The sequence below is a fragment of the Stegodyphus dumicola genome, chromosome 2, assembly GCF_044657685.1.
Source record: "Stegodyphus dumicola isolate Sdum_Otavi_A_Nest chromosome 2, ASM4465768v1".
Lineage (NCBI taxonomy): Eukaryota > Metazoa > Arthropoda > Arachnida > Araneae > Eresidae > Stegodyphus > Stegodyphus dumicola.
In genome coordinates, this window is record NC_140769.1 from 145459453 (window position 1) to 145603631 (window position 144179).

General features: G+C 34.8%; 2 protein-coding genes across 7 annotated transcripts; one reads left to right on the top strand and one right to left on the bottom strand.

Annotated features, from left to right (window-relative positions):
- Positions 1-14286: 14286 nt before the first annotated feature.
- On the top strand, positions 14287-102908 carry LOC146998593 (uncharacterized). The gene is made up of 4 exons (XM_085811191.1): positions 14287-14708; positions 101483-101750; positions 101867-102025; positions 102115-102908. The coding sequence occupies exons 2-4, from the start codon at positions 101697-101699 to the stop codon at positions 102526-102528; spliced, it is 627 nt and encodes a 208-aa protein (XP_085667317.1). The 5' UTR covers positions 14287-14708; positions 101483-101696; the 3' UTR covers positions 102529-102908.
- On the bottom strand, positions 25764-100302 carry LOC118193629 (dermonecrotic toxin StSicTox-betaIB1i-like). Of its 6 annotated transcripts, none has more exons than XM_085811187.1 (7): positions 100165-100302; positions 80322-80470; positions 70132-70399; positions 68269-68400; positions 64997-65122; positions 40661-40889; positions 25764-26217 (listed from the first exon to the last, which is right to left on the bottom strand). In XM_085811187.1, the coding sequence occupies exons 2-7, from the start codon at positions 80403-80405 to the stop codon at positions 25998-26000; spliced, it is 1059 nt and encodes a 352-aa protein (XP_085667313.1). In that variant the 5' UTR covers positions 80406-80470; positions 100165-100302; the 3' UTR covers positions 25764-25997. The 6 variants fall into 6 exon arrangements, with proteins under 6 accessions (XP_085667313.1, XP_085667312.1, XP_085667311.1 ...); XM_085811186.1 differs by lacking the exon at positions 100165-100302 and adding an exon at positions 89626-89942; XM_085811185.1 differs by lacking the exon at positions 100165-100302 and adding an exon at positions 89604-89942.
- Positions 102909-144179: the final 41271 nt, after the last annotated feature.

The window sequence follows — 144179 nt, forward strand, 5'->3', positions numbered from 1 at the left end:
GTATCAATATATACATAATTCGTTTCCACTAATGTTCTATTTTTTCTGCCAAGATGTAGAAATCTATGCAAGCACTTTAGTTAGTTTCAATATTACTTGCACAATAAACAGCAATTGTATGTGAAAACTTCTGCAACAGTGTCTGAAACTGCAACCAATTTCACCGACCATTGGAAATAATTTCATTGATTAATACTTTTATGAACTTCTTTTACATCTGAAACTTCTGTAATAAACTGTTTTAGAGAGATGTATCGATAGGAATTAAAATGAAGCTGAAGAATAGACTTAAATTAATTTTTTTTTTCTTTTATATTCCAGGATTTGCTGTACTGAAATATAGTAACTGCCTTCAGACATCTGATGAAAATCTGTACTCAAATTTGTGAGTTTGAAATTTACACGTTAAAATTAATTTTGACCTAATTACTAAAAGTTCTTAATTCTATCGATGATAGCATATATAGTGTGAAAAAGAGCAAAAAATATTTCCTTGCGTAAACATTTGAAATGACTTTTTTTTTATTATCGTTGTTATTAATCTCACTGACAACACCTACGCTAATTCAAATAAAACGCGAAACGCTGGCGAGAAATTACAATAGGTTTACCATCATTTGTTGGCGATAAAAAGAAACGGCGCATGCGCAGTTCGTTCAAAAGATTTTCTCATAGGGAGCCGTTCACAGCCATCCTTGTTTTGAGCCGCTAGTGTATACTGGTAGAGAGCGTATTGCAACCTTCAACCGGTTCCAACTAAGGCTCCTATATACCAGGCTGAATCATCAGACGCGACGTTAAATACAGACTTATTCCGTGCTTTTCCTCATGATAACAGTTCAGTTGCGCATGCGCAGAAATATGGGGTTACTTTAAATGTGTCATATTTGGCGCTTTATCTCGAAGAAAATACGTTTCAATTATTTAGGAAAATGAGCAAAGCATTGCCGAGAGAATGAATAATCCGTTTTTTTTTTAATTTATGTTATTTATTTTCATTTTTAGAGCCTTTAATCCAAAAAATTGTTTGAAAATTTCAGGCTGTTTACGTCATAGGACATAAAATTTCGTTTCGGAAAGAAAAATAGTATAGAAAATTAACAAACTTTTGAAGATGCTTATTATTAATTTATAGTAACCATTAATTAATAATAAGCATCTTCAAAAGTTTGTTAATTTTCTAATTTTAATTAATAAACTCATATGAGAATAAAGTGAATTTTTTTAAAAAAGGAATCGTTCGCCTAAAGAAAAAAATTACTCATGTATTTAGTAGTAAACTTGAGAAACTTTATTTTCAATCAAAATTTTATGTCAGTATGTATGTAACAGTAAACCAAACAGAAAACGTAAAATACATTCAAGAAGTAAATATACATGATTTGTATGTATAAATCAAAATATATTATCTATATTTTGTATATATACATTTCTGAATGTAATCCCAATATCAGAAGAGCACAACTCTGATTTCTATAAACACTGGAAATGTAGAACTCAAATTCAATATTAATTTTCCTCAGTTGAGCTTTACATTACTCTAATTTTTTAAACACTCTGTTTAGTTTCAGTTCATGGAAAACTGTATTTTTCTGTACAATTAAGCTTTTGATTGTAGATAATTTTGTCGTTTACTCTGATTTTCTCCCCCCCCCCTACAGACAAATAAATATAAGTAGCCACATATATTTCCATAAGATTTCATTCTTTATATTTATATATTGCATAACATCTGAAAGTACCAAGAATAAGCTGTGTAAAGCAGAGTATTTTTTTAAAAATTTATAGTTTAAATTAAGGATTCCCAGGCTTTTTCTTCATTAACCCTTTTATATTTTTCTCTATAATATATAGCATACAACATATCAATACAAATAATTGTGCATACATAGCTTAAGTATTATTGAAGTAGATTAAGAATATGCATAACAGATTTGGGGGAAAAAATGATTTTTTAGATCTATGCTTTATTATTATTTTGAACTTTAGAGATATAAACAAGATGCAAAATAAACTTGCAAAAGATCCAAAATCATAGATTATAATTGCCCCAGAATTTGATTTTAATGAATGTAATGGCTGCACTTGATGTATTGAAATAATTTTTTTAATATTTGGCATAAAATTGCTTAATTCTTAAATCAGCTCGTTTAGAAATATTAAGCTTCTTTCTTGCTTTCCGTAGTAAGTTGTTGACTTAACTAAAGCTTCTTTCCAGTAAGTAAGAAAAAGAAATATTCTATAATATTGGTTTGGTAATGTCTTTAATTTGGGGATATTTCTCTCTGATGATTTACCAAACTTAATGCACTCGTATGTTTTGAATATAACTTGATTTATTTGTATAATAAGGTTTTATATCAGTGTACAATTACTTATCTTTTTTATGAATCCTTTTTTGACAGTCAGTGGAATCTTAATTGTGCTGATCAATCGTCATTGCATATTTGGGTATCGAGTTGTTAACCATCATAGAGACCCTTTAAAAATTTATCAAGCCATATGACTTGGTCTAAAGTCTAACTAATAGAAATTATTTTAAAACATTTTTAATATTAGAATTAATTTTAAATTGCTAAAGGTTTGCATAATATCTCTTCATAAATCATTTTTATAAAAACTTTTTAGTAATTATTTTATGTAAGATCAGATTGGATTGGATTATGGTAAAGCACTTAAAATTCCTATTGAGAATAAAAGTATTTGTGGAAGACTTTTTAAGTACAATGTAAAAAGGACAAAATTGAGCCAGTCTATTTATTTGCCAGAAATATAATTAATGCTGAACTACCAATTTTTCAAAACTTTAACCACTCCACCATTTAAATTTACATCAGCAAATATTGTTAAAGATAAAATTTAAAATAATTGCCCAAGCTACTATACTTATCTCAGTATAAAATATGAAGAATGTATAATGAATTAAATTATTTACAGATTTGGATATTGTATTCCTCAAAGAATGAAACCAGTCTATACTGTTTATATGACAATTAATGCTTATATATTTTTTAATTATATCCAAAGAATTCATTTTTTTCTGCAGGATATCCATCAATGTTCTGAGGCAATATCAATATTGCATGGCACACTTAGATAAGAACTGAATTCAGTTTGGGCAATCCCTAGAATTAGAATTTGTGCCATCTGGATTGATTTTTCATTCCTGAAATTATGTCTGATTCTTAATCCTATAATTACTGAATGACCTCTGGCATTAAATTCACAAGCTTGCAGTTTTTCAGTCATTGAATTTTCTTTGAATCTTCAATCTTACCTTCAGTTCTAGTATGGGCAAAGACCTGTTGCAGTTACAGAATTTCTTCAATTAACAAATGATGTCAGATATTACTTTACTTCATAGGCTGCTTTAGAAAGCTGAATGTTATTATATATTTCCTTTATTGAAATGTGTTAGATAGAGATTTGAATAAGTTAACAGATGTAGATTGAGGCAATGTACATTGCATCAGTTTTCTTATGTATTATTTTTACTTCTTTGTATGAAGTCAAGAAAGTACTGTAATCACAAAAAATGTCAGGTATTATATTTCAATAGAAATATCACTTTAGATAATTTTTTTACATATGGACAGAATAAAGGATTTTTCTCCCCCACAACAGAAGGGAATGTTTCATGACATCTGTATGCACATACATGTCTGGCATAACCAGAGTCTTAGCTAGAGTTTTCAGTGCCTAGGAACAACCGAAGATTTCGCGAGACCTACTGCTTGCCAAGGATGGAAAACATTTAATTCTAAAATGTCGTAACATCAGTTTGGCGCCCCTTGGATTCTGCGCCCGGGGACAGGTGCCCCCCCCCTCTAGCTACACCCCTGAGTATAACTAAAAAATTATTGGCCGTAGGACATTAAAATTCTGTATACAGGACTGCTATGACATCTACTTGTGCACATCTTTTTTACTGCAGTCGGTAAAACTGAAATTGCACCTCAGCTTGGGTATATACGCTGAATACACCATAACCGGTGGGTGTATATATTTGAAAGATTTTGCAGAGCAATAATGAAAATTATAAATACGAACAAAGATAGTATTGTAATTCGGCACTGAGACTCATATTTTGGACTTAATTTTTTTTTCTGGCCAGTCCCATTTTTTTATCATACGGCTGGCTTGTGCTGGCTAGGAGGATCCGGGCTGTGCCCTTATAATAATATATATTCTGAAAGCATATACTATACTGAAAGTATATATATCTACCTCTTTCCTGGCTTAAACGTACCTCCCCAGTCTATATTTTCACAGTCATTGGTCATAGTCATAAACTTCCAGTGACAGAAGTGTATATGACAAAAATATTGATGTTTTAGCAATGTTAAACTAAAAAATTAATTTTCAACAAATAACGAAATCTAACTAAATTCATAACAGTTTATGCATGTTGTTAGTTTAACAATAATTAGCATCAGTTTATTGTTCTAAATATCTAACAATATTTAATAGCAATTTATTATTGCAACAAAAAGTGTATATAATTAAATAGGACAAATTAAATAGTGTGTACAAGGGAGTGATGTGCTGTCCAAATCAGATATTTTTAAATAAGTGACATAAAATGCATCCCATTTCATTAGTGCATGCCATTCTAATAATTATTCACTAAGACATCATTGCATTCACTAATGAGATTCCTATATCGAGTTTCATAATTTTGGTGTTTCAGGAAGAATGAAAATAAAATGTGCAGAAGATACATACTTACTGTACACATACACAAATAAAAATGAGGAAATACCGTCTAGTCTGGATAGCATATGTTTTCACAAGAACTGAAGTCATGCTTCGTGTTCTTGTTTAAAATATTATTTAATTTCTAAACGATTTTAGCCAAATAAAATGTAAAAAATATATTGAATTTTTTTATACTGTAAGGCAAAGCTTCCTTGGAGATCCCAATTACTCGAGCAAATGTTTGCACACGTGAGTACAAAGCTATATATAAATTAGGAAAATTAATTAAAACATCTGGGGATGTTAAATCATTAAAAAAATTATTCCATAACACATGCAAATCTAATTTTAAAAGCAAAGTCAAATATTCATATTAATGAGTTAAAATTGATTGAAAATCAATTAAAGAGAAATAGAAACCAATAATATTGACGATTTTGTATAAATTCTTTCTGTTATGGAGAGCACAATGCATACTTATAGTCCAAAGAAAGGCGATCAGGTTGAACATTTCGATAATATATATTTAGATTTAAAATATTACTGAAATAGTCTCAAAATCATCCTAAGATTATGTTAATACCGTCTGTACTTGTATCTGACACTGAATTCAAGAACAATTTTTATGAGATTGTTAATAAATTATACCTGTAAAAAATAAAATAAAAATTATTTTGCATAAAACAGCCTTATTTTAAATTATTTATTTGTTTTCTAAATGGTATATTTCATAAAATGTTTTCCGTGAAATACACGTCTTTCAAATTTCAGTGATAATATTCTGAATGTTCTACATATATTCCTCTTATTGCACGATACATATCCAAGCAGTACTCCAACTCAGCTCATATGTATTGTAATATTTCCTAGCTGAAACTGTAACTACAGCAGTTGTAAGTAACAATACGCATACAGACTATCTCCCTATGTCAATAAAATGCCACCCAGATGGGAAAATGGTTAATGATGCTAACTGCTGTAACAAAGATTCCAGTTTCAAATCCTAGGAAAGACATGAATGTTTGTAATCATTTTGAATGCACCTGCACACAAAGGCACACTCAAAGTACATGGTAAGCTGAAGTTTTATCAAGAGGTTGGTGTTGGAGACCCTTGGATCGCAACCTAGGATGCTGTCCCTCCAAACTCTATCCGGGACAGAAACTTAGCAGTTAGCAACTGCCTAACTGTATGCACAGGTGCCAGCTTTGTTTCAGCCTGTACTTGTGTCAATAAGATGTTGCAGTAAGTAATTCTGAAGAAGGCATGGATTATTCTAAGCATATAGTGATTATGTAGTAAGGGTACACTCAACACACACAGCAAGGATAAATCTCCTTAAGAAGTTGGTGAACAAAAGACCCTCGGAATTCCATTCATGGTGAAGCTCAGCAATTAGCAAGACCCCACAATACTTAATATGCCTACTTGGATGCAAAGTGCCAGTCTTGCTTCAACCTGTGTTAATAAGGTACTGCATTTTCTTACTGGAATATGAATTTTCAATCATCTTTTTTATTTGAGGAAACAGCCAGTTATGATAAATAATAAAATAAACTTTTTCACCTCAAACTGCTGTGAGAAGCCATCAAAATAAATTACTAGTCTGGGCAGTTGATTTAATATGATTAAAAACTATAGTCTTATGTGATAAAGATACTGTATATATATTTTTATTATGATAAGAGTATATGTACTTATGCACATGTAAGTATTTATTTATAATAAGAGTTATGTATATACTTAGTTATGTATGTATTTATATGATAAGAGTTATGCATTTTGTGTACAAAATAAAATTTTTCATTTCAAGTTGCTGCGAGAAGCCATCAAAATACATTATTAGTGGCGGCAGTTGGTTTATTAAGATTAAAAACTATAGTTTATGTGATAAAAGTACAGTACATATATATATATATATATATATATTCATTAATACTACACATTCAGCTTTTGTGATAACAGTTATGTATACATTATTGCAGTAAATGGAGAAATCAATAAAAGTATCTCATTTACATTTCATACATTGTTTTTTTTTCTGAAAGTACTATGAACTCAGAAAAAATTTACATTTATATTTTATTAGTATATTTATTGAAGTGCATATATGAAACTAAGCAGTTAAAAGGTTCACTTTTGGAATAATTTATTAATATTTCTTAAATGATTAAAATGTCTTACAGATGATAATATATACAAAGCGTTCTGAAGAAAAACGGTGTAGACTTATTCTTTATCAACCACAGGGCAAACCAACATCAATAAAAAGAAATTGAATTGAAATCCATAAATTTATCAAAAAGTAGCAGTTAACACTTTTAAAATCTTAAATACAATGAGGAAGTTCATTTATGAAGACTTTATTTATAAATAATGAGGAAGTTTATTTATGGTTCACACGTGAACGCACTGTCATTTTGAATGAAACGTTTTCAGATAATCTTGAAATACAAAGGAAGATTTCCCAGACAGGCTAATTCCAAATTCCATATTCATTTCATTTAGATGAATCATAGCCGATTTATAATTTCTAGCTTTGCAAACGCAAAAATACAGTTTACTTGCACGTAATTTTTCATATCAATCACGCTTCACATCACACCGTAAAACGAAACTGGCGGGAAAATGAGACTCTTTTGGCGCAATCTATGGCGAAATTTCGTACAAGGGGAAAGCAAGGATCAAGTCTGTATTTAATGTGACTGAATCATCAGGCATTCGCTATCCCAAGTGGGAGATTAAATGGCGGCTGTGTAGTTACGGTGCAACAATTTTTTGTGTTTTTTTTGTGTAAAATGGGCGGATGTGCAGCTATTAATTGTTCAAATCATTCACGGAAAGGTCATACATTGGTAAAATTTCCTAAAAATGAAGAAAGAAGAAAAATATGGGTAAATAATTGCCGAAGAGACAATTGGAAACCTGGTCCAAGCGCTGAAATTTGCTTAGTAAGTATAATGTTAATTACGCCTTGATTTAGAGTTTATATCTTCTCTGATGTTTATAATGTGTAAGTAAAGTGAAATTCTTGTGTACAATAACCTAAGTATCTGCTAATTTCTGTAATAATAGCTATAATTAAATTAGTCTAGGGTTAATGTACCCGTCGCCAAACATCGCCAATGTGGATGTTTTGAATGTGGAAAAGAAATTTCTCTTCTAATATAAAGCGCAAATTTTGTTTTCCTGTGCTAATTGTGGAAATTATACTAATGTAACATGAAAATCATTAGCATATTGAAATTTATTAAAAAACAAATCATAATTTGGAAAGTCAAGATAAAATCTGAATGTTTGCTAAAGATATATGTAACATTATACTATAGTTGCAATATCGTTGGAATGATATATAATTTTTTTCTTTATTTTATAATCACTATTGTTAAAAAGTTAGATGAGTTTTTTATGCACGGTGCCCACTAATGTTTCTTGGTTAAAATAACTTCCAGAATTTTGACATTGACATCTGAAGTCAATAGAATAAATTGAATAGTATGAGACAAAATATATATAATCTGACTTCAATAATTGCAAGTACCATATATTTATAATCACAGTATTATACAATTTGGCAATGGAGTAAAGATTTAGAAATTAATGCAGAACATTCAAATAAGCACAGAAAACTTGTGAAACTGCATGTGTATTTTTCAAAAATAATTGTAATGTTTTTAATGCATGTGTAGTGTTTAATGCATGCATAACAATCAAATAAATCTGCCTATAATGATGAATTTCAAAGGCCAAGCCAAAATCCTTTCATGAATTTGATACTTCTAAAGAATGTGATCTCGTCAAATTAAATCCTCATGACATTGATAAACAGTTATTACTGATATGTGTTACAAAACAGATTTTTATACATGATAAATAATATTTTCTGAAGCGTTATTTTGTGTTGTCATCTCTAAATAAGAAATTGCCTACAAATTCAGAAAGCTACTGAACTACATTCTAGAGTTTTTAATAACTTTAATTGGATATGTCTGTGGGGATGTAATTTAAAAAATTGTCGTTTAAACTGGCCTTGATGCTTTTTAAAATGCATGTTGGCACTGTGCTTCGAAATTAGGCCTATGTTTTGAATGATTAGAGAATTAAAAATTAAATATTTCAATTAAAGCAATAAACATTACTACAATTATAACAAGAATCATAGTCTGCTCTAATTATAAATGTATTTATCGGCCTAGTATCTTAAAAGTTGGGTGAAGTGAACTCATATTTTCTTATCTATTGTAAGAGCACTATAGCAAGAAATATAAAGTTTTATTTTAGTTGTTTTTAATTTTATAGCAAAACACTACTTCATTTAATTTTTGGATAATGTTCTAAAGAACACTTTAAATTATAGGCAAAAAATAAATATTGGATAATTAAATTCTGCCCAAGCTTACAAGATGCTGCTGCTGATATGTTAGACATGGTTTGTTTATTGTTTCAGTTTTTTATAATACTGGGCCTAATTTAATTACCTGCATATTTATTTATTGCCTATACTTACTTACAGTTCATGCTTGCTGCCTTTGGCACAACCTCACTGTGTGAAACACTTTTCTCACATTTCTTTCGTGTGGTTTGTTTTTTGTACTTTTATTTATTTTGTATACTTTTTTTATTACTTTATGTATTTACAGGATCATTTTGAGGAATCTCAATTTGAGTCACTATGCAAAGATAGTTAAAAACTAAGAAAAACTGCAGTACCAACACTCTTTAGCATTCCAAATCCACCACCATCTGTAACTGACAAGAGGATAAGAGAAGTAAGATGTCCTAAGCCAAATACTGAAGTGGTAAATTATTTAATATTCTCCAAAAAAATTGTTGAAAAAATCATTGTTATTACAAATATATTAATTCAGTCAACCATTGTTTAAAAAAATAATCACAGCATAACATGTTTACTATTTCTTTTTGAATTTAGGAAACTCTACCTGCTTCAAATGAAGAGTTGTTAAAAAAAAATAGAATTCCTTGAGCAACAGCTTCAAGAAAAAGATGCAAAATTGACATCATTTTTGTCCGATGAGCAAGTAGGAACCCTTGCTGTGCAGTCAAAAAGGAACTGGTCAGAAAAGTCCATTATAAAAGGACTGAAGATGCGATTTGCTTTGAGCAAACATGGATATAATTACCTCAGAAGTACTGGATATCCAGCACCATCATACAGTACCTTGAACAGGAGGATTAGGGACATAAAAATTAATTTCGGCATTTTAGAAAATTTGTTTTTTTTTCCTCAAGACAAAAGTTCATTCATTGGATGCTCTTGATAGGAACTGCTGCCTTTTAGTTGACGAAATGGAAATAGCTTCATATCAAGATTTTGATACATCGTCTAAGTCATTCATTGGAAATGTTACGTTAGGAAGCTAAGCATTACACTATTGTAATGCTTAGAGGCCTTAAAACATCATGGAAACAGATTGTTGCCAATGAATTAACAGGGCCTTCAACATCAGGTTCTGACATGAAAGATCTAATTCATAGAACTGTAGTAGCAGCTACAGAAATAGGTTTAACTGTAAGAGCCTCTGTTTCAGATATGGGAAGCAATAACAGAGCAATGTGGTCGTCATTGGATGTGTCTGTCTCTAGGAGAGATAGGAAGACAAATTACAACATTGGAGGACCTGATGTTTTCATTCACAGTATTGCAGATGTACCACATCTCATTAAAAATATGAGAAATACATTTCTTTCAAGTATTATAATATTACCAGAGGAATTTCGCCACCAGCATGCCTTGCCATCGAGGATAGTATCTTCAGTGTATGTGAAACGACTCTGGTCAAATGAGATAGAAGCAGATGCTGCCCTGAGATCTCTACATCACTTGAACAGAGTTCATCTCTTCCCAACACACTTTTCCTCGATGAATGGGGCATCTGCTGTGCAATTGTTTTCTGTAAAAACAGCTGCTGCTATTGAAAAAGCAGGTATTTTACACCAAGTTGCAAAAGAAGCATTAACTTCTGCATGGTGGCTGAGACTTGTAGCAGAATGGTTTACAATTATGACTACAAGGCATCCAAAAAAAGGCATCACTATCAAAAATCAAGATGAGAAATTTAATATTTTATTGAAATTCATTCATGTGACTGAAACTGTTCAGTTTGGGAAAGCATGGAAGCCATTTCAAACTGGCATTATTATGAGCACATTGAGTGTTGTGAAACTCTCAAAAGAATTATTTTCCGAGGGGTTTACATTTTTCTTACCAGGCAGGTTGACACAAGATGCGCTGGAAAATGCCTTTTCACAGATTAGACGAAAGTTGGGTGCAAAGCCTACTGCTTTGCAAGCCAAGAGAGCACTGAAATTAGTGTGCCTATCACAGTTCATTTTAGATATCAATAATCCAAATTATTGTTCTGAAAGTGACCACAGCCTCTTTGATGCTTCTGAATTAGAGGTTGCTATCAGAAAGGAGGTCTTGCATCCTATCTCCAATTCTGTAGTGCCATCTACCTCTTCTGCAGTGGCAGTGAAACGTCGCTTGCCCCCAGCTGTGGAAGAAAATGATATACATTACATCGCAGGAGCCATATATAATAAGTTGTTGAAAAAAAAAAGCATATGTGAAAATTGTAAAACAGCTATGACCATTTCAGAGGACATGCTGGAACCTGACATACCCGAGCATCGCACAATTCTTACAAAACATAGCAATAAAGGTGGACTGAAGGTCATCTCTTCAGGAATGTATCAAATATGTAGGGAAGCTGAACGAGAATTTCAAAAATGTAAAGATGTACTCCTTCGTTTACAATCAGCCATCACAAAAGAATTAGTTGAAAGAATAATTGATAAATGTACGCATGTGGCCATGCCAGAATGCTGTAATCTTAAGAAAGTAATTATTGATAATTTTTTTATTACTAGATGCAAAGGCCTTACACAGCATCTTATCAACAAAAGAGCCCATAACGTTTCATATTCATCAGCATCGGCCAATAAGAAACAAAAAGTAAAATAATTTTAGAAGGTATGTATGTTTTATATTAAATAATTTATGTGTTTTATGTAATATGTATTACTTTTTCCTAGGCTACGAGTATATAAATTTCTGTGTTTGATGTTATATATGTTACTTTCTGCAAGGCTATGAGTATATTATTATGGAATTATTTTCTTGTTTCTAATATATAGAAATATAGCATATTTTCCAGTATAAAATTTCAGTTCAGTTTTACTTAAAAGTATGGGAAAGCAGATTTGTTTCATGCATGATCTTTATAATACTGGTATGAAATGAATGAATTTTAATCTGTAAACAATTTTTTGTTAATATTGAAATGTGTTTCCTTGGGTACATTTTTAGGCACTTGTGGATCATGTCAGACAACATGCAATAGAAAAAAGATGTCCGTGTGCATAAATTTTTCATTGTGTTACTTCATTTTATCTAAATTTCAAGGATAATTCTTTTCATTTTTATATGGCATGTTATTAGTATAAAGGCTAGTGAAAATAAATTGGTATGTGTATCTGTTTTTGAAGTGTAATGCTTAAATAAAAAGATGGTGTGTGTTTCTTCATTTAAATAAAATTTCAAAGATAGTATTTTTCAGCGTTGTACTGTTTGTTATTTCTCAATGTAAAGGGTAACAAGGGGAAAAAAACTGGTATGGTACATCTGTTTTTTAAGCATGATAATTTTATTTATTTCTTTAGTGATGCATATATATATAGAGAGAGAAGGTATTTGGTCCAACTGAAGTTATAATAAATCTAATTTTACTAGATCTCTCCCTCCCCATAGGTGTAGAAAATTTTCAAATGCAGAAAGTTTATTTGCAGAATTAATTCATTTCTGATAAACTTATTATCATTAATTTTTTATATACCATGTTATTAAGTTACATGTATGACTACTGTGTAATAAACTTGTATTTAGGGCAAAAAATTAACTGTTTTGCAGCTGGTGACTAATATCATATGCTTCTAAGAATATTACTTTAACTTTTTTCATAACTTTTGTATTTCAGGAACATGAAACTGTTATTTTGATATACTTAAATAATAAAAGTGTGTATCTGAATCAATTAATGGATACAAATATTTTACAGTTATTTTTAGAAGATATTTGCCATATCGCTTCTAATAATTCATAAAGTATATTAAAATATAGGTAAATAATTTGGTGCAGAATTCAAATTTAGGGTTTGAAATATAGTGAATCATGAGACTAAATGATTTTTATTGTCATGATTTGCCTGGGCTTAAGAATGTACTTTTCGCCCGGTGGAAATTGTCATCAAACTATCCTGAACAGGCTTTTTGTTGATAATAACTTCCAGGCTTATCAGTACCTCCTTTTGAGTGGAGGGTATACAAATATAGTACCCAATTTAAATTACATTGTGATTGTAATAATATTGTGGTATTAAATAAGTGATTATAATTACAATTTAGATAATTGCTTTGTAATTATATTACATTGTATCTGTGAACTCTTAATTTCATTACTTTATGCAATTATGTTGTAAGTGCATAATCTAATTGCAATAATATAATCTATTCACAATTACAAAATAATTATAAATGCAGTTACATCTTAAATAGAGGCCATTTTAATACTTTTAAATTTTTGCAAGATAACTTCCCATTAAGGTTCATTTGGAGGAAACTATGCAAATACTAAAAAAGAAGTTATGTTAAATTTACATATTTTGTACAGTAGTTTCTTGTTATAATGCTGTTCAATATATCTTCAATACTTTTGTAAATTTAACGACATTCTTTGCAATTACTGTGGGGCTTTAAAAAGAAGTTTCTTAGTTATGCTTTCTAATAAGAATGTGTTAAAAATTAAGTATTATGTATAATAACTAACAATTAAAAAAAACTTGACTGCATGAAAATGCTGTTGCTGTGTAAAATAAAAAATAAGCTTTCTTTTATGCTTTGAAATGAATTACATGTGGTTAAGTCGTCCTTTTACAATTTAAGAATGTGGTTAACACACATTCTTAAATTGGACAGGTTTTATCTAAATTATTAGTATAAAATATATAAACTATGAATTATTTTGTAACATAACTCAAATTACAAAATTCATTCTATATACGTTCAAATTTATTATCTTTTATGGAATAAATGTTTTTTAATTTAGGTAAAAATTGGATTTTTAGAAGTATTACAAATACAATGCAACACAAAGGTGATCTGATTGGAGAGGAAGGACTTTTTATTACGGTTTCTAGTTCGTATTTATATTACATTTGGTGAAAGTCATCCAAAACACAGAATGCTGTACTTTCTTCTTCCATATATGTTATGAAATATTTCACACATTTAAAAGAAAGTGTTTCTTCAGAGTCTTGCACAATTATTTCCATATACCTCAGACTAAAATGACAACATATTCTTAAGTTATTTTTTTAGTATGAATTTACAGTGTTTTTATGGAAATTTTTGTTAAAATGTCATTAAGATAAATTTATTTGCACACTCTACGCTTTAACTATTTCCCCATTTGACACTATTGAAAGTTTTTATTCATATCTTATTTATTTTAGTCTGCTAACGAAACTGAAACATCTAAAGAATAAGTTATTTTGAATATGTTTACAAAATATACGCGAAATTTTTATTTAAGTGAAAACGTCTATATACTATTCGAGAATTAATTAATTATCCGAAAAGTTTATGTGCGCTGAATGCCGCGCGTCTATAAAATAAATCTTTAAAAAAAAAACAGCAGACATTCAGCCAGCGTGTGCGATAAACGCGCCAAAATTGGTAGCGCGTTCCCTCCCTCGCCAAGAGAGAAAAGTTGGTGATTCAGCCTGGTTTAGAGGAGCCTTAGTTCCAACATTAGTGTCACGTGACTGCTGCGCGAATTCCGAAAGTCCGGAAATACTTTACATTGCTTTCTATGGGACGAAAGACTGCTGCTCTGCTTGGTCACATAAAATTTAAGTAAAAATGGTTATTCGCTGCAGCGCCTACGGATGTAAAGAAAGTTTCGTGAAAGGAGAACTTGTAACCTTTCATAGGTAAGTTAAAACTGCATGATTTATTATTTTATTTTCGGTATTTTTTCATTTTACTATCTCTGTTGAATTGATTGGAAAGTTTCAGCCATATTGTATAAGAAAATTGCCGCCGTATATGACATTTTCAGCATGTATTATTAGCATCAAAATGTATTAAATACTGTGACACTATTTACTGGAATCACCCTTTACAAATAATTGAATTTTATGTTTTTTCCGTGTATTCCGTTGAAATAGAAAGCTGCGCCAATTGGCGTTAACCTTTTTTCGCCAAGTCGTACGCGTTTTGATTTCATAAACAATTACTGCCTGCGATAAAAAAAGGAAAATGCTATTATTAGCATTAAATTATTGAGAAAAGATTGTGCGATATGTTTACTTTGTTAAAAAAAAAAGCTGAAGATCTTGATTCATGCAACATTGAACATAAACAGTTAAACAGCATTATTTTAAAAATCAGATTACTTTTATAAAGCTCAATGCTTTATCTATAAAATCGATTAAAATAAAAATAATCTGGATTATAATTCTGTCTCATCTACTATGCTGTTAGAAATTTATTATAATTGAAAAAAAAATTGATGTGAAAAACTTACCATATTTTAAATAGTATTTAAAAAAAAAAAAGGAGAGTGAGTGAATTTTTAACTGTAATATCGTTTTGATCCTAATAATAAATACTGAGTTGAAGTTTGTTACCGTTTGATACATATTCAATATAAAATATTTGTTATAGTTAATAAGATGTATTGATCCCCGCCATGACATACACATGAGTGTGGAAATCAGTAATTAAGATTGCATTATTTTGTCCCAGTAATATAATCTCAAGAAAAGAGAGTGCATTATTTTGTTCCAGTAATATAATCTCAAGAAAAGAGAGGCAATCAGTGGCATAAATACATATAATACAATGTGATTTTCTTTTTCTCTTTAGGATGCAATGCATTAAAATTAAACGAGGTTTTTTTTTACCTTCTCAAATATTATAACAGTAGTGCAATTAATTTTTTAACGTTATTCAAAATTAAAGTTTCCATCTCAATTTTTTATTATTTCTTTTAGATTTTCTTCCTAAAATTATTTAACCTAAACATCTTAAACAATGGTGCAAATAATTTAAAGCGATTATTAAAAATATAGATAAAATATTCAGGAAAAAAAGGGTTAAGTTAAATCTAAATATAATTGTAAAAAATCGAACAACCTAATTCGAGGCCGTTGTCTGCTGGCTGCTAGCAGACGGAAATAAAAAGCACTACCTGCCATATCAAAAGCGGGCCAAACTGGCGATGAACAGCCTAAGCTATCACTCCCCAAGAGCATTAGTCACGTGGTATATGTTGGAGACACCCTAGCAGACGAATTCTCTGTGGGTGAGCCGTCTACCTGTTATATGAAGTCGTTGGGAATAACAACCACTATTGAGACAAACTCCATTGCTCCAACACCACGAGATTCATAAATTTAATTTAAAAAAAAAAAAAAAAAGGTAATATCATCGGTGCTACTTTGGTAGACGGTTGCACGGATTTTGGCGATTTTTCTTTTGGCGAGTAATACAACTTATGGTAAACCCATTGCTGGATAAGTTATTTATGGTAACCGATACTTTGTTGTCATTTTATTTTAAAAATAATGTGTTTTATTGTGCATAAATTCCGTGTTTGTCTGTCTCTAAGATGAATGTTGTTATTGGTAAGTACCAAGAATTATTGGTATCGGAATAAAAAAATTGTCCTTTGAGACCTTATTTTGGCCAGCCTGGCTTTCCTAATCAAAGATTTGTTTACACATTGTTATAAGGGTAGGAGGAAATTTTTTTTTTTTAATTTTTGGAGGAAACCTCGCTAATTGCCTCTTCAATGAAGTGCGAGAAATGTTGATCACAGATGAAGATGGTTAAAAGAGCCGATTCAGAGGACGGCCGTATATGGTATTGTGGTAAGGGTGGAAGAAATAATCGCTGTAACGGTAAAAAAGTATTAGACATTCCTCCTTTTTTACCGGCAGTAAACTTCCAATTGCTGTCATTTTAGCTCTAGTGTACGAAATAATCATGGGTTCTTCGTACGATAGAATTCAATGTGAGCTCGGTATTTTTTCAGAAGCTGTAGCCAACTGACGCAGTTATGCAACTAGTATAAAGGTATTAAGTGCTTGTTTTCTTTTCCAATGATATTTTTAGACTTTAAACATCGATTTTTTCTCCCTGCGGGCGGAAAAGGACTTCGCGAGTGCAAAACAAAACATATTTTTTTTTTTTTAATGCAATCGGCGTATTTTGTTTTACGAATTAAGGGGAAATTTGCTTTCGGTATGCTAAAGTACTTCGGTAAAATCCTAGTATACGGTGCAGCCTTGGCGCGACTTTGAAAATTATCGCCAACACCAAAAATGATCCAAAGAACGTCTATATGTATATTATACACACATAGTATATATACTATATACTATGTTTAACTGTATATTTTCTTTGAATGACCCGTTAACTACTCATCGTATATGTCCCGTTTTTACTGCTCATCATAAAGTCGCCAAAAGTAGCCAAATCCCGTGTGCACCGGATACTAGGATTAAACCAAGTACTTCGTGTGTTAGGTATATCAAAGGATGACAGCAATTATTATAAATGCTAGTAAAAAAAAGTGGAGTCGATATTATATATTATTTCTCAGTACAAATCGTCTACATATCAGTTAAAGCATTCCTTGACATAGGACTTTCGCGTAGATGATGCATGGGAAGATATTTCAGGAGACTGCATTTAAATCTCTGCTCTTATGTACACAACATTTGCAATTTATTTATTCAAAATCCAGTTTAAATCAAGAATATGACTATTCTGTATGTATGATATGAAGTGACTAAGCAGAACAAGTTTATGTAAGCATGATTTAAATAAGTAACTTTTTCAGATTGTTAGTTTGGGAACATTAGAGGAATCAAAACGTAATACAGTGTAGCTTGTATAATATGATAGTGTAAATTCATAATTAAAGACTACCTGTAATCAAGTAAGAAATCATTTGTGTAAAGTAAGTTAATTTTTCATGAATTATTCCTGGAAATCAGAAGTTTTTTAAATCAAACAACGGATGAATTTCGTGCATAAAGTAACTTAATATTATTGCAAAGAGTTGAGGTAACTAATCCTATAATATCATCATGAAGTTTGTAGCAAATGTTATAACATTGAAACTGTCTCAAATAAGTATATAATACGTCTTTATACAGAGAGAAACTTTATTTGCATGACATATGTAAAGTAACATTTTGAAAAAAAAAAAAAAAAAAAAAAAAAAAAAAAAAAAAAAAGAGTATTTTAAAGGTACATAAATCTATCATTCCACAACCAAACTACAGGTGGTTTTGTAAATAACAAATTATTTAATCAAAAGGTTAATTTAAACAAGAATATGAATATTAATGCAGAAAAAATATCCTATGCCTGTGAGATTTGTAACAAGTCATTTAGATATAAGGGTGGTTTAAGCACACATATGCTTATTCACACTGGAGAGAAACCTCATGTGTGTGAGATATGTAACAATCTCACACACATGTATGTTTAATCTGTAGGCCCCGTATGTTTGTTCATTTGTTATAAGATATTCTATTGCTCTTTTTATTGCCTTTCCTTGAAAGACTCTGTTGTTTGTCTGTAGGTGTTCCTTCCATTGGTTAATTATGTTTGAATTTCTGATTACTACATATGCACAGCCTACATTAGTGTCCATTTTTGAGCCATCTGTAAAAATCATGGTATCAGTGCATGGGCATGAACGTATATCTGCATTGAGATTCACGCATATTCCTTTTCCTTGTAGAGAAGGGTGCGTATACAAGGCATATGTCACTTTTTCATAGTCTTCACTTATATACAACAACAAGATTTGGGCGTTCCCCGCTCCGTGAACTCAATCACACTACAGGTCCACTCTCCCTTTGAGGCACATCGTAGAGGCTGAAGCTCTACTATTACCCCTCTAGGGGAGCAGCGCACCACCTGTAATTCACCAGGCAGCACTAGCCGTCAAATTGCTACCTGCCAGTCGCATGGACGAGCCCGTCGCAGTGGGTCATTACCCAGCAAATCGGGGGATCACCCCCTGGCTACCACAGCCATACTTCTCAGGACATGCCAGACCCCGAGGCTGGCCAACAAGTGACCTTTCCCAGGGCCTTCAGAACCACCAAGTTCATAAATTTTATACCCCCGCGGCCGAGACTGCCTAGGTACAGATCCTAGCCAGTAGCTTCGCAGAGTTCTCTACGTCGACCACGAGGGGTCACTTATATACAAGAAGTACTATTTAGTTACCGTTTTATTTAGCGCTCCCGTGCGCTGCTGTTAGAATTACGATTTACTTCAGAAACTGAGGAGTCCGGCGCAATTTAAGCTCTGAGTTGAGAATCTATTTCGTTGTGGAATAGGTGGTGAATCTTGTTTTCAGAATCTTTTGGCAGTGCAAACGGGAATTTCAAGTTTATCCTTGGATACTTGATCTACTTGTGTGTTACCTACCTACTTGTGTGAATAATTTGGGTCCACCAAGAGCAATATTTTGGGAAGCTAAAGAGTGAACTTCGTTCATCTCCTGTTCTATTGTTTGTAATAGTTCTAAGTCAGCTACATTTCAGCCTGGTGTATGCTTAATCAGCTCGTTTTTCTGCGTTTTAAGAGCCTTAATTCATTCAAAGATTTCCGTCATTTCAGAACTTAATGTTTCAGCCATGATAAGCCCCTAACACGGCAGAAATAAAAAAACAAATGCCTAAGTACCTCTACGAACGTAGGGCTAAAAAAATCTTCTTTTCATCAGTCTAACAAAAGATAAACCAGTTGGAGGGAGAAACAAGCAATGTTTACGTAAAACGGCAGCATATTTCATCAGTACGGTTGCATATACGTATACGGTACTTGTCTCTTGTAGTGGCCTTGAGGTTGAAAATAGCATTGGCGCAATTCGCATTAAGAAAGTGTGATTTGTTGCCAAAATGTTATAAGCATGCACTAGAAAGAAATTGATTATGTTAAACAGTGGTTCCTTATATACACAACTTATATACATAACTTAAGTTCAGTATATACATTACTTAAGTTCTTATAAAGGGTGAAACTGAAAAAGTAGGCAAAACTTTACGGGGTGATAGAATGCTGGTAGATTTCCGCTGTCACATTTAAATAATTAACGCAATAATGAGTGGAGCTACTTCAGAAAACATTTTATGGACAGGAATGTAGTTGATGTGCATGCTCAAAAGACCTTCCGCAAACAGTAATGCAGGCTTCGTACGTGCGGGATATGGACTGATGTATATTTGCGATGACACCAGGCATTTCCCGAGTATCGCGGGCAACAAGGGTGATTTTGGCAACTAGATTTATATTGGTTTCAAAGATATATTCGCAGATTAGGCTTTTCATGTGGCCCTCCAGGAAAAAAAATCCAAACACGAGACATCCTATGATCTTAGTGGCCAATCTATGCGATCACCTCGACCAGCCCATCGCACTGGAAATTTCATAGTTCGTATAACCAGCCATCCTCTCGGTAATCCACAATAGAAAATGCTGTTGAGAGGACCAACCCTTATTATACCAGTTACAATGCCACCTAATGGCGTGCTGTTTGTGTTCCGCGCAAATTTTCTGTGACGAATATTGCTTGTATAGCTGCGTTCTGTCCCCCTGTAAAGTTTTGCCCTTTTTTTCAGATTCACCCCGTATTTCAGTTTTCAAGAACAACAAATTTTTCAATATTTCAGTGTAAACATTATTTGATGAGTCATCACTTGACTCAGTAATAGGATATATCCCTAATAGCTCTTAAGTGTGCTTCTTATTTTTATCATAAATTTGTTTGGAGGTGCTTAGTTTTCTTTTTGTTGTCGTTGGGTCTATAATTTCATGTGCTCTCATTCCTTCACTTACGAACTGGATCAAATATTGAAACTTATCTTCGTTTTTTAATTTATCCTCACGTCCTTATCTTCTGAAGACATTTCTCCCACAATCAACATTTATTGTTGCTGTAATTGTTTCGTGTTATTTTTATAGCCCTTCAGTAACTTCTCTACGTCTTCAATTTTAGCTTCGCAGTTCATGGATTTGAATAACCTTCCTGTGTGCTCATTTTTACAGGCACAGTAAAAGTAAATTAAGTTTTCATCGATTTTTAGCCTTTGGTCTCGAAAAACGATATTGCGTTATTTCACTTTAACGCGTCGTTTGACTATTCATTCATGTTTGATCCCATTTGGAAAATCGTAAGATATAATACATTCATATTTAATCTGTCTGTTATTAATTAATAAACTAAACTATTTAAAAGCAATAGATGCCATTCTTAATAATTTTTTATACTTCTTAATGGGATTAATTCAAATAAGAATCCATTTAATTCATAATACATCCAAATAAAAATACTCGGTATTTTTATAGAATTTCAACCTCTCCTCCTCTGTCATACATATTTTTTCACTATTTAAATATACAGAAGATATATCACGTTTCTACGATTGTCTAAATGCATATTCATCTAATGTCCTGGTAAAATGTTTCGTTCTAGTAGTAGACATTATCTTTCGACAATCTCTACTTGTGAACTAATATATTCTACTTTGAAAGAGGCCTTTTTGGTAATCATTAAAATCTGAGTCCTTTTCAGATACTTTTTTTTTTCGTTTTTATTTGTTTCATATTCTGTTTACTCTCCCCGCAATGTTTAACGATTTTTATCTATTTGGGATTATGAACTTGTGCACAAAGTACTGTTGGAAAGTTTGAATAAGCAATCATCTGTGTTGCAGAAAGGAAGTAAGCCATTTGTAGTGATTATGTGGTGGTATGCTCGCTTAGTGCTGCTCGATATGTAGTTGCTTGCTTGTGTCGCAATCTATTAGTACTGAGTGCGGTAGTGCACGAGTTTCGTGTACCTTTGAGAAGTAAGATTCGCCGAATCTCGGTCTTGAGTCCCCTTCATATGAATTACACTGTACCGGTGGTTGACGAGCGGCTGTCAGGAAAGAACTGAATTCGTGAAGCGAAGCTTTAGTATACAGTCAAAAGTCGTTAATCCGGACTCGTCGGGACTTCGGCGATTCCGGATTATCGATTTTTCCGGATTATAGATCATCAGTTTAAATCTGGTAAGATGGCATGCAGAAATTATAAAATTAAAAATATGAAACCGTAATTTATGAAATAAAGAACAATTATGATCTAAAGGGTATCAAAATTCACAAAAAAAGAGCTTAATATTTATTTGTTTACTTTATTAAACATTTCTTTCAATGTAAGTTGTTTAAGTTGCCTCGTTTGTTATGTGATAATACATTCTCTTTAATTCTATAAACAGACATAATTTCTTGTTCAGTTACAAAGTTCCGCTGTTCAAGTCCTATAATTGCTGTGTCTACCGACTAATTTGTCAATCGAAATTTTTTTGTTTTCAATAACCTCTGTCACTTTCTTCGCTATCGGAAGCGAATTATAATGACGAGGAATTTGATTTAAATCATATCAGAGACGGAGTACATCGAGATGAAATACTACATTTAGTAAGGAATTATAAGCCAAATAAAATAAAAACATCTGCCCTGAAGATAAGGATAGTGCTGACAGATCAACTTCCAATTCATCGCGCGCCGCGGCGTTAAAGATAAACAAAGGATATGCCTTTATCCATTTTTTGCAGCAATTCCACTTTTTGTTTAATGAACTTTGAAACATACTTTCGCTTTGTAGATCCTTTACATATTAATAAATATATATCAGAAATTCTATTTGACATAATCGAAAGTTCAAGCTTACTTTTATAAAATTGCTCTAACAGTCTGCAACAAATAATAAGCCGGATCCAATTCGAAGATTAAGGAACAACGCAATCTGCAACATTAACTGAAATAGATAATTTTAGCTTAGCTTATGCTGTCCGTTATACATTAAACGCGCACTCGTAAACGTATTTTGCGCACGTGCACAAGCATATTCGCAGCCGTAAAGGTCTTACACGCATGCGTCAGAGCGACGCATAGAAAACTCGAGTTAATTTTCGTCATACAATGCTCTTTTATTAAAAAAAAAAAAAAAAAAAATTGGGCAGGAGAAATGCTAATCAGATTGGTTGTAAAATTTGTGGTTTACGTGGAAGATGTACTGTTTCTGATCATACAATTTGAAGGTGGTTTCAAATGTTTAGCACGGAAATTTTATTCTCGAAGATGATGCCCGCTATAAACAAATATCCTCTGAAAACAAGGAACTCTCAAAAGAAGCTTTCGCTCAAAATCCAAGTGACATAGTTGAGAACTATCAGTCAGAGTAAATATTCCAAAAAGTACGATGCATAATTATTTGAAGAAGCCAGCATATGTAAGCATACTTTAAATATGAGTTACTCATACATAGTTTTAGTACTCTATTAAAACGGAGCAGAATATACTTTCTCAAGTTTTGAGAAGTGATTTTTAGGTGGAAAAAAAAATAAAGCTCTTTTTTTTTTTTTAAATGGCTCATTATTGGAGATGAGATGTGGATACTGTAAAATAATTTTACAAGAAAACGATCATGGAGGTAAGCCAAAAGAACCACTTTTAGTAACATCGAGAGGTGGGCGAAAAACGTAATTCCTGTGTTAGATGGGACTATAAAGGAATCGTATACTATAAATTGTTACCTCCAAATCAGGCAATAAATTCAGAAAAATAGTGTTCGTAAGTGACAGTTTTAAAAGCAGAAATTAAAGCAAAGCGCCCAAAACTTGAGGTGTGGCCTTCCATCATTACAATGCTCAGCAGTGACAGTTCCATATTTCGATTTTGAATGTGAGACTAAAATTTATTTACTATGGCTGAGATCATTTGTGTCACTCCCAATATTCCCTTCTCGGATTTGAATTTCTTCATATCCCTTCAAAGTTCTCTGAATGGCGTGGAGACTTCAAGCAGCACCTCGATAACTGGTTTAAGAATAAACCTGATGACTTTTTTAACCAAGAAACTCCCCAGCTTCTGAGAGATGGCGAAAAGGTCATAGAATAAAATGGTGCCTATGTATTTCAATGGAAGTTTCTTAACCTTTTGATGGTTATCAACAAGACGCATCGCAGTGGGTGCAAATGAATACAGCTGGCATTACAAATTTACGAATGACAGATACCGCGCGTGTTTTAGAAGAAAGAATTGCTTAATCTCAGAACAGCCAAAAGGTTGTGCTCCTTCTTTTATATTAATATCTACTATGAAATAATGAAAAATCTGTACGTATGTATACTGTGTCGAAGTCCTCATGGTTTCAAGGATTCTGAGCAAGCGACCAAGGTAGTATTGTGCATGTACTTCGTATTGCGGTGGCACCTAGAGTCACCAGATTTTGAACACATGTAGTTCTCTGCCTGAACACGTGCACCTCGAAACTGGAGTTTGGAAATTTAAATTTTTTTAAAAATTTATTCACATTTTGGGCGAATTTAAGAACATTTCATGAAAAATTCAACGGAAAAAGGAAAAAGCTTTTTGTCGCCCCTCAGCAAAATTTAAAATGTTTATGTTTGAAATTTAATTAGAAAACTCAGCGATATTTAAAAAAATCTGTTGCTACTCGACAAAATGCAACATATTTGTCTTTCGAATTCAATCAACAAACTTAGCCATTCAATAGAAATTTGTTGCCTCTCTCCAGATTAAAATCTTTTACTTCCTTGTACGAAGTAAAAAGGAAGTATTGTAATCGCGAAAAGTTTCAGGCAGCATATTTCAACGAAAATATCCATTTTGACCGCTTTCGAATGCAATTTAGCGATGCATTTGTGTGATATCTGTACGTAAGGACAGAATAAAAAACTCTTTTCCTAAAAAAAAAAAAAAAAAAAAAAAAAAAAAAAAAAAATTATAAAACTGCTTTAAAATGAATTCTGAAGAGAATTTTTCGTGGCATCTGTACGAACGTATGTACGTATCTCGCATAACTCAAAAACGAGTAGCCTTAGAACGCTGAAATTTTGTATAGAGGACTGCTATAACATGTAGATGTGCACCTCGTATTTTGGTTGCAATCGGCCGCACGAAACGTATAAAAATATATTTATATATATATATCCACTCTGTTACCCGGCTCATTGATCTCAGTTTCTTTACTCTTATATGTTTGTAAATTGTACATTTTTTGCTTTAAAAATAATTGAATTATGTTGTTCTTATCTTCCGGTTGAGGTTTTTATGCCTTTAGTAAATCTGTACGCAATATTTTTAGAATTATCAACAATTTTAAAGTTGGTTACTAAGCCTAATAATTTTTTTTTTGATGGAGACTATTGCTTGTTTATATTTGAAACAGCAGAGTAGTGGATTTGTTGGCAATCTAGAGAAACGTAGCTTCGCAACAACAAAGATAACGCCTTCATTTATTATTGCGAATTAAATCATGCTTAATCCTTTCTGGAATTTTTTCGAAGAAATAAGTGTTTAAGATTTACTTCGTAATTTTTAATACAGATATTTTGAGTTTTGATGTATTTTTGCCTTGTCGCGAAATGAGAACTGAATTAATTGAATGAGAAATACTCAATCGTCTGTGAAAAAACTGTTTCTTTTTTGTTTTGTTTGCTTAATTTCTTTTATACATCGTTCTAGCTTTATTATAGTATTCTAATAGAGCATGTGGCAACGATTAGATAAGTTTTTAAATGATATAAATTTTGCGCATTCTGAGTTGTAATATGAACAAAATATAATACTGTTAAGTGAACCTAGCGCCAGAGTGTTTCTATGGTAAACAAATAGAGTGAATTTTAAGGAGTGCATTTATTCTATTGTGGTTTACGCGCTGTCGGCGAAGTAGGTTTAATTCAATCCAATAAGTTTAAACGAAATGCAAGAAAAAATGCGTATAATTTAATATTCCGTACAAGGATGTCATGTGGTGTACACATCGGATTTTTTATCTTCCACGCTGCAGTATATGTTGTCGTTCCGTAAAGCATAAGGTATTTAATCTTTCAAATTTTTCCTGTTCTTAATTAACCCAGTAAATGATATGAAAGTAATAAATACAGACTAATTTCAGTTATTATTAATTACTAGCTGGACCAGTAAAATTACTTTAACAGGATTCATGAAAATCAGTATGTATTTTTTTCATGCTTTCAATAACTCTTTGAGGCAGCTAGTCATTAAAAATAAAACGCAGAACGTTTTGGGTGACTAGCAGATACTTCTGATGATATCAAGTTTTCTGGTCAGTATTTTTATGCTTCCATAAATGAAAATTTGTGCCCCATATAATTAGGAATTGTACAAAAGCTCTTCTCCTTCAACTTCCGTGGAATAGTTTCCATTGTTAGCTGGACGCACGTCACTAATGTCTGCTGAAGATCTTAGAGAATATTTCTGCCAAGGGCTGTCGTCAATTGTTGCCAATCTTAATTTGCTGGAAAATTCATCGTCTTCCAAAACTCTTATCAAACGATGAGGATGATTTGTTATGATGCCATCAACTCCCATTCTGTAAGATAAAATGCATGAAAAAAGAATATCAATACAGAAATTTTTATTTGTTATGTTTTATGAATAATATGAGGTTTTTGAACTACAGTGCAAAATTGAAAAGTTCTAAAAATTCTAACTATGAAAACATTGTAAATTTGCTGTATAGTTTTTAACTTTATGCTTTCAGAAGCATTCTTAATTAACAGAAATACGAGTATTTAAATTTATATTGTTATGCATTATGAGGATTATCTTAGTTGTCCAAGTTCAAATAAAGCTTAAGTACTTAACATGTGCATGGCTTGTGCTTTTAGCATTATCTCCGCTGCTTGAGAGATTTTTAACTACGTAAAGCATAAATTAAAATTGAAAATAATTTAACGCCAGCCTATCATGCGTTGACTCAAATTATTTTCATTGCGCGAGCAAATTTGGCTAGCTAACGCCTTTTTTAAAGTAATTCTCAAACCTAGGCTATTAAATGTTGCAACTGTCAGCGTCGCTTCCAAAGCCCTCTAACTTTCAAAAACTACTTTGCACCCTGAAAGAGCTAACGAAAGTAAATGTGATAGTGCAGATAAGACAAGTAATATATATATATATATATATATATATATATATAATTAAGTCAATTCCTACTTAGGTCAACAAAGAAAAATTTTATTTTAGTTACTTTTTATTAACATTATTAACATTTTTTCGTTTTTAATTTATGAAGCTGATGGTGGTCTATAATTTCTCATTCTATCCATCTCTTGTAATGCTTCATTATCGCAAAGAACCATTCCAGTGAGTTTCGAGCAGTGCTGTTTTTTAATTAATATTCCATCTAATGATTTCACACGACTCAGGGCGACATATACTTGACCTGCTGCGAAGAGTTTTCGTTGTAAGCTTTTCTTAGTGCTTATGTTTTTCTTTCTCTAATCGTCACTTGCGTTGTGTTGTAGCTTCTTTTCGCATTCTCTTTTTGTGAAGCAAGGGACATTTTAAAGGGTTATATTTTAAACATATATTATTATCACGTTAACATAGAAATATGGGGAGAATTTTCGCTACATAATGGGACATTACATCCGCTTCATCCAACTCTATAAAATTACAATTCCTTAATTCCATACATGTACTACTATTTGTAAATTGTTGTAAAATTAATTTTTACAGCACGTGAGAATTCTTAATAAACGGTCATTATTTGTAAGTCTTATAATATACGTAATAATTTAATAAAAACAGCTTATCTTTTTTTTTTTTTTTTCTTTCTCTTTGAGAATATACAGACTCCCCGTGCACCACATATGTACAACACGGGGCTTACAGAAGTAAGTTAACAAGAATATTAAAGGTTACATGTATAAATAAGCATTAAAAATTACATGCATAAATAAAGCGAACAAAAGCAGAGAACAGCAGTCTGGACTTCACGAAAACAGATAAGTTCACTGGCCAAGTCACTCCGAAAATTTTCAAATCGTTCTGTAAGCATAATCTAGGGCCATCAAATGTAGGGCACGAGAAAATCAAATGTTCCACATCCTGAGGAACTCTTTTTGAACATTCAGATAAATTGTTTGATCTTAGATTAAAACGAAACAGATAACTTGCAAATTTACCGTGACCAGATAAAAACTGAGACACTTTAAAATTTAACGAGAGGAAAGACTCGGAATTCAGTCTATGGTAAATAGAAGGAAGGAACTTTTTGGTGACTTCAGCATTACAAGATGAAATGTATTCCTCATTCCACATAGCTAAAAGCTTTTTATAATGAAAGGACTTCCAATAACTCTTTGGAATGCTAATGGAATGCTAATGTTGATATCAATGGGTAAATTTAAGGCATCGTTAGCTAAGAAATCAGCTCTTTCATTTCCGTAGAAACCATGATGAGCACGCACATAAGCAAAGCAGATATCAATACCTCTAATTCTAAGTGAACTAACAGTTACTAGGGTTTCGATAGTTCCGATAAACAGGAATCAATAAGTAGGAATTTTAATATGTGAAAAAATGGCTTAAATATGAAAAAAAAATGGCTTTAATCAGGGGCGTAGCTAGAGGGGGGCAAGGGGGGTGCGCAGAATCCAAGGGGCGCCAAACTGATGTTACGACATTTTAGAATTAAATGTTTTCCATCCTTGGCAAGCAGAAGGGGGCGCGAAATCCTCAGTTGCCCCTGGGCGCTGAAAACCCTAGCTACGACTCTGGCTTTAAATATGTGAAAAAACTGTATTAACATCAAGTGTCACCCTTCCTCACGGACTGGAGGAAACGGCGTTCGCCAAAGTCCTCATCTCCTTTCTTCTTGCTTAAAAGCAAGATTGCTACAGATTGCTACAGATCAAGTGTCATCCGCTACAAGTTTAAAAAAATGTATTTGAACTTGAGTGGATGAATAAAAAGTTATTTTATTAACGATTGAAAATTTGAACAAGATATAGGGAGAGTGTGAGCTAATGGTAGGAATTTAAATAATAAGGTAAGTCTTACAGCATAACGATTAAGTTTGTTGTCGAGCATTTTAAATGGAAATGTACTCAGATTCAGTTGCATAAAAGCAATTCTGCTAACGACATCTATTACGAAAAGATAGAATCATATTTATAAACTTAATATTTTACGTTTACCATACTGTGGCTGCTACTTTCTGCTGTAAGTTGTTATAGGTTGCGGGTAATTGCGAAATTCACTTGTTGGTTCGATCACATGTTTGATCATTCGTTTGTCGTCTGTAGCTTTCCTTGGCAGTACCATTTCCTGGTACAGGTTCGTAATGGATTGAATAGCTTGATAAAATTTACTTTCCCAAAAGAATAAGGACTTTACAATTCCAAAACACTTTACAAAAGTACTTGCACAGCTCTTCTCAGTATGACAAAGTACAATCAGTAGTTACCAACCACTTCAAACTACTGAGAACATTAAACACAACGCAATGCAACTGGTGCTTCGTGCAAGCTTGTACGAAGATCTCTCAATACTTCCAAACAGCGCCGGCGCAAGGTTATCCGGCGCCCGCCTGCAAAATAGAAGTCCTCGTCCCCGACTTTTTTTAAAATTTCTATATAGGAGAAGAATGTTTTGAAGAAAGCATTTGTTGAAATTTTTTTAACAATTTAACGAGAATAATTTATTTTTCTGAATATCATATTTACAAACTTTTCTATAATTTCTTTTGCATCTTATCTCTTAACAGATTTCATTTTCAATGGCAATCAAGCTAAATTTATGAGTCTTTCTTGCGATATATTTCACCATAAATATGTCTTGATCAATTTTAATTTGGAGAATGATCTTTTGCTACTAGGAACACTAACAGGAATGCTAAGTAATATTCTCAGTATGATCTTCAAGTTCGGGAAGCATAAATTCTTTGACACAATTAAGTTCAGAATATCGAATGTGTCATTCATACTGGTTGTAAAAATATTTTTCAAAGCTACTATTTCGTCATAAAGGTCTGTGTTAATATCTTTATTGTCACCACACTGGAACAAGTTTTCTAATTTACTGCATTTTATTTTCAAATTTGCATTATCAATTTCTGATAAATTACCCAGGAAACTAAAATTATCTCAGTGATTTTTTCATTGCATACAGTGGCGTAGCTAGGGTGGGGCATGAGGGGACATCTATCCCTGGGCGCAGCATGCAGACGGCGCCAAATTGATGATACGAATTTTTTTAATGAAAAATTTTCCATTCTTGGCACACAGAAAGGGGCGCAAATTCATCAGTTTTCCCGGGCGCTGGAATCCTAGCTACGCCACTGATTGCATAAAACCTTTCATTTAATGATGCCCAAGCAATATCCAAAATTCTAAAAAAGACATTATCCCTAAAGTTCTCTTCTATGGAGATTAAGGGTCTTCATCAGAATGTTCGTAATCAAAGTGACATTTATTTTTCTTTCGTAGGACTTCTTTAACAGTTTTAAACTATTGCTCGCCATCCGCTTTTTCACTAAGTTCTTTGGCTTTCTCGAGAATACTTTTGTAATTCTATATTCTTCAATGAATGCTTTTATCTTACTTGCTGTCTTTAAGGCTAGTGTAACATTCAACCCCTTTGCTTGCAATTGTTTGCTGCCAGGATTAATTCTGTTACGCAAATCGTGGCAAAGTATCAAGGAACAATCCTTGATTTTGGCACACAGACTTTGTGCTGCATGTTGCACTTCTTTTGAAAACCATTCACCTTCGGATATTTCAAAATGAGCGTCATAGATTTCTCCTAGTTGATATCTTAAAGATAGAATGACTTCAATTTTGCTTTCCCATCGAGTGTTTGATAGGGGCTTTAATGTTAAACAGAAAATGTTTTTTTAAAAGAACTGCCCATTGCCAGAAGAAAAAATAAATTGCATAATTCTTAAATTGTCGAAAAAAAAAAAAAAACTTGTAAGGATTGTGTTAACTTTATTAACAGTTAAATTTTCAGTTAAAGTTCGTTTCCTATCGATTCTTAACTTCAACTTACTACTTCCGGCCAGAACGTAGTTTTAGAATCACGTCTGAATACATAATGAGGAAGAGCGGTATTTAACCGCGAAGTTAAGACCTAAGGCCTTAGAGAGAGATACCAGGCATTCTGGCTGCACGCGTCCGTCTTTTTAAGCTACTCTCTCGTAAGCTATTATCACGCTCGGCCGTACTTTAGGCCCTTGATAGCTTCGCAGTCTATTAACGTTAAGGGGCCAACTCTGTTAGAATCTTGATAGCTTCGGCTATATCTCTTTAGTTAAGATTAGTTTAGTTTAATTCTTAGTTTCTTAAGTTCAAGCCCAAGTGTCGGCTTCACTGTACGCTCCCAAGACGGAGTTTTGTTAAACTTTAGTTAGAATAATAAAGGGTTAGTTTACCCTTCTATCTTGTTGTTTCTTGTCACACGAACTCAAGCGATTATTCGCTTATCAGTTTTTAATATTCTTCACTTCCAACTGTAACTTAGAATTACAAAGTGAGGAACTCTACAAACTAACTGTATCTGCAACCTTTGCTGCATCGTTAATAATTAAATTTAAGCTATGAGTGGCACCAGAAACATAAAAAGCATTAAGATTTATTTTTAAGCTATTATTTTTAAGACCTATTTTCTTCCCTTTCATTATTTGCTCAGTTGTCATATTCCTGGCCTCCCACAGCATCAAGGAAAATGTTCCACATTTTCAACATTTCCATTACTGTCTCACATAGGCCGTTACCTGCAGAACCATCAACTTTAAGAAAGCCTAAGAATAATCCTTGATTTCTGCCACTCCATCACTGCAGTAGACAAAATGTATGACAAGACTCATCTGTTCAGTTTTACTAATATTGAGAGTGCAATCTAAAATTATAGATTAATACTTCGCTTTTCGAAGAGATAGTAAGATTTTCTCTTAGACTATTGTCAATAATTTGCAGCATTCTATTTTGACTATCTTTCCTTAGATAATGAACTGTTGCTACCTTTAGGTCATAATACTCTATCTACGTGAAGTTCCATAACTAGATCGAACTTTGCAAACAAATCCACTAATTTTAAGAAGTTCCCGTTGTCTTTTTGGTACAGCACATCAGATGAGCTTAATACATTTAACCAAATTCCAACCCCTTTTTTTCTTTCATTTTCGTACATCTCTTGTATTTGGGAATCAATTGCTGCTTTAATTTTTAAATTTTTCTCAAGCTCTTTCCCTTTTAAGAAATTTTTCATTATGTGCTCAACTAGTGTCATTCCTTTTCTGGGCTTTAGATACATTTATTCAATCATTGTAGCCTTTTAGGAGGATACTACTGTCAATCGATGCAAATATCTTGCAACAGAAGCAAAAAACAGAATTTATATTTATGGAATATAGTAGCCATGTAAGGGGAACTAATTCTCCGTTTTCCATTTTTCTGTTGTAATATGTCATCACTAAATTTACGTCCATTACTACTTTTCGGATACATTAAACCTTTCCTTTGAATAGGCCCCCATTTCAGACAAATCATTCTCACTTTGTTTCTAAGAGTTGGCCACTTTACAGAATCATCAAAATCAATATAAAGCAAGGAATTATCACTTATGCCAGCCTCTTCCATCGAATTATCTGGATAATCCTTAAATATTCATTTAATTCTATGCTTGGATCATCATTCTCTTCCATTATAGTTTCATCAGTCCTTTCAATGACTTCATCCAATGTAGCTGATGTTCTTTGGCTGAATGATGTGTATTCTTTTGTAGACGATTCTCCTCCTGATTAAATATGAACATCATTTACATCCGCAGTAATCTTCGTCTCCTTTATGAAATGATGCATTGCGTCTGCCTGCTTCTGAAGAGCAGCATTATTTCCAGCCTTGTATTTAGGATTTTGCGCATCGGATGATTTCTTCTATGTTCCCATGTAATCAAAATTTCACACTGAAATTTAAATTTTAAAATTCAATTCTAATTATTAAATATCTAATCTTTCTTTTAAAATAAATCATAACATCTGTTAAATTGATTTTCAGCAGGAGTTTATAATTGCAAATGAATACATAAAGGATAATGAAGCAGCGTCGCCAATCCTGGACTTTAAAGTACTGGTTTAGAGAAAAAAGAAAAAAAAAAATGGAAAATTTAGTGAGACGTTTTTCAGTCTTATGTGATGAGACCCGAGGGAAAACTCATGCGGTGTGATTTAAGCCTCCGGTGCACAGCTAAACCTCAACTGCACGGTAAGAAAAAAAAAAAGAGGTAATGGAAAAGCACGGTGAGAAAACACTTAAAATTAATTCAATTCTAATTATTAAATATCTAAAAATCTTTCTTTTAAAATAAATCATAACATCTGTTAAACAAAGATAAGAAGTAAAAAAAATGGAGCTAATAAGAAACTAAAACAATAACCTTTATGATAACGTTTTCGAGCAGTTGGTGAAGAATTAGCATCTTTCTAACAAACGACAAGGAAAAGTTTGACCTGTGGGATGAGTGAAACTTAGATGCTTGCCAAGTGCTTCGTTTACAATGACCCGGAAACTTCTCTCTCCCCAAACACCAGCAGTCTTACCTCAAACCATTTGTGCAACGCCACAACAGCACCGAAAACAAAACAAACAGATACCAGCTCACGGCAAAAGTTAACCAAATAACAATGCCCCTGCAACTATTTCTGCAAAAAAGAAAGGTGGGGGACGCAAGCGCCCATAGTCCCTGTCCTGTGTAGCATTTAAGGTACATTTATTTTTCTTCCCTGGTAAGTGCAAATTCTTTTGCATTAAAAAAACAGCTCAGTGTCGGTCGGCTGGTCGGCGCCCGCCTGCAAAAAAGGCCTTGCAGGCCCGCTTCCGCCGGCCCTGCTTCCAAATCAACTCTGAACTAAAAACTAAACCTGATGCTTTTTCTGGTTTAGTTTTCCTTCGGGCGCCGAGAAATTTCCGGTGAAATTCCGGATGTAGAAAATTTGTAGCAGCATTGTAGACCCTTGTTGAACGTGGTGGATACGTCATTAATACATTGCGCGTATGTAAAATTCCCTTTCCGTAAAGTCAAAAGTTCCGTAAAGTGAAAAGAAAGTTGTTCGCATAACAATTCAAATTAACGACTTCCCTTTCAGCGTATCATATATGATACACTTCAAATTCCCTTCATGCATCTATCGTATCAAATGTGATACGCTTCAGTTTCCCTTCGTGGGTCCATCGTTCCAAATGTCACTGGTGGCCATGGTATCCTATTTGATACGTTAAAAGGGAATGTTTTATTTCAAATTTTAAAAACAGATAAATTATATCAGAATGCTATGAAGCATTACTGAATGGAAACTCGAGTGTTACCCTTGGAACTTCTTTCTTCTACTGCCTTACCAGTGCCATCATAATGGTGCCCTAGGGCCTTAAAAATCTGAGGTGGACACCACATGACTTCCTTGTAAAGGCATGTTAAATTTATACACTTTGGCTGCATTCATTTAGTAAATTCATTTCCTCGATATATATTTCAACTTAAAATCCTTCAAGACAAGTTGAAAATGACATCAAAAATCGCAAATTTTGAAATTAAATATCCCGCTTAATTTTTGTCGTACGGGAGTGAAACTTCATGTATTTTTATATTTTTGGTAACAAGTATAAAACTATCCCAAATATAAGTATAGAAACCGGCAGATTGCATTAAAAGTTAGGTTTTGTTATTTGTCCAAAATTATTATTATTATTTTTTTAAATCTGACCTTGCCATAACATTTCTGTCATTTAAAATTCTTCCATAATTGGAAGTATATGGCTACAGCCAACGATAGCTAAAATAAAGGCCAGGTAAAGGACTTTTAAGCCGGGCCGGTTATATATAAATGTGTAAGATAAAAAATATGTAAATATAAATTGTAATTCAAATTATTATTTTATGTGATATTTTAGAGGTTTGCAGTCGTGGTACGTTGATAGAATTTAGCAGAGAGCTGACTACTGAAGATGAAACCAATCACTTTTTAGACATGGTCGAGAAGAACTGCTGAGTAAATCCGACATGGTCGAGAAGAACTGCATGGTCGATAATGACATGACGCACTGCGGAAACGATGTAGCACCAGGGTGCCGAGGTCAGGGACCTTGCCCCTTATAGAACAGATAGGTCATTTCGAATACTGTCATGAGTAACTAGTACATATTTACAGAATTTTTCTTTTAATTTATATCATGTTTTTCAACCTTTTTAAAGAATAAACATAAGATAGAAAGATCTAAAAAATTAAAGTGGGTGCCAAGTTTCAATAGACCTGAAATGGCATCTGGGAAAGCTGAAAAAGGAGGAATGAGCTGGCTTTACCCTGATACAAGAAAATATACATAACATACATATAAGTAATAGGTTAAGTAGTGTGAGTCTCCTGGTGCACTAGTAATAATTAGCAGGCAACTTTAAGTTTTCAGCACAATATTAAGAGGTATTTAAGAGATTAAATAAATTATACAATATGGATACTAAGTATGGCCATAGGCCGTTTACTATTATTTGGGTCATTAATGTCGTAACTGTAAATCCTTATAACTGAGTTGTTGATATTAACAAGATCGGCATAAAAGTTCCGGGCGAGCTGGCAGTAAAAATACTTCAGTTGTTCTATACCTAATTCTTCGCATAACTTTTGATTTCGAACGTACCAGAGCGAATTGGTAATCTGTCTTAAGGCACAATTTTGTGCCTGTTGCAATTTGTTTTATAAGATTTGCATAAATATGCCCAAACCGTGCAGGCATAGCATAATATGTGACGCAATACGGTTTAAATAAGCAGCTTGCTCTCTATTGAAAGTAGATAAATTTCGATAAATTTAGAGGTGAACCTTTACTAACTTGAAACTTTGTAAGAATGGATGTTATGTGTGGGTACCACGAAAGAGTTTTAGAGAATGACACGGTGGAGAAGAACTGCTGCGTAAATCCAACTGGAGCACAAATCACAACTGGCTTGATCGCTGTCTTGCCTGAGGTTTTGCTAAGAAAACACAAATTTCCCAAAACTATCAGTAGAAAGGATTATATTCTTGATTTTTAATCAGAATGCCCCTGGTATACCAGGATATGTTGTACCTGGATTTATGTACTTTAACTATATTTCTTTGATTTCTTGGACATATTTTAAAATGCACGTATATATACTTTCTTACAGATATCACAAGAAATTTTCTTTGGCCGTGTATATACGCTTTCGCCGGTCAGAAGTTAAAACATTATTTATATTTTTGAACATAAAAAATTCTTCAGACATACATTTTTGCTTAAACTGGTGCAGCATTAGGGACACTTAACGCTGGGATATGTGAGATAAAAAATATGTAAGCATAAATTATAATTTAAATTAGCAATAGCCCCTCAATGGTTAATTTTAATTTGGGTATTTCACCTCTGTTCTAAAAATTGTAACAACCTTTTTCAGCACTGCAACATTTCGAGCTAATCCATGCCCTATGACTTTTACATAACGCTGGTGACTTACATGGAACTAAACTCAAACATCCAATAATAATTTTACGGCATTATTAATTATCCAGTCAAATGCACTAAAACCGAAACTAATTCATTCTGAAATAAGATTTCATCCTGAACACAACGCACGTTTGCTTCTACTCCTGTTGTCGCAAAGACTGCTGCTTGTTGATTTCCCTTCTTCCAAAAAGCAATGTAAAAAATGTAACTGTTCTTAAATATCCACGATTAATCTGCCAAGCATTTGTGGCCTCAAACCTCAATTGAAATAAAAAGGAATATTTAATCTGCCTTGACAACCAAGTTGGCTCTTCATTACGGATCAGCATCTCAGTTTCTACGCAATCAACGTTCTTACACTATTACATCTAAGTCTAAAACATTATATATATATACACACACATAAAAAAAACTTAATATGAGACAAAAATTAAAAGCAAAATTTTTTAAAACCCGTCCTGCGCTATAGCTACAAGATGAAGTAAAATAAACTTAAAGCACATAAAGTTAAAAGTAAATTGGAGTCAAAGCAAGGCAATTCCTCAACAAGATTAATAATTGCATCCTTGTAAAGGGGTTAAACATAAAATCTAAACAATTCAAAATAAAAATGACCATAGTAGTACAAACTCGAAATCTAAAAATGCAAAAAGGGAAAATACATACAAGATAATAAAAATATAAAAATTAATCTCCCTTTATTGAAACTCCAATTCAGAACTCATCAGGGGAAAATGAATTGAAGTTTCATAAAAGTTGATTAATATGCTTCGAAATCGTGTTTCGTTCTCCCGTTAAATTTGAGATCAAAAACCGAAAAAAGAAACAAATTAACATCACATAAAAACTTATAATACCGAAAAGAGTGAATCTCAAATATACCAGGATTTTCCCTACACGCCTTCGAAAAACTTGGAAAAAAGAATAAAACATAACATTGTTTAAAATTGAGTACAAAAGACCAAAACTTTATACATATTGTAAAATGACCATTCGAAGAAAACCAAATTGGTCTGAAAGCATTATGTGCAAATCCAAAATTCAAAATCAAATATAAAGATAGATCGCAATACAAATATACGTACTTTAAATCAAATGGTCAGTTAAACAGTAGTCTAAAAAGGGCGGTCCCCCATTAGGCTTAACTAAACTTTTAATTACAAGAAAAAGAATAACTTTTCATAGAGATTGCATTAAATAATAAAATCAAAACAGAGCCTACTTCGGCAAAAAACTGAAAGCCTATTAGAAACAAAATTGAAAAAACGCAAACTTACTGAGATCATATCATGTCCTTCAAACGAAAATTTACTTAATTCTTCAGATGACCAAACTGAGTTTCTTGTAGAATTCTTAGTGGCTCTAAAGAAGCCGAAGATGGTAGTTCTTGGAGAAAGTATGCGATAAGGTTCAAAGTGTCCAATAGCATAACAAAGCATTTAAACAATTGTTCAAAATATCCTATCCCGTTAAATGTTGTGTGTGAGGGTGTCAAACATGGATGCGGTTGTAAAAATTATTACCTCGTAGAAGGGTGATCGTCGAACTTACTGCCGATTGCAATAAAAAAGGAAGGTGCATAACTAGATGTTACAGCAGTTTCAGATACAAAATTTCAACGTTCTACAGCTAATCATTTTTGAGTTATGCGAGTTATATACACTCTTAGACCTGCTAGACAGTAACAATGCCTCGCATACAGGTGCGCGAACGATAAGCGCAGATGTCAGAATTTGAGAGAGGTCGTGTAGTTGGCCTCAAAGAAGCCGGTTGGTCTTATCGGCGAATTGCTCGACATTTGAGCCACTATTAGACGATATTGGCAGGAATGGATGAATCATGGCCGTACACAGCGTCAAGAAGGAAACGATAGAACGTGAAGACCGAGCAATCGTCAGAGCGGCACTCAGAACCCCAGATGCATCATTATCATCGATTGTACGTGCAACTAGTGCTTCAGTGACCGGAAGGACCATTCATAGATGGCTCACAGAAAGGGAGCTGAGGTCACGGCGCCCCTTGTGCCAACTACCATTGACCTTTGTACAACGTCAAGCCCGTTTGCAGTGGTGTCGGGCTCATTCGCACTGGAATGTCACTGACTAGAGTAGAAAAGTCTTCAGTGATGAACCCCGCTTTGAACTCAGCCCGATAACCAGCGAAGGTGAGTCTGGAGACGCCACGGACAGTGGTGTGATACCAACCTGACTGTCTTCCGGCAGACAGGCCGACAACCAGGAGTGATGGTCTGGGGTGCCATTTCATTTCATAGTAGAACCCCTTTGGCTGTCATCCGTCGCAATCTTACAGTACAGCGGTACGTCGACGAAGTTCTAAGGCCCGTTGTGTTGCCCTTCATGTCACGCCACCCTGGGCTTACATTTTAGCAAGATAATGCGCACCCCAAACTGCACATGTTTCTGTTGCTTGCCTTAATGCTTGCCGAACATTACCTTAGCCAGCAAGGTCGCCGGATCTCTCTCCTATTGAGCATGTTTGGAGCATTATGGGCAGGACCTTCCACCCAGCTCGGGATGTTGACGATCTAACGCGCCACTTGGACAGAATTTGGAACGATATCCCTCAGGAGGACATCCACAACCTCTATCAACCGATGCCAAGCCGAATAACTGCTTGCATAAGGGCCAGAGGTGGATAAACGCGTTACTGTCTTTTTCACTTTGCGAAGCTCTATCACTTTAATAAATCGTCCAATTTTTCTCAAACTGTAATCATTTGTTTTTCTGTACATGTACATCACTTCTACTGATTTTCGTCCCATTCGGATAACTCCTTCTTGGTGCGGGTTTTTTTTTTTTTTTTTTTTTTTTTTTTTTTTGTCTAAGAGTGTTTGTAGAGATGGCGTACATAATGTATCCGTGCATTTCAGGCGTCAGAAAAATATCCATTTTGAATTCATATTACAATCCATTTCAGAATAAAGAGTCCTTTATTCTGCCTGTACATACAGACGTCACGCAAAAATAACTGTTGAAATTGATTTGGGGATGGTCAAAATGGATATTTCTGTTGAAATCTAATAACCGAATTTTTTCGAATAATATGCAATCGCACAGCCGTCTGAATGGACGAAAGAGAATGGCTTGAGAGTGACAGGTCAAGGAATGTTATGTGCAGGATGAGATCTTGAGACTGCTAGTTGCAACACCCTATGGGCGTGAGAGTGAATCGTGGTGGTATTGCAGCTGAGGATATAATTTAATACAAAAAACAAAATTTAACAATCAAACCTAGATGTTGCCAAATTGATACGAAATGCCCAACCGCGGTGAGATAACGTCCTAGCAAAGCGGGGTTACGATTGCCAAATTTGACACGATATCGCCCATTTGATGATATTTCGCGACTAAACTGGCGATATGCCAAAAACGGAGCATTCTTAAGCGGTTTTCTCGGGAATATTCTCGAAGGTAGCTTAAAGTTGTATATACCTGCCTGTTCTGGTAGAAGATAGTGTAGTAGTATCTTGAAATAACTTGGAGTATCTTGGAATATAAAATAAAAGCAGGTTAATAAATGATTAAGGTTATCGGTATAATTCTAAAAAAATTCACGCTCACGGAATAACTTATAAAGCTTTTAAATTAGTTGAATTTGGAGAATATTCTGACATTTTAAAAGCACTTGATTTCTTAAAGTGTTTATCATTCTTTACACATTAACACATACACAATATATACATTTTATCAAAATCCATATTTGTATAGTACAGTAGTACCTTAAAATTCTGCAAAGCGTATTCAGAATTCAAATCACTGTTACAAGTTATCGGAAGACTGTCAAGAAGATGTAGTTTTATGCCCGGAACTGCCACTAAACTTTACTTTACTCTACAGAAAAGGCCTCCATCTTAAGGTTAAACCAATCGGAATGTGCCTGATCTGTAGAAACCATCTAACTGCGACTAAACGACTACTACTACTATAGACCAGGTTTCCGTCCTAAGATAAAACCAATCGGAATACTGCCTGATCTGTAGAACAGCGGCATTTATTAATTTCAAAATCAAAATTATAGTATGAATAATTTCATTACTAATCATTTGTGCTTTAACATGATTTTTCATGAATTAATGATGAAAAACTCATCATATTTTTTTCAGTACTTACTCCTTTTGCCATTAGAGTAAAATTAAGGAATAGTTTCCTTTGCAAATATTCTAAAGAAGAATATTTTTAAGGAACGAATCATACTTTTACTGCAGTTAATTGAAAAATCTGTACCAGCCCGCCGAGGCTAAGTAGATAAGACCACTGAACAGTGGTAGTTCGATGCGGATTTAAATCCTGGCGAACTAAATTACACGAACTACCATTACTAAACTACACGAACTGCCACTAAACTATATGAACTACTATTACGCATCCATCATTCGCAATGTTTCTTGTACTTTTCGATTTGTGCACAAGTGTCGTGTTCACAAGCGCCACAAAACCTGCGTACAGACGAAACAGCATTCCACAAATCCGCGCTGGACAAGATATAGCGACTTACCTCAAAGTTCGCTTCATCGTAGACATTCGATCGACGGTCCACCAGTATACCTTTTCTATGTATTTGTAACTAGGCAGATCTCTCCTTCTCAGAGCTTCCCAGAGTCTTCTGGTACCCCGTGGAAGACAATTAGTGATGCCATCGCCTTGCCAGATATGATGCGTAACTCCTACGCTCTCCAGAGCGCTGCGGATATAATCCAGATTTTCGTTCCCAGAAAAATCAAATCCTTTATTTGGACAAAATTCAAATTTATGTAAAATAATGCAGCTGCTCATTGCAATGAAATCACTTTCATATAAATAATAACGGACTTTCTTTTAATCGTAGGAAAACATGCTCGCAATGTCTTATCCAATTATTTTCATTAAATAAAATTTTGTAAATATTTTACAGTTAATAATTTTAACTTTCTACGCTGCTGGCCATTAAAACTGCAAACACCAGGAAGAAATGATGTGGCGAACGTCAAAATCACATGAAAGCAAAAAGAGGTTGGGATATGCATACGATTAGTATTTCAGCGCCTTCAGACGACGCAGGAGGGAGAAACGACATCTGAAGATCTGCATAAAAGAAAAGTTGTGTAATGGATTTCTCATTCGAAAAGCGCTTTGTAAGGTCGGAATTTTCTCAGAATATCGTGCTATGCTTCGAATAAGAAGAAATGCTTACCAGCAAGTATTGGAATTCGACAAAGGCAGGATGGTTGCCTATTAAGAATGTGGATTATTGTTCCGTGATATTGCCCGTCGCATTTGGTCGATATCCAACCACTGACATATGAGTATCGAATCACTGGATTGTTGAGGGTCATACTGAATGGCATGAACCCCCTTGTATGTCTAACGCCTGAGAGGACAGACATATTGTGAGGCCAGCCCTGCAAAACTGTACAAACACATCACCGAGGAGACCGCACGTCGCCTGCTTGCATTCGATATCGGCATAGGGAGCCTGCATTTGGTGTGCATAGTTTGGACAGCCATTGGGTACACGACACGCAAATCTCTAGTTCGGATCGAAGGTAATTTTAACGCAAATCGGTACATTTATGACATCTTACATCCAGTGGTTGTCTCTTATCTTCGAGGTATGCCAAACGCCATCTTCCAACAAGATAATGTAAGACCAAGGGCCCTAGTCTGGACACCGTCGAGATAGAAGAACGGGCCATTTTTTGTGATCTACTCGACAGAGAGCGAGTCTGGTGTCATCGTCTCGATCATCACAGAGATCGACGTGTCGGAAATTTTTCCGTCAGCTGGATAGCTGCCGTTTAAGTTTCTGACTGTCGTTTTAGAGCTAAACTGAGGACGGCGGTCACGGATTGTTTTTGAAAGTGTACGTAATAGATATTTTAATTTCTTACGATTTGTGAAAAATTTCGAGTATTTCGCTATAGAAATAACGCATTTAATGCTGACGATTCTACATTATTTATTTATTTTACATTACCAATGCCTTAATTAAATTTTAGTGAAAATAATATATTTGGTGTTTTCCTATTTCACATATAAAGAAGGGGTGCATACTTTTAATTTAAAATTGTAATTTTTAAACTAATGTATATATCAATGTCCTTAATTTCATGTTTTGATGAGTAATTTATAAATTTTGAAATTTTATGTTTTCAATTAAAATGTATTTCCCTCTACTTTTATTTGAATTTGTAGTATATAAAAATGTAATACATTAGACATGCATTAAAGACTATGCAGTATATAATTCAAACTATGCACATCCTAAATTCAACATTTACATTAAATTGCTTTGAGTTAAAAAATTTATATAAGTAGTTTTAACTGTACGATCTTAATGTCAATTTCCAATAGTTTTTAGAATCTCCTGTATAAAAACAAGTTAAAATCCTATGTAATTTTCGGATAAACTAAATTCTTGTAAATAATATAGTGCATGTTTTATAATTAGTTATCAGATTTTTTAATTTGGTCTACTTTTAGATATTACATCAGTTTTCTGCATTTTTATTCAGATCTAAAAAGTGCTTGTTTTGGGTTTTACGTAATTACGGCAAAGCCTCGAGGGCTAGCTGCCTTAAGTGAGGGTAGCCTTCGTTGAGGACATTCTAAGGGAACTAGCTCGTATACACGTAACACATGGAGAAAACCATGAAAACGTCCATGCAGCCAGCCCGTTCGCGGGATTCCAACCTTGGACAGAACTTCCAGTGTTCAGCGATTTTACCGCTCGGCCGCTGGTGAGATCGATTTAAAAAGGGTATAAATAGGAATATGTGCTGCAATTTCTTTCACTGCATCTGTTAATATATTTGTAATACAGTTTTATATATATACATACATATATATATTTATTTAAAACAGATTTTGTGTGCCTTGAACTTCTATGCTTCTGGAAGTTACCAATGATATGTTGGTAATGACGTCCATGCTTCTAGTCCATTTGCGGGATTCGAACCTCGGACCGCAATACCAGTAATCGTAGATTTTACCGCTCGGCCACTAGTGGGATCGCCTTAAAATGGGCATAAATAGGAATATGTACTGCAATTTCCTTTCACTGCATATGTTAGTTTGGTTTATTAGGTTACGGCAAAGCACTCGAGGGTTATCTGCCTTAAGGGAGGTATGACTTCGGGGAGGACTTTTTAAGGGAAACTGGCTCGTGTACACGTTACACATGGGGAAAACCACGAAAACGCCCATGCAGCCAGCCAATTCGCGGGATTCGAACCTCGGACCGAACTACCACTGTTCAGCGACTTTACCGCTCGTGGGCCGCTGCATATATTAATATATATATATGTATATGTCTATGTGTGTGCATAATGATATGTTTTATGATTTAACCTATAGTTATTTAATTCTTTTTATTTTCCTTCCTATTACTTTTGTTAAAAATTTGTTATATTTTTACTCACTAGTAAATCGTCTTTTAGTGCATCAAACCAAAGTTTTCTGCTTATTAGTACCTACGATACATAGTATATTTGTAGCTACGTGATAAGTATAATTCCTGAATAAATAAAATTATTGATATGGTGCATGCACTTTTAGCATTTTTAGCAACCCATGCTAAAACCATGGGTTGCTAAAAATTAAAATTTTTTGGAATTATTATTGAATAATTTTAAAATTATCATTTTCATTAGGAATATTAAACACGCGTATGCAATGCTATATTTCAATGATTTGACTTATGACGTTGTTGCATAACCTTTTCAGACAAAATAATGTATTTTAATCATAAAATTCCTGTTAACTTTGAAAAGGCCCTTTCTTTCTGCGTTTAAAATATCCATTAACGTTCCCCATTTCTTTTTTCCATACTCTTTACTAAATGCGCTATCCAGCAGCTTAACAGCAGCGGATTTTTTTTCGGAAAATTTCACCATTTACTAGAACTCTTTTTTTTTTCTACCGCCATCCTCAGTAATAAACACGCGCGAAACAGCCCCTTTGACAACAAACTACCCCCTTCCCCTGAGCCTCGAGCAATGTAGAGGTGAGGTAGACTGGTTGCTATGCAATAAACTTCACTTCCGTACGGAATTTCCCCTTCATTTTCCGCCGACGGAATTTGAAGGAGCTAGACTCGCTCGCATGTTCCTAAAACGTACTCGCTGTACCTCCTGCTGTGAGAGCTGCTTCGCTGCTATTGGTTAGAAGAATTTAGACGTAACATAGAGCTTTCGACGTCATTTGTTTTGTCACGTGGTAAAGCTTCTCGTACTCCAGCCATACTTGTTCGTATTGGAGCGGTTATGTTTTAATCCTTTAAAAAATCAGTTAAATCAGAGGTGATTTTCTGTACAACTGAATTAATTCATGTGTTAATATATATTTTCACTTTATGCAATACACACTTGAGAAATACCGGATCATTACAAAGGAAGGAAAATGGGTTATTTGCTTGAGAGGGTTATATCCATATAGCATTTTGCTAATGGAATGTTGGAAAAACAATATTTAACATAGTTTATTAATCTTTTATCGTGATACAACCACATTTTTAAGAACAAGATTACAAAGTTTACAATTATACACCTAAATTTATCTCAGTTTTCACTCTGAGATGGAATCCCAGGAAAAATATTGTTAATGATGGACTAGATCAAAGTAGTCATATAGAGAAAGCACACGTGGGATCTTTGCCTTTACTGAATAACATTTGCCAGTCAATTTACAGCAAAATATATATGCCTATATTGCCTACTGTCCATTAAATTAAATATAACCTTTGAATCGCTCTTAATATTCTTGTTTTAAAAGTAACTTGTCAGTTAATTTTATCAGTAACTTTTAGTATGCATTAGCTAGTAAGGAATATACTTTTTAGACACATAAACATTGCTTGGATTATCCTAAATTTTCATTTATATTTTAAAATAAACAGTGTCATTTCCATTATCTATTTCTACTTCATTACCTTTTTTTTTTTTTTTTTTTAATTAAGAAGGGGATGATTTAGTCTGACAAATTGCATTTTGAATGTATTTTAAATTTACCATTAATATTTTAAACTACATTTTGCACCAATATTTATGTTTGCTCTCCCATTAAGGAAAACAAATATAATAATACAAGTTATTAAATTAATTAAAATTCCTGTGTTTAATTCCATCTTTAACAACAGCCATAAAATATATGGAATTTACATTCTTACCACAGATGTGGTAAGTAATGAACTCATTGGCAATTTTGAAGAGCATTTGCAAACTTGTTGGTGAGTTAGGAGAGGGATGTTTGTTTGCATATCTTTAAATTTATTTCAACGATGCATCCACCACCACCTATTGTTTTACATTTTTCTTCTTCAATACAAGACACGCACAACTCTAGGCTTTTTTTCACCGTTGTTTTCCCTATAAATCTTTTTAATAAAAAAATAATTAAAAAAAAAAAAACAGAAAATTGCAAAATTTTGGCACCAGAATCCTAAAATGAGAAAGGAAAGAGAGGCATGTGATGCCTTTTATGTTGTATGCATGCAGAAAGCAACATCGCCAAAGATTTTACCAGAGACAACAGAAACTGTGGTATGTGGTCCACCTGAATGCTGAAGTACTGAAATTCCCATAGGAGGGATCATAATCTGCAACCACACTGGTGAAAATATCTGGAGAAGTGCAGTCTGGGAGAATGCTATGTGTATACTTGGGTTGCCATATAAATGATTTTTAGTGACATGTGTAGCCACATAAATTTTTCTTCGCATCATGGTTTAGACCATCAATACTTTTTCACAGCATTCTAGTGAGGTACAGAAAATTAGAAAGTACTAAAATTCATCATTTTAGAATTATTTTGACTAAGTTATACACTTTGTGAACTGTGATGAACAAAAATTAATAAGCTGTGGTTCCCTCAAACCAATTTCCTTTCTTCCACATAATGATTTATTTGCATATATCAGAACTTTACTATTGCAATGTTTTTGGAATGATTATTATTTCAATCTATGAGATTTTTATTTTACCACCAAAGAAAACACACAGACATCATTGCTGGGAAATAACTACCTCTAAAAATCTGACATGTATTAATAATAAATATATACCTTTGTCACAATTTGAATTATCATTTTTAAAGCACATATGCTTTATATTTAATTATGTTAAAAAAAAAGCACTATCCTACTTGATCTGGTTTTCCTACCTGAGCTGGTGAATGAACTCACTAGTTTGACTCATCGATTAAGATAACATAATCTTTATGTATGGCTGTTACAGTTATATTATTCTTCAGTTCAGAACTAAGTAAGTGCTACATAGCAAAAAATTAAAGTAGTTTTTTTTAAAGTGACCATTGTTTCAGCTAACTTTGGTAGAAAAAATAAGCAGCTCATAGATGATCTCAATAGATGCTTTGCCATGTTCAAGTAACCTAACCAAACCCTCGTTAGAACATTATAAGTGACTACAGCTATAGTTGTGCATAGAACTTTGCAAATAGAAGGATAAATAATATAAATGAATTTTTTCCAGATGAATCTTAATACATCAACACCATCAAGGATCACATCCATGGTCTGCATCAAAAAAATGCCACGTTATGTCATGCATTATGTATCCCCATACAGATCTGAAACCAAGTGTAATCGTATGGTCCATTACATTCCAGTTGCCTTCACGTTTAATGCTTACAGTTGCTTCACGTTTTAAATGCATTATGTCATGCATTATGCATCCCCATACAGGTCTGAAACCAAGTGTAATCGTATGGTCCATTACATTGCAGTTGCCTTCACGTTTAATGCTCATCGGTGGCCAGGGCAACCTGTATGAGTGCAATGGGCAACAAGACATAGGAGCGTCAAAATTTTTAGAATTTTAGCAGGAACTGGAAGGCATAATTTGCCAGCAGCAGTTATTCTATTTAGGTGATAAAATATCTAGCTCTGGCTTCGCTAGCAACCAAGCAGTAAAGTAGTTGAATACTGATAATTCGACCTGGGTTTACATTCTAGCGAACAGGTTGGCTGCACGTGTGTTTTCATAGTTTTCTGCATATATGAAATATATATAAGCAACTTCTCTTTGAAAGTACCTCTACCCTTAGCCAAGTTACTATACTGTAATCAAATAAATTAAACACCCCCCCAAAAAAACAGCCTCCATGTTTAATGTGCGATTGAACAGGCGCCATTGTTTAGGGCTACTGTAAATGATTTATCAGATTTAAAAATTCTAATATCGAAAATATTATGCATATTATAATGATTGAATCCAAGTAAAGAATGAGAAATTATCGAAATTTTTTTTACGTACAACAAATGTTTTGCTGTGTATGTTATGTGAGCACCAGCTACATTATGTACAAAAATACCATGTGAACACCAGGTGCATTTTGTACATAACATATTAACAGTACATTATGTACAAAAATGCACTCCTTAATGTTTGCCCAATCGAAGACTTCAAATGTGATAGATGATGCAGTATGGAAACTCGTACAAAAAATGTGAAATCAATAGCCATTTGGAAGTGTGCTATGTGATCAATGTTCATAAAATGTATGTAGCATGCGAGGTAATTTTTTAGTTTCTAGTTCATTTCCAAAAATTGATTATTGTATATATACCATTTATGAAAAGGCAGTGTTTTTAAAATCTGATGAATCATTTATTATTACTCTGAGGTTTTCGAAGCTCACTGCTGTCTATCTTTAGAGGTTGTCTAGAACTAGTGATCAACAAGGAATGTATGGCACATAACAGAGAACAAATCCTAAATTCCCACCATTTTTTTTATTGATCTATTAATCCCTTGATCTATGATTTCATCAGATCTGTTATCTACTGAATATATCAGGCCTATGATTATAAAAAAACTAACGTACCACAGCCTACCCATGGCTACATCAGCTGAAAACTGGTAATAACTGAAATCTACTTTTCTCACATATTCTAGATGCACATCTAGTATCTGTTTATCTTCATGCAATGGCTGTACGAGGTGGTATACTCCAAGTTTAACTGTTTTTTAAACCATGTACTTTAAGTCTAACTGATTTGCTTACACATGTACAGTTAAACCATGTATTAAAATTTATTTATATAATAAATATGGCTTTATCTCCCGTCTTCAATAATGTTATGCTTTTAAGGGCCATCAGTGTTTTAAGATTACAACAGTTATTTATATTAATGTTAACCCCCCAAAATATTAAATCATTGTGGAAATCTACAAATTAGACAAACTGCAATTATCATTTTCTTCTAATATTTAATCTAACGCAACGGTTCTCAACCTTTTGACTAACGCGTACCATCTAAACAAAAATTGAAAACCTTTAATATCACCACCACTCCTGAACAAAGGTCAAACCACATAAATTTATGAGTGTTAGAAAAAAAACTCAATCAGGATGTTGGGTTTTAATTTTTTAATTTAATAGTTAAAAATACTTTGCTTCTTTGTATACCATGGTTGAAAACCCCTGATCTAAAGAAATGTTCCTATGTTGTTTAGATTCATCCACACTCATTCTGCAAATAAATTGAGGAAATTTTTATATTTTTGTCTATTAACAGTCAAATGGTAACTGCGTTAAGTGATAATATCAGTAGAACATATTCACTGTACTGATGATTTTCATACTCTTTCTCAAATGTACACATAACTACTAATAATTTATTCATAGTAAATCATTAATAGAAGATTTTACGGTTCAATCCTAGTATCCGGTGCAGAAGGGATTTGGCGACTTTATGATGAGCAGTAAACGGGACATATACGATGAGTAGTTAAACGGGTCATTTTGGTGTTGGCGATAATTTCAAAATCGCGCCAAGACTGCACCGTATACTAGGATTTTACCGATTTTACTCTTTGATAACACATTTTACTTAACTTATCTTTTATGCACTTTTGTAACATACGTGTTAAACGTCAGTTTACATATTTTCTAATTAATATTTCTTTCACTTAAATCATGATTTCCTAGAAACCGGTATTGCTGTTTGTTATTAATTTTTCATTAAAATGCTTTCAGAAGTTTTTTTTTCCCTTCTCAGAATTTTACTTCATGTGATGAATAAGCATTATTTCCATTAAGTTGGAAAATTTGGATCTAGGAAAATATACAGTTTGTCCAGTTTTGTCTGACATCTTTCTAAATCTCAAAACAAATCTATAGCACATTACTTTAGAGACAATTTTGATTAAAAAATCTGTGCGAAATAACATTAACAAGAGAAGTTATCCTAGCTGTATCTAAGCAAATGTTCTGAGATACATATTTATGTAGGTATAATATATTTATGATATATTTTATTATAAAGATTAAGAGTTTTACTAAACATACATCACTTAACCTAGCTTCATATTTAAAGACACAAAACATTTGTACACTGATCTCAGGCAGGTCATGGCTGGCTTGGTCTTTCATGTATTTTCTAATCAGAAAAGCAGGTATGAGACAAATATCATTTAGTAGCTTCCATGAGAGCATCTCTCAAGCAAAATACTTGTCAAAATTAATTAATTAGCTTTTAAAGGTACATTAAAAGCATGATGTTATGAAGAAGAGAAAAGTTTCACAAAGCAGAAAAAAAATCTAAATTATAAGTTAGCAGGAAATCCAGCCTTAGTCCTACGAAGCTTTATTATAGCACTATTATATTTATTGTTTTAAACTCTAATCCATTTACTCAGAAATCCATTCTATTAAGAAATTTTATATAACCATCATTAAGAAAAATATATTGTTTTTATATGACTACTTCATTTTAGACAACATATTACTTTATGAAGCCAAATAATAGATATACAAGACTTAGTTGAATATCAATTGTGTAGATCTTTTGAAATTTTAATATATAATTAGGTGCTTTATTAGTGTTGGAAACATGATTTTGTAAATAATTATTTTCTTCTCAGAAGACATGCTGTATTTTTGTCTTAAATCTGGCTGGTATTTTCTAGGGAAGATAATCTTTTAGAAGACTTTTGCTTACATTTTTGTTTGATTTATCCCTTAGAAAATTTCATGAATATCATGATGTTGACTGAGCAATGCTACTAAGGCATTAGTTTTATATCATTATGCACAATGGCAAACGGTATGCGAGCGACTAAATGGCTAATCAATAAGACAGTGATTGTTTCTGGTGTTTTTTATTAAACACGATCTGTAGCTTTCATAAGTATAATAAAATCTGAGATAGAGTTAGTAATTCATCATGAATCAACTTGACTGCTTTATGTAATCTTAAACAATGCCTAAGACCTATCGAAAAGCCACTTTAATAAGGGAGTGTACCAAGTGTCTTTCTAAATTTACAGCTGATATCACTCAAAACAGTTTTATGTATCTTATCATGCACATAAATTATGTCATGATGCAAAATATTTTCCCAACATGATGATAATGTAAGTCGAGCCTCCAGCAATGCACACTTCACATTATCAGATATACCCCATTAAATAGAGAGTTCCTGATTTCGAAGCAGAGAACCACTGTACACATATATAGCAATCCTGTAACTGTCTAGTAGTGGGTGGTTTTACTATACTTTACCTTGTTGTAATGATGCTATTAATTATATCTTCAAAGATATCCCTAATTAATATATATTCAAATATTAATTTGATCCAAGACACTCTGATATTTATTAGTAACAAAGTGTCATGCACATATTATGTCAATATAATTATTTTGGCTCTGTATATATTGTTAATGTTTACTTCAGGACAGTTTGGCTATGTTGTAATTGTGAGTCACTTTGTTTTTTATTTGCAATCTACTGGTGGTTGGGAAAAGTATAAAAGAAAATCATCTAATATGAATGTGTTGTCAACTCCATTGATGGCTGCATGAAGTCTTTAGGCGCTATCTATCCTGCATCAATAATTTTTTATACAGAAATATGCAATAGTTTTATAAACTATGTAAAGTACTTACTCTTGAAGTCTCTTAGATAACTGTTAATCAATAATACACTAATAGCCATTAAAATTGCTATAGCATGAAGGAAAGCAAATAAAAAAAATATTTGTTGTGCATAAATAGTATGGCATGAAGACAAAATGATTAAATTTGTAAGCAGCTTGGGGGTTTACAAGGGTGCGAAATCAGTCGAAACAACTGCTCCACCTGGCAGCTAAAAACGGCCCTTATCCAGTTAGGCACTGAGTAGAATTTCACTTGAATGACAGAAATCGGCATCTCATTCCATTCTGATTCAAGTCCATGCCACACTTCATCAATCGTATGAGATGGAGAGGGTTGCTAGGCCAGTCCTCAGCAAACTACAAGCAGGTATTTTCAATGGGTGACAGATCTGGAGACCGTACAGGCCAGGGCAGCAATCAAATGCACTGCATACCGAGGAAGGTCAGAACACAATGTGCAACATGTGCTCTTGAATTATCCTGTTGGAAGATTGCATTTGGCAGGCCTCAAAGATAGGGTACAACCCCTGGATGTAAGATGTCACAAATGTACCGATCTGGCATTCAAATTACCATCGATCCGAACTAAAGATGTGTGTGCCATGTGCTCAGTGGCTGCCTATACCATCACATTAGGGTTCCTATGCTGATACTGAATGCAACCAGGCGATGTGCGGTCTCCTTGGAGCCTCTAGACACTTATACGACCACCAGAATAATGCACACAGAAACGGGACTCGTCTGAAAAGACGACATTGTACCCCTCCTATATCCAGCTTTGTTGTTGGACACACCACAGTAGCCATCTTTCTCTGTGCTGCATAGTTAAGGAAAGCTAAAGTAATGGACATTGTGCTGATAGTCCATGCTGATGCAAACGTTGACACACCGTACGAGCAGATACTGGGCATGCTGCAAATATGCCCGTTTTCTGACTAATGGTCTGTGATGTGGTTGTAAATTTGGAGGTCTGACCTCACAATATGCCTGTCCTTTCGGATATTAATCATGGGACGGCAATGAGATCCTGCATGCCGTTCAGTATAATCCTCAGCATTCCATACATGCCATATTCGCTTAACAGTGGTTGGATGTCGACTAGTGCAACGGGCGATATCACAGAACGATAATCCACACACTCTATAGGCAACAATCCTGGCTCTATTGAATTCTGACCCTTGCTGGTAAGCATTTCTTCTTATTAATTCAAGGCATACCATGATATTCTGAGCACATTCCAACCTTGCAAAGTGCTTTCCGAATGACAAATCCACTACACAACGTTTTGAAATTATTAATTCACCATGCCAAACTTTGCCTAGAAATACCATAATGACCGTTTCCAAGTTTTTGAATGCTTATTTTTTTCCTGCGATTCACATAAATTAGTATGCAACTGAATACCCACATCCAAAACTGAAACAATGTTTTTTGATACATTACTTGTGACAATGACAAAGTAGCGTTCTAGTTTGCCTTTTTGTACCTTTCTAAAAGACAGACATCATCAGAAGTTGCTCTATATTTTTAAATAATCGAAAACAATATTCTTTTTCAGAATATCGGTTATTACTGCAAATATTAACAGTCCTCCATTTTTTAATTTTAGTTCCAGAAAATATTAACATACCAATGAAATATTAAAAGATTAAACTGTTCTTCTGTCAAAAATTTTCAAAAATACAAAACCAATCTTGTTTTATTGAAAAATAAATAAAAAATCCCTTCATGCCAAGCTCCAACTCCCTCAAAATTGAATCTCTAATGTTAAATCAAAATTCTCTTACATTATATCACAACCTCTGATATTTGAAAATCTAAAGTACAATAATAAATACTTTTATGCTCCGGTAACGAAATTTCTTTTGCATAATTATATATTTTGTTTGCCGAAATTTGTCTTCCTAGTAAACATATCTTATGCCGTCCAAATAAAATACTTCAAGCGTTATGTCTGAAAAGGTTTGTGTTCTATATTCTTTACCAGCTGTACCTTTTAGCGGTTTATTATTAATTCAGAATTGTATATGCATACAAAATTTATTACGTCTTATACAGCAAACTACAAATTACACTTCCACAACAGTTAAGAATCCATGCAATCGGCTTGTCACGTGACCAAACAAGTGACGTTTTTTACGTAGCAAGTCGGTCAGCCAATAGTGATTCAGCATTGTCGCAGCAGGGGGTACGGCGAGTACGTTTTAGGAACATGCTCGCCGTACCCCCTGCTGTGACAATGCTGAATCACTATTAGCTGACCGACTTGCTACGTAAAAAACGTCACTTCTTTGGTCACGTGAAAAGCCGATTGCATGGATTCTTAACTGTTGTGGAAGTGTAATTTGTAGTTTGCTGTATAAGACGTAATAAATTTTGTATGCATATACAATTATTATTTTGTATGCATATACATTAAAATTCTGAATTAATAATAAACCGCTAAAAGGTACAGCTGGTAAAGAATATAGAACACAAACCTTTTCAGACATAACGCTTGAAGTATTTTATTTGGACGGCATAAGATATGTTTACTAGGAAGACAAATTTCGGCAAACAAAATATATAATTATGCAAAAGAAATTTCGTTACCGGAGCATAAAAGTATTTATTATTGTACTTTAGATTTTCAAATATCAGAGGTTGTGATATAATGTAAGAGAATTTTGATTTAACATTAGAGATTCAATTTTGAGGGAGTTGGAGCTTGGCATGAAGGGATTTTTTATTTATTTTTCAATAAAACAAGATTGGTTTTGTATTTTTGAAAATTTTTGACAGAAGAACAGTTTAATCTTTTAATATTTCATTGGTATGTTAATATTTTCTGGAACTAAAATTAAAAAATGGAGGACTGTTAATATTTGCAGTAATAACCGATATTCTGAAAAAGAATATTGTTTTCGATTATTTAAAAATATAGAGCAACTTCTGATGATGTCTGTCTTTTAAAAAGGTACAAAAAGGCAAACTAGAACGCTACTTTGTCATTGTCACAAGTAATGTATCAAAAAACATTGTTTCAGTTTTGGATGTGGGTATTCAGTTGCATACTAATTTATGTGAATCGCAGGAAAAAAATAAGCATTCAAAAACTTGGAAACGGTCATTATGGTATTTCTAGGCAAAGTTTGGCATGGTGAATTAATAATTTCAAAACGTTGTGTAGTGGATTTGTCATTCGGAAAGCACTTTGCAAGGTTGGAATGTGCTCAGAATATCATGGTATGCCTTGAATTAATAAGAAGAAATGCTTACCAGCAAGGGTCAGAATTCAATAGAGCCAGGATTGTTGCCTATAGAGTGTGTGGATTATCGTTCTGTGATATCGCCCGTTGCACTAGTCGACATCCAACCACTGTTAAGCGAATATGGCATGTATGGAATGCTGAGGATTATACTGAATGGCATGCAGGATCTCATTGCCGTCCCATGATTAATATCCGAAAGGACAGGCATATTGTGAGGTTAGCCCTCCAAATTTACAACCACGTCACAGACCATTAGTCAGAAAACGGGCATATTTGCAGCATGCCCAGTATCTGCTCGTACGGTATGTCAACGTTTGCATCAGCAAGGACTATCAGTACAGTGTCCATTACTTTAGCTTTCCTTAGCAATGAAGCACAGAGAAAGATGGCTACTGTGGTGTGTCCAACAACAAAGCTGGATATAGGAGGCGTACAATGTTGTCTTTTCAGACGAGTCTTTCTGTGTGCATTATTCTGATGATCGTATAAGTGTCTAGAGGCTCCAAGGAGACCACACATCGCCTGGTTGCATTCATTGACCGCACATTGCCTGGTATCAGCATAAGAACCCTAATGTGATGGTATAGGCAGCCACTGAGCACATGGCACACACATCTTTAGTTCGAATCGATGGTAATTTGAATGCCAGATCAGTACATTTGTGACATCTTACATCCAGGGGTTGTACCCTATCTTTGAGGCCTGCCAAATGCAATCTTCCAACAGGATAATTCAAGAGCACATGTTGCACATTGTGTTCTGACCTTCCTCGGTATGCAGTGCATTTGATTGCTGCCCTGGCCTGTACGGTCTCCAGATCTGTCACCCATTGAAAATACCTGCTTGTAGTTTGCTGAGGACTGGCCTAGCAACCCTCTCCATCTCATACGATTGATGAAGTGTGGCATGGACTTGAATCAGAATGGAATGAGATGCCGATTTCTGTCATTCAAGTGAAATTCTACTCAGTGCCTAACTGGATAAGGGCCGTTTTTAGCTGCCAGGTGGAGCAGTTGTTTCGACTGATTTCGCACCCTTGTAAACCCCCAAGCTGCTTACAAATTTAATCATTTTGTCTTCATGCCATACTATTTATGCACAACAAATATTTTTTTTATTTGCTTTCCTTCATGCTATAGCAATTTTAATGGCTATTAGTGTATTATTGATTAACAGTTATCTAAGAGACTTCAAGAGTAAGTACTTTACATAGTTTATAAAACTATTGCATATTTCTGTATAAAAAATTATTGATGCAGGATAGATAGCGCCTAAAGACTTCATGCAGCCATCAATGGAGTTGACAACACATTCATATTTAGATGATTTTCTTTTATACTTTTCCCAACCACCAGTAGATTGCAAATAAAAAACAAAGTGACTTACAATTACAACATAGCCAAACTGTCCTGAAGTAAACATTAACAATATATACAAAGCCAAAATAATTATATTCACATAATATGTGCATGACACTTTGTTACTAATAAATATCAGAGTGTCTTGGATCAAATTAATATTTGAATATATATTAATTAGTGATATCGGTACTATTCGGTTTTGAGGGCCGTAAAAAATCGCCAAACTATTGTTGATGCCAGTGTTGCCAAAAATAATTGCGGCAACCCTAACGCAAGAAAGGAAGTATAATAGTAAATAACTATTTAAGATTGATGTATTAATTTAGATGAAAGTTTAATTTCATATAATACTCTTTTATTATTGAAATTTATATAAAAATGCTAAATATGAGTGAATGGAAGCGTAAGAGTAAATAACTATTTCAGATCATTATTATAATTTATATAAAAATTGCTAAACATAGCTGAATGGATGCCTGCATCGCTATTTCGCTACCGAGTTATCGCTAAAGCATAATTTCATCTCGTTGGTTAGGGTGTGCGAAGTGCCATTTTTGTGCAATTCTGGGATTTTTTTTTAAGTGAAAATAGGTCGATGTGTACATGGATACCGAGTATGTGCAATTCTTAAAAACGAGTCAAGCAGTGGGTGATTCTGCACTTTACCCAAAATTCTATTGCAGACTTTTCTTCATTGGCATTTCCCAAATTGTTAAATCCATAGGATATCAAAAAAGGATTTAAAATCAAAAAAAGGAATTAAAAATTAAACTAGTATTTCAAAGGCGTCTTAAGAAATATGGAACAACATAAACTTACGCAATCTGAAATAAGCGCGTACACTAGATTTGGCGCGCTGTTAAATGATGCGTTTGCTAGATTTGGCGCTTTTGCGCATATATTTTCTCATAATTTTTTTTTACGGTCCTCAAAACGGAATAGTACCGGGATATCTTTGAAGATATAATTAATAGCATCATTACAACAAGGTAAAGTATAGTAAAACCACCCACTACTAGACAGTTACAGGATTGCTATATATGTGTACAGTGGTTCTCTGCTTCGAAATCAGGAAATCTCTATTTAATGGGGTATATCTGATAATGTGACGTGCGCTGCTGGAGGCTCGACTTACGTTATCATCATGTTGGGAAAATATTTTGCATCATGACATAATTTATGTGCATGATAAGATACATAAAACTGTTTTGAGTGATATCAGCTGTAAATTTAGAAAGACACTTGGTACACTCCCTTATTAAAGTGGCTTTTCGATAGGTCTTAGGCATTGTTTAAGATTACATAAAGCAGTCAAGTTGATTCATGATGAATTACTAACTCTATCTCAGATTTTATTATACTTATGAAAGCTACAGATCGTGTTTAATAAAAAACACCAGAAATAATCACTATCTTATTGACTAGCCATTTAGTCGCTCGCATATCGTTTGCCATTGTGCATAATGATATAAAACTAATGCCTTAGTAGCATTGCTCAGTCAACATCATGATATTCATGAAATTTTCTAAGGGATAAATCAAACAAAAATGTAAGCAAAAGTCTTCTAAAAGATTATCTTCCCTAGAAAATACCAGCCAGATTTAAGACAAAAATACAGCATGTCTTCTGAGAAGAAAATAATTATTTACAAAATCATGTTTCCAACACTAATAAAGCACCTAATTATATATTAAAATTTCAAAAGATCTACACAATTGATATTCAACTAAGTCTTGTATATCTATTATTTGGCTTCATAAAGTAATATGTTGTCTAAAATGAAGTAGTCATATAAAAACAATATATTTTTCTTAATGATGGTTATATAAAATTTCTTAATAGAATGGATTTCTGAGTAAATGGATTAGAGTTTAAAACAATAAATATAATAGTGCTATAATAAAGCTTCGTAGGACTAAGGCTGGATTTCCTGCTAACTTATAATTTAGATTTTTTTTCTGCTTTGTGAAACTTTTCTCTTCTTCATAACATCATGCTTTTAATGTACCTTTAAAAGCTAATTAATTAATTTTGACAAGTATTTTGCTTGAGAGATGCTCTCATGGAAGCTACTAAATGATATTTGTCTCATACCTGCTTTTCTGATTAGAAAATACATGAAAGACCAAGCCAGCCATGACCTGCCTGAGATCAGTGTACAAATGTTTTGTGTCTTTAAATATGAAGCTAGGTTAAGTGATGTATGTTTAGTAAAACTCTTAATCTTTATAATAAAATATATCATAAATATATTATACCTACATAAATATGTATCTCAGAACATTTGCTTAGATACAGTTAGGATAACTTCTCTTGTTAATGTTATTTTGCACAGATTTTTTAATCAAAATTGTCTCTAAAGTAATGTGCTATAGATTTGTTTTGAGATTTAGAATGATGTCAGACAAAACTGGACAAACTGTATATTTTCCTAGATCCAAATTTTCCAACTTAATGGAAATAATGCTTATTCATCACATGAAGTAAAATTCTGAGAAGGAAAAAAAAAACTTCTGAAAGCATTTTAATGAAAAATTAATAACAAACAGCAATACCGGTTTCTAGGAAATCATGATTTAAGTGAAAGAAATATTAATTAGAAAATATGTAAACTGACGTTTAACATGTATGTTACAAAAGTGCATAAAAGATAAGTTAAGTAAAATGTGTTTCATCAAAGAGTAAAATCGGTAAAATCCTAGTATACGGTGCAGTCTTGGTGCGATTTTGAAATTATCGCCAACACCAAAATGACCCGTTTAACTACTCATCGTATATGCCCCGTTTACTGCTCATCATAAAGTCGCCAAATCCTTTGTGCACCGGATACTAGGATTGAACCGTAAAATCTTCTATTAATGATTTACTATGAATAAATTATTAGTAGTTATGTGTACATTTGAGAAAGAGTATGCAAATCATCAGTACAGCGAATATGTTCTACTGATATTATCACTTAACGCAGTTACCATTTGACTGTTAATAGACAAAAATATAAAAATTTCCTCAATTTATTTGCAGAATGAGTGTGGATGAATCTAAACAACATAGGAACATTTCTTTAGATCAGGGGTTTTCAACCATGGTATACAAAGAAGCAAAGTATTTTTAACTATTAAATTAAAAAATTAAAACCCAACATCCTGATTGAGTTTTTTTTTCTAACACTCATAAATTTATGTGGTTTGACCTTTGTTCAGGAGTGGTGGTGATATTCAAGGTTTTCAATTTTTGTTTAGATGGTACGCGTTAGTCAAAAGGTTGAGAACCGTTGCTTTAGATTAAATATTAGAAGAAAATGATAATTGCAGTTTGTGTAATTTGTAGATTTCCACAATGATTTAATATTTTGGGGGGTTAACATTAATATAAATAACTGTTGTAATCTTAAAACAATGATGGCCCTTAAAAGCATAAGATTATTGAAAACGGGAGATAAAGCTATATTTATTATACAAATAAATTTTAATACATGGTTTAACTGTACATGTGTAAGCAAATCAGTTAGACTTAAAGTACATGGTTTAAAAAACAGTTAATCTTGGAGTATACCACCTCGTACAGCCATTGCATGAAGATAAACAGATACTGGATGTGCATCTAGAATATGTGAGAAAAGTAGATTTCAGTTATTGCCAGTTTTCAGCTGATGTAGCCATGGGTAGACTGTGGTACGTTAGTTTTTTTATAATCATAGGCCTGATATATTCAGTAGATAACAGATCTGATGAAATCATAGATCAAGGGATTAATAGATCAATAAAAAAATGGTGGGAATTTAGGATTTGTTCTCTGTTATGTGCCATACATTCCTTGTTGATCACTAGTTCTAGACAACCTCTAAAGATAGACAGCAGTGAGCTTCGAAAACCTCAGAGTAATAATAAATGATTCATCAGATTTTAAAAACACTGCCTTTTCATAAATGGTATACATACAATAATCAATTTTTCGAAATGAACTAGAAACTAAAAAATTACCTCGCATGCTACATACATTTTATGAACATTGATCACATAGCACACTTCCAAATGGCTATTGATTTCACATTTTTTGTACGAGTTTCCATACTGCATCACCTATCACATTTGAAGTCTTCGATTGGGCAAACATTAAGGAGAGCATTTTTGTACATAATGTACTGTTAATATGTTATGTACCAAATGCACCTGGTGTTCACATGGTATTTTTGTACATAATGTAGCTGGTGCTCACATAACATACACAGCAAAACATTTGTTGTACGTAAAGAAAATATGGATAATTTCTCATTCTTTACTTGGATTCAATCATTATAATATGCATAATATTTTCGATATTAGAATTTTTAAATCTGATAAATCATTTACAGTAGCCCTAAACAATGGCGCCTGTTCAACTGCACATTAAACATGAAGGCTGTTTTTTTGGGGGGGGGTGTTTAATTTATTTGATTACAGCTTAGTAACTTGGCTAAGGGTAGAGGTACTTTCAAAGAGAAGTTAGCTTATACGTATTTCATATATGCAGAAAACTATGAAAACACACGTGCAGCCAACCTGTTCGCTAGAATGTAAACCCAGGTCGAATTATCAGTATTCAACTACTTTACTGCTTGGTTGCTAGCGAAGCCAGAGCTAGATATTTTATCACCGAAATAGAATAACTGCTGCTTGCAAATTATGCCTTCCAGTTCCTGCCAAAATTCTAAAAATTTTGACGCTCCTATGTCTTGTTGCCCATTGCACTCATACAGGTTGCCCTGGCCACCGATGAGCATTAAACGTGAGGGCAACTGCAATGTAATGGACCATACGATTACACTTGATTTCAGACCTGTATGGGGATGCATAATGCATAACATAATGCATTTAAAACGTGAAGCAACTGCAAGCATTAAACGTGAAGGCAACTGGAATGTAATGGACCATACGATTACACTTGGTTTCAGATCTGTATGGGGATACATAATGCATGACATAACGTGGCATTTTTTTGATGCAGACCATGGATGTGATCCTTGATGGTGTTGATGTATTAAGATTCATCTGGAAAAAATTCATTTATATTATTTATCCTTCTATTTGCAAAGTTCTATGCACAACTATAGCTGTAGTCACTTATAATGTTCTAACGAGGGTTTGGTTAGGTTACTTGAACATGGCAAAGCATCTATTGAGATCATCTATGAGCTGCTTATTTTTTCTACTAAAGTTAGCTGAAACAATGGTCACTTTAAAAAAAAACTACTTTAATTTTTTGCTATGTAGCACTTACTTAATTCTGAACTGAAGAATAATATAACTGTAACAGCCATACATAAAGATTATGTTATCTTAATCGATGAGTCAAACTGGTGAGTTCATTCACCAGCTCAGGTAGGAAAACCAGATCAAGTAGGATAGTGCTTTTTTTTTAACATAATTAAATATAAAGCATATGTGCTTTAAAAATGATAATTCAAATTGTGACAAAGGTATATATTTATTATTAATACATGTCAGATTTTTAGAGGTAGTTATTTCCCAGCAATGATGTCTGTGTGTTTTCTTTGGTGGTAAAATAAAAATCTCATAGATTGAAATAATAATCATTCCAAAAACATTGCAATAGTAAAGTTCTGATATATGCAAATAAATCATTATGTGGAAGAAAGGAAATTGGTTTGAGGGAACCACAGCTTATTAATTTTTGTTCATCACAGTTCACAAAGTGTATAACTTAGTCAAAATAATTCTAAAATGATGAATTTTAGTACTTTCTAATTTTCTGTACCTCACTAGAATGCTGTGAAAAAGTATTGATGGTCTAAACCATGATGCGAAGAAAAATTTATGTGGCTACACATGTCACTAAAAATCATTTATATGGCAACCCAAGTATACACATAGCATTCTCCCAGACTGCACTTCTCCAGATATTTTCACCAGTGTGGTTGCAGATTATGATCCCTCCTATGGGAATTTCAGTACTTCAGCATTCAGGTGGACCACATACCACAGTTTCTGTTGTCTCTGGTAAAATCTTTGGCGATGTTGCTTTCTGCATGCATACAACATAAAAGGCATCACATGCCTCTCTTTCCTTTCTCATTTTAGGATTCTGGTGCCAAAATTTTGCAATTTTCTGTTTTTTTTTTTTTTTAATTATTTTTTTATTAAAAAGATTTATAGGGAAAACAACGGTGAAAAAAAGCCTAGAGTTGTGCGTGTCTTGTATTGAAGAAGAAAAATGTAAAACAATAGGTGGTGGTGGATGCATCGTTGAAATAAATTTAAAGATATGCAAACAAACATCCCTCTCCTAACTCACCAACAAGTTTGCAAATGCTCTTCAAAGTTGCCAATGAGTTCATGACTTACCACATCTGTGGTAAGAATGTAAATTCCATATATTTTATGGCTGTTGTTAAAGATGGAATTAAAGACAGGAATTTTAATTTAATAACATATTATTATATTTGTTTCCCTTAATGCGAGAGCAAACATAAATATTGGTGCAAAATGTAGTTTAAAATATTAATGGTAAATTTAAAATACATTCAAAATGCAATTTGTCACACTAGATCATCCCCATCTTAATAATAATAATAATAATAATAATAAAAATAAAAAAAAAAAAAAAGAGTAATGAAGTAGAAATAGATAATGGAAATGACGCTGTGTATTTTAAAATATAAATGAAAATTTAGGATAATCCAAGCAATGTTTATGTGTCTAAAAAGTATATTCCTTACTAGCTAATGCATACTAAAAGTTACTGATAAAATTAACTGACAAGTTACTTTTAAAACAAGAATATTAAGAGCGATTCAAAGGTTATATTTAATTTAATGGACAGTAGGCAATGTAGGCATATATATTTTGCTGTAAATTGACTGGCAAATGTTATTCAGTAAAGGCAAAGATCCCACGTGTGCTTTCTCTATATGACTACTTTGATCTAGTCCATCATTAACAATATTTTTCCTGGGATTCCATCTCAGAGTGAAAACTGAGATAAATTTAGGTGTATAATTGTAAACTTTGTAATCTTGTTCTTAAAAATGTGGTTGTATCACGATAAAAGATTAATAAACTATGTTAAATATTGTTTTTCCAACATTCCATTAGCAAAATGCTATATGGATATAACCCTCTCAAGCAAATAACCCATTTTCCTTCCTTTGTAATGATCCGGTATTTCTCAAGTGTGTATTGCATAAAGTGAAAATATATATTAACATATGAATTAATAATTCAGTTGTACATAAAATCAGCTCTGATTTAACTGATTTTGTTAAAGGATTAAAACATAACAGCTCTAATCCGAAGAAGTATGGCTGGAGTACGAGAAGCTTTACCACGTGACAAAACAAATGACGTCGAAAGCTCTATGTTACGTCTAAATTCTTCTAACCAATAGCAGCGAAGCAGCTCTCACAGCAGGAGGTACAGCGAGTACGTTTTAGGAACATGCGTACGGCGAGTACGTTTTAGGAACATGCGACTCGATCTCCCTTCTGCTGTCGAGTGGAAAGAGACTCCCGACTGGTTTTCCGATATCGATCTCGACCGGTGTCCAGACTAGACCCCCAAATATTGCACGTCGTGTTCTGACCTTCCTCGATACACAATGCATTCGATTTCTGCCCTGACCCGCACGTCTCCAGATTTGTCACCCATTGAAAACATCTGGTCATGGGTTGCTGAGAGAGTAGTCCGCCGCCCCCCTCCAGTTAATAGGGTGAATGAAATGTGGCATAGACTGGAAGGAGCATGGAATGAGTTGCCCGTTCCTGTCATTAAAGCCCAGTTCGACTCCATGCCTAATGGGGTAAGGGTCGTTTTAGCTGCCCGGAGTGGCAACTGTTTCCACTAATCTCGCACCTCTCTAAACCCCCAAAGTACTTACAAATTTAATCATTTTTTGTCATGCCATACACTTTAAGTACAATAAATATATTTTTTGTATTTGCTTTTCTTCATGTTAATTTAGAAGTCAAACAACAATTCTTCATGGTTTCTTCATGGTGTTGTAATTTTAATCTCCAGCATTTTATATTATTTTAAAGAAAATGTTATTTAAAATATTGAAATATGCAAATGATTGCGGTTTTCCTTTTTCACAGTTGTAGTTAAGTTGTAGTCAAGTAACTTTCAAAGTTACTTGAAATTACTTATCTAATAATTGTTTATTGCACTCAATTTTATAAATATTTTGTCTGTAAAGATTACTATATTTTATTTTAGTGACTTTAAACTTAAATTGCACGCAGCCCGAACGTACGATCTGAAGGCAGAAGCCAGGGATATAACCTTATAAGACATTTGTGTCGCCTTTTAGCATGCCTTCGTGGTGTAATGGGTGGCACAGTCGGTGCGTATTCGAAAAGTCCGGGGTTTGAGTCCCGGCGAGGGCATTGCACATTTTTCATGTCTCCTGCTTCAAAAATAATCTAATGACTCTACAGGGCGCCCGAACTAAAAGAGGTCGGGATGATGATTCTCCACCACCAGAATTTGGCGACTGAGCTCCGTAATCCTCAGTGGCCATTTAAGAGAGGGAGTATATAAGATATTTGTACCGCCTTTTAGCACGCCTTCGTGGTGTAATGGGTCGCACACTCGGTGCGTATTCGAGAAGTTCGGGGTTCAAGTCCCGGCAAGGACACTGCACATTTTTCATGTCTCCTGCTTCAAAAATAACCTAATGCCTCTACAACTTTATAAAGTAGAGCCGAGGAGAGCTTCGGGCTCGCCGTGCCGTCTTGCCATGGAGACACAATACTAGGAGTTTTCAACCAGCGGAAGGAGGGGTCAGAATACGGCCAGGGAATTTTATAGTTTCAGGAGATGCAGTCAGCCTTTTACTTATCTGTTAAGAATTTATGTTTAGTTGATGAGTAATTCTTTTTTTTTTTTTTTTTTTTTAATTCAAGATTTGGTATTTATCAATATTTTCTGTCCTTTCTCTTGTTTAATTTATAAAACACATTAAAAAATTTTTAAATAAATATATATGCATTTTTCGAGTTAGGGAAGGGGGATGGATTGATCATCTATCAACAGGATGCATGAGAGAAAGAAAAGTTAAGAGTGACTGCTGTAGAGAGATTAGAATTTTGTTTTAAAAATTCTAATACCTTACAAACATTTATGCTTTATCTGGGATTAAAACCCGAGCCCATCGATACGCACGTTGCTGTCATTAACCACTATACCGTTTAGGCAGCTTTTTTACGTAGTACTGGAAAATAAACTATAAAATTCACATTACTCAGATAATATACTAAAAGATACTCAGATGGGTAAGTAACGGAACAAAACGAAATGCATTAGAAGATGCAGCCTTACTCAAATTATTAAGGAATTAACATGTACCTACCTGTTTTTGATTCATAATAGGATGAGTATTTGTTGTCTGACAGTGTTTGTCTGAAGCTCTCCACAAATTCCAAATGGTTGATGGAAGGAAGTGATATTAGAATATAAGCTCTGGCTTTTGGCGTACCTAGAGGAAAAAGTACACAATTTATAACATTTATTATAATTATATTCATGCACCGTGTCAATAAAATTATTTATGTTGCCTTGCGTTTTGCAGGTGTTGGACCTTGAGATATACTTCCGAATATAAAAATGTTTGCAAATATATTTTAATCCCTTTTAATGTATTTTTGATTTTCTGCATTGTTAGCCCAAAGCGCGTTAGTCCAGAAGGGCTCTTAATTTCGTTTTGGCATTTTGCGTTGAAAACTTCAAATATCCGTTTCACATTTCAAATTGTTGCCACCAAATATTATCGCCCTGTGTTATATTTAAAGAAATTAAACAATGAAGAATCTGCATAAATGTATGTATGTTTCTCGCATTGTGATAAAGCAACAGTACCTAGCCATCAAATTTTGAAGAACGTGATCCTCCACCAAATATGGGCATCTGGAAGCCCTAATTTGGAATTTGTTTTATTATCTATTCCATATTTTGAAACACTTCAACGAATTCTTTAAACAAACTCAACGATTTCAAAGCGATCAATGGCAGCACTGTATGGGAGGCGGGAAATTTCTTTTGTTATTTCCAGCATGCGAGACTGTGTATCGGAAATTATAAAGATATGCTCTTTTTAAATTATTTTGTGATATTGCTCCCAATTACCAAATTCTGGGTGTGGAGCATCATTCACCATTCTTTTAGTTCAGGCGCCACTGTAGAGACATTAGGATTTTTTGGAAGCAAGATAGATGAAAAATGAGCAACGGTTTCGCCGGGAATCGAACCACGGAGTTCTGGAATACGCGCCCAGCGTGCAGACCACCACATCACAAAGGTATGCTAAGAAGGCGGAGAAATAATTTATAAGCATTTGAATCAATTTCTGCACAAAGACGCGCGTTAAACCAGTCGAGAATTAGCCGAACAAATGGATTGTAGCCAAACGACTGTAGTTTGACATCTTGGGTCTATGAGGAAAGCCCAAAAACTCAGATATTATTGACTAATTTATTGTTTTTCGTTTTGTTAAAATAAAAATTGTTAAATTGAAAAAACGGCCATTACCTAATACATGTTTCAACCTAATACAAGTCAAAATCAAATTAATCAATTAAAATTTAAAATCTAACAACCTGCCTCTGCTACATAGCTACAACTAACAGCTACACAGCTACGCTATACAGCTGCCACTAATTCAATCAAAAATAATGTCACCAGCTGGTATCAGTAGCCTGAAAGGATCAGCAAGCCGATGTTGTGAAATTTTCTTTCTCCTATACTAAATTGTAGCTGTGCAGGCGATTACTTAAGTTTCAACCCAATATTTGTCCAAGGAACTTTACAAATTGCTAATGACGGAAAGCATCTAATAATGTTTCTTAGGAAAAACGTTTCATCTACCAAATAGAAATACAAAACGATTGAAAGAGAGTGTGCTCCTATTATCTTTGCAATACTGAAGTTAAAATTCTATCTAGGTGGACTTCATAAATTCATCATTCAGACCTATCATTATCCATTAGTGTGGTTAGATAAAAACACTGGGATTAATTTTAGATTATTACGATGGGCTTTGGTCTTCCAATCTTAACTATGAAAATGTGCATAGAAAAAGGAAGCACCATCAAAAGACAGTTTAAGTCGTTGTGCTCAGATATTTCCTAGCTAAAAATATATATATACTAAGAAGTTTAAAAAGTCACTCTTAATTTGCTTTTGCCATCAGAATATTAAATTTTGTTTGAAAGGCATTTGCATGTACTTGCTCTGCTAGCTAAGTGTATTTGTTAGAGGTAAGATTCAGCACATTTTTTAGAGGTAAGTTTCAGCACTTTATTTGTGTTGTGCCGAATTTTAATATATTTGATGAATTTGATATTTGTTTGACATTAATGATTTTAACAAGAAAAGTCCGCACAACTGGGGAGGGGGAGACTATGGGGGAAGAGTATAACCCTCTGGCCCTGATCATCCCGCGATTTCCACTGCAACTCAAATGTAGCAAAATTTTACAGAAATGGCTGCTAGAAAACGTTCAGTGATTATCTTGATTATTTAATTAAATTATTGAATTATTAATTAGATTTATTGATTAGATTAATAATTAGATTGATCATTAATTAGATTTATTGAATCTGGTGCAAAGACTGTGAAGTTGGACTTTGCCTTGAACCCTGTTTTGAACTCTATCATGCTAAACTGCATTTCTAAAGTATTTTTCCCTCAGCGCTTTATATTTTATTAAATTTTATACATTTTACTTTTTATATTATGCAATAAATAGAAATTAACTGTAATTCGACTGAAATTTATTTAAAAGAAGAGTTTTTTTTTTTTTTTTTTTTTTTTTTTTTTTGTGATAACATCTGAAATTGATTTTTCTGGAAACTTAGTTTCTCATGATAAAAATCTATATAAAAAATATTTTTTAAAAAGAAGGAGTGCATTTTTCAGTTCTCCAATATATATAGATTTAAAATATATATATAATTTATTTACTAAATAATACTGATTATATTATCTCCTAAGATTAATTATAGTGGAATGATCTGAAAAGAATGAATCCATACTTAGTAAGTTCTATTTCGAAACATGTTTTTAAATAACTTGAATGTAAATTGTTAAAAATGTTTAACGGGAACTGGAATTAAATTAATCTCGCACTAAATGAATTTAAGATCATACAACATTATATCTATAATATATATATCTATATAACACTCAATTTTGGAAGTGATTTCGGTCCACAAATTAAGCAGTCAGAGGGTTAAGACTAGCGTCTTGTTCGTTGCTACAACTACCAAATAAATATCGAGTGAGTCCTCGCGCTTAAAAGTTGCTTACTTGAAGATGCGTCTAATCCTCGCTTCGAAAATGTTTCAGTTTTATGTAAGTGTGAAAAATAAAAAGTTTGGTGTTTTACCAAAATGGTGAAATTTCTTTAAAACACTTCAATACATTGTTATGCCAGTGGAGGACTTGTTAAACCAAGGGAAAACAAGGCAATACAAATAAGGGACTTGCTGAGTCAAGTGTATTTACTTGTTAAGATAAATGTTAAAGCTCAGCGGTAATCCAATCCTTATTCCAGAAAATGCAATGCAAAATGAAATGACATGCTTGGTAAAATTAACTAGAAGTATTAGAAGACATAAACAGTACCTTTTTTCCAGTAATACTTAATTAACTTCTTAGCAATGTCTTCACCAGCTCGGAACTTAGCTTTGCGACTCAGATCCCGAAGTTTGACATCCATGAAGAGTAGCACTAAAGTTTCTCGAAAGTTTTCGTCTCCTAAAAATGCATAAAAACAAATTGATATTATAGTCGGATTCTTAATTACAAAACTATTCGTTATTGTGAATGGGATTTCCTAATAAAATCTTAATATAGAGGTATTCAATATATTTCAAGTTCCGCTCATTTCGAGTCAAGGAGCTATTGCAATTATTGTAGTGATACACATAATGGATAATGAAACTGACACGCGGTGAATAAAGTACTCTAAAGTTTAAATCAACATATGCACACTGCGAAAAAAAAATTCTGAAAGATTTCAGATTTTAAATTAAGTCCAAAGGGGCGTTTTTTTAACATTTTGTGTGTTGCATTTATTTATTAAATATCACGTTCTTCGCACTTAAACCACAAAATTCAGTTCAACAGCAATATCGCAAAATAGTTTTAAAATGAGCCTATCTTTAGAATTTCCGATACAGAGACTCGCGCGCTGGAGATATTTTTTTTTTTTCTGTACAACGTTGCCATTCATCGCTTTGAAATCCTTGAGTTCGTTAATCATAAATTCGTTAAAGTTTTACAAAATATGAAATCGATCATAGAACAAATTCCAAATTTCAAATTTGGACTTCCAGTTGCCCGTATTCGCAGTACGATTACGTCATTCAAAATTGGATGGCTCTAGGTACCGTTGTTTTATCACAATGCGAGAAACATACATACATTTATGTAGATTCTTCGTTACTTAATTTCTTCAAATATAATACAGGGCAATAATGATGCTAGGCATTTTGTGATTGATTGTAGTTTAACAGCCCCTATTAGACAGATTTTTAACATTACTGATTTTAATATAAACTAGAATAATGCGCAAAATAATACTCATTTACTTTTGAGATAGGGCCAAATTTGTTATTTCTAAAGCATAATAACAACTATTTTTAATCTAATAATATAAATGTCATTAATTTTAAAGTTTTTAAATCATATTGTATTGCTCTAATGAAGTTTATCAATGCAAATAGGGCGCTGGTAGGAATCTTTTGTTAAAATTGAATTTTGTATTTGTATGGGTTTTGGGTATCTGGGGTGTTCTATGTTGTAAATTTGTCTTTATGAATTTTTTGTTTTGTTTGTTGGTCTGTAATTTTGTGTTAGATGTGCTTACTTATTTTTGATTTAGCATTTTTGTTTGCTGTTTGGGGGTGGCTGGGTTACTGGCTGCCCTCGTTTGTGGAGATACGTGGCTCCTTCTTTTGAGCTATGGGGACACTCGTGTCCAGGTGGGCTGAAGGGAGCCTCCAATTCTTACAGGGCAATAATATTTGGTGGCAACAGTTTGAAAAGTGAAACTGACATTCAGAGTGATTCGACGCCAAACGAAACAGTAGTCCCTCAGGTGGAAAACCCCTTTGCACTAATAACTGATATTAAAAGTAATGTTTATGAACAAAATAAACCAAAATGAAATGAAACAGAAGCACATGCAATAAGCACACACAAATTTCCGTAGTATCGCAATTGTAAACAGTAAAACCAACATGACTCACAGGCTTGTGTAGGGTTGCTTATGCTTAGTTGCCAGTGTTTCCTCCCACGCCAATGGTACACCATTTAGCATGCGCAGTAAGCGAATTCGTTAACATTGATCAAATCAATGTGCGGTTTGCTATTACGCGAACGGGTCTAAAAAGCTCGTTTATTATATCCTGGATTTCTTTATAAACCAGGTTCGTTATAGCGATATCTAGCTATCTGTTTGCTTTGCAATTAATGCGTAATTACCTGGTGTTGTTACTTTGCTCAGGTAGTCAATGTAATCGATGAAGTTTTCAGTTCGGTAGCAATTCCTGAAGCAGTCGCAGGGCAGTCCATGAAATGTACGCATGGCTTTCCCTTCAGAGTTGAACTCTACGTCGAATTCTACGCTGTTGGCTCCCTTTCGAAGGTAATAATCGACCTGGTAGATAGCGTTAACCATGTGAGCAATATTCCAAATGGGCCGCCGACCATCTTCTTCTCTCTCCGGCGGTACATCAGATTCACATGCAATCTAAATGAAAATATTGTTGAAATTTTTAAATCAATATTTGGTGGTATTATTTCAGTTTTTGTGTGATGTTTTAACGTCATTTAGTTATTATTATTATTATTATTATTTATTTACTAGTGGAAGTTCCCAATGCCAGTTAAGTTAGATTAAGAGTAATGTAATATCTAACAAAACAGAGAACGGTACCGCTGTAATCCTTCTCTAATAACGATGCAAAAAATACGATTCATAATCATACATTTTTCAGTCTGTTGCGACAGGGAACCCACATAAAAAATACCATAGAAAAATAAACCAATTCTTTCTCATTATAACAGTGTGGAAGGAGCATATTTTCCAAGTGCATGGAGGAGAGCTGTTGTAATTCCTATTGCTAAGCCAGAGAAAGATCCAAGGAATCCCTCCAACTATCGTCCAATTGCCCTTACGAGTTGCCTATGCAAGCTGTTTGAAAAAATGGTAAACAGCCGCCTAGTCTACTTCTTGGAAAAGAATAATATTATATTGCCTTATCAAAGCGGTTTTCGAAAGGGGAGAACGACCGTAGATAATATGCTTCTCTTAGAGACATCCATTCGAAAAGCTTTTGTAAGAAGTCACCTTGTGTCACTATTCTTTGACACTGAGAAAGCTTATGATAAAGCATGGGGATACGGTATACTTCGGGATCTTCACGAGAGTGGCATGCGCGGCAACCTACCAATTTTCATTCTTAATTTTTTGAACACTAGAACTTTTCAAGTAAGGGTTGGCTCTGTTTCGTCGGATATTTTTGAACAGGAAGAGGGTGTGCCTCAAGGCTGTGTGCTTAGTGTAACCCTGTTCAATTTAAAAATAAACTCTGTATTAAAAGAACTTCCTCCCACCATCTTGGGATCTCTATATGTTGATGATTTACAGATTAATTGTCGAGGCGCAGACATGAGATACGTAGAGAGGCAATTGCAGATGGCTTTGAATAAGATCCAAGAATGGTCAAACAAACAGGGATTTTCTTTTTCCAAGCAAAAAACTTTGTGCGTGCTCTTATGTAGGAAGCGAGGTCTCCATCCTGAGCCTGAGTTATATCTGAATGGTACAATTATTCCATTTGCGCCTGAAGTAACGTTTTTAGGAGTGACGTTCGACCAAAAATTGACTTTCCTCTCTCATGTTTTAAACCTGAGAAAAAAGTGTTTAAAAAGGCTAAATATCTTAAAAGTGTTGGCGAACATCTCCTGGGGTGCAGAGCGTTGCTCCATGCTTCGCATTTACAGAGCGCTTGTCCGCTCTAGATTGGACTGAGATTGGCTCAGTTGTTTACGGATCCGTTCGGTCATCAGTATTGTTAAAACTAGATCCCGTTCACCATCAAGCTCTGCGGATTTGTTCAGGAGCTTTCAGGACTTCTCCTGTCCACAGCCTGTATGTTGACTGTAACGAACCATCACTTTATCTGAGGCGTGAGTATTCGTCCCTATTGCAATATTTTAATATTCTATCGCAACCTGAACATCCTAATAAGCTGTGCTTACTTGATAATGTGTGTAAAACTTTATTTGAAACACGTCCATCTTGTGTTCCTACCTTTCCTCTAAAACTTCGTCCTGTCATTGAGGAACTTTCCCTCTCTGATATGCACCCCCCAAGCAGTACAGAATTTTAAAATCCCACCTTGGGAAAATGCACGGATTCAGCTTCTTGATGTTTTCAAGCATCACATGAAGGCAAGCACTAACGAGATCATTTACACGCAACTCTTTGCTAATCATAGGCACAAATATAGCAGTTATCTTCCAGTATACACAGATGGGTCCAAGTCAAAAGATCATGTCGGGATGGCATTTGTAATTAAAGATCACATGGAGGGCAGACGCTTGCACCATGCTTTCTCTGTCTTAACATCTGAACTAACTGCAATATATTATAGTCTTCTGTACATCTCAAGGCTCAGCCATAAAAAGTTTATAGTTTATACAGACTCTTATAGTGCGCTTATCATTAGAAGCTTTTTCCAACACTCAAAATCCTGTAATAGTGGATGTTCTAAAGATACATATAAACTTAACAAGTCGTGGATATGAAATCCTGTACTGCTGGGTTCCCGGTCACGTGGGGATAAAAGGGAATGAGATGGAAGATATCACAGCGAAATGTGCTGTTTAACTGTCCACTCGCCTCATCCCTTTTGGAGACATCTGTTGTGTAATCAAAGACAAGATCCGAAAAAAATGGCAGCAACTTTGGGATGTTCAGCTTCAAAACAAGTTAAGACATGTAAAGCCTAGAATTGAGCATTGGGAATTAACTAGAAACCGTAAGGAGGAAGTTTTTTTGACTCGCCTCAGAATTGGTCACACTAGAGTGACACACAACTACCTTTTAAAAGGTGAGAATGAGCCTGTTTGTTCAAATTGTAATGTTTATCTATCTGTACGTCATATTTTAATTGAGTGTCCAAGTTTTAATAGTCTTCGTAAGAAATATTTTAATAGCTGTGACTTACCTCTCGACCGTGTTTTCAGAATGGCAACAAAAAGATTATTCAATTTTTGTTGTTCTTGGAATGGCAACAAAAGATTACTAATGATATTGTTCTAAAGAGTTGTTTACATTTTGATAAAAACGAAAATGAAGATTATTTTGATTTAAAACTTGGATTGACGTTATTTGATGAAACAGAGTTGTAAAAATAAAGATTAATTTGGAGTCAGAGCCAATAATTGGTGACTTGGACTTTCGATTTTAAAGTAAATATGTCTGAAGACGATAAAACTGTTACGGGCCCTGCCCAGGAACTGTGCAAGGTAAGTGTGTCAAAATTCCTCCATTTTGGTTAGATCGCCCAGAAATATGGCTTTTTTCAAGTTGAGGCTCAGTTTAAGATAAATGGAATTATTTCGGGAGAAACGAAATTTAACTATTTAGTATCACAGTTAGAACCGAAATATGTTGAGAACATCTGGGATATCATAACAAGTAATTCCGCTACTAAATATACAGAATCCAAAACAAGGCTTCTGGATTTATTTAAGGAAAGCGAAAGTACTAGAATTAAAAAACTTCTTACAGGAATCGATTTAGGTAACATGAAACCCAGTCAATTATTACAAAAATTAAAATCTGTTGCAACATCGGATGTCTTCGAAAATTTAATTAAAACGTTATGGTTAGAGAAATTACCGGATTCTATGCGTAATATAATACTTGTTAGTGACGAAGAATTACCCAAGTTGGCTATCATGGCTGATAAAATTTCTGATATGACGCCTTCTAAAGAGATTTGTGGTGTATCAACAGCTAATAATTGCTCGAATACAGAACTGTTAATGAAAATTCAATCCCTTGAACAGCGAATTGCCGAAATGACTGTTCATATATCGAGACCACGATTTAGAAACAACTCTCCGTCCCGCAGACGATCTCGCAGTACTTCTAGGAAAAGAATTAATCCTGAAGGAAAATATTGTTTTTATCATTTCCGTTTCGGTAACAAATGTCATCAGGATAAATGTAGTCAGCCGTGCAGTTGGTCAACTAATAGATCATCTAATCAGGGAAACGACAATGCGCAGTAGAAGAGGCGGCAAGCTCTACTGCCGATAATGTTAAAGAATGTCGCCAATTTCGCATATTTATCAGAGATAAAAAATCGAAAGTGCGTTTCTTAGTAGATAGTGGTGCAGATGTTTGCATTTTACCTGCGTCAGCACAAGACAAACAATCCACGGATTTCAAGTTGTATGCAGCGAATGATACCGAAATCGAAACATATGGTATAAAAATGTTAACACTTGATTTATGACTTTGGCGTGAATTCCAATTTCCATTTATAGTAGCTAAAATTAATAATGGAATTTTGGGAGCTGATTTCCTTAACAAATTTAAATTAGTAATTGATTTACATGGCAAGAAACTGATTGATGGAGTAACTCAACTAAAGGTAACTGGTGAAGTTGCTTCCATCAGTAAAAATAGTGATATTTTTACAGTAACCCATTCAACAAAATTTAATACTCTTCTAAAACAATACCCAGACTTATGCAAACCAAATTTATTCTTATCGGGTTTAACACATAATGTTCAACATCATATCATAACACATGGTCAAACTGTGCATTCTAAAGCAAGACAGTCGTATCCTCGAAAGCTTGCAGTAGTTAAGCAAGAGTTCCAATTCATGTTGGACAATAACATAATAAGACCCTCGAGTTCTCAATGTGCAAGTCCTCTGCATGTGGTGCTAAAAAAAGATGGTACTCTTCGCACATGTGGAGATTATAGACAGCTAAACGATAGAACAGTTCCTGATAGATATCCTATTCCTAGGATAGAGGACTTCCATCATATTTTAAAAGGTACGAATATTTATTCCAAAATAGATTTATTTAAAGCCTACTACCAAGTGCCGTTGCCGAAGAAGACAGATGTAAAACTGCTATTACTACTCCTTTTGGATTATGTGAATTTAATGTTATGAGTTTTGGTTTGAAAAATGCACCAGCAACGTTCCAAAGATTTATAAATACAGTTCTTTCTGGTCTAAATTTCGCTTTTCCATACTTAGATGACATTCTGATAGCATCTGCTAGTGAAGAACAACACAAAATCCATTTGAAGCTTGTATTTGAGAGATTAAATGCCTATGGACTCCGCATTAATGTTTCCAAATCCATCTTTGGCACACAAGAAATAGAATTCTTGGGTTATTTAATTACTCATTATTAAGGATCACGACCTTTATCTGAGAAAGTCCAAACTATTGTTAAATACAAGCTCCAACAACCATTCACGAACTCAGAGCATTCTTAGGCCTTATTAATTTTATCGGCGATATTTAAAAAATGCATCAAAAAACCAATCTCTCCTATACGACTACCTTAAAGGAGCCCGAAAAAAGGATAAACGGAAAATTCAATGGACCGATGAAGCTAAGGAACAATTTCAGTGATGCAAAGATGATTTAGTCAATACAACACTCTTATCATTCCCGAATCATGAACTACCTCTGTCATTATATACTGACGCTTCAGACTCGGCGATTGGAGCGGTACATCAACAATTTGAAGATAACGGATGGAAACCTGTTGCATTTTATTCCAAAAAACTAAACGAAGCACAAAAGCATTACAGTACTTACGATAGGAGAGTTACTTGGAATTTATCTCTCCATCAAACACTTTAAATTTTTACTGGAAGGAAGAACATTTACAATATTCACAAACCATAAACCCATAATCTTTGCAATTAAACAAAAGCTAGAAAAAGCATCACCTCGTCAACTTAGACATTTACAATACATCTCTCAATTTTCAACTGATATACAGCACGTAGAAGGCCAGGACAACATCGTTGCAGATACTTTATCGAGAATTGAAGAAATTTCTTTGATTGACTATGACAAAATTGCAGATGAACAAATTGTGGATAAAGAATTGCAAAATTTGAAGACATCAGCGAATTCCCTGAACTTCAAGCAGTATCCGCTACCTTCTGGGAAGTCTTTGTGGTGTGAAACTTCAACGAATAATATCAGACCATATATTCCAAACAGTTATCGCAATAAAATATTTTATCAAATGCATAACGTAGCCCATCCTGGTATTAAGTCATCTGTAAAATTCTTATCGTCTAAATTTATTTGGCCAAGTATCCGTAAAGATGTACAGCTTTGGACTCGATCTTGCATGGTTTGCCAAAGAAGTAAAATTAATCGACACACAAAATCAAGTTTCGGTGATTTTCAACTGCCTTCAGAAAGATTTTGTGACGTGCATATTGATCTAATTGGACCCCTACCACCATCAAATAGGAATATTTACTACCTCACTTGCATTGACCGGTACTCTAACTGGATGGAAGTGATTCCACTTAACAACATTTCCGCAGACACAGTTGCTAAAGCATTTTATTCTATTTGGATTTTATTCTAATTTGGGACGCCCTGTCGCCTAGTCACAGATCGTGGACCACAGTTTAGTTCAGAGTTGTTCAGCAACCTATCAAAAATGTGTGGAATAAAATTACAACATACAACGGCTTACCACCCCCAAGCAAATGGGAAGGTAGAGCGCCTCTATAGATCTCTCAAGACCGCGCTTATGGCACACAATAGCCTGGCCTGGACTGAAACACTTCCAACTGTTCTTCTTGGCTTACGCACAGCTATGCAAGAAGATTCTGCATATACCATTGCTCAAATGGGTTATGGACAAAATATACGATTACCTCGAGAATTTTTCCACGGTAGCACAACTCCTACACCACCTGACATTTTTATCAAACAGCTGAAAGAAACTATGGAAATAATTGGACCAAGAAAAATATCCGATAAATATGTCCAAAAAATATTCGTCCCTAAAGACTTAAAAACAACATCGCATGTGTTTATTCGCAAAGACAGAGTTAAAAAGCAATTAGAACCCCCTTATGATGATAATTTTCAAGTGGTTGACAGAAAAGAAAAATATTTTACAGTAAAAATTAATCACAAAGATGTTACAGTGTCTATTGATAGATTAAAGCCTGCATATTTCTTGCAAACACCAGACATTACTACGAAGCAACCAACAACGTCAATTAGACAACCTGTCAAACCTCCAACAGACTTACTTCCTAAAATTAACAAGTTTCCTGCAAAACAGTCGCGTGTAGGGCGGACAATAAAACCCCCTGTGCGATTTCGGGATATATATATTGATACATATAAATGCTAATATATATATATTTGTAAATAGTGTGTTTTAAAGGTAATATTATGCTCTACCGTAACTTAGTTACTGGGAAGGGATTACTGTTGTGGCTTGAACTTACATAGAAACTTTAAATACTGATTAATATCGTTTTATTTGTTTTTTTTGTTGTTTTCAGAATGGCAACAAAAAGATTATTCAATTTTTGTTGTTCTTGGAATGGCAACAAAAGATTACTAATGATATTGTTCTAAAGAGCTGTTTACATTTTGAAAAAATAAATAAATAAATAAATAAAGATTATTTTGATTTAAAACTTGGATTGACGTTATTTGATGAAACAGAGTTGTAAAAATAAAGATTAATTTGGAGTCAGAGCCAATAGTTTCATCGGAAGAGAGTTCAATTGCAATTTTATTTATTACTTAAAAGAGACTGGCTTTTATTACTTAATGTAATCTGTTCTGCAGATTGTGTATTGTATTTTAATACGTGCTTTTACCTGGTTTTTTATATGAGTTCATGCTCTGGATTTGGTACATGTATCCTTTTTTAATATTTTATTAATAAGTATTTGATTTCATTAAATTAGGTCATCCCAACTTTTGTTTGGCGCATCATAATCATCTTTGGTTTTAGCGCCAAAAAAACTCACTCATTCACTCTTTCTCATTATATCAGCAACAATGGTAGGCAGTTTTTAACGGTTTTCGTCTTTCTTACCAAATTGGCGTAAAAGCTCAAGTTCCATCCAATATTTCACCTATATTCCATTTTAGTCGATTAAATGTGGCAAAAAATGAATCGTAAGAAATCAATAACGCAAACAAACAAACACACATTCTTCCTTACACATATATTAAGTGCAGGACGAACGAAAGACACACATACTCTTTCTTTTATCATATGTAAAAATAACAAGATTAACCGAAACAAACAGACAAATTAAATGCAGTCGAATTCCGCTATATTGAACTTCAAAGGACCGGAAGTTTCGTTCGCTATATCTGATTCAATAAGAAAAATAGATCGCACATAAAAACAGTGTTATTATGTATATATGAAACCGGGCTTAATTTCTAAAATTAGAAGTGCCGAAGGAACACCGTTAGAAAAGAGGAACAAGAATAAATAAATAAATAAGATAACTAATAAAATCATTAATAATTAAAAAATTAAAAAAAAGAAAATCTGAAAGGTTTCAGATTTTAAATTACGTCCAAAGGGGAGTTTTTTTAACATTTTGTCTGTTACCTTTATTTATTAAATATCACGTTCTTCGCACTTAAACCATAAAATTCAGTTCAAGAGCGATATCGCAAAATAGTTTTAAATTGATCATATCTTTAGAATTTCCGATACAGGTTTGGTTTGGTTTATTTAATCATGGCAAAGCACACTAGGGCTATCTGCCTAAGGGAAGGGATGCCTTCGTGGAGGACTTTCTAAGGGAAACTGATTCGTACACACGTTACACATGTGGGAAAACCACGAAAACGCCCATGCAGCCAGCCAGTTCGCTGGATTCGAACCTCGGACCGAACAACCAGGGTTCAGCAACTTTACAGCTCGGCCGCTGGTGGGCCAATTTTCGATACAGTGTCTCACGGGCTGGAGATAAAAATGTTTTTTTCTGTACAACGTTGCCATGGCTCGCTTTTGAAATCCTTGAGTTTGTTAATCAAAAATTCGTTAAAGTTTTACGAAATATGAAATCGATAATAAAACAAATTTCAAATTTGGGCTTCCACATTCCCATATTCGCAGTAGGATTACGTCATTGAAAATTCGATGGCTGTATGTATCGTTGTTTTTATCACAATACGAGAAATATACATACATTTATGCAGATTTTTCATTATTTAATTTCTTCAAATATAATTCAGGACTCTAAGATTCGGTGGCAACAGTTTGAAAAGTCAAACGACATTTATAGTGATAGTGCGCAAAATCGCAAAACGAAAACAATAGTCTTTCAGGGACAAAGCCCCTTTGAACTAATTATTAAAATAATTAAGTAATGAATGATTAAAGTAATTAAATAATTTAAGTCAAAATTTAATAAAATGGGAAAAGCTTAAAACTTAATAAGCGTTTCTTAACATAATTAGGCCATATGGGCCTTAGCCCAAAAGGGCTATTAGTCTCAAAACCCTGAATCACTTTTGGAATTGTTACCACCAAATAGTATATTTAAAGAAACTAAATAATGAATAATCAACATGAATGTATGTAGGTTTCTCGCCTTGTGAAAAAAACAACGGTACAACGGAGGATCAAATTTTGAGCAACATGGTTCTCCACTGGAACATGGGTATTTGGAAACCCGAATTTGGGATTTGTTTTATTGTCATTTTCATATTTTATAAAACTTATTTTTATAAAATATGAAAGCAAATTTTTGATTAAAAAACTCAACTATCTCAAATCGAGCAGTGGCAACACTATAGGGAATAAAACATATTTTATCTCCAGTGCGCGAAACTGACTATCGCAAATTCTAAAGGTATGCTGTTTTTAAACATTTTTAGCACAATGTGGGGTTAGCCCAAATGCTCTCGAAATGTGTGTGTGTCTAAATAAAACAAGTAATATATACAAAGAAATTAAATTCCTACTTAGGCCAACAAAAATAAATAAAATAAAATAAAATAAAATAAATAATAAATAAAATGTGTCATCCACTACATGTTTAAAAAAATATATTTGAACATGAGTGGATGAATAAAAAGTAGTTTATTAACAATTGAAAATTTGAAGATATAGGGAGAGTGTGAGCTAATAGTAGAAATTTAAATAAAAAGCCCGTTTTGGCGTAATATAACATCTGAAAGCTTTTAGATTTTTTTATTACTAAATATAAAATTTTCTAGATTAAATTCCTACTGAAATTTTTGTTCATTTACATAAAAGAAAGTCCCGGGGCCTTCTTATTTAGGGCTCCGATGTGCTCCGATTAAAATTATGATTTATACTCAAAACTAAGAAGTACCGGAACCGGGCTTCAGTGAGCGCCGTAATTTGAGCTCTGGAATGAAAAAAAATAACAAAAAATGCTGACGAATTTACCTTTAACTCTTACCTAAAATACTAATAATTGCAAAGAAAAGATTCGATAATTTTAGTTAAGAATATCCTATCTTTGCAAACAATAACAATCATGATAATACACAAGTCGAATTTATCTTATCAGAAAATGCTATTTTGTCCAGAAGAAATAAAATTAAAAAAAAAACTTGGTTATTTTTTACCTGAGAAAGAATTAGCCCAATACAACACAATAAACGCCATAATGCCGTTGGTTTCATATCCGATGTCAGGAAGATTCTTTCCATATTCAGCACGCACTTTTTGGCAAATTATTTGCTGTATTATATCATAACTCTTTATCTTTCGTTTCCTGTAAAATGTATCAAAAGCAACAAGTAAATTAAACAAAGAGAGAAAATGTTATAAATTTAACAGTTTGAGAATTGAGGAAAACATAAATTTTGGGAGAGTTTTACCATTTACAACTTACAACAAAGCTCGAGTAATACCATTGAATTCAAACTTGCCTAAAGATTAAGATGAAATAACACGCCGAACAAGTATTAATTTAGATGTCAAACAACAACAGAAAACAAAACAAAACGAAAAAAACTGTTGTGGTAAGACCCGCCTAACGCTAGAGGGTGCGGAGAGCGCCTTTATTGTGTTCAGTTACTCGATGGAAGGTGTGATGCAGTGATGATGTGAGATTCTGAGATTGTGATATTATTATATTTAATTAAATCAGTTTATATTTTATTGAGTGGTGATTATTGATTTTTGATTTATTCATATTTGATGTGATATTATGTTTTGCTGAACCACTACACTTTCGACAAAGTTGGATTACCACTGAATCTTCAAACCACTGATGCGCATGTTGTTTTACGTGCACTTCAAGTTTGCTCCTCCAAATTGTCTCTTGATCAAAAACTAAACTATTTAAAAGCAGTAGCTATTGACAGGGGCTTTTCACCCAACATTATTAACCAAACAGTTAAAAAATTTTCATCTCAGCACACCAAAAGGCACTCTCTTGTTTTAGGAGATTATAAGAATTCTGTTGTCATTTCTTTCTTTCCATCAATTAGCCACAAAATTGGACGTATTTTACAGAAATTTAACTTTCAAGTCGTTTGTTATCCTATCAATAAAACTCCGAGTTCCATACTCAAGGACCCCATTCCGGATATGAATTCCTTGGGTATTTACATTCCTTGCTAGTGTGGTTTAATTTACATTGGTCAAACAAATACAGCCTTAAAATTTCGCGTTAAAGAACAAGAGACATATGTTAAGAAAAGAAAACACAAAAGTCCTCTGTTGCCCATCATTGTTGGCCCTAAAATCACACTTTCAATTTTTCTGCAGCCAAAATTATTCAAAAAACGTCTTCCATTTGTGAATTAGTTTTTCTAGAGGCATTTCACATTCAAAAAAATCTTTCTATTCTAGTTCACGACCCTAATTCCAATTCATTTTTGCCTTCAAACTTTAACGAAATTAAGTTTTAGTTCTCGTTTCATCAATAGATGGCGCCAGTAGCTTAACTCCTGTTCAGCCATTCTTATCTTATTTTATCACTCTATCTTATCTAGTTCATTTGCACTTTGGCAGCTGAGGATGATGGTTCGGTAAAATCATGGAAACTAGTCCTATGAAAATTTGCAAATATAACGCTGTTTTTTGTTGTTTGACTTTTAAATTGTCTAAAGATGTTGAATATTTATATATGTAGGATTATCATACAATTAAATTACGTATTCTTGGGATTAAAAACGACTGCCAAATGTTCTAACATCATCTGTTATTATTCCCATCATGCCACGCACTTTTTTTTCCATTTTGTATTTTCTGGAAACAGTTTTCTTTTACGCTGTTGACGGTAATTTTTTCATTGCATCAAAAGAAACAAATACTTCTTTTAGACAGGGTCCGGTTAATCCGTAACCGGCTTAATGCTATGCTCTTTAATCAATGTTGCGGCGTACGGGTTTGTAATAGATTGAATGCACAAGTCTGATAAAAGGTAAATAAAATTTATTTTTATCAAAAGAAATATAACAGAACGTTGGAATTTCCCCAGAGATATTCGTACAAATGTTCATAATATCACGCAATGTAATCAGTAGTTATACTTCAAACTACTATAGGCCCACCAGCGGCCGAGCGGTAAAGACGCTGAACACTGGTAGTTCGGTCCGAGGTTCGAATCCCGCGAACGGGCTGGCTGCATGGGCGTTTTTGTGGTTTTCCCCATGTGTAACTTGTATACGAGCCAGTTTCCCTTAGAAAGTCCTCCACGAAGGCATCCCTGCCTTTAGGCAGATAGCCCTCGTGTGCTTTGCCATAATTAAATAATCCAAATCCAAATCAAACTACTATAAACGTTAAAATATAAAGCAATGCAAAGAGAAAGCTAATCCGATCTCAGGCTGAACTCGCAATAACTACAACAGCTATCTAAACAACTCGCAATAACAGTAACTAAGCAACTCAGCTGAGATGTCTCTCTTCGGCTGAACTCGCAATAACAACAGCAGTTTTCTAAACAACTTGCAATAACAATAACTAAGCAACCGAGCTGAAATGTCTCTCTCCCGCTTTTTATAGATTTCAATCGGTCGCAAGGAATAGCCAACAGGACGATGGATTTACGGTTACAGCTAAATTAGTGATCAATTACATTTATTCGATTTCAATACAAATAAAAGAGATATCCATTTATACAATGTTAAATGCATATACTCCTGTATTTTCACTTTTGCGGCGTAGCTTTCTCTTAAAATTTGTCAGGCGCTGCGTTGCACGGGGAAATGGAACAATTTTAATTATAATTCTGCTAAAAATATCTAACTAAATAGAAAATTCGTATTTAAAAAAAACTCAAATTGTGTAATTTTGTCCGCTCCGCAACAAACAATTTCTTTTAGACAAGGCCTGGTTAACCCGCAGTGTAATTAATACAACGCCCATTAATCGAAAATAGTTACAACGACCATAAACGAAAATAGTTAAATTTTACTTGAATAACTGTCTTAATATTAAAAAAAAATCTCAAATTTGTAGCATTTTTTTCCATCGCTCCGTAAAAAAATAGAACTTATTTTAGGTAGGGCCCGGTTAATCCGGCTTTCCAAAATTGTTAATGATTAAGTTTTAATACTATGTGAATTACTGTGTTTATTTTCAAAAGCTTATGTTTCTTGTAGTTTCACTTTTGCGGTGTAGCTTTCTCTTAAAATTTATTTATCTTTATTCGAATAAAGATAAATAAATTTATTTAATCTTTATTCGTACCCTTTTTAACTATACAGAGCAGCGCGATAGAGTAATTCAATTTTAGCAAAATTTATGCACTATATGAATGTTTTTTAATACACTTTATTTGTGCTTGAAATAGTATTTGTTAATTAGTTATCTTATCATTCTATGTTTTCTTATCTAAAAGGGATGTTTCTTTCCTAATTTCTGATTATTTTCAGCCTAGATTTTAACAAGGAACAGGGCAGTTTCCTGTCATTTGATAACATCGATAAACTCGCTTGTTATCAGACTAGAAGGTTTCGTTTCCTTTGTTCGATTCGTGTTCAGTTGCATCCACTTCTTTGCTTTAATTGCTATAATTTTTATGTAGGAATAAGACATTAGAATTTTCATATAACATTCCAAGAATCGTTAAGAAAAATAGAAAACTCGAATCTTTCCGATACTTTCTTGGTTCGAATCTAAACCTAACGAAAAACTCTTAAATGTTTTCTTATATCTTTCGTTTAGATATAAACATTTAGAGTAGTTGGTAAAATGCAAGTAGTTGGTTTTGTTGCGGCTTACCTCCTCTGTCTTATACTAAGATTAGAACAAATCCACAAATTTTATCTTGGCTAGGAGCGCAGGACTCCATATGCCGTTCGCTTGGGCTTCGGCGCATTATAGGTGACGAAACGACTTCCGTCCCAGTTTTGAGGAAGAATCCCAGGGGACAGGTCCAAGTGTCTCACATTCTTTATAAAGACCTTATTATTATTATTTTTTAAAATCTAACCAATTATTTTTAGCTTGACTGTCCTGTCCCTCCTGATTTCAGTTTCCTGTAGGAATGTAATTTGTTAATGGCATAGTATGCAAAACCTAAGCGCGTTTCAGAAGCAGTATTTAAGCTGCGTTTCAAGAGCTCGTGAAAGTAGTAGCGGCGTAAGTTTCGAGTTTATGCTGCGTGTTTGAAATTAGCTTTCTGGCTAGTGTTAGACACCTTTCAGATTATACCGATATTCTAGGCTGTAAGCGGTCTAAGGAGTCAGTCGTTAGCCATTCAAATTTAGTGTGATTCGTTACATTTTTTATTTTCTATTAAATTTAGTTCAGCCACAAGTGGTGGTAAATTGTCAGCATCGAGTGCGTGCATCTTGTTAAATTTAGTTCAAATAAAAAGATTCTTTAAAACCTTCTTTTGCAGTATTTATTCTTCAAAGACATAGCAAGTATTCGCTACTTCGTCTTCTACATAGAGTCTACAATTTATGCCTCCAAAGAGAGCGAGATTCTATACCTTCTTCACCTACTACCAAACAGCTTTACCAAGTATCCATATATATCAATTTCAATAGGAATTTAAGATCCATACATGCCATATGTACTCGCATATTTTTCTCCACTTTTTACCAATTTTATAAGCCGACTTAAATTCAAATATCATCCATATGCAGAAACCATAGACTTTGTGTATATAAATCCTCGACTTTTAGTGCAGAAGTCCTTAACTTGTTTAGATTTAGTGTAAACAGCTGAGAGTCGAATTTAAGTAGCAGAATATTTCTATAAATTCAGCTTTCATTTAATATGAAATAGATTTAGGAATATATAGAGAAGGTGTGGCCAGTGTGCGGCAGCGAGCCTGACACGGCTTTCGCTGGCAATTTGTGAGGTTCATGAATATAAAATATAAGTATGAAATATGGTAAACTAAAACTATTCAGTGTCCAAAAGGAAGCAATTAATTAGTTTAGACCCTTTTTACAAAATTATCAGGATTTCTTTAAATTTAAAACCTCCTCCACTACTTCTATAACGATGTAAATATGAACTTGTGGCCTTTAGAAAATCTAAATGCGGCTCCTCAAACATTCCTGAATTCAAAAGTGCGGCTCTTACTGACATGAAGTTTGGTCAACCCTGATATAGAGTGTTTATGCATGCTTAGAACAATTTCGATAAAGAACAAAAAAAAGCAAATGTTTTGGAATAAAAATTTTTGGTAACAGCTTATTTGAAACGAGAAATATCATTTGTTACTTTTAAATTTATTCTTCTTTCAAAATGTTTCATGTAAACGAGCTGTGGATTGAAGAATATGCTTTACGAAGAGAAATATTTCTCTTCCATAATTAAAAAATGTTCTGAAATACACGATATTAAAATTTCTGAGTGCAAAATAAGAAACATTATTCATTGGAAAGCGAAAAACTGTCAATCATTACTAGAAGACTCCAAACGATTACCCGAAAATGGTACGTACTGTTTCTAATGTTACTAAAGTTAAATAGCCAGTAAAAAGGAAAACACCACCGATGCAGAAATCAACTGCAAAGTCTTTAAGTACACCTGTACCAACGATAAATAAAATAATAAACCAAGACTTACAACTAAAAAGTATAATGTTCACCAACTTTTGCCGAGGGCAACGCAGAGCAGTCTGTAGAACCGTATATGAAAACTAGCGGAAGATAACTGGAAATATATGCTGACTCTCCATGAAGCATGGGTTTGTTTAAATTACCACAATGAATAAAGGTCTATTTGTCATCGAAAACGAAAAGAAAAAGTGTGCAAACCTGGTTCTAGCAATGCGCAATGAAAATTTCAGTGTGTCGTTTATGATTGTCGCAGGATTCCCTTACGAAGAGAAATTACAAATAAGAAGAATGGGGAAAAATTATAAAATCAACTTAACGTATTATCAAGTTATATACAAGATATTAAATGATATTAGCAGAAAAAATTTCATTTCTTTATCCCAAAGGCTTTCAAAGAGTGGAACTACATCAAGACTAAACAACAAGTCCTACTTCGAAAAGTACCACTCTTTCCTTGAAAAAATGAAGACTGATACAAGTATTGTGTATATATACCTTTTCAACATATTTCTGCGAAGTATCCTGACATCTCACCTATGAACTACGGTGCCTTTGATATCTGGAAAAGAGTTTCTTTCTAAGCGCAAACTCCTCACAATGGATGGACTCTGAAAATTAGTGGAAAAGGAATGGAAATCAATAATACTGGAAATTTTATGGAAAACCCTTCTATCATGGAAATCACGATGCAGACTCGTAGACCAGAAAAAGGCTATGTTATGGAACATTTAAAAAGTACCTTTTAGGTTTTAAAAAACTTTTAGACGGCTCCGAAATTGTTATAAAAATGGGTAAACACCCTCTATATTTACACTTAAGAATAATTTATTTGCATTAATACGCATGCTGTTATGAGTTATGAGTTCCTCTTTTAATTAGTAGTCAGACTGGTGGTCCTCAAAGCAATTTCATATGGACCGTTAATATATTTCCCATAATTATCTTATGAGTTATTTTCTCCCTACTTTCGGCATGCCTTCGTGGTATAATTGGAAGCATACTCGACGCGTACTCGAGAGGTCCAGGGTTCGAAACCTGACAACAGTATTGTACACTTTTGACGTTTCTTGCTAAAAAAAAAAAAAAAAAAAAAAAAAAAAAAAACCTTAACTGAACAAGCTTTATTATGATATTAATTATGCAAGAATCTGAAGAAAAAGCTCAAGATTGTAATCATTTGGAACAGCAATTTATCTATTTTCATTGCCATTAAAAACAAATGCTTCAAAAAATTTATGGAAGAGCTAATTAATTGACACTGTGATATTATGAATCTTATTCAAAGATACAGATTTTATCCTATAACTTTTTTCCGCACTTGTTAAAAGATAACGGTAAAATTCTACTATACGGTACGGCCTTGGCGTGGTTTTGAAAATCGTCGCCAACACTAAAATGACTCGTTTACTGCTCATCATATGTCCCCAAAAGTCGCCAGATCCCCTATGTACCGTATACTAGGATTAAGCCAAGATAAATACTCCCAGTTACGAATTTTTTAAATAACAATAATAATTTTATTTTAATAATAGCTTCATATGTATAATAACTATTTGCTTCAAAATATTCCCATGCACATAATCAAATTAATGTAATGTAATATGCATCTTTTAAATGTATTTGTCTTTGTATATGTAAGATCATGTACTGTGTACCTTATTTGTAATATGCCATCATACGTAATATGTACCTCAATTGTAACATGCTGTATGAACCAAAATATTATTGTATGGCAATGTATTATCTGCCAAGACCCTTGTATGGCACTGTATTTTAAATCGGCGGCTGGTGTTAGGGGTTCATGTCGCTACTCACCCTTCCCCATACCATCTTGGGGTGCTCTAGACAAGGGCTATGCGGCGCTATACCAATTAACCGCTATGGTAGAGGGGTGGTGCTTGCGTCCTCCGTCATTTGTCACTTGCTTCTTTACTTGAAAATTAATCTCTTTTATTAAAGAATGAAGAATCTATAAATACGTATGTTCCTCGCATTGTAGAAAAACCGCGGTACCTAGAGGCAGCCAATTTTGAACGCACGTGGTCATCCATCCGAACATGCGCAACTCGTATAAGGTATTTCTCCCACCTTCTCAGAGTGCCTTCGTGGTGTAGTGGTCTGCACGCTGGGCGCGTATCCAGAGGTGCGTGGTTCGATTCCCGGCGAAGGCGTTGCTCATTTTTCATCTTTCCTGCTTCCAATTAACCTAATGTCTCTACAGTGGCGCCCGAACTAAAAGGGTGGTGAATGATGATTCTCACACACAGGATTTGGCGATTGGGTTCCCTAGAAACCCCAGTCACCCTTTAAAAGGGGGAGTATATAAGGTATTTCTCCCGCCTTCTTAGCGTGCTTTCGTGGTGTAGTGGTCTCCACGCTGGACGCATATTCCAGAGGTCTGTGGTTCGATTCCCGGCGAAAGGGTTGCTCATTTTTTGTCTCTCCTGCTTCCAAAAAATACCTAACGTCTTTACACTCGAAGCCCGAATTTTTAAACTCGATTTTTTTTAAAATTTATTTATTTAGCATTCTGTACGAATTTTAGGAACTTTTGATCAACAAACTCGGTGATTTGAAAGTTGCAACACTGCGTAATAAAACAATTTGATCTCCAACGAGTACATTGATGTTATTCGACAAAATGTAAGATATTTATTTATCTTCCAATTTTAATAAAGAAACTTAACTATTTAAAAGCAATATGTTGCCAATGCCCAAAGTAAAATATTTTTATCTTGCACCCGCCAGCCTGTTGCCATTCAGTAAAACATAAGGTATTTAACTTTCGGATTTAATCGTCTATTACTGAATAACAAACTAAGGGATTGAAGAGCGACAAACGTAGTTCTTAAAAATATATTTTTAACCTTTTAATATGATTGATTTAAATAAAAATGAATTTGAACGTTTGTTTCATTAGTAATATTAAATATTTTTATGAAATTACGATATCAGAACTTATAAAATAATTACGTATTTCTTTCCTTTTCATGGTAACTATTTTAAGCGGCATCATTAGAAATAAATGAAATCTTAAATATCGATAATAAATGAGCACACATATCTATATATCGAAGTAAAGGAAATTTTACATCGATGAATTACGTTATTTTTACAGTCTATAACAGCGATTCTCAACTGGTGGTACGCAACAGAAAAATAGGTGGTACGCAAAGAAACAGAATATTTTTAACTATTAAATTCAAAAATCTCGTGAAGAAAAAGAGCGATTGATAGAAGCTTCCTGTGATCGAACCCTAACTGAAGATTTAAAAAATAACGTATTTGTAACTCACACACTTTTGGCTTAAATCTCCCCCCCCCCCCGAAAAAAAAAGAATTTAAAGGCGTTTGAAACAAAGCTATTGAATTTTTATTGCGTTTTTGCCCAGTTTTATTTGAAAAATAAATAGAGAACAAAATTAAAAGTGGATCCCAATTTAAAGTTAAGTGAAATACGAACACACATAAAGAAATTGATCTCTCTTAAACAGCCCCAAATTTCACACTGAATTTTAGAATTAATGTATTATAACTTAAATTTTGATAATTAAAAGGGTAACCAATTTTTAACCTAATATTTTTTATGTGTGCATATTTAATACAAATGGGAATTTATATTTTTTTAAAAATATTTCTATTAAGAAACTGAAAAACAATTATTGTAAAATGTAGTGGTGGTACTAAAGTTTTTCAGTTTTTGTTTAGATGGTAGCGTTAGGCAAAAGGTTGAGAACCGCTGGTCTATAATATTGTTTCCTCAGAAAGAAAATTCTCCGACAGCCACAATTTTAACTGAATACCATACAGACTATACAAAATCTTTAAGTTCTCTAGTTCAAGATTATTAAAATAAGGATTTCTGCATACCTGAACTTTCATTAACACTTACAAGAAGCAAGATGCATGAAGGTGATACCACGTAATATTTCTCCTTTGGTTTCACCGACCTTCTATATCCAATCTCAAAAGCCAAAGAACTTGATCAACGTTATCGAAAGAATTCCAGATAGCGTCTTCTTTTTTTAGAATTTATTGACAGCAGAAAGCAGGTGACATGATTTCCGTTTTCAATTATGCGTCAGGAAATAAATATATCCTCCCTGACTCTCTCTTTTTCTTCTTAATAAAGGTTTTAGGAATAAGAGGAAGATTAGACGTTTACTACATGGCTGAAACGTTAAGTAACAAACGCGTCTTTCACCGTTTGAGTCCGAAGAAGCGCTGTGCATATTTCATGCCAAAAAAAGTCATTACATTTGACCATGACAGCCAATTGACGATGCTGAATTCTTCGCGCTCAGTTATGATTGGTGATGATTGATGACTGTCGTTCGATGAACTCGATTCTTGTTCGTCACATCCAAGACTTGGACCATCTAATTATTTTTAACGTAATAAATATTCCCTATGCCAATTTTGAAATGGTGTACATAGAGATTTTGCCGCCCGGGGCGGTCTCTGGCTTTGCCGCCTGTGGGGGTCTTTGATTTTGACGCCCCCTTGACATACAAACACATAACTGAAAAAGCGTCAAAATGAGTTTGTAGAGACATTAGGTATTTTTTTGGAAGCATGCAAGATGAGAAGTATGCAACGCCTTCGCCGGGAATCGAACCACGGACCTCTCAATTACGCGCTGAGCCTGCAGACCCCCACACCACGAAGGCATGCCAAGAATGCGGGAGAAATACCTTATAACTTGTAGGGAAATAAATTAAAACTCTACGCTCATTTTTGGAGACAAAAATTTAATATAAGTATTGTTGCGTGCGTACGGGTTCGTTATGAAATGAATGCACAAGTCCGATGAAAAATGAACAAAAATTTATTATTATCACAACAAAAATGCTTAAATTTTCTCAAATTATCATGCAGTATTACAATATCTCACAGTAGTTATCTTTTAACTACTCAAATATCCAATAGAACGTAATTCAAAACAGCTAAAGAACGCTAATCCGCGAATTCGCTACAATCAACAAGAGCAGTTTTCTAAACAACAACAAACTAAGCAAGCAACTACTACGAACTGAGATGTTTTCCTCCTTTTATAAGATTTTAAAATCACGCGCTAGAATTTTCCAGTACTTTCTCGAAATCAAAAAGAGATATTTATTTATTTAACGCACGCGCTCTTGTATTTTTAATTTTTCCGGCTTAGCTTTCTTTTAATATTCGTCACGCGCTGCACTGCGCGAGAAATAAAACCATTTAATTTATAATTGAACTAACATTAGCTTTTTAAATATCAAATTCGTAACACTGCCCCCTTTCCAAGGACTGCACGTCCCGGGCAGTACAATCCCTGGACAGGAAGCTAAACTTACAACTGTGGCATAAATGCAACCGAGGCATAAACATTACATTACAATATCAAACAACATGAACAATAAATGCAATAACTAACTTAAACACATCAAATGCTATCAAATACTAAATACAAAACAAATACTAAATACAAATCAAATCAAATACACATTTAAAAAAACATAAAGGACAATGGTCTGATACTATTTACAATTATTTACATTACGTACTATGGCCATAGTAATAAGTTAACCTGTCGTAAGAGTTCGAAGACTCACGGATCCGAACCACGACGTCATTCGTGTTCAGTACTGTATATGGACCATCCGAAGGTGACTGTAATTTAGGACTCAGTCCTTTTCGTTGAATCGGGTTCCACAACCTCACCTTGTCTCCTTGTTTGAATTTATGTCCAGTAGCTCTCGTGTAGTATGTGGTCTTCACCTTCTCCGTCGCCAAGTTCACTCGCTTTCGTGCGGAACGGTGCATCACTTCAAAACGGGCCTGGACATCTTGGATGTGTTCCTCAGGCGATGAAGGAGCATCCGTACGACGATCAAACAGGCGGTCACAAGGCAGACGAAGGTCTCGACCGAAGAGCATCTGAGATGGAGAATAGCTGGTAGTCTGGTGTTTCTTTTCGACCCTAGCATGATTTCGGCTGTTTCTCGAGCTGGTTCTTTCGGACAAAGCGTCGGCATTTCCAGGTGAGGATCCCTTCTTAGGATGGATAGTCATGTCTTTAGATCCTGAAAGCAGTTTGTTGTTTTTCAAGTCTAAGGAAAAATTGTATTTCCTTAAAAAGTCCAATCCGAGTATGCATGGATCTGTAATATCCGCCACATATGCCGTGTGATGGTAGGCGGCACTTCCAAACGTGATGTTTACGTTTAACTTCCCAGTTATGTCGATCTTGTCACCAGACGCAGTCTGAAGGGTAACACAGGATGGCGTCCAAATAAGTTTATCTTTAAACTGTTCAGCTAAATCTTTCCTAATGATGGTAACATTGGCTCCTGTGTCAATGATCATACTGCAAGGAACTCCATCGATATTCCCATTGATGGACAGTCCGTTATTGTTGCCACTCACTGTATAAATTTTAAGAGCTTTAAAACAAGGTTTTTCACTATCTGGCTACCTCCGTTCCTCGATATGGTCACTAATTTGTTTACTGCGTTGTTGCTGGGAAATGGTCTTATTTTCCGTACCTCGGGGTGTTCTGCAGTTTCTTCGTACGTGGCCTTCAGCTCCACAGTTCCAGCACTTTGGTTTCTTGTCAGTCCTTTTCCTTCCCGTGGCATTTAATTGTCTGTTTAAATCGTATGCCTTATTTTCCGTGCTCTGGGGAGTTCTGCAGTTCCTTCGTAGGTGGCCTTCAACACCGCAATTCCAGCACTTTAGGGTCGGTTTCGTTTCACCACTATTCCGTCTTAAAGCATTCACTGGTCTTGTCAACTCATCCGTTTTATTATCCGTGCCCTGGGGTGTTCTGCAATGCCGTCGTAGGTGACCTTCAGAACCACATCTCCAACATCTTACAGCCAGTTTGTTCTCACTGCTACTTCGTATCAAAGCATCGACTTGTTTGGATAAATCATCTAAACGAGCCATCAATTGGTCCCCTGGGTCGTGGACTCGCACAGCTCTGACTGGGTAGCGATCTCTAAGAGTTGCTTGCTGGGCTGCCTCCAATTTCACGGCGTACAACAGAGCGCTTTTTACATCCTTTACATCTGCCATTCGCAGTGTTGTCTGTATTTCAGGGTCCCGGATGCCATCGATGAAATATTGCAGCGACAGAATTTCCCTCGTTTCTCTCGGGCAATCCGTAAATGCGAGGGGGGACAGTCTTTCAACATCCGTGGCGAGTTCCTGGAGTGATTCGGTGGGCTTCTGTTGACGGAATTTTAATTGAAGCCTGCTGTAGTCCTTTAAACATTTCTCGCCAAAGCGCAGCTCCAATGCGCCGGATAGAGCTTCGAAATCTAGCCTTTGATTTTCGGGAAGCGTCTGCAGGATATCCGCTGCGTCTGCTCTCAGAGAAGCGGCGAGATGACAGGCCTTAGCTTGGGAACCCCACCCATTCGCATCCGCAACGATAGAAAATTGTGTCCTATACAACTGCCAGGAGGTCTTCCCATCATATGTAGATAGTTTCAGAACGGAACGAGCAGGCATCGATAAAAATTTGAAACCTTCAGAATTGTTTCCTACCGTAGCTATGCACTTCTTTAGGCTGTCAACTTCTTTGGTGACGGCAGCAGAAACCCTATCATCAATTTGTTGTTCGACGGCAGAAACTCTCTCTTCTATATGTCCAACTTTAGTTTCAACCGCGTCTATTCTGCCTTCCATAGCCTCAAATTTATTTTCTATTACGCAGGTAATTTCTCTTTTCATTTCGTCCTGACCTGCTTTCATCTCATTTTTAAGAGATTTCATCTCTTCCTTAACGGATTCCTGGCCCAATTTCATTTCTCCTTTGAGGGATTCCTGGCACAATTTCATTTCTTCTTTAACGGACCTTTGACCAGCATCCATTTTCTCTTTAATTTCTTCTTTAAAAGATGTTTGGCCAGCTTCCATCTTTTCTTGGAAAGCAGCAAAAGCAGTAATGAGCTGTCTCAATTGTTCTTCCATCCCTCTTGTTATTGGCATTCAAATCCCACTTCTGACACCAAAAATTGTTGCGTGCGTACGGGTTCGTTATGAAATGAATGCACAAGTCCGATGAAAAATGAACAAAAATTTATTATTATCACAACAAAAATGCTTAAATTTTCTCAAATTATCATGCAGTATTACAATATCTCACAGTAGTTATCTTTTAACTACTCAAATATCCAATAGAACGTAATTCAAAACAGCTAAAGAACGCTAATCCGCGAATTCGCTACAATCAGCAAGAGCAGTTTTCTAAACAACAACAAACTAAGCAAGCAACTACTACGAACTGAGATGTTTTCCTCCTTTTATAAGATTTTAAAATCACGCGCTAGAACTTTCCAGTACTTTCTCGAAATCAAAAAGAGATATTTATTTATTTAACGCACGCGCTCTTGTATTTTTAATTTTTCCAGCTTAGCTTTCTTTTAATATTCGTCACGCGCTGCACTGCGCGAGAAATAAAACCATTTAATTTATAATTGAACTAACATTAGCTTTTTAAATATCAAATTCGTAACAGTATTTTAAAATATTATTATTTTGCTTGTTTTTTTGTTTGCAAAACCATCGATGACACTGGAGAGGTCTACCTGCTTCCTCCAGTAGCTGTGACGCAGACAGTACAGAAAAATTTCTTAAACGCAAAACAAATATTTGTAGCTGTTAGATAGTTTGTAAGGTATATTTTAATGAGTTTTAGAATCGGGTTAACTGTTAAATGCAAATGAGAAGTAGAACAGTATTTAAGTCAAGTTTTTCGCCAGAGAGAATTAGGATTCCTGAGTACGTGCGTTTGCTTTTGGGCTACATCAGTCTAAAGGGGTTATCACATATAGTGACGGTCCTCACTAGACGGACATTTCTGACAAACGAGATTCTGGTAGCATTGGTTTAAACGGGAAAAGACAAGAAATAGCTCAGCTGGAAGAATAGTTCCGCTGAAAGCGAAGTCCCGCCTAGCTACGGAAACGATGTCCCTAGCTACGGCAGCATATGCGGAATATTTCAAATTTTCCCCAAAAATGTTCCGTCTGTAGCTGTGTCCCGCGTAGAGACCAACCAATCAAACGAAAGTTCTGTTTCTGAAGGGTCACGCGATTACAGTCTGAGCAATAATGGATTAGTGCTTGGCGTTCAAGTCTGTTTAGTAATTGAAAATGGCAACCTAGCTACGCAGGTTGCGTGGAAATGCGCAGGTTCTGAGAAATGTTCCCTTTTGATGTCCAGTCTCCCGTAGCGGAAGCTCATGTGATAGGGACTTAAGCTGTTACTACGCGCCGCCGTATTACGTGTCTGTTGATAGTTCGCTGCCTAATTTAATATTGTGGGCCAACTAGTTTAGAATTGTGCTAGCTCCGGATGAATTCCTTTAGTTAGTCATTAGTTAGTTCTTAGTTCTTACATTTTGAGTTAAAGCCCAAGTGGAAGCTTTACTGTACGCCCTGAGAAAGGGGCTGACTGTTAATCTTTGTTTGGACTAAATAAAGGGCTGTAGAGACATTAGGTATTTTTTGGACGCAGGCTAGATGAAAAATATGCAACGCCTTCGCCGGAAATCGAACCGCTGACCTCTCAATTACGCGCTGAGCGAGCAGACCGCTACACCACGAAGGCTCGCTAAGAAAGCGGGAGAAATACCTTATATACGCCGCCTTTTAAAGGGCGAATGGGTTTTCTAAGCGACCCAAATGCCGAATCCTGGATGAGGAGAATCATCATCCAACACCCTTTTAGTTCGGGCGCCACTGTAGAGACATTAGATATTTTTTTGGAGCAGGCAAGATGAAAAATCAGCAACACCTTCGCCGGGAATCGAACCGCGGACATCTCAATTACGCTCTCAGCGTGCTGACCATCACACCACGAAGGCATACTAAGACGGCGGGAGAAATACTTTATAGGGTAATTAACCCTTCTTGAGTTTACGTTTCTGTTCTTGGACTTGAGCGATAATTCTCTTAGGTTCCTCGACACTTAGTTTATTAGAATAAAAGTGAAGAACTTCATAAGTTCTTAAATGATTTTTATTTAAATAACCACAATTTTTCCAGAGATTTGACTTTAAAGAGATAAAATTTCTAATAAAAGAGGAAACGCAGTCATAAAAAATATTACTCAATCCACTACATCATTCGTCCTACCATGGTAAAATCAGATTATCTACATTATCTGCATTATTATATTGACGTCATTTCTTCTTATTAAATTGTGGAGTTTAACTTGATTTTGTAATGTTATCCAATCCACAAACCCACCCGACGTAAAGCGACTTATCGTAACTACTGCAACCTGAGAAAAGAAAAGTAACCATTTTTCTAAAACAGAAATGGAGAACATAATTGCACTGTCTGGTGCAACTACCACAGCTCGTGGTGATGCAACTAACAGAGCAATTAAAATTTAAGTTAAGACACTTGACAGTGTATTAGAACGGTGATTATGGCGAAAAGGGGGCGAATATCTGAGTTTCTGAACTTTGAATATTTTTTCAAGATTGTTAGAATTCGAGATTTCGAATGTTCCATTCGTAGTAAAAACTCTGTACTTCATGCAATTTCTCTACCCAAATAAAAAAAAAAAATGTATATATATATATATATATATATTTAAATTTAAATATTTCGAATAAAGGTTGTTGAGTCATTAAGCTTTTTGAGAAGCAGGAAGCGTGTAAAATGTGCAGTGCTCTCGCCGGGACTCTAACCCTGAACCTTTCGAATACGCATCGAGTACGCTTCTAAGTACGCCACGAAGAGATATGTAAAGGAGGGAGAAAATACCTTATATACTTCACCTTTTAAAGGGCGACTGGAGATTATTGCACCCAATCGCCAAATCTTGTTGGTGACGGATTATCGACCACCTTTTAATTCGAGCTCCACTCTTTAAAGTCCAAAAGAGCAATTTGGCCAGATGGACTACTAATTTTGTTTTAGCATTTTGCTTTTAATTCACTATAAACGTTGATTACTTTTTAAATTGTTACCACCAAATATTAGAGCTCTGTATTATATTTAAAGAAATTAAATAATGAAAAATCTGCATATATGTACGCATATTTCTCGCATTGTTATAGAACAACAGTACTTAGAGCCATCGAATTTTGAATAGCGTACGTTTCCATCAGAATATGGGCATCTGGAAACCCAAATTTTGAATTTTGAATTTGTTTTATTATCGATTTCATATTTTGTAAAACTTTAACCAATTTTTGATTAACAAACTCGAGGATTTCAAAGCGAGCAATGGCAACGTTGTACAGGAAAAACATTTTTATCTCCAGCGTGCGAGACTGTAAAACCGGAAATTCTAAAGATATGCTCATTTTAAAATTATTTTGAGATATTGCCGTTGAACTTAATTTTATGGTTGAAGGGCGAAGAACATAATATTTAATAAATAAAGGTTAAAAAACGTTAAAAAATATCCCTTTGAGCTTAATGTAAAATATGTAAAATTTGAAAGCTTTCAAATTTTTTTTTTTAAGCAGAAGTGAAGAATGTGCATTGTCTTCGCTGGGACTCGAACCCTGGACCTCTCGAATACGCGTGGAATATGCTTTCAATTACACCATGAAGGTCAAGCGGAAAGGAAGGAGGAAATATCTTATAAGTTATATATTATGGGGAATGAAATCTTCAGCATCGAATTTAAATTTACAGCAGAAGTCGAATTTCTACAAACCGAATTAACTTTCAGTTTGTATGGTGTCCGCTGAAAACATCGCGGACGAAAACGTCGCGGAGAATACAATGCAAGGCGAAAACGTCGTGGTACAAAACATAGTGGAAGAAAGCAAAAAGAAAACATAGCAATTCTAAAATATCGTGGCCGAAAATTAAGCAGTTTAAAAGCTTCCCAGTTTAAAAACATCGTCGTCAAAAATATCGTGGTAAAAAATAAAGTACCTTCAAATCATCGCAAGACGATAACATCGCACACATGCGTTTTTCAAGTTTTCAAAGTAAGTGCATTTTCGCGTAATGATTTGGGAGGGCAGGAAGGAAACAGGGATATTTTTACTTTGCTGAAAAGATAACTTTAGCATTTAAAAACTGAAAATGAAAAAAAAAATTAATGCAACTTACAGCACTTGATTTTAAATTTACATAGTTAATTACAAATTTTATTAATTTTTTGTAAAGTTTTATTGACAAATTTTCATGAGAAACACAGGCTAAAAATGTTTAGAAAAAGGAAGAGAAATAACTCCATCAGGTTACCTCTATATAAATTCCTTTTTAGTTTATGAAATTATTTTCTTGCACATTTGTTAATCTGTTATTGTTTCAGTGAAAATTATACCTTGTTTTGTTTCCGTTTATTCTTAAAGTGACGTTAACATTTTCATTCTCATTCCTTCTTGCGCTACCAAATCATTATGCGAAAATGCATTTACGACTTTTAAAACCTGAGAAACGCATGTGTGCGATGTTATCGTCTTGCGATGATTTTGTAGGAGCTTTTTTTTTTTTTTTACCACGATATTTTCGACCACGATGTTTTTAAACTGCGAAGTTTCTGAACCGCTTTATTTTCGACCACGATATTTTCTCCCACGATGTTTTGTACAACGGCGTTTTCGGCTTGCCCTGATTTCTCCGCGACGTTTTCGTGTGCGATGTTTTCAGTTGTAACCGTTTATACATCATCCATATATAATAATAAATGTTAAACATTATGAAAGAATTTAGATACTAATTTTAAATTAGGATTTTTTTGGGGGGGGGAAAGAGTGAACTTTTCCGTTTACAGTGTTTGTTTATGATAATTATGATAACCTTCAAATGTATATTACACCAATGTTGCATTATTACGCAGTGCAATTTCGATCCATTGATTATCTGTTTATTAATAGTACATTATTAGATTAATTATACTAAGATTTGAGAATCAAAGACACATTGCGGAGCAGGAGACCTGAAAAATCAACTGTGCGCTTGCCAGGATTCGAAACACGGATCTTAAAGCTATTAGCAGGACGAGCTAACTACTGAATTCCCAAGAGTATACACGGCAGAAAAGCGATAATTTCTTACAGAATTAGTACTAGATGCTTTGAGAAAGCTCAAAATATGTACTAAACATTCTTTTCACTTAAAAAAAAAAAAAAAAAAAAAATCTCATGTGGACACCATAAGATTTCCGTCCACGAAAACAGATAAACTATACACATTTTTTTTTGTCACACTTCATTTAAACTTATTTCCTCGAATTATTCCCAATTAATTAACCATTTCTTCAAAGTGGACTAAAAATGACATTAAAAGTTAAAAATTTTGAAATTAAAAGTCTTGGCCAATTTTTGTCCTACGAGAGTCCACCACCTTATTATTTTATTGAGTCTAAAACGTTCTCAAACATAAGTATAAGAACCGAGGAACCGCATTAAAAATTGGATTTCGTTATTTGTCGAAAATTATTATTGTTATTATTTTTTAAGTTGACATTGCCAAAACATGAATATTTTTTTTCATTTAAAACATTTCTATAAATGGAAGTACATGATTATGATCAACCATTGCGAAGATAAAGGCGGGGGTGAGGAATTTTAAGCGGGTAAGAGAGGGGTTATATATCTCTCTCTATATATGTATATTTGATGCTACCGATTGCAATAAAAATTTTTGGGTTATCCGAGATACATACATATGCGTACGTACAGATGCCGCGAAAAAAATCCCCTTTGAATCTACAATCCCTTTTGAAAGAAACATATCTACAGACGTCAAAAAAAAAAAAAAAAAAAAAAAAAAAAAAGTCAAAATGGATTTGGGAGCAGTCAAAATGGATATTTCTGTAGAAATGTGATACCGGAAATTTGTCGGATTATAGTACTTTCTTTATTTCCTACAAAGAAATAATTATCTGAAAGGATCCAGATTTTAACGTCGCACTAGAGTATTTGCTAAGGTTTTTTATGCTCTCGCCGAGCTCGCAGTTTACCATATGCTCTCTCCTAACACAGCTTTGTTCGTCTTTTTAACTTTATTACTAAAAATCGCTTACTTTGTACTTAATGTCGCATAAAATTCAGCATTAAAAACTACAAAGTATTTAAAAAGAGCATATCTTATGAATCCTCGCTAGAGTATTACGTGTTGCTACACACTTTTCTTTTGTATTCGCTGTATTATTTCTTTAAAAATAGTACATTACGATGACATTTTCTCTCAACAATTTGAAAAGTAATACGGACAAAAAAAGTGAAAATCGAGACTAGGTGCTCTTCCGGAGGGAAAAAAATAGACTCTGCAGTCGATTTTTATAACTAAGATGCACCTTTCCGATAAAAAAAGCTCAAGATTACTAAAGTAAGCAGTTCAAAATAGCTCAAGATTACTAAAGTAAGCGTTTCAAAATAGCTCAAGATTACTAAAGTAAGCGGTTCAAAATAGCTCAAGATATTTTGATAAGTGGTTCAAAATAAAATTATTCAACATTTTCATACCTGAGCTTTTTTTTTTCCTTAATGCTTGAACTTCCGAGAAGCAAGAGTAGGACGAAAATACGTCGTAATCCTTTTCTCCTTTGGATTTGTGGACCGTCTGTATCCAATAAAATTTATCAATTTATCTCTGAACCCAAAGAAATTGATCTAGTTTAAAATGATTAGAGATGTGCTTCTATTTTCCAGAATCCAGTGTCAGCAGAAGCGGGTGACATAATTTCCGCTTTCTTTTATGCGTCAGGAAGTAAATACACGATAACTCGCTTCTGTGCTTTCCTATTTGAGAATAATGTGTATAATGTATGATATAGCCAACTGCATTTAAGAAAGATTAGTAAAAGGCCTTTGAATGAATATTGTATGAATACTTTGAATTCTCCACACTCATTATTGAATATTTTTCAAAACTGTTAAAATTTCTATTAAGATGACAAAGGTTTCCATACATTATATAAGGTATTTCTCCCGCCTTCTTAGCATGCCTTCGTGGTGTAATGGTCAGCACACTCCGAGAGATCCGAGGTTCGATTCCCGGCGAGGGCATTCCTCATTTTTCAGTATCCTTCTTCGAAATATCCTAATGTCTCTACAAGCTAGTAGAGTCATCAGGTTACTTCATTTTTTAAATTTCATACACATATAAATAATATTTGCTAGACTTACTTACTTTAATACTGAATTTAATTCTAAGTACTTACATATTACTGTAATAAAAGTCACAACATTTTCAGAATGAGCCTTACCGTGGCAACCATGACCATAATAATTCTTCAGATTTAACAAGCAATTTTATCATTTTGATTTTTTTTTGTTTGTTTACGCATGTACGCATGTATATATCTTGCATAACTCAAACACGAGTAGCCTCAGAACGTTGAAATTTTGTATATAGGACTGCTATAGCATGTAACTATATATATATATATATATACTTATATATACTTACTTATATATATATATATATACTTATATATATATATATATATAAGTAAGTATATATATATATACATACATATATATATATATATATATATATATATACTTATATATATATATATACTTATATATATAAGTAAGTATATATATATATATATATATATATACTTACACATATATATATATATATATATAAGTAAGTATAAAAACCGGTTTGGAGCCATGTGGCGCTGTGGTGCTGGGACTGTGTGGCGCTAGAACTGTGATGACGTCACCAACCCCGGACGTGTTGCATCCTGTTCGTGACGTCATCACATACGTCAGTCGCAAGTATATTTGTGTTGTAATCCGGTTTCATGTACATGTTTATCGATTGACGTAGGTCTCCCCGCTGCTCTGATGTCATACTAAATCCGCAACATGATTGCACCATGCAGATACATGTTAGAACTTCTAGAACATTCTATTAAGTTCAGCAATGGCCGCTAGAGGGCAGTAGTGTCCCCTTGACGCTTTTTGATTGGTTCTCGTGGATCCTGACCAAGACCTATATAGAGAGACGCTGGACCCTTTCATATCATTTCTGTTCGTGCTGTATGCTTCGCTCCTGCTTCCGCCCTTCCTGTTTGAATCAAGACGTCTTATTCGAGGTATGTATTTTATCGTATAACTTTTTCGTGTTCGTATATTCAATTTGATATTTAATTTGAGCTCGAAAATCTGCATTTGTTGCATTGCCTTTATAGTTTGAATTTATATTTTTCAGATGAATTCGGAACAACAGTTTGAGAACGAGCCTCTCAACTTAAATGTACTAAAGATTTCAGATTCTGAACAATACCATGAAAAGCCCAAAGAAACACCCATCTCGCAGAATGCTAATGGCAAACGAAAAATAGACGAAGATAATACATCTAAGAAGAAAGTAAGTATTACGAAAAGAGTTTATTCTTGCTAAAACGTAGACTTATTATTCATTTACCAAACGACTCATAATTATTTTTTCGCTTTTAGCGCAATGGACGGTTTACTGAAGACACAACCCCAGAGGAGCTGACACACATTGGCAACAATGTCTTTGTTTGGCCTACTCTTTTCAGCGGAAAGATCACCATGCACATCAGGCAATACAGCAAGTACGGGAGTGCATACTATTCAACTTGTAACGGTGTGAATTTAGAGCCTTCGTATTTGAACACCTTCTCTCAACACAGCCCACAAGAGGTGTTCACAATGAATCTGCAACTACCTAAGAATTTTAGTGTGGAATATGATGGTTACCACATCACGTTAAAGCAAATAACAGTAAAAGGAGTGGAGAAAAGCAATATTATACATACAATCGCCAAGTGGGAAGAATTATCCAAAAATTACAGTCGTATCAGTGCCATTGTCACTAACCTCGTATATCAATGTTTGGACTTTTGAGAAGCCTATGAAAGTGTATCCGAGGAATCTATTAACGAGGAAAAGCTTCCAGAATCCTTCGACATTTCTTTGGGAACAACATTCCTCCAAACCATTTTGAAGACATTACTAGAATAGCTGATCCAAGAACATGGAGATTTGAAGTATCCTAAACTCATAGAATATGAAGAGCTCGCTATTCATAAAACAGAAACTATCAACTCCTTGGCTCTGAAGTTAAACTCTGTCGATATAGCCAGACAATTTTATGGAAATGTTTGGACTGAAGAGCCTTATTTATTTCTGCTTAAACCAGCACATTATATCACAAAAGACTTTTTTAAATCTGTCTGTCTCAAAGATGTACTTGATGAAGTGAAAGAAACATTTTGTCCTAACAATTTGGAAAATTATGGTTTTTATGGTATTGAATATCATGAATGTTTAAAAAATAAATAAAATTATTTGTTTATAATGGTCTCTTTACTGTCTCATAATTAAGTTAAAAATAAATATATATATAATTAAGGGAACACTATAAATACTCATACACATTTGCCTTTCGTTCATAAGAAGAATAGTTGTAGAAATAAGAGGTTGCATGTTTTAGAGAAAACTATAAATTATAAATAAACTATAAATTTAAAGAAAACTATAAATGAGCGTTCACATTTCTATTAGTAAAAATCACTGCTGTACATATCATGAATCTGACTCAGATGTATCGCGATCCAGCCCTCCCCCCCCAGTTTTGGTAGAGTGAGTGCTTTGAATCGTGCTTTAAAAGGCAAAGAAAGTCACAAGGCGATCAAGAAATAGCTTACCAGCAAAGAGTCATATACTTTACAGAAGCCTGTCCAACGACATTTTCGTCGCAATCGCGTCCTCGTCAGAGGCATCGACGCTCAGTTTCAATTTGATTTGGCAGATATGCTGTCTCTTGCCAAACACAACGATGGATACAAATATTTGCTAAAATGTATTGATGTGTTTTCCAAATATGCTTGGGCTATTCCACTCAAAGACAAAACAGGCCAGAGTGTTAAATCAGCTCTCGAACGTATTTTTAGCCAAAGAAAGCCACATGTTTTACAGACTGACAAAGGTAAAGAATATAAAAATAAAATCGTTCAAACTTATCTTAAAAAAGAAAAAGTTCGTTTTTTCACAACTGAGAACAGTACAGTGAAAGCAAGCATCATTGAACGATTCCATAAAACCCTCAAAAGCAAAATTTGGAAGTAATTTAGTGAAATGAATACATACCGTTATATTGATGTAATAGATAAATTAATTCACAGTTATAATCATACCTGGCATCGCTCTATTCAAACTGAACCAGTGAATGTCAATAAACACAATGAGAAACAAGTGTGGAATCAATTATATAAAGACCTACCTAAACCTCAATCTAAGTTCAAAGTGGGAGATACAGTGCGCGTTAGCAAATTAAAAATGATTTTTGAAAAAGGCTATGAAAGTAACTGGACGAGAGAAATCTTTGCGATCCATAAAATCCTTCCTAGAAATCCACCTGCTTATCGACTTAAAGACCTCGCTGGAGAAATCATTGAAGGAACATTTTACGAAAAGGAACTGCAAAAAATTTCAGATTCGGGATATTATCCTCTTGAAAAACTGTTGCGAGAAAGAAATAGAAATGATATGACGGAATACTACGTGAAATTCTTAGGTTATCCACCAAAATTTAATGCATGGGTCACAGGTGTGAAAAGAATATAAAAACTCCACATCCTGTAAAGAATCGTCATTTGCCAAGATGTCTTTCTATATGACGTTACCTAGTGATAGCTCTCAACATTATTTTCCAGAAAATACTATCTCTCATTTCATTACTCAGTTGCCCGTACCCATATCTTTGAACGGGGAATGGGAAGTTGGTCTTTTTGAGATCATTTACCCGTACACCTGGTACAATATTAACAAAGATAACAATCTCTTTGGCTTTGATTTGGGTGACTCTTCGGGTGTAAGGGAAGTTGCCAATAGAAAAATACCACCAGGATGTTACGAAAATGTTCCAGATCTTTTAAAAGCCATGACTTTAGCATCATTTAAAGATAAACTCTCTTTACAGTATGATCGTTCAACAAAAAGAGTGAAAATTGTGACGCAAAATGGAGCTCGGTTAATCTTTTATGATTCGGGATTGCCAAGTTTATTAGGCTTCGAACCGCAGATTGTCGAAGGTACTTGGAATAGTCCATATGTGGCTGATTTGCATTCTGCTTACACATTACTTTATGTGTATAGTGATATCGTTTCGCCTCAGATTGTTGGTAATGTGCAAGCTCCCCTCTTAAGAGTCGTGACAGTTACCGGAAAGGATGGTGATACCGTAAATGTACAGTACGACAGACCTCATTATGTACCAGTAGCAAGAAATTTATTTAATACAATCGAAGTGGAAATCCGACTCAAATCAGGTACATTCGTTCCTTTTGAGAGGGGTAAGTTAATTCTTGTGCTTCATTTCCGAAATATGACAACAGACAAATCCTATAAATATGACAACAGAAGAGGAAATGTTTTGTTTTTAAAGAAGACATCAAGATGTTCGTACCATACGAATGTTGTACTCAGAGTTATGAAAATCATTATCAAACCGGCTCGGGACTTTCTTATTATCAAGGTCAACCCTATCAAAAGGGCTATGGTCTCGAGGGATTTTTTCGTATTCTATTTCGCTCTGCTATGCCTTTGTTTGTGAAAGGAGCCAAAACGGTGGGAAAAGAAGCTTTGCGCACCGGAGCTCTCATCGCAAATGATGTGTTGACAGGTGAAAACATTAAGTCTGTTGCTAAACAAAGAGGCGGGAAAAGTATTAGCGGCAAAAGCTATTCGTAAAGCCCAGACCATGGTTGGTAGTGGCAAGTATAAAAGGAAGCGAAAACAGTCAAAACACTTCATTTCTCCGAAAGCTGTGAAGCAGAGAAGATGTGATATTTTCGATTCATAATGGCTTTTATCATGAAAGATTCCCTTGAATGTGTTAAATCCGAATTAGAACATTTTCATTTACCTGGAACTCAAACGGCGATTCAGAGCGGCTAGTGGGTTCAGATTCATCCTCTATCTTGTAGGGTTTATATTTATTTTAACTAACATTTTTTTTAAGTTTAAACTATCTTTCCTGTCAAGCCTTACTTTCCCCTGGAACTGCCAATGCCAGAATATGTAAATTTTAGTAGAACGCGCAAGGATTAAAATTATCAGCGGAAGTATTATGATTTAAATAGAAGGAAACGAGTTCGGTGAGAGAGTTATTCTTACTTAGCGAGCGCGGAGGTAGTTATCGAGAATTGAAGAACCCCGCGTTGCGGCCTATGTGCTTGGCGGGAAGTAGTTGCAATTGTTCCAGTGAGCTTCAAGTCTGCTGAATTAGCTGCGGTATTTGTAAAACGCGGTGAGTTAGTTATTTTAGAGAGCCTCGTAGTTAGAATATTGTCTTTACTTTCTTTTCAGGTTCTTATTTTTATTTGACTGCCTAGTGGGCACAGTCTGTAAGCGTCAAGAGGACGCCATTGTAATTTATTACGTTGAATAAAAAGGGACTTAAACCCTTTATAAGACTCTGTGGTTAATACAAGCTTTCACAGTCACCTCTTGGTTGCGTGCAAGTTAGAGGCGCGCAACGTTATATTGGCGCTTATATATAACTTATCGAACTGAAATGGCCGAAAACTGGATGGAAGCCGCTGGACAACACCAAGAAATGACAACGCAGTTAGAAGGATTTGGATACCTGGTCCAGACTTTGAGAGCATCAATCAAGCCAAACGTCTATTTCGACGGAAAAAATTCGGTGTCCGTATTCTTAGAAGGTATAGAAAACCACTTTCAGCTCTATCCTGTGCCTGAAAGACAAAAAGTTGCTATTGCCACATCAGCACTAAGAGGACAGGCCGCGCTATGGTGGAAAAATATAGGCAAATTTCTTCTAGGTGAATTTGGAAGCCTGACGTATACATTTGAAAATTTCAAAAAATCGTTAGTAAAGGCCTTCCCCATAGTGAAAGATCGCGCACGGCTGGAAGCCGAGCTATATAGTTTCTATCAACGGGATACAGCAGAATTGACGGAGCTTATTCTACGAAAAATCAAGCTAACGGATATGCTGTATGGAAAGAAACCCGATGCGGAGATTATTGAAATAATATTACCAAGATTGTTACCCTCTGTTCAAGACTACTTTGAAATTAGAAACCCAAGCACATTGCAGGAACTTTTCGAATTGGCGATGAAGTTTCAAAATCGCAGAATAGCGGAAAAAGCGAGAGGGGAAACATATTCTCAAAGTACCCGAAGGAAATCTTCAAAGGAGGAAACCAGAAATGGAAATCGCTCTTATGGGAGAAAAAGCTATCAAGCTAACGCATCGAAACTCGAAGGTCAAGGCCCAAAAAGAAAATTTGAAAATAAGCATCCGCGTACCCAGAAGACACAGATTGAAAGGAAAGCTTTAAACGACTAGAGGGGCCTGTGAAAGGGAGGGTCCAGACCCCGGAAGTTTTAGAAAAACCCTCAAATAGACATTTAAATACAGTCATCGTAAAAAACTCACAGCTACCAATTATACAAGTCCTGGTTGGCGATGTACCAGTAGAAGCCCTCATCGATACAGGGGCAGAAGGAAATTTCATGAGTGAAAAGTTCTTCAAAAAGAATTTTTATAGGATACGACTCTTTAAAACCAGAAATACGGAAATTATAGCGGCGCAAGGAAAAACATGTCACTGCATCGGGAAAGTATCATTAAACTTACAGATAAAAGAGGAAAATCTCAAAGTATTGATTTTTGTGGTGAAAGACCTCCAACACTCTCTTATTTTAGGTGTGGACTTTTTAAGGGCTGCGAGGACCAAATTAAATTTTCAAGATAGTTCCGTGGTGCTGGAGATGGACCAGAGGGTGGTGGAACCGGTGGAGACACCTGAATTGGACCTTAGCCATTTGAATGACCAGGAAAGTAAAGCAATACAGCAAGTGGTGAGTAATTTTTCTCATTTGTTTTCAGAAAAACCGGGAAACTGTCAGATCGTGACTCACAAGATTCAATTAAATGCCGGAAAACCTTGTAGGACTAAACCGTATCGCTATGATAAACAAAAAGACTTAATCATCGAAGAACATATTCAGGAGATGTTAAAGAATAAAATAATAACGCCCATAAATAGTGAGTACGCGAGTCCAGTCGTACTATGTAGTAAAAAGAACGAGTTTCACCCTTCGGATAAAAGGGCTTGGAGGTTTGCTATCGACTATAGAAAGCTAAATAGCATAACTAAATTTCCAGTTTACCCTTTGCCGGTTATAGACGAGATCATTAGACAGATCAAATCGACGAGATATATGTCTACTTTGGACTTAACGTCTGGCTACTATCAAATAGCTATGAGACCCGAAGATATACATAAAACCGCGTTTATAACAAAATCGGGCACTTATGCATTTTTACGCATGCCTTTTGGGTTGTGTGGGGCCCCATCAACATTCCAGAGAGCTATGGACATTGTTCTAAAGCCTGTCCTAGGAAAATCAACTTTAATTTATCTAGATGATATAATTATAACGAGTAGTACGTTGGAACAGCACATTAATGACCTCGAACAAGTTTTTAAATTATTAAAAAGGCCGGTCTTACGATTAACGCCTCAAAATGCAAGTTCGCAACTAAAGAACTTAAATATCTCGGTTATAAAATTTCGCACAAGGGTATAGAAACGCAAGATTCAAAAATAAAAGCTATTAAGAATTTCCCACCGCCCAACACCGCCAAGAAACTTTCGTCTTTCCTTGGACTATGTTCTTACTATCGATCTTTCATAAAAGATTTCGCTAATATTGTTGAGCCACTCTTAGTAATCAAAAGAAAAAAGAGTAAATTTACGTGGACAGCTGAAGCTAACACAGCTTTTGAAAGATTAAAAGAAGCGCTTATTTTTGCCCCTGTTTTAAAATTCCCTGAGGGGGACGAAAACCTGGAAATTGCAGCAGATGCATCAGACTATGCGGTGGGTGCGGTTCTTATGCAAAATAACCATTCGCTGGCAATTTTTAGTAAAACATTGAATCAAACACAAAGGAATTATACAGCTACAGAAAGAGAAACATTAGCCGTATTAATGGCTGTACACAAATTTCGAGTTTATTTCGGCAAATCGCCAGTAACAGTCTTTTCGGATCATGCGGCTGTTGGTAGACTTTACTCGGGAAAAAACCTAACGCCCAGGTTAATAAGATGGGCTTTAAAACTCCAAGAATATAATATCACAATAAAATATAAACCGGGTAAGGAAAACAATGTAGCTGACGCACTTTCTCGTATAAAACTGGACGATGAAGGTAATGAACTTAAATGCACTGTGTTGACTTCAAAAATTTTAGATTCTAGAGATACGGTTATTACTGAACTGAAAGCTGATCCTGAATTTGGAAATATCTATGCTTATTTGAAAGACCCCGAAAGCTTTGAGCATACAGATATCGATGCGATAAGAAATAGAGCAAAAAACTATGAAATAATAGATAATTTATTATTTTATACGAAAACAACAAACGAAAATCTTGAGTATAAGCCAGTCATCCCAGCCTCGCTTCGATTAAGCATTTTGAAGGAGTTGCACGAAAAAAAAACAGCGGGCCACCTCGGGGTCAAAAAGACTATAAAAAGGGTACGCGAGGCGGTATATTTCCCGCAATTATACAAAATAGTAACGGCGGATGTCAGGTTCTGCAATCAATGTCAGTTAATAAATGATATTATATACAGCCCGGCCGGGTACTTAAATAGCATTCGCGCTACATTTCCGAATGAAATTTTAGGCATAGATCTCCTTGGTCCCTTACCCCAGAGCGAGTTAAATAAAAATCGTTTTCTTTTAGTAATAGTAGATCATTTTTCAAAATGGCCAGAAATTCTTCCACATAAACGCGCGTCAGCCAAAACAGTCGCAGATGCATTCTTACACAGATACATTTTAAAATACGGTGCACCGATAAAAGTCATTAGCGATAACGGAAAACAATTCATTAGTCAAATATTTGAAAACATATGCAATGGACTTGATATACGCCATATCAAAATGGTTCCGTATAGACCACAGGCTAACATAGCAGAAAGAGTTAATAGAAACATTGTAAAAATCATTCGCAGTTACGTTAGCACACATCACAAGCGCTGGGATGGCTACATAAATGAATTAGCTTATGCTTTAAGAACGGCACATCATGATACTACGGGAAAAACTCCAGCAGAATTATTTTTAGGCAGAAAGTTAATTACGCCTTTAGATAAATTATTCTTTGTGCAACAAAGAGAGCAGGAGTTTAAACAAAAGGAAGTGCAAAAGCTAATTGATCAGGCGCTTAAAACCTCGGATACGGCAAGAAATAGACAGAAGTTATATTATGATAGAAAACGCCGGGAAGCAGATTTTAAAGTTGGGGATAAAGTATTGAAACGGAAATTTTCTTTATCAAGTGCCCCAGACAATTTTATGGCAAAGCTAGCTCCAAAGTTTGAAGGCCCCTATGTAATTCAGGAAATCAAAGGAGTAGTCTTATATCTTAAAAACGAGAGAGGGGAAATCTGTAAAGCAAGTCCCGACCAGGTGAAAAAATACTATAATCCAAATGATTTTGAAATCCTTAAAAGTTTGTTGCAGGACTCAAGTCTAAACGAAATAGAAGGGCCAGAGACTGCAACAACTATTTCACCACCCAAGAAACGGAGAACTGAAGAGAGACCTAGCACTTCTACAACCCGGACGTCGGTATCAAAAAGAAAAAAGGATTTTCAAACACCGGCGTTTAAGAAAAACATAAATACAGATGAACCGGGTAAAGAAACCGTGGTAAAGACGAAAACACCACCTACAAAAGATGGCAGGAGAAATTACACATCAAGGAGAACGCGCACACGGCCACAGAGTCAGGTGCCAGCAAGGCCGCCGTTCCGGAAACTGAAACGCCAACAGGAGGCACAAAAATACGACGAACAGAAGAAATTCAAGAAGGACTCCAGACCGGAAGACGTCACGACCAGCCGTCCCAGGCAGAAACGCAAAGGCCAACAACCAGACGATTACTCCGTCAAGAGGCCAGCATGTAGAGGACGCAAAAGAAAAAGCAACGGGGACGACACTCGGAGATCAATAAGGAGAAGATTGACATCCATGAAACCTCTAACTTGGGATCAATTTTGCCAAAAACGGATGACGGAATTTCAAGCATCGAAAACTCAAAGATAAGTTAAAACCTTCAATAAATATTTTTCTCTTTTGTTCCGAAATGTTATGCATAAGTACGAAGTTCTATGTTTTGACGAAAGTCAATATATCTCGGTTGAGACTTAGTTTTGTTTTACTTTATTTAGCTAAGGCAAAAGTATTATTTTCTTTAAGTGTAAAAGCTAAAAACAAGCATTTTCTGTTGGTCGAAAGACTAATTCTGTTATGTTAAAGCCAAAATTTGGCCGGAGATAAAAATAACTTCGTATTCTTGTACTAATAAGAATTTTAGTTTCAGTGCCGCCAGTTTGGCGAAGAATGAGTAAAGTAAAAATTTATTTTCTCTTATTCATTTTATGGTAAATTGTAAAAAGCATATGTATTAAACTTTTGTAAATGTATGTAAATACTTGCATGTTATGTAAAAGTAGAATTTAGGCTAGAAGCATAAAATTGTAGATGCTAAAAGTGAATGCTTAAAAGCAATGAAGTCAAAATTTAAGTATTAAACTGTAAAGTCATGCTTTAGAGCGAAAGCCTGCATGTTTAAAGACGAATGAGGGGGAAGTTAGAATGAATGTGTTTTGTAGGGTTCTCCACCTACATTTGAATTTTTAAGAATATTAAAGTAGCTCATTGAATTGTAGAATGTCGAGTAAGGTGTGTCTATTTGGTTGTTGATTTCTAACAAATCATGGTGGTTAGGGGAAGTGTTGTAAGACTAAAACACGAATATTCCCGTTTGACACCACACATGGTGGAGAGCCAGGGTAAAGTTAAATTAATGCTTGAAAAATTGAATGAATGTGAAGTAAGCAATAACTAAGAAAAACGAATCGTTAAAAACAAAAATTTATTGTGTCAAGAAAGTGTAAATTATAATGTATGTAGAAAGATACTGATACTTATTCCTTCCAGATGCTGGAAGGAAAGAGCAAGATTGATTGATGAAGTCCAGGAAAAGTTGCTGTAAGAAGAAAGCTTTGTAACGACTAACAGAATTTTAATATATAATTGTTACATAAGATTTTTTTGTGTAAACGAGGCTTTCGCCAGTTAGTTCAGAATTAGATAAACTTACAACAGGTCGTTTGTAGGACCTGCTTCCAAGTTTTCCAAATTCTGGCAGCGACAAATGTAGGGTTTATATTTATTTTAACTAACATTTATTTTAAGTTTAAACTATCTTTCCTGTCAAGCCTTACTTTCCCCTGGAACTGCCAATGCCAGAATATGTAAATTTTAGTAGAACGCGCAAGGATTCAAATTATCAGCGGAAGTATTTTGATTTAAATAGAAGGAAACGAGTTCGGTGAGAGAGTTATTCTTACTTAGCGAGCGCGGAGGTAGTTATCGAGAATTGAAGAACCCCGCGTTGCGGCCTATGTGCTTGGCGGGAAGTAGTTGCAATTGTTCCAGTGAGCTTCAAGTCTGCTGAATTAGCTGCGGTATTTGTAAAACGCGGTGAGTTAGTTATTTTAGAGAGCCTCGTAGTTAGAATATTGTCTTTACTTTCTTTTCAGGTCCTTATTTTTATTTGACTGCCTAGTGGGCACAGTCTGTAAGCGTCAAGAGGACGCCATTGTAATTTATTACGTTGAATAAAAAGGGACTTAAACCCTTTATAAGACTCTGTGGTTAATACAAGCTTTCACAGTCACCTCTTGGTTGCGTGCAAGTTAGAGGCGCGCAACGTTATAATCTAATGTATTTAATGGAGGTTCCGTAGAATTTCATATTTCAGGCAGTGGAGAAGATTATATTGAATTGTCACAAACACAACTCTACGTGAGAGCAAAAATAATAAAAACGGATGGTTCACCTCTGGATAAAGATGCTACCATCGGTCCAGTAAATTTGTTCCTGCATTCTTTATTTTCTCAGGTGGATGTCACATTAAACGAACGACTGGTGTCTTCTTCTAGTAACACATACCCCTATAGAGCTTATATCGAAACTTTGCTCAGTCACGGCTATGATAGTAAAACTTCAAAATTAACAGCTGAAATGTACGACAAAGATCTAGAGAAGCGATCTTCCTTTTTCAAACTGAGTTCTACTGTTGATATGATTGGTGGCATTCATTTTGATTTATTTCATCAAGAAAGGCTTTTATTAAATATGGTGGATGTTAAATTAAGGTATCTGCCTACGATCGGAGCACTTTTTTTTAAAAACATAGAATTCTGATGAAATATATATTTATTTAGTCAAAATATGATATCAAATCATGAAAATAGGTAAATTTTTAGGAATATTTTTATAAATTTTTGAAATATATGCAATTTTATGCAAATTTTTAGGAGAATTTAACGCTTACGTTAAATGCCGTATATTTTTCCTCACAGCATATATTTCAATTTTTTTTATACTGTATACTACTACAACACTTATCTGTGTTATGAACTAAAATGTATATGATATTTCTAAAATTTACTAAAATATGTGTAATTACATGAAAAAACACAGTTTTTTGTAAAATATTTCTTATCGTTTCATATAGAAATACTTATAAAACAATCAAATTAATAAATATTACTTAGATTGTAGCTTAAAACCTAATAAATAATATAGAAAACATTTTAGTGAAATTTAATAGAGATATCTTTAGAACGTTTTGAGTAATTACATTTCTTGTATGTAAAAACACTAGAAAAATTAGTTTTTCAGAAAACGCATTTAAAGATTTCACATTAACAGAAAAACTGTTCTGTTGTATTTACACACTTAAAATTCTCCACATTTGTACATCACACCCTCCATATCTTTATACTTAAATAATTTTGATTTCCTATTTGATTTTAATTTTTTTCTGGCTATTTTCGAAATGAGCGACGAATGAATTTTCGAGTTCTTTATTCTTTCGTTATCAATTCCAAAGTAATTTTTAATCATTTCTTGTTCAATTGATTTGCCTAATTGTTCAAACACAGGAAGTAATCCAAGATACCCTGAATTAAAAATTAAAACGGCTATATATGCACCCAGCAACATAGTCTTTATACCTAATCGCAATGTTGCCAAACCCAGTTAAAAAAACCGCAATGTTGCCAGTCCCAGTTCAAAGAATTAAGGCAAATAATTATTGCCAGAAACAAAAAAAAAGTACCCAGAATTAAAAGGAAATGTTTTAGCAGAATTTTACACACAAACAGTTAAAAAAAAACACGGATAACAACATTGTTTACCTTTAAGTTGAGCCTTTTAAATGGCACTTCCGGTCTTTCTGCTTTCACTTCCAGTGCAAGTTAATTGGCTATACCTTCTCTTCTAATAATCACAAACGTAAAAATGAACCATTTTCGGAATCCTACAAAATTGACCTTTCAAATTGGGAAATAAAAAAAAAAAAATCGAATTTTTACGCCGAAATCGCTTTTTTAACGTAGGCAGATACCTTAACTCTCATAAGAAGAAAGTCGGAGTTTTGTTTGCAAGGAAAAGCAGGTCATAAAGTGGTTTTAGAACATGTATCTCTTTTCGTGAGAAAACTGCGTGTGAGCCCTGGAGTTATCCTAGGTCATGCCAAAGCGTTAAAGAAGAGTAATGCCAAGTATCCTATTAATAGAGTATTATGTAAAGTCTATTCCATTCCCCAAAATAGCATGTCCTTGATACAAGACAACGTTTTTGTTGGCCAGATGCCTCAAAGAATTGTAATTGAATGTGTTGATAATGACGCTTTTCATGGAAATTTTGCCAAGTCAACATTTGAGTTTAAACAATATCACCTGAATTTCATTGGAGTGTACGTCGACGGACAGCCTGTGCCTTACAATCCACTGGAACCAAATTTTGATAACAACAATTATATTCGAGCTTATCATAGTCTGTTTTTCAATAAATCCCAACAAGATAAAGACATTTTTATATCCAGAGAGGACTATTTACAAGGTAATGTGTTATTTGGTTTTGAATTATCGCCAGACCTTCGTGATGGGGAGCACATGAATCTCATTAAGCATTCTAATCTACGGATTGAGTTAAAGTTCAGCCAACGTCTCGAGCAAACTGTGTGTGTGATTATCTTTGCTGAATTTGATAACGTGATTGAAATTAATAAATCGAGGAACGTCATTTTTGACTTTAACTGATGGATGGTCGTATTATACAAGACATTTCATCTCGTGAAGCAGCAGCTGTTTTTCGAGGAGTTTACACAGCAGATAAAATACCTCCCTTAATTAGAAGATCAGCCATCGTTGTGAATACAGACAAGTCCACAGAACCCGGAGCGCATTGGGTAGCCTTTTTTTCAAGATGAAGAATTAGAATCGTTTTATTCTTATGGACAATCTCCAGATTTTTATGGATTTCACTGTTCAAATGTAAAAATGGAATAATATTCCATTACAGAGTTTAACTTCTAATGTATGTGGAGCCTACTGTATATATTATGTACTTAAACGAAGCCAAGGCCAGTCTATGTACGCCATTATATAAAATTTATGTAAAATGATTGATTTTAACCTGTATCAATTTGTGAAAAAAACTTATGGTGTAAGAATGATTTTTAAACAATAAAATATTTGAAATGTATTTTTTTCTTCTCTGTTTTATTTTTTTGACTGAATAAATTTTTTCAACTTATATAAAAGCTTATCGAGTTTTAAACAATGAAACATTTTCATAACACAAATATCGCTTTTCGACCTAAAAAAATCTAAAGGGATATTTTTCGACATTAAAAAATCAAAGTGTAACTTTTTCGCCTTACATTTTGAATTTAACATGGGTTTTCCATAGACAAAATAAAAGTGGAGATTTTTCTCCCTAAAAAAATTAAAGTGAAACCTTTCGACCTAAAAAAAATCTAAATGAATTTTTTTCGACTTTTTAAAATCAAAGTGTAACTTTTTCCCCCTTCATTTTGAATTTAACATGGGTTTTCCCATAGACAAAATAAAAGTAAAGATTTTTCGACCCGCAATAAAACTAAATGAATATTTTTCGAGTTAACAAAAACTGTAAATAAAACTTTTCCGTCTTAGAAAAAATCTTTTTAGCCATAATAATTATTTTTAATTTCGGGAAAGTATCTTATTCCTAAGAACACAATAAAGACACATATATCAAGTTAACATTGTTTTATTTAATATTTAATCCATACATTTCTTCGAGCATACATGATATTTAATTTGTTATAAACATCATACATAGTAGGTAAACCTGTAAGGATCTTAAGTTTTACTAACGTTTATTTTATTTTAAATCTTTACTATCACTTCTTATTTTCTACTTCCGGCCAGAATTATAAGCGTTAACGTATTTATGCAAAGTTTGTCTGGCGAGCGCCAAGTATTTAAGTTGTGGCTTTTTGCCAAGCGAGAGAGAGGAAGCAGTTAGTCGAAGCAGGTCGCTTACCTTAGAAGTTTTACTCAGTTGCTGGTTGCCTTCCAGGCCAGAGGTTTTAATCCTCTTGATAATTTTAAACGTATTGTAGTGTTCACAGTTCTCTGTACTACATACGGCTTCCTGTTAATATAAGGCCAATCTTCCACGTTTATTATTTCAAAGTTAAGTTAGCGTTTAGTTATATTTTTATATTCTTACGTTTAGACCACAAGTAGTGGGTCTTTGTATTCCGAAGTACGGAAATTATTGTAAATAGAGAAAAATAAAGGGTTATGTATACCCTTCTTGTGTATCCTGTCTACTTCCCACAGTTATTGAACATAGCTTTAGTAAGCTCTCTGTTCAGAGTCAGGTCCTTGCATGTTCCTGAAGAAAGTAAGACGGAACATTGAACCTGATAGTGGTGCCCAACGAAGAAGAATAACCATGGCCGAGTTTCAAGAAGAACCTGTGCTGCCTGCAGAAGCGGCTCAGAATCCAGAAATGCCAGCTGCCGCCCTGGAAGGATTTGGTTACATCGTCCAGACCATGCGCGCTTCGATGAAACCAGAAGCAACATTTAATGGAAACTCACCGGTAACCAGTTTTTTGGAAAAATTGGATGACCACTTCATGCTCTACCCCGTGCACGAATTTCAAAAAGTTACCTTAGCTACCAGCGCTTTGAGGGGCCAAGCGCTTAACTGGTTCAAGTGTATATTCAGAAGTCTCTTGGGTCAAGCAGGAAGTCCCACCTATACTTACGAGAATTTCAAGACTGCCCTAGTAAAAGCCTTCCCTGTTGTAAGGGATCGTGCGAAATTAGAAACGGAACTTTTTAGTATATATCAGCAAAGAATCGAAAATCTCTCAAGCTTTATTTTAAGAAAAATTCACGTCTTCAAACTCTTGTATGAAAACCGTCCGGATCCTGAGATAATTCAAGTGATTTTGCCGAGGTTACTGCCCCAAGTGCAAGACTTTATTGAATTAAGAAATCCGACTACACTGGAAAAGTTATTTGAGCTAGCAATCCAGTTTGAAAGTAGAAGAACGGCGGACATTGAAAGAAGACGCCAATATCAACAGCGAAACCAATTTGGTGCTCCAAGACTACAGCAAACTCAAGCACACGGCTACGGAAGCAAAGCGAATCAGTGGGCAAGGAAACTCGAGCATTCAAAAACAGCCGGCGAACGTCGACAGTTCAATAGCAATCCAGGAAAAAAGTCTCAAGGCCAGTGGAAAAAAAAGGAAAGCACGGAAATGAAAAATAATTTAAACTAAAACGGATTTCTGCTGACGGGAGGGTGCGGAAATCCGAAGGCCACGAAAACCCCTCTTCCTTCAAGTTAAATACAGTAATGGTGAAAAATTTGACTCTTCCGAAGATTGAAGTGTTTGTGAATAATATCCCAGCCACCGCACTCCTGGATACAGGCGCGCAGTGTTCCTGTGTGGCAGAAGATTTTTTTAGGAAGTATTTTCGGAAATACTGCATATATAATTCGGATAATACGACAGTGTTAGCGGCGCAAGGAGAAAAATGTAAGTGTATAGGTAAATTACCGCTGTATGTCCGTATCAAGGACGAACGAGTAAAGGTTATGTTTTTCATAGTAAAGAATCTGCAAGCACATATTATTTTAGGAATAGATTTTCTTTCAGAGGCACAAGCAACGCTAGATTTTAATGAAGCGTCCCTTAAGCTGACAATGAAACCAGTTCGTGGAGAAAAGGCTGAAACGCCGATGTTAAATCTTGACCACCTGCCTAATGACGAGCAACGAAGAATCCGACAAGTGGTAAGTGAATTTGCTTCGTTATTTAGTGATATTCCAGGATTTACTCAGGTTACTAACCATAGTATTGACACCGGAGATTCAATGCCAGTTCGCCACAAAGCATACCGGTATGATAAGAATAAGGAAAAAATTATAGAATGGCATATCACCGATATGCTACGTAAAAAGATCATAACGCCCATCTCAAATAGTTATGCTAGCCCGGTGGTTTTATGTAAGAAAAATAATGACTATCCTTTGACACATCCAAAAAGGTGGAGATTCGCAATTGACTACCGTAAATTAAACTCCATAACTAAATATCCGGTATATCCGTTACCTATTATTGAAGAAATTCTAAGGAACATAACATCCACCAAATATATGACGACTTTAGACTTAACGACTGGTTATTTTCAAATAGGGGTTAGGCCTGAGGACGTGCCTAAGACTGCTTTTATAACCAAGTCTGGCACTTATGCATTTTTGCGTATGCCGTTTGGCCTTTCAGGGGCACCGGCAACATTTCAGCGATGTATGGACATTGTGTTAAGGCCTGTTCTTGGAAAGTCCACATTTATCTATTTAGACGATATCATTATTACTAGTGATAATCTAGACCAACATGTACAGGATTTAAGACAGGTGTTTGCTTTATTAAATGAGGCCGGTCTAAAAGTTAATGTCGAAAAGTGCAAATTTGCAGCCCCTGAATTAAAATATTTAGGTTACAAAATATCTCAGAAAGGAATCGAGACAGACGAATCAAAAATAATCGCTGTACAAAAGTATCCGACTCCGAACACGGCAAAGAAGCTCTCTTCTTTTCTAGGACTTTGTTCATATTATAGGTCCTTTATAAAAGATTTTGCAGCTATTTCTGAGCCATTGTTAAAATTAAAAAGGAAAAAGGCAAGATTCTCGTGGACGGCCGAAGCCAATAGTGCTTTCGAAAAATTAAAACAAGCATTAACGCAAGCCCCTGTGTTGAAATTTCCTGAAAAGGATGAGAATTTAGAAATTTCAGCGGATGCTTCGGATTATGCGGTAGGAGCGGTACTTTCGCAAAATCAACAGCCCGTGGCATTTTTTAGCCGAACTTTAAATCAAACACAAAGAAACTATTTCGCGACCGAGAGAGAGGCACTTGCAGTTCTGTTAGCAGTGCAAAAATTCCAAGACTATTTTGGAAAGGCGCCAATAACAGTGTACTCTGATCATGCGGCGGTAACTAGATTGTACTCAGGGAAAAACTTATCCCCAAGGTTAATAAGATGGGCACTCAAGCTACAAGAATATAATCTGGTAATCAAGCATACCCCCGGAAAGGAAAATATCGTAGCAGATGCCCTATCCAGAATTAAAATAGATGAAGAAGGTAATACCGTAAAGGTGGCAATGCTCACAGCATGTACAATAAATTCCCGAGAAACTGTAATAACCGAACTGGGTAAGGATCCTGAGTTTGGAAGCATTTATGAGTATTTAAAAGATCCTGAAAATTTTAGCCACCAAGATATTGTGGCGATAAGAAATAGGGCGGCCCATTACGAACTAATAGATGGTCTATTATTTTATACAAAAACTACGAATTCCAACAACGAATTTGGACCTGTTATCCCAGCTAGTCTTAGATTAAATATCCTGCAGGAGCTCCATGACAGCCCTTTAGCTTCTCATGCTGGTATTCGAAAAACTATCCAACGCGTACGCGAGGCAGTCTATTTTCCTGAACTGCAAAAGTTAACAAGGGCGTATGTCCAGTCCTGCCCAACATGTGAAGCAGTTAATTATATTAATTTCCGCCCGGGCGGGTTTCTAAATAGTATTAAATCCGAATTTCCAAATGAAATAATTGGCATCGATTTATTGGGCCCTTTCCCAAAAAGTCAGTTAAATAAAAGTCGCTATCTCCTTGTTATGGTTGATCATTTTAGTAAGTGGACCGAAATTGTTCCCTTAAAGCGAGCCTCCGCGAAATTAGTTACTGATTCTATTTTAAATAAATATATTTTAAAATACGGGGCGCCCCTAAAAGTTATATCGGATAATTGTCCTCAATTTGTAAGTAATGTATTTGAAGACATGTGCCAAAAACTGGGCATACGTCATTTAAAAATGGTCCCGTATCGGCCGCAATCAAATATAGCGGAACGGGTCAATAGAAATATAGTGAAAATTATCCGTAGTTATGTTAAAAATTTTCAGAAAAGCTGGGATAACTATGTCAATGAATTTGCTTTCGCCCTTAGGACCGCAAAACATGATACAACGGGCAAAACTCCTGCTGAGTTATTTTTAGGCAGAAAGATTATATCGCCGTTAGATAAATTATTTTATGTGCAACAAAGAGCTCCAGAATTTAAAATGGGTGATATAGAAAAACTAATTAAAGAAGCAAAAAAGAATACGGAAGTAGCACAGAGAAAACAAAAGCTGTGTTACGACTTGAAACGACGGGGAGTAACTTATAAAGTAGGGGATGAAGTATTAAAAATTAAGCATTCACTTTCTTCAGCACCAGAAGATAAAACTGCCAAATTTTTTCCACGATTTGAAGGACCATATGTCATAGAAAAAATAACTCACGCTGTAGTAGTGTTAAAAGCCAGGAATGGTGAAACCTGCTCCGCAAACATTGATCAAATCAAACCCTACTATGATCGTAATAAAATGCAAATTTTCAAAGATCTTTTACAGGATCCGGCACGGCAGACACCGCAGGCACAAGCTCCAGAGGTGGAACAACGACAAGTACAAGGGCAAGCCATTAAGAGGCAGCAGCAAGTGAAAAGAAAGTTTCCCCGCGGGAAAATTGAAGGTAGCAAGAAAAAGAAGCCGTTCCACCGTCCAGAAAAGAGAGCTCACGAACACCCCCAGAATGAAGAAGGGAGAAGGACGACGTATGCAAAGAGAGCCAGGAGAAATGACGGCAACTATAACCCGGCTCTAAAACGGAAGATCTACTCATCCGACAGGACTCTCCGCAGCAAATGTCTCCGAACTGCGGAAGGGCCACCAGCGGCGGAGGAAAAGTTACAAGGACAATTTGAACGGCCAGCAACGAGGTCCAAGCAGGAACACGAAAGAAGTTTCCCGGTTCCGCCAAGACCAGCTGCCATCAAACGGCCAAGACCACAGGCAGAGGCGAAAAAGAAGGTATTCAAGGGTGACCGAACTGAAAAAAAAAAAGAAAGCTTCTAGAGGAAGGCACTGAAGGGCGAGCCCGCACACGAAGGAGGATAAATCAAACAAGAATCTACGCTACTTTCCAGGACTGGGCTCAGAAAAGAATGTCCGAATATCACAAAGATAAGTAAAATTTTATGTTACTTTGCAAACTTAAGTTAATCTTTCATTCTTACTGCAAGTGGCAGATTTCAAGAAGTTTTACCTCATGCGAGGTCTACCTTTATCGCCAAAAGGGCGAGAAATGAGTTGTTACAGATTTTGGTATTATGTTTTTCAATTACTCGCGCGTAAAATTAAAGTTGATGTATAATAGGAATATGTAAAGACTTAAATATTGTAAAAGTTATCGTATAAATTTTATTTAAAACATTCTGGCAAGAAAGAAGTTTTAGTCTGAAAGACTCTTTGAAATGTAGTATTTCAATGTAGAAAATTTGGCACTTGCTTTGAAAAGAATAGAAGTTAACAATGTATTACTAATGTATGTTGTCAAATGCGTAAAATTAACGGCATGTTAATATGTTCTTATATACAATGTGAACTGTTATTTCAAATGTTAAGAAATACCGTGATATGGTAAAAGTGAAAGTAATGTTAAAAATTTGTTATTCGTGTGACTGTAAAAAGACCAAATCATGGTGAATATGTGTTAAAGGTTGAATGAATGTAGTTAGGCTCTCTGACGCTACACTTCAGAGTTAGCCACTTTCAGAATAGTACCTCAGGGTTTAGAGTTGAAGTTAGGGTGTGTTACGAGGTCTTGGTATGTTGAATTTTTAACACGTTAGTGCTTTGATTGTAGGAGGAAGTGTTGAACACGTAGGCATAAACACATTCGTGTTTGGTGTTCTTTCTTTTACAACACATGTCAGAGAGCACGGGGAGAGATAATTAAAATAGTCATGAATGAAATACGAATGTTAAGAGAAATATAATGTTACTTGCCATTTCATTGTGTAACATTTCATTAAACTAGTTTTCCTTCCAGATCTCTGGAAGGAACCAGATTTGAATAAAAGCTCCTGTTTAGATGCAGTACAGATGAAAAAATTGTGTGTCCTGGGAGCTGCTATTGTAAAAACAAATTTCTTTCTTTTAAATTTCTAGTTTCTAGCGAAAAATGTTTGTAAAAGATTGGCCTCGGGTTAGATTCTAGAGCTAAAAGTTTTCAACAAGGTCGTTTTAGACCTCAGTTTCAAACTAATTAACTCTGGCGGGAAGTATGTATGGATCTTAAGTTTTACTAACGTTTATTTTATTTTAAATCTTTACTATCACTTCTTATTTTCTACTTCCGGCCAGAATTATAAGCGTTAACGTATTTATGCAAAGTTTGTCTGGCGAGCGCCAAGTATTTAAGTTGTGGCTTTTTGCCAAGCGAGAGAGAGGAAGCAGTTAGTCGAAGCAGGCCGCTTACCTTAGAAGTTTTACTCAGTTGCTGGTTGCCTTCTAGGCCAGAGGTTTTAATCCTCTTGATAATTTTAAACGTATTGTAGTGTTCACAGTTCTCTGACTACATACGGCTTCCTGTTAATATAAGGCCAATCTTCCACGTTTATTATTTCAAAGTTAAGTTAGCGTTTAGTTATATTTTTATATTCTTACGTTTAGACCACAAGTAGTGGGTCTTTGTATTCCGAAGTACGGAAATTATTGTAAATAGAGAAAAATAAAGGGTTTTGTATACCCTTCTTGTGTATCCTGTCTACTTCCCACAGTTAGTGAACATAACTTTAGTAAGCTCTCTGTTCAGAGTCAGGTCCTTGCATGTTCCCGAAGAAAGTAAGACGGAACATTGAACCGGATAAACCTAATTCTTTTAACACAGCATAAAATTGATTTTGTCCGACAACTGGTTTTTTCTTATTTCTTAAAAAATGATTGATGAGTGTTACAACATGAGTTCCTGGAACGACTTGATCCCGATAAATGAGTTCACCTTCAGATGAAATATGTTTCTTCACATGATGATAAATGCCTTTTGCTTGAGACTTGTATTTTACAGGAGCCACATTCCTAACTTTTTTTTCAAATGGATCTTCCGTAGGAATTTTTTCTTTCTTTACCAAAGTGTCTTCTTTCTTTTCCATAGGTTTCTCTGCTTTTTCAACAGGTGGTGGTAATTGATACGTAATATATTTCTGGAGTACTTGTAGATACAAAGCTGTTTTTTCACTCTCATCAAGGTTTTTTTTTTTTTAAATTCGATCCATTTTCTCATCCAGTTCGGTAAGATGTTCCACTGTTTGTCGTCTTTCTTCTGGTATGATGAGAAGTTTTTTACTGAACTCCATGAATAAGAGAACTAATGACAGAAATAGCCGCAGGTAAGAGAACACTTAGAAAACCTTCCCCTTTTTGTACAAGTAGTCTTCTTTTCTTATAAAGAGGTACTTTTTTATTGGCGAGTTTTCGTAAACTTCGTTTATAAGGCGCTAATTGAGCCTTTCGCTTGGGGGAAACGGCGAGATGACCTCGAAGCAAATTTAAGGCACACTCACACACAGATTTTATGACACTATTGGGGCACTTACGAAGCAAATCACTTGAAAATTTACTTTTCGAGATGAGTTTCAGTTGCTCTAATTGCTGCTGCGAACAGTATGACATTTTGTATGCAAATGACAGGAAAGAAAAAAGTGTTTGGCTTTTATAGAGTCTCCACGAAGCGTGCATAAGCGGCTGCTTTTTGTAAAAAATTACCTCTTTATAAGAAAAAATAAATTAGAATAAATAAAAATAAATTAGAAAAATAAAGAGGTACTTTAAATAAAAAAGTACCTCTTTATAAGAAAAGAAGACTGCTTGTACAAAAAAGGGAAGGTTTTCTAAGTGTTCTCTTACCTGCGGCTATTTCTGTCATTAGTTCTCTTATTCATGGAGTTCAGTAAAAAACTTCTCATCGTACCAGAAGAAAGACAACAAACAGTGGAACATCTTACCGAACTGGATGAGAAAATGGATCGAATTTTAAAGAAAAAAGACCTTGATGAGAGTGAAAAAGCAGCATTGTATCTACAAGTACTCCAGAAATATATTACGTATCAATTACCACCACCCGTTGAAAAAGCAGAGAAACATATGGAACAGAAAGAAGACACTTTGGTAAAGTGTAGGGTTTATATTTATTTTAACTAACATTTATTTTAAGTTTAAACTATCTTTCCTGTCAAGCCTTACTTTCCCCTGGAACTGCCAATGCCAGAATATGTAAATTTGAGTAGAACGCGCAAGCATTCAAATTATCAGCGGAAGTATTATGATTTAAATAGAAGGGAAACGAGTTCGGTGTGTGATATTCTTACTTCACGAGCGCGGAGGTAGTTAGCGAGAAATTGAAGACCCCGCGTTTCGGCCTATGTGCTTGGCGGGAAGTAGTGTTAATCGTTCAAGTGAGCTTCAAGTCTGCGGAATTAGCAGCGGTATTGCAAAACGCGGTGAGTTAGTTATTTTAGAGAGCCTCGTAGTTAGAGTCTTGTCTTTAGTCTCATTTCAGGTTATTATTTTTATTTGACTGCCGAGTTGGCACAGTCTGTGAGCGTCAAGAGCACGCAATTGTAATTTATTACGTTGAATAAAAAGGGACTTAAACCCTTCACAAGACTCTGTGTTTTATACAGTTTTCACAGTCACCTCTTGGTTGCGTGCAAGTTGGAGGCGCGCAACGTTACATTGGCGCCCGAACACTTATCGAACTGAAATGGCCGAAAATTGGATGGAAGCCGCTGGACAACACCAAGAAATGACAAGCCAGTTAGAAGGATTTGAATACCTGGTCCAGACTTTGAGAGCGTCAATCAAGCCAAACGTCCATTTCGACGGAAAAAATTCGGTGGCGGTATTTCTAGAAGGTCTAGAAAACCACTTTCAGCTCTACCTTCTTCCCGAAAGACAAAAAGTTGCCATCACCTCATCAGCACTAAGAGGACAGGCCGCGCTATGGTGGAAAAACATAGGCAAATTTTTATTAGGGGAAGTTGGAAGCCAGACATATATATTTGAAAATTTCAAAAAATCGTTAGTAAAGGCCTTCCCCATAGTGAAAGATCGCGCACGGCTGGAAGCCGAGCTATATAGTTTCTATCAACGGGATACAGCAGAAATGACGGAGTTTATTCTACGAAAAATCAAGCTAACGGATATGCTGTATGGAAAGAAACCCGATGCGGAGATTATTGAAATAATATTACCAAGATTGTTACCCGCTGTTCAAGACTACTTTGAAATTAGAAACCCAAGCACATTGCAGGAACTTTTCGAATTGGCGGTGAAGTTTCAAAATCGCAGAATAGCGGAAAAAGCGAGAGGGGAAAAATATTCTCAAAGTACCCGAAGGAAATCTTCAAAGGAGGAAACCAGAAATGGAAATCGCTCTTATGGGGGAAAAAGCTATCAAGCTAACGCATCGAAACTCGAAGGTCAAGGCCCAAAAAGAAAATTTGAAAATAAGCATCCGCGTACCCAGAAGACACAGATTGAAAGGAAAGCTTTAAACGACTAGAGGGGCCTATGAAAGGGAGGGTCCAGACCCCGGAAGTTTTAAAAAAACCCTCAAATAGACATTTAAATACGGTCATCGTAAAAAACTCACAGCTACCAATTATACAAGTCCTGATTGGCGATGTACCAGTAGAAGCCCTCATCGATACAGGAGCAGAAGGAAATTTTATGAGTGAAAATTTCTTCAAAAAGAATTTTTGTAGGGTACGACTATTTAAAACCAAAAATACGGAAATTATAGCGGCGCAAGGAAAAACATGTCACTGCATCGGGAAATTATCATTAAACTTACAGGTAAAAGAGGAATGTCTCAAAGTATTAATTTTTGTGGTGAAAGATCTGCAACATTCTCTTATTTTAGGTATGGACTTTTTAAGGGCCGCGAGGGCCAAATTAAATTTTCAAGATAGTTCCGCGGTGTTGGAGATGGACCAGAGGGTGGTGGAACCTGTGGAGACACCGCAATTGGACCTTAGCCATCTGAGTGACCATGAAAGTAAAGCAATACAGCAAGTGGTGAGTAATTTTTCTCATTTGTTTTCAGAAAAACCAGGAAACTGCCAAATAGTAACGCACAAGATTCAATTAAATGCCGAAAAACCTTGTAGGACTAAACCTTATCGCTATGACAAACAAAAAGACGTAATCATCGAAGAACATATTCAGGAGATGTTAAAGAATAAAATAATAACGCCCATAAATAGTGAATACGCGAGTCCAGTCGTACTATGTAGGAAAAAGAACGAGTTTCCTCCTTCGGATAAAAGGGCTTGGAGGTTTGCTATCGACTATAGAAAACTAAATAGCATAACTAAATTCCCAGTTTACCCTTTGCCGGTTATAGACGAGATCATTAGACAGATCAAATCGACGAGATATATGTCTACTTTGGACTTAACGTCTGGCTACTATCAAATAGCTATGAGACCCGAAGATATACATAAAACCGCGTTTATAACAAAATCGGGCACTTATGCATTTTTACGCATGCCTTTTGGGTTGTGTGGGGCCCCGTCAACATTCCAGAGAGCTATGGACATTGTTCTAAAGCCTGTCCTAGGAAAATCAACTTTAATTTATCTAGATGATATAATTATAACGAGTAGTACGTTGGAACAACACATTAGTGATCTCGAACAAGTTTTTAAATTATTAAAAGAGGCCGGTCTTACAATTAACGCCTCAAAATGCAAGTTCGCAACTAAAGAACTTAAATATCTCGGTTATAAAATTTCGCAAAAGGGTATAGAAACGCAAGATTCAAAAATAAAAGCTATTAAGAATTTCCCACCGCCCAACACCGCCAAGAAACTTTCTTCCTTCCTTGGGTTATGTTCTTACTATCGATCTTTCATAAAAGATTTCGCTAATATTGTTGAACCACTCTTAGTAATCAAAAGAAAAAGGGGTATGTTTACGTGGACAGCGGAAGCTAACACAGCTTTTGAAAGATTAAAAGAAGCGCTTATTAATGCCCCTGTTTTAAAATTCCCCGACGGGGACGAAAACCTGGAAATTGCAGCAGAAGCGTCAGACTATGCGGTGGGTGCGGTTCTTATGCAAAATAACCATCCGCTGGCATTTTTTAGTAAAACGTTGAATCAGACACAAAGGAATTATACAGCTACAGAAAGAGAAACATTAGCCGTATTAATGGCTGTACACAAATTTCGAGTTTCTTTCGGCAAATCGCCAGTAACAGTCTTTTCGGATCATGCGGCTGTTGGTAGACTTTACTCGGGGAAAAACATAACGCCCAGGTTAATAAGATGGGCTTTAAAACTCCAAGAATATAATATCACAATAAAATATAAACCGGGTAAGGAAAACAATGTAGCTGACGCACTTTCTCGTATAAAACTGGACGATGAAGGAAATGAACTTCAATGCGCTGTGTTGACTTCAAAAATTTTAGATTCTAGAGATACGGTTATTACTGAATTGAAAGCTGATCCTGAATGTGGAAATATCTATGCTTATTTGAAAGACCCCGAAAGCTTTGAGCACACAGATATCGATGCGATAAGAAATAGAGAAAAAAACTATGAAATAATAGATAATTTATTATTTTATACGAAAACAACAAACGAAAATCTTGAGTATAAACCAGTCATCCCAGCCTCGCTTCGATTAAGCATTTTGAAGGAGTTGCACGAAGCAAAACAGCGGGCCACCTAGGGGTCAGAAAGACTATAAAAAGGGTACGCGAGGCGGTATATTTCCCGCAATTATACAAAATAGTAACGGCGTATGTCAGGTCCTCCAATCAATGTCAGTTAATAAATGATATTAATTACAGCCCGGATGGGTACTTAAATAGCATTCGCGCTACATTTCCGAATGAAATTTTAGGCATAGATCTCCTTGGTCCCTTCCCCCAGAGCGAGTTAAATAAAAATCGTTTTCTTTTAGTAATAGTAGATCATTTTTCAAAATGGATAGAAATTGTTCCACTTAAACGCGCGTCAGCCAAAACAGTCGCAGATGCATTCTTACACAGATACATTTTAAAATACGGTGCACCGATAAAAGTCATTAGCGATAACGGAAAACAGTTCATTAGTCAAATATTTGAAAACATATGCAATGGACTTGGCATACGCCATATCAAAATGGTTCCGTATAGACCACAAGCTAACATAGCAGAAAGAGTTAATAAAAATATAGTAAAAATAATTCGCAGTTACGTGAGCACACATCATCACAAGCGCTGGGATGGCTACATAAATGAATTAGCTTATGCTTTAAGAACGGCACATCATGATACTACGGGAAAAACTCCAGCAGAATTATTCTTAGGCCGAAAATTAATTACGCCTTTAGATAAATTATTCTTTGTGCAACAAACAGAGCAGGAGTTTAAACAAAAAGATGTGCAAAAGTTGATTGATCAGGCGCTTAAAACCTCGGATACGGGAAGAAATAGGCAGAAAATATAGTATGATAGAAAACGCCGTGAAGCAGATTTTAAAGTTGGGGATAAAGTATTGAAGCGGAAATTTTCTTTATCAAGTGCCCCAGAGAATTTTACGGCAAACCTAGCTCCAAAGTTTGAAGGCCCCTATGTAATTCAGGAAATCAAAGGAGTAGTCTTATATCTTAAGAACGAGAGAGGGGAAATCTGTAAAGCAAGTCCCGACCAGGTGAAAAAATACTATAATCCAAATGATTTTGAAATCCTTAAAAGTTTCTTGCAGGACTCAAGTCTGAACGAAGTAGAAGGTCCAGAGACTACAACAACTATTCCACCACCCAAGAAACAGAGAACTGAAGAGAGACCTAGCACTTCTACAACCCGGACGTCGGTATCAAAAAGAAAAAATAATTTTCAAACTCCAGCGTTTAAGAAAAACAAAAATACAGATGCACCGGGTAAAGAAACCGTGGTAAAGAGAAAAACACCACCTACAAAGGATGGGAGGAGAAATTTCACATCAAGGAGAACGCGCACACGGCCACAGAGTCAGGTGCCAGCAAGGCCGCCGTTCTGGAAACTGAAACGGCAACAGGAGGCACAAAAATACGAGGAACAGAAGAAATTCAAGAAGGACTCCAGACCGGAGGACGTCAAGACCAGCCGTCCCAGGCAGAAACGGAAATGCCAACAACCAGACGATTACTCCGCCAAGAGGCCAGTATGTAGAGGACGCAAAAGAAAAAGTCAGGTGGACGACACTCGGAGGGCAGTAAGGAGAAGATTAACACCCATGAAACCTCTAACTTGGGACCATTTCTGCAAAAAACGAATGACGGAGTTTCAAGCATCGAAAACTCAAAGATAAGTTAAAACCTTCTATAAATTTTTTTTCTCTTTTGTTCCGAAATGTTATGCATAAGTAAGAAGTTCTATGTTTTGACGAAAGTCAATATGTCTCGGTTGAGACTTAGTTTTGTTTTACTTTATTTAGATAAGGCAAAAGTGTTATTTTCTTTAAATGTAAAAGCTAAAAACAAGCATTTTCTGTTGGTCGAAAGACTAATTCTGTTATGTTAAAGCCAAAATTTGGCCGAAGATAAAAATAACTTCGTATTCTTGTATTAATAAGAATTTTAGTTTCAGTGCCGCCAGCTTGGCGAAGAATGAGTAAAGTAAAAATTTATTTTCTCTTATTCATTTTATGGTAAATTGTAAAAATCATATGTATTAAAATTTTGTAAATGTACGTAAATACTTGAATGTTATGTAAAAGTAGAATTTAGTCTAGAAGCATAAAATTGTAGATGCTAAAAGTGAATGCTTAAAAGCAATGAAGTCAAAATTTAAGTATTAAATTGTAGATAAAGTCATGCTTTAGAGCGAAAGCCTGCATGTTTAAAGATGAATGAGGGGGAAGTTAGAATGAATGTGTTTTGTAGGGTTCTCCACCTACATTTGAATTTTTAAGAATATTAAAGTAGCTCATTGAGTGGTAGAATGTCGAGTAAGGTGTGCCTATTTGGTCGTTGAATTCTAACAAATCATGGTGGTTAGAGGAAGTGTTGTAAGACTAAAACACGAATATTCCCGTTTGACACCACACACGGTGGAGAGCCAGGGTAAAGTGAAATTAATGTTTGAAAAATTGAATGAATGTGAAGTAAGCAATAACTAAGAAAAACGAATCGTTTAAAAACAAAAATTTATTGTGTCAAGAAAGTGTAAATTATAATGTATGTAGAAAGATACTGATGCTTATTCCTTCCAGATGCTGGAAAGAAAGACCAAGATTGATTGATGAAGTCCAGGAAAAGTTGCTGTAAGAAGAGAGCTTTATAACGATCAACAGAATTTTAGTATACAATTTCTTACATAAGATTTTTTTGTGTAAACGAGGTTCTCGCCAGTTAGTTCAGAATTAGAGAAACTTACAACAGGTCGTTTGTAGGACCTGCTTCCAAGTTTTCCAAATTCTGGCAGCGGCAAATGTAGGGTTTATATTTATTTTAACTAACATTTATTTTAAGTTTAAACTATCTTTCCTTTCAAGCCTTACTTTCCCCTGGAATTGCCAATGCCAGAATATGTAAATTTGAGTAGAACGCGCAAACATTCAAATTATCAGCGGAAGTATTATGATTTAAATAGAAGGGAAACGAGTTCGGTGTGTGATATTCTTACTTCACGAGCGCGGAGGTAGTTAGCGAGAAATTGAAGAACCCCGCGTTTGGGGCTATGTGCTTGGCGGGAAGTAGTGTTAATCGTTCAAGTGAGCTTCAAGTCTGCGGAATTAGCAGCGATATTGTAAAACGCGGTGAGTTAGTTATTTTAGAGAGCCTCGTAGTTAGAGTCTTGTCTTTAGTCTCTTTTCAGGTTCTTATTTTTATTTGACTGCCGAGTTGGCACAGTCTGTGAGCGTCAAGAGCACGCAATTGTAATTTATTACGTTGAATAAAAAGGGACTTAAACCCTTCACAGGATTCTGTGTTTTATACAGTTTTCACAGTCACCTCTTGGTTGCGTGCAAGTTGGAGGCGCGCAACGTTACAAAAGAAAGAAAAAATTCCTACGCGAGATCCATTTGAGAAAAAAGTTAGGAATGTGGCTCCTGAAAAATAGAAGTCTCAAGCAAAAGGCATTTATCATCATGTGAAGAAACATATTTCATCTGAAGGTGAACTCATTTATCGGGATCAAGTCGTTCCAAGAACTCATGTTGTAACACTCATCAATCATTTTTTAAGAAATAAGAAAAAAAACCAGTTGTTGGACAAAATGAATTTTATGCTGTGTTAAAAGAATTAGGTTTACCTACTATGTATGATGTTTATAACAAATTAAATATCATGTATGCTCAAAGAAATGTATGGATTAGATATTAAATAAAACAATGTTAACTTGATATATGTGTTTTGATTGTGTTCTTAGGAATAAGATACTTTCCCGAAATTAAAAATAATTATTATGGCTAAAAAGATTTTTCTAAGACGGAAAAGTTTTATTTACAGTTTTTGTTAACTCGAAAAATATTCATTTAGTTTTTTTGCGGATCGAAAAATCTTTACTTTTATTTTGTCTATGGGAAAACCCATGTTAAATTCAAAATGTAGGGGGAAAAGTTACACTTTGATTTTAAAAAGTCGAACAAAATTCATTTAGATTTTTTTATGTTGTAGTGTCTATATTTATTTTAACTAACATTTATTTTAAGTTTAAACTATCTTTCCTGTCAAGCCTTACTTTCCCCTGGAATTGCGAATGCCAGAGTATGTAAATTTTAGTAGAACGCGCAAGCATTCAAATTGTCAGCTGAAGTAATCTAAGTTAAATAGAAGGGAAACGAGTTGGAAAGTGTGCTTTCTTGCTTCACGAGCGTGGAGGTGGCTAGTTAGAAATTGAAGAACCACGCGTTTCGGCCTGTGTGCTTGCCTCGGCAGATTGTTAAATCTTTCAACGTAATACTCAGAAGTTTGCTGAATTGTTAGCGGTATCTTAGAACGCGGTTAGGTTAGTTACGTTTAGAGAGCCTCGTAGTTAGTCACTTGTTGTTATTCTTTTTTTTTAGTTTCTTATTTTTATTTTACCGCCGGGTCGGCGTAGTTTGTGAGCGTCAAGAGCACGCATCTGTAATTTCTAAAGTTGAATAAAAAGGGATTTAAACCCTTCTCAAGACTTTGTATACTTTCCAGTTCATAGCAGTCACCACTATTGTTGCGTGCAGGTTGGAAGCGTGCAACATTCAATTGGTGCCCGAACACTTGTCGAACTGAAATGGCCGAAAATTGGATGGAAGCTGCTGGACAACAACAAGAAATGGCAAGCCAATTGGAAGGATTTGGATACCTGGTCCAGACGATGAGAGCGTCATTCAAGCCAAACGTCAATTTCGACGGAAAAAATTCGGTGGCGATATTTCTAGAAGGTCTTGAAAATCACTTCCAGCTCTACCCTGTGCCTGAAAGACAAAAAGTTGCCATCGCCACATCTGCACTAATAGGACAGGCCTCGCTATGGTGGAAGAATATAGGCAAATTTTTATTAGGGGAATTCGGAGGCCAGACATATACATTTGAAAATTTCAAAAAATCGTTATTAAAAGCCTTCCCCATAGTGAAAGACCGAGCAAGGCTAGAAGCCGAACTATATAGTTTTTATCAACGGAATATAGAAGAGTTGACGGACTTTATTCTGCGAAAAATTAAGCTGACGGATATGCTGTATGGAAAGAAACCCGACGCGGAGATTATTGAAATAATCTTACCAAGATTGCTACCTGCGGTTCAAGATTACTTTGAAATTAGAAACCCAAGCACATTGCAGGAGCTCTTCGAATTGGCGGTCAAGTTTCAAAATCGCAGAATAGTGGAAAAAGCTAGAGGGGCATCGTATTCTCAAAGTATCCGAAGGCAATCTTCAATTGAGCAGACCAGAAATGCAAACCGCTCTTATGGGGGAAAGAGCTATCAAGCTAACTCATCGAAGCTCGAAGGTCAAGTCCCAAAAAGGAAATTTGAAAACAACTGTCCGCGTACCCAGAAGGCAGAAGTTGAAAGAAAGCTTTAAACGAGTAGAGGGGCCTGTGAAAGCGAGGGTCCAGACCCCGGAAGTTTTGAAAAAACCCTCAAAAAGATACTTAATTACGGTCATCGTAAAAACCTCACATTTACCAAATATACAAATCCCGGTTGGCGATGTACCAGTAGAAGCCCTCATCGATACAGGAGCAGAAGGTAATTTTATGAGTGATATTTTTTTAAGAAGAACTTTGATAGGTTAAGATTATTTAAAATAAAAACACAGAAATCATAGCAGCGCAAGGACAAACTTGTCAATGTATCGGAAAACTATCTTTAAAGATACAGGTTCAAAACGAAAGACTTAAAGTATTAATTTTTGTAGTAAAAAATTTGCAAAGTCCACTTATTTTAGGTATGGAGTTTTTAAAAGCCGCGAAGGCCAAACTCAATTTTCAGGAAAGTTCTATTGTGCTCGAGATGGATCGGAGGGTGGTGGAACCAGTGGAACAACCGCAAGTCGACCTTAGCCATTTGAATGACCATGAAAGCCAAGCCATCCAGCAAGTGGTGAGTACTTTTTCAAACTTGTTTTCAGAACGGCCTGGTAGTTGTCAAATAGTTACGCATCAGATACAGTTAACTGCCGACAAACCCTGTAGGACTAAACCTTATCGCTATGATAAACAGAAAGAGCAAATCATAGAAGAACATATTCAGGAAATGTTAAAGAACCAAATAATAACGCCCATAAATAGTGAGTACGCGTGTCCAGTCGTACTATGTAGGAAAAAGAACGAGTTTCCTCCTCCGGATAAAAGGGCTTGGAGGTTTGCTATCGATTACAGGAAACTTAATAGTGTTACTAAATTCCCAGTTTACCCTTTGCCGGTTATAGAGGAAATTATTAGAAAGATTAAATCTACAAGATACATGACTACGTTGGACTTAACGTCTGGCTACTATCAAATAGCTATGAGACCCGAAGACATACATAAAACCGCGTTTATAACAAAATCGGGCACTTATGCATTTTTACGCATGCCCTTTGGGTTGTGTGGGGCCCCGTCAACATTCCAGAGAGCTATGGACATTGTTCTAAAGCCTGTCCTAGGAAAATCGACTTTAATCTATCTAGATGATATAATTATAACGAGTAGTACGTTGGAACAACAGATTAAAGATCTAGAAGAAGTTTTTAAATTATTAAAAGAGGCCGGTCTTACAATTAACGCCTCAAAATGCAAGTTCGCAACTAAAGAACTTAAATATCTCGGTTATAAAATTTCGTAAAAGGGTATAGAAACTCAAGATTCAAAAATAAAAGCAATCAAGAATTTCCCACCTCCCAACACCACCAAGAAACTTTCTTCTTTCCTTGGGCTATGTTCTTATTATCGGTCATTCATAAAAGATTTTGCTAATATTGTTGAACCCTTGTTAGTAATTAAAAGAAAGAAAAGTAAATTCACGTGGACAGCAGAAGCAAATACCGCATTTGAAAGATTAAAAGAAGCGCTCATCAATGCCCCTGTTTTGAAATTCCCGGAGGGGGACGAAAACCTGGAAATTGCAGCAGATGCGTCGGACTATGCTGTGGGTGCGGTTCTCATGCAAAATGGCCATCCTTTGGCATTTTTTAGTAAAACGTTGAACCCTACACAAAGGAATTATACAGCTACAGAGAGAGAAACATTAGCCGTATTAATGGCTGTACACAAATTTCGAGTTTATTTCGGCAAAGCGCCAGTAACAGTCTTTTCGGATCATGCGGCTGTTGGTAGACTTTACTCGGGGAAAAACATAACGCCCAGGTTAATAAGATGGGCTTTAAAACTTCAAGAATATAATCTCATAATTAAATATAAACCGGGTAAGGAAAACAATGTAGCTGACGCACTTTCTCGTATAAAACTGGACGATGAAGGAAATGAACACAAATGCGCTGTGTTGACTTCAAAAATTTTAGATGCTAGAGGAACAATTATTGCTGAATTGAAAGCTGATCCTGAATTTGGAAGTATCGATGCATATTTGAAAGACCCCGAAAGCTTTGAGCACACAGATATCGATGCGATAAGAAATAGAGCAGAAAACTATGATATAATAGATAATTTATTATTTTATACGAAAACAACAAACGAAAATCTCGAGTACAAACCAGTCATCCCAGCCTCGCTTTGATTAAGCATTTTGAAGGAATTACACAGCGCGAAAACAGCGGGTCATTTAGGGGTCAGAAAGACTTTAAAAAGGGTACGCGAGGCGGTATATTTCCCGCAATTATACAAAACAGTAACTGCGTATGTCAGGTCCTGCAATCAATGTCAGTTAATAAATGATATTAATTACAGCCCGGCCGGGTACTTAAATAGCATTCGCGCTACATTTCGAATGAAATTTTAGGCATAGATCTTCTTGGTCCTTTCCCCCAGAGTGAGTTAAATAAAAATCGTTTTCTTTTAGTAATTGTAGATCATTTTTCAAAATGGACAGAAATTGTTCCACTTAAACGCGCGTCAGCCAAAACAATCGCAGATGCATTCTTACACAGATACATTTTAAAATACAGTGCACCGATAAAAGTCATTAGCGATAACGGTAAACAATTCGTTAGCCAAATATTTGTGAAATATTTGCACTGGACTTGGCATACGCCATATCAAAATGGTTCCGTATAGACCACAGGCAAACATAGCAGAAAGAGTTAATAAAAATATTGTAAAAATAATTCTAATTTATGTTAGCATACATCACAAGCGCTGGGATGGCTACATAAATGAGTTAGCTTATGCTTTAAGAACGGCAAATCACGATACTACGGGAAAAACTCCAGCAGAATTATTTTTAGGACGGAAGTTAATTACGCCATTAGATAAATTATTATTTGTGCAACAAAGAAAGCAAGAATTTAAACAAAAAGCTGTGCAAAAACTCATTGATCAGGCGGTTAAAAGCTCGGATACGGCAAGAAATAGACAAAAATTATACTATGATAGAAAACGCAGTGAATCAGATTTTAAAGTTGGGGATAAAGTGTTGAAGCGGAAATTTTCTTTATCAAGTGCCCCAGACAATTTTATTGCAAAGTTAGCTCCAAAATTTGAAGGCCCCTATGTAATTCAGGAAGTAAAGGGAGTTGTATTGTACCTTAAGAACGAGAGAGGGGAAATTTGTAAAGCAAGTCCCGACCTGGTAAAAAAATATTATAATCAAAATGATTTTGAAATCCTTAAAAGTTTCTTGCAGGACTCAAGCGTAAAAGAAGTGGAAGGTCAAGAAGTAACGTCACCCGCTCCACCACCCAAGAAGCAGAGAACTGAAGAGAAACCTAGCCCTTCTACAAGTCATGCGACGGTACCGAAAAGAAGAAATGAAAACGTTCAGACTCCAGCATTTAAGAAATAAAAGAAAGCAACGCCGCCGCGTAAAGAAGTTTGGTAAAGAGGAAAACACCACTTACAACGTATCGCAGTAGAAATTCTGCATCGAGGAGAACGACTCCAGGGCCAAAGTTTCAGGTGCAAACAAGGCCGCCGTTCCCGAGAACGAAAAGACAGCAGGAGGAACGAAAAGACCACCACCAACAGAAGAAATTCAAGCATGATTCCAGACCGGAGGACGCCAAGACCAGCCGTCCAGGGGCAAAACGGAAAAGACAGCAATCCGACGACTGAATCCACTGGCCGCTCTGAATCGCCGTTTGAGTTCCAGGTAAATGAAAAAGTTCTAATTCGGATTTAACACATTCAAGGGAATCTTTCATGATAAAAGCCATTATGAATCGAAAATATCACGTCTTCTCTGCTTCACAGCTTTCGGAGAAATGAAGTGTTTTGACTGTTTTCGCTTCCTTTTATACTTGCCACTACCAACCATGGTCTGGGCTTTACGAATAGCTTTTGCCGCTAATACTTTTCCCGCCTCTTTGTTTAGCAGCAGACTTAATGTTTTCACCTGTCAACACATCATTTGCGATGAGAGCTCCGGTGCGCAAAGCTTCTTTTCCCACCGTTTTGGCTCCTTTCACAAACAAAGGCATAGCAGAGCGAAATAGAATACGAAAAAATCCCTCGAGACCATAGCCCTTTTGATAGGGTTGACCTTGATAATAAGAAAGTCCCGAGCCGGTTTGATAATGATTTTCATAACTCTGAGTACAACATTCGTATGGTACGAACATCTTGATGTCTTCTTTAAAAACAAAACATTTCCTCTTCTGTTGTCATATTTATAGGATTTGTCTGTTGTCATATTTCGGAAATGAAGCACAAGAATTAACTTACCCCTCTCAAAAGGAACGAATGTACCTGATTTGAGTCGGATTTCCACTTCGATTGTATTAAATAAATTTCTTGCTACTGGTACATAATGAGGTGTTTCGTACTGTACATTTACGGTATCACCATCTTTTCCGGTAACTGTCACGACTCTTAAGAGGGGAGCTTGCACATTACCAACAATCTGAGGCGTAACGATATCACTATACACATAAAGTAATGTATAAGCAGAATGCAAATCACCCACATATGGACTATTCCAAGTACCTTCGATAATCTGCGGTTCGAAGCCTAATAAACTTGGCAATCCCGAATCATAAAAGATTAACCGAGCTCCATTTTGCGTCACAATTTTCACTCTTTTTGTTGAACGATCATACTGTAAAGAGATTTTATCTTTAAATGATGCTAAAGTCATGGCTTTTAAAAGATCTGGAACATTTTCGTAACATCCTGGTGGTATTTTTCTATTGGCAACTTCCCTTACACCCGAAGAGTCACCCAAATCAAAGCCAGAGATTGTTATCTTTGTTCATATTGTACCAGGTGTACGGGTAAATGATCTCAGAAAGACCAACTTCCCATTCCCCGTTCAAAGATATGGGTACGGGCAACTGAGTAATGAAATGAGAGATAGTATTTTCTGGAAAATAATGTTGAGAGCTATCACTAGGTAACGTCATATAGAAAGACATCTTGGCAAATGACGATTCTTTACAGGATGTGGAGTTTTTATATTCTTTTCACACCTGTCACCCATGCATTAAATTTTGGTGGATAACCTAAGAATTTCACGTAGTATTCCGTCATATCATTTCTATTTCTTTCTCGCAACAGTTTTTCAAGAGGATAATATCCCGAATCTGAAATTTTTTGCAGTTCCTTTTCGTAAAATGTTCCTTCAATGACTTCTCCAGCGAGGTCTTTGAGTCGATAAGCAGGTGGATTTCTAGGAAGGATTTTATGGATCGCAAAGATTTCTCTCGTCCAGTTACTTTCATAGCCTTTTTCAAAAATCATTTTTAATTTGCTAACGCGCACTGTATCTCCCACTTTGAACTTAGATTGAGGTTTAGGTAGTCTTTATATAATTGATTCCACACTTGTTTCTCATTGTGTTTATTGACACTCACTGGTTCAGTTTGAATAGAGCGATGCCAGGTATGATTATAACTGTGAATTAATTTATGTATTACATCAATACAACGGTATGTATTCATTTCACTGAAGTACTTCCACATTTTGCTTTTGAGGGTTTTATGGAATCGTTCAATGATGCTTGCTTTCACTGTACTGTTCTCAGTTGTGAAAAAAACGAACTTTTTCTTTTTTAAGATAAGTTTGAACGATTTTATTTTTATATTCTTTACCTTTGTCAGTCTGTAAAACATGTGGCTTTCTTTGGCTAAAAATACGTTCGAGAGCTGATTTAACACTCTGGCCTGTTTTGCCTTTGAGTGGAATAGACCAAGCATATTTGGAAAACACATCAATACATGTTAGCAAATATTTGTATCCATCGTTGTGTTTGGCAAGAGACTGCATATCTGCCAAATCAAATTGAAACTGAGCGTCGATGCCTCTGACGAGGACGCGATTGCGACGAAAATGTCGTTGGACAGGTTGTGTAAAGTATATGACTCTTTGCTGGTAAGCTATTTCTTGATCGCCTTGTGACTTTCTTTGCCTTTTAAAGCACGATTCAAAGCACTCACTCTACCAAAACTGGGGGGGGGAGGGCTGGATCGGATACATCTGAGTCAGATTCATGATATGTACAGCAGTGATTTTTACTAATAGAAATGTGAACGCTCATTTATAGTTTTCTTTAAATTTATAGTTTATTTATAATTTATAGTTTCCTCTAAAACATGTAACCTCTTATTTCTACAACTATCCGTCTTATGAACGAAAGGCAAATGTGTATGAGTATTTATAGTGTTCCCTGAATTATATACATATTTATTTTTAACTTAATTATGAGACAGTAAAGAGACCATTATAAACAAATAATTTTATTTATTTTCTAAACATTCATAATATTCAATACCATAAGCACCATGATTTTCCAAATTGTTAGGACAAAATGTTTCTTTCACTTCATCAAGTACATCTTTGAGACAGACAGATTTTAAAAAGTCTTTTGTGATATAATGTACTAATTTGAGCAGAAGTAAATAAGGCTTTTCAGTCCAAAAATTTCCATAAAATTGTCTGGCTATGTCGACATAGTTTAGTTTCAGAGCCAAGGAGTTGATAGTTTCAGTTTTATGAATAGCGAGCTCTTCACAGTCTGTGAGTTTAGGGTACTTCAAATCTCCATGTTCTTGGATCAGCTGTTCTAGTGATTTCTTCAGAATGGTTTGGAGGAATGTAGTTCCCAAAGAAATGTCGAAGGATTCTGGAAGCTTTTCCTCGTTAATAGATTCCTCGGATACACTTTCATAGGCTTCACAAAAGTCCATACATTGATATACGAGGTTAGTGACAATGGCACTGATACGACTGTAATTTGTGGATAATTCTTCTCACTGGGCGATTGTAAGTATAATATTGCTTTTATACACTCCTTTTACTGTTAGTTGCTTTAACGTGATGTGGTAACTATCATATTCCACACTAAAATTCTTAGGTAGTTGCAGATTCATTGTGAACACCTCTTGTGGGCTGTGTTGAGAGAAGGTGTTCAAATACGAAGGCTCTAAATTCACACCGTTACAAGTTGGATAGTATGCACTCCCGTACTTGCTGTATTGCCTGATGTGCATGGTGATCTTTCCGCTGAAAAGAGTAGGCCCCACAAAGACATTGTTGCCAATGTGTGTCAGCTCCTCTGGTATTGTGTCTTCAGTAAACCGTCCATTGCACTAAAAGAGAAAAAATAATTACGAGTCATTTGGTAAATGAGTAATAAGTCTACGTTATAGCAATAATAAACTCTTTTCGTAATACTTACTTTCTTCTTAGATGTATTATCTTCGTCTATTTTTCGTTTGCCATTAGCATTCTGCGAGATGGGTGTTTCTTTGGGCTTTTCATGGTATTGTTCAGAATCTGAAATCTTTAGTACATCCAAGTTGAGAGGCTCGTTCTCAAACTGTTGTTCCGCATACATTTGAAAACAGCATATCTTTAGAATTTACACACTGGAGATAAAACTGTTATTTTCCGTACAGTGCTAGCTCTGAACTCTTTGGGTTTGTTAATCAAAAATTCGTTAAAGTTTTAAAAAATATGAAATAGATTAAAACAAATTCGAAATTCGGCCGTCCAGATGCCTATGTTCGGGTGGAGGATTACACTATTCAAAATTTGATGGCTCTAGATACTGTCATTTTTGTCACAGTGCCAGAATTATACATGTACTCATGCAGATTCTTCATTATTCAATTTCTTTGCATATAATACAGGGCGATAATATTTGGTAACAACAATTTGCGAGGAGACACGGATATTTATAGTAAAACAGAGCAAAATGTCGCTTCGAAATTAACAGCCTTTCCAGGCTACCGCACCTTTGGGCTAATAAATTAAATTAACAGTAAATAAAAAAAAATCTTATGCAGAACTAAAAATAAATTTAAAAAATATAATCACTATAAAATACAAGCAAAATTAATTATTACGGTTAAATACAATTTTAATATTAGAATTAAATGAATAAAAATTTTTAAGGAGGCAAAAGTGTTTATCACTATGATGTATTATGAAATATATTTGAAATAAAACTCCTTTATAGAAATTGTGCTATAATACTCATCTATAATTTAAAAAATGCTGCACAATTTAGAATTTTAAACAAAACTTTCAAAAATTCGTTTTTAAATATTTTAGTATTTTTTACTTATTTACACCAATAAAAAGCATAAAAATTGCAAGAGAAAATTGCTTGTTTGAAATTTTCTATTAGTTCAGATTTAAAATATTATTTTCTAAAAGAAGTAGTTACAAATTTCCTTACAACATAGGAAAAGCTAAAAAAATATCCAGTCCTGAAAGCATGCAATAGCTTTATAATTATTTGGAATGTTAATTATGCTTGATAAATATGCTAAATTTTTAAAAATCAATCTCAATTTCAAAAATAAAAATATGGAGAAATTCTAATTTGTGAAATGAGGCGCTACAACCAGCTTTTTCTTGACAATTATACACGCTGCAATAGGCAACCACTGTTAAATTTCTGCAAGTCGTCCCTACTCCTCCGGATGTGATCAAGGTGACAGCCGGGAACGGCTCAGACGAGGGAGAAAACCCGTTTGGGTTAGTCTATTTCTTATAAGGTCCATGTATACTTGCGACTGACGTCTGTGATGACGTCACGAACAGGATGCAACACGCCCGGGGTTGGTGACGTCAACACAGTCCTAGCGCCACACAGTCCCAGCACCACATGGCTCTAAACCGGTGTTTTATACCTACTTATATATATATATGTATATATATATATATATACACACACACTTTTGGTGCGGCCGATAAACGAATAATTTTAAGAAAACTTTTCATATACCATCTCCAAGGAACAGAAATTCAATTAAAACTAGGAAAATTTTTAAAAAAAAAATTTAGTCAGAATTTTAATTAGATTTTTAAACTAGTATTTTCTAAATTTCTATTGCTCTTTTTTTCCTATTGCTTTAAAAACATAAAACTGTAAAGAAAAATCCTTAATTTCAAAAAAGCAAAATCGAAGGTAAAAATTTTCAGTATTAAAAAAGTAGCTATAGTCATTGATCGCAGATTAATCAGCTTTTCAAGGAAATAACAAATCTACCATCAATTAACAACAACTAAATTTAGTAAGATTGTTTCATCTTTCTTCCAAGTAAGCATCAAATTATATTTCTGCTAGAGCCAAATCATAAGTTAACATACATATGTATATTATATATATATATGTAATGTTTTCAGTTATTTCAACACATCGTGGGCGAATGGTGAGGCTATTCCATTACACGTTCTGGCAGATGGTTAACGAAGCTGGGGTGATCGAAACACGGAGAAAAATGACGACTCAGGACTTTTCACTTTTAACAGCAAGCATATCTTTATTTTAATTTATAGCAGATGACTTTTTCCAGATGAAGTTAATCAAATAACTTATTCAGTAATTGAATTATTAGATACGACTGACTTTAAACTTTAATACATCATAACGTTCTAACAAAGAAAGAGGAGCATAGCGGAAGCGTTAGCAGGACGAAGGCGAGAAGGCATCTGTCTAGGAGAACTTATGACTCAGCATTTATATGAATGGTTATGTAACAGAGCAGCTTCTAGAAAAATGTAGAAAACTTATGACGCAGCATTTATATGAGGAGGTTATGTAATAGGCGTGAATGTTCTAGCAGGTACTGGGTTAGGGGACGATCCTGAATTGCAGAAAATTAATTAAAGGTTGCTGGTTCGCAAAGAGCAAAGCCATCGTATTTTTTTTTTATCTTACATCTTCCCCCCCCCGGCAAAAAGAGAGGCCGGGGTGAGAAAAGCATTAGTACAGATAAGTAATATGAAATTATGGTAAATGCATGTTAAAATTTATGGGTTATTGTGTGTTAAGTATAGTGTGATGAGGGTGTACTGGTTCCTTTAAAAGAGGCCTGCAATTACCTCTGTACAGTTGTTCCTTTTACCCTCTTCATGCAAGATAATGTTGTAGGCTCTCATTTTATGAATGCATGTAAATTTTTTATATTATTATTATTATTATACTTTTTTATTATGGAATGTATTAATGCAGTTCTCAAAGGCCAGTTACCTTAATGCAAGGAACGGAGGCCTTTTCAAGTAACTGTCTAGACACCCTGGGCCACCAGTGCAGAGAACACACTGGTTAGCTCAAGAGGACAGCCCTATTGATGGATATGTTTGTTTAGAAGTATTGCGAGGCTTCCAGTTTGGTAAAATCAGGAATTGTAAATGAAAGATGATAACGGTGAAACCATATTTTCTGAAGCTTACTCCTATTATTATATGCTGTTAAAATATAATTTATCAGTATAGAAATAAGTATCATAAATATTTATGGGCATTACATTTAATTATAAGTAATGATTGTGTAAAAGTTTATTTTGTGATATTCTGTAATAACAAGAACCTTCCCTGAAGAATTATGATTATGTGAATTCTCAAACAAAAAGACTTTGGACTGAAATGCTGAAAAATTCAATAGGACTCTAAAAATTAAAAATTTATTAAAAAAATTGATATTTATAAATTACACTTTACAGGACAAAAATTTTATGATTTATGTTTTTTTTTTTTTTTACATTTGCTAGTGCTTTAACTCTTTCTCTTTCAAAAGGCTTTTCTGTCGCTACACCTTTTTCTTTTTGAAGGGGGGAATATGTAAGATAAAATTATATGAATCAGAATAACTAAAAACATTAATTCTTCCTCTTTATTCTAAAATCGTAATAACTTCTCTGCATTGCGTCATTTCTAGATCACTCTATGGCCCGCGCAACTCTGATGACGTAATAATTAAGAACTGAAACTGACCTTGTAAACCAAAACTTTTCTCTTCGCGTGCTTCCATCTTTCATAACTACGCACTTCAGCTTTGCTCTTTACTCTGCTAAGATGTAATTTCGCTGGCTTGCTTTTTAGCTTAACAATATATAAAAATGTAAATCTTGTGTGGAAAGGCACGATTAGAGTGCCAAGTGATTGTGGCCACAAATATCAATTGGAAATAAAAATGGAATTAAAACTGCCTCGACTGCCAAGTTCTTTAAATACGACGCAATCAGATTACTCCTCTTCAATATAGGATAACTACGCATCCACAGTGTTCCGGCTTTTCCTTGTGCTTTTAATATTACAATTGGTGATATCTCTTGTTTGCCGTTGTGTATTGTCCGCTCAGGCGGCGATCCCTAGCAGAAACATTCAAA

What these genes read in the sequence shown, in the direction of transcription:
- LOC118193629 (XM_085811187.1), bottom strand. Translation starts at nt 80,405, where the DNA reads ATGGAAAGAATCTTCCTGACATCGGATATGAAACCAACGGCATTATGG. An exon ending in TTGGGCTAATTCTTTCTCAG is followed by an intron (nt 70,400 to 80,321) that starts GTAAAAAATAAC and finishes ATTTTCATTTAG; the next exon opens with ATTGCATGTGAATCTGATGT. An exon ending in CTATTATGAATCAAAAACAG is followed by an intron (nt 40,890 to 64,996) that starts GTAGGTACATGT and finishes GTCCAAATAAAG; the next exon opens with GATTTGATTTTTCTGGGAAC.
- LOC146998593 (XM_085811191.1), top strand. Translation starts at nt 101,697, where the DNA reads ATGCTTCGCTCCTGCTTCCGCCCTTCCTGTTTGAATCAAGACGTCTTA. An exon ending in ATCAAGACGTCTTATTCGAG is followed by an intron (nt 101,751 to 101,866) that starts GTATGTATTTTA and finishes TATATTTTTCAG; the next exon opens with ATGAATTCGGAACAACAGTT. An exon ending in ATAATACATCTAAGAAGAAA is followed by an intron (nt 102,026 to 102,114) that starts GTAAGTATTACG and finishes TTTCGCTTTTAG; the next exon opens with CGCAATGGACGGTTTACTGA.